Source organism: Acartia tonsa, chromosome 14, assembly GCF_053477335.1.
Source record: "Acartia tonsa isolate MP-2025a chromosome 14, ASM5347733v1, whole genome shotgun sequence".
Classification (NCBI taxonomy): Eukaryota; Metazoa; Arthropoda; class Copepoda; order Calanoida; family Acartiidae; genus Acartia; species Acartia tonsa.
The window spans coordinates 31,567,307-31,682,149 of record NC_137273.1 but is presented as its reverse complement, the minus strand read 5'-3'; the positions used below and the strand labels follow the sequence as shown (position 1 = coordinate 31,682,149).

Sequence of the window (114,843 nt, the reverse complement as noted above, 5' to 3'; positions counted from 1 at the left end):
ACATTAAAAACTAGAACGATAATGTCTAATAGTAGCAGCAAAACTGACGTGGATTCTTTAAAAAATTAGGGTCACTTAGTGAGACAAAATTATTAGTGAAAAATCCTCTAAAATCGCATAAAAAATCTAAAAAATTAAATAAAATCATAAAAGGAATATTAAAATAAGATTTTGTTTAATTTTTGTAGATTTTTACGTGATTTTGGAGTATTTTTTACAAAAACAATTTTGCCTCACTCAGAGACCTTATTTTTTTCTAAAGAATCCACAACTGTTAAAGGATGTCCAAGCTTTTTTAAATGGGATAAAATGAGGGTTATCAAAGGATTGAGGGGGTATTTTGAAAAAAAATAGGGGGGGAGGGGTAATAATGACTTGATATAAGTTTAGACAGTCTGATGAAACTCCATAAGTGTACTTATGTTGACATTTTTTGACAGGAAAAGTCCCCAGTCACAGTGCCTTCGAAGGTGCTTTGACTTTAGTGTCAGAACCTAAATTGGGACATAGTGCATTTCATTACTCTAGGTTAGGTAACTTCATTTCACTTTTCAATAAAATATAAAATGCAGCGGTTTTTGAGAAAATTAGATTTAAAAATTTCAAGTTCAATTTTCACCCACTAGGAGTTACCGCATAATCATGACAAGAAAAGCAAAGATTATTTATTTAAAATTTTGAACAACTTTGCTTTTATAAAGTCAGTCATAAAACCTCTCTCTATATGATAAATTTAAGGCTGAATTTCCGTGACCTTAGCAAAGCAATTGATAAAAATGGCCATTAATTAACTCACTTCAGGAGTGGTTTTATGACTGACATTATAAAAGCAAAGTTGTTCAAAATTTAAAATAAATAATCTTTGCTTTTCTTGACATGATTATGCGGTAACTCCTAGTGGGTGAAAATTGAACTTGAAATTTTCAAATTTAATTTTCTGAAAAACCGCTGCATTTTAGATTTTATTGAAAAGTGAAATGAAGTTACCTAACCTAGGGTAATGAAATGCACTATGTCCCAATTTAGGTTCTGACACAAAAGTCAAAGCACCTTCATTTGCACTGTGCAGTAAAGTCTTTGTGCGATAAGTTGATGAAATGTTGGTCTACATTTCAGATGCTTTCCTTCATATTGCTTTTCCATGATTTTGGAAAATATATAAAATATGGGGGGTACTTACTTGGAACCCTGACTGACGGACATACTGACATAAATGAATTGTGCACTGTAGAGTAGTGTTGCTACAACAAACTTAAAAATGATTAATCTACTTTGCCAAAAATAAAAAGCTTATCAAAATTGTTAATACGCCGTACAAATTATGGAAAAAACCAAATACACGACTTATGATGTAGTTGAAAAGCAGGGCTCGGCATCCGCGCATCAGCCGCCTGTAAGCTTCAGGGAAATCAACCTTTTGCCATTTTGAAAACCAGCTGGAAGTCTAAACCAGACCCAAATGGCTATCCCTATTTTTTAAAAAATTTCTCAGCATCCAAACAAATTTAAATTTAATGCTTATTTGCGGCTGACGCGCGGCTACCGAGTCCTGTTATAAAGATGCTTATTTAGTAGAAAGAGGACAAATTTTTAATCATTGTTATCAATTTGAATCAGAGGCGTGCAGAAGGGGGTGTATTCACCCCCCTGGAAAAATTTAGGAAGTGGTTACTCCCTACACCCTTCTAAACCCCTCTTAACATGGGTCTACACCACTCTATTACAGCTAGGGGGGTAAAAAAGTCAAACCCCTCTTAAATTTTAAGGCGAGAGTTAACAAAAAATTGTGCGCTTCGCGCGTTAATTTACCCAATCAGATACGCTTGTTTGACTTTTGCCCTGACAAAATCCTGTGCATGCCACTGATTTGAATCATATAAATATAATGCGTAGTTCCTCAGTGCTTATTATGCTATCAAATATTTTATAATTAAGTAGGGGTGACAGGCAAAAGGCGCCACTTTTTTTTCTTTTTCTAAAAAAGCTTTGTGAAAAAAGGCATATAGTTTCTACAACTTTCAACAATTCAAAACATTTGTTTTTAATGCTTTCTTGTCATTTTTATGACCCTAGGGACCTCCAAAAGGTTTTTTGTGTGTTTGCCACACTCTTTTTGCATATAGTTTTCTCCACCTGTTCTGTGATAGTGTCTTACATAATTATTACTGTCCTAATCCTTTACAAGGTTGCGTGAGGTTTATTTTAGTATGTATTTCATTTATTTTTACTCTTTAGTATCATGTGTGCGTCCATTTGAATAATAATTTTCATATCTTCACGATTTTTCTTATTTTTTTAGCTTATATGTAGGCTTCAGAAAATCATTTCTAGTCATTCTATGTGTTTTGTATGATTGTTCATCAAAGGGCAGTAAGCCATTTTTTTTATTTAAGAAAAGCCTCAGTTTTTATGAAAACTAATTTTGTTCTGATTATTTTTATGACAAAAAAAGTAACACAAGATATATTTGGCCATAGATATCGTTTTTTGCCTGTCCCCTTTTTATATTGGGCATTTAATAAACATCTAGTATATGTAGAAATAGAATAATGTATTTAAAAACTTTTTATAGAAAATTTCACAAATTAAAATCACATATAACTTGAGCTTAATTTAGGATGAATATTGATAAACATTTTTCCCCTAATTTCCGAAGTTGTACGACAGATAACCCAGCAAAAGCTATTTTCAGCTATTATTTATCTAATTGTAACTCCATTTAATAAAATGTAAAAATAGCCTAATTTGTAAAAACAAAACGATTTATACATTATACATTCAAAATGTTAATTTTTCAAGTTTTTTTTGAGTTTAAAGCTTTTTTAGCTTGTAGTAAATATTGAGATAGGATGAGGGTGAATCGTACAAAATCGGAAACTAAGATTCAGCTGGTCTAAATATTTTATTTGACATTTGGAATGGGAGGGATAGGATCATAGGACAATTGACTGTAAAAAGATTGGGTACTCATCATTATTAGATTACACAAACCTTTAGTGTCTAAGCTTTTCTACCAATAGATTTGTTCTTAATCACTGGGGATATACATCATTTATCATCCATTGTCTTATCCCTTAAGATCCCTGATTAAAACAGTATTATTATGTACAAAAAAATAATTTATATGTGGTTTTTCTTTTCTTTTTGTTATTGTGATGTTATATAAGTAATAAAAATTATAATTTATTTGAGTGTTGGTTAAATGTTTTTGTTCTGTTTCCTAATTTGTTATTATAACGCCGAAAAAGTTATTATTTTACTGGTTTATAAAAAAAAAACCTGGAAGTAACAGGATCTGTTTCTGTCTGTCTGTCTCGCAGGATCTTATGCTTCTTATTTACAGTGTAACCTTTTAAGGGTCATGCCTATTATGGGGGATGGTACCACCACGTTCCTATAAACAAATAAAGCCCCAAAAACATTTGAAAAGAAAAAAATTTAAATAATCGGAGATCGACTAAATAAGTATTAAATAAAGCATGTTGCTTGTTTGTCAGTAAAGATCTCACTAACAGCTATACACTTTGGATGGTTTTTGGCTACATTTTCTTCCCGTTCCATGTCTCCTTAAAGCTAAGAGGCGTAGCAACCATTCTTAAAATGAATTCTTATTTGAATAAAATATCTTGAGGAAGACTACTTTTATTATTTTATCTTTTTTCAGTGAACAATTAATCATGGAAGGAAGGAACATTGGACTATAAATTATGCTGGTAACCAAAGTTATACTTATAAGCACGATTTTTTGTAACCCCCCCCCCCCCAAAAAAAAAAAGTTATAAACCTTCCCGAAACCTATGAGAAGCTACCCTGTTAAAGAGAACCCGATCGGTTCAGCGGTTAGCGAGATCCTTCAGTACAGAAAAACAGACAAACATCCTTTTACTTTATTATAAGGATTAGTGAAGCTACCCTGTAAATGTATGTGTCTAATTTCTAATACTAACTCTTCAATAAAGTTTAAGAACAAATGAAGCAATAATTGTATCCATACTGTGAGTGTGCATTGACTTCATAATGCAGTATCATTGATTTTTCATCTTAGGTTCAAGATAAAGGAAGATGAAAATTATTTGGAGTTCTGATGTTCTTTATAAATAACAAAGAAAAATACTCCCTTTTTGATGAAACTTAAAATGAAAACTTAAAAATTGTTGAATCATTTGAGGTATTTTACAAGAATATTTGTAGTAGGAGGAGAGGGGGTGGGGTAAATATTGTGAATGGGATTTATTGTTATATTAGATACCTGGAAAGACCATTTTATTAGAGTAGACAAAACTCTGGTGCAGTATCCAAGGAATAATTTATTGATTCACTCAGGAAACTGTAATATTATATGAAGAATACAAGAGTGAAACTGCTGAGATTGAAAAAGAAAACAATGGGAAAGATGACAATGAAATACTTTAGATAGAGTCAATAGAAGATGAACCAGAAACTTCAATTCAAACACAAAAGAATTACAGAAGATGTTGTCTGCTGTAAACATAAAAAATTTTTCAAATATAGTGGACGTTTTTGCTTAGAAAAGAAAATTGATTGTTAACCAAATATATGATTTTTGCAAAGTAAATATTATCAAGTAAATCACAAATTATTAAACTTAAAATTGATACTTTTTAAAATTTATTTTTTTAAGTATGTATAAAATAAGTTTTTAAAAAAATTAAATAATAATTTGGGAAAAAAACAATTTAAAGCACATTTTTTACTAAATTTATGTAACTTCTTCACAGTAAATTACTGAAATAAATACATTGAAAATTCAAATGATTTAAAAATAATTATTAATAAAAGCTAAAGAAAGATACCTACATTATTTAAAAGTGAGGAATTTATTTTTTCTTTATCTGTTGTTTGTAATCTTTTATTTCTAAATCTAAAAACATTAATTATTGTAAGACCACAACAAAATCATATAAGAAATTAAATAAAAAATTAATTTTTTATTTAATTTCTTTAATTATTTGAAAACTAGGATGATAAAACTAAAAAGTAGCAAATCACAAAAAAATCATGGAGGGGAATACAGACAAGGATTTTCATGTAATTTTTTTAATATTTGAATCTTAGCTTGATGGGCAGACCGATTGTCAAAGTAAATTACATTCTAAATGCTCCTTTTAGAGAATCTTCACAAAAACATTCAGCCGTCTATCTTAAAAAGCACCTGAGAAAATCACAATTCCCCTATAGTGTTACTGACTGACGACAGACAAAATGAATTATAGAGTAGCTTTGCTACTAAATTTAAGTTTATTACCTTAAAATAGCAAAAATGGATACTGTTAAAAATAAAGAGGCTGTAGCAGCTGTTACTAGAACTAACTCTGAAGGTCCTGCTCTTAAAAAGGGCCAAACACAACCACAGGTTTCTTCATCATCAAAAACATATCCTATAAAAATGATGATAAATTTAGAAACCCATCATCTTACAATTTTAAAGTGGTGTGGTTGTCTTTTTTTCTTGACACCCCCCTTGGCTGATTTAGGGAATGTATAGAAGTTTAGACTTCTGTTAAGGGGATGTAGACATTAGACTTCCATGTGGGGTGTATCCACCCCCCTTCTGCACCCATAAGATTAAATTTGATTGTGAGACAATTTTAAAGTTAGGTTGGATAAGAATAAATCTTTTTTTATCAGACTAGGGAATTAAACTTTTAGATTAGATTAGATATTTATTTTATGACACACATAACAAATAATAATAATAACAGTATTATAATACAGGTATTAAACTGTTTTTAACCTATTTTTGAATGGGGGGTCAAAAATATACTAGGACACCTATAGAATCAGACTGCAGAGCCCAAATTTGAATTAAGTCCCCAGTAAACTTTTTTTGGGGGATTTAAAGATTAATTTTTAGTGTTGCTGTAATCATTTTGACCGAAGCAAAAGCTTTTTTTTTACTTCGGGTAATATTGTGGATTACAGAACATTTTTATATAATTCACTTTATATTGATACAATAAAAAAACATTACTCTGTTCAATGGAAATAATTTTTTTTTCCAAAACAATTAATTTCATTGAAAAATCGGATCATGGAAAGAAAACAAAGTCATTCCTAATTAGGACAGAAGTCACTGGAAATTGATCTAAGGAAGGCTACTTATGTCCTTCATCTAACAAAATCTAACTTAAGGGAAATGACTTATATCCTTTGTCTGACAAATTCTTACATCAGGAAGGCTGCTTATGTCCTTCATCTTGCAAAACATAGCAAATTCTTGCAAAACATAGCAAATTCTTGGAAAACTTAGCTTTTCTGTCCTTCACATAGCTAATTCTTGCAAAACATAGCAAATTCTTACAAAACATAGCAAATTCTTACAAAACATAGCAAATTCTTGCAAAACATAGCAAATTCTTGCAAAACATAGCAAATTCTTGCAAAACATAGCAAATTCTTGCAAAACATAGCAAATTCTTGGAAAACTTAGCTTTTCTGTCCTTCACATAGCTCTTTCTTGCAAAACATAGCAAATTCTTACAAAACATAGCACATTCTTGCAAAACATTGCAAATTCTTACAAAACATAGCAAATTCTTGCAAAACATAGCAAATTCTTACAAAATATAGCAAATTCTTGCAAAACATAGCAAATTCTTGCAAAACATAGCAAATTCTTACAAAACATAGCAAATTCTTGCAAAACATAGCAAATTCTTACAAAACATAGCAAATTCTTGCAAAACATAGCAAATTCTTACAAAACATAGCAAATTCTTGGAAAACTTAGCTTTTCTGTCCTTCACATAGCTAGTTCTTGCAAAACATAGCAAATTCTTGCAAAACATTGCAAATTCTTACATAACATAGCAAATTCTTGCAAAACATAGCAAATTCTTGGAAAACTTAGCTTTTCTGTCCTTCACATAGCTAATTCTTGCAAAACATAGCAAATTCTTACAAAACATAGCAAATTCTTGCAAAACATTGCAAATTCTTACAAAACATAGCAAATTCTTGCAAAACATAGCAAATTCTTGCAAAACATAGCAAATTCTTGGAAAACTTAGCTTTTCTGTCCTTCAAATAGCTAATTCTTGCAAAACATAGCAAATTCTTACAAAACATAGCAAATTCTTACAAAACATAGCAAATTCTTTCAAAACATAGCAAATTCTTTCAAAACATAGCAAATTCTTGCAAAACATAGCAAATTCTTGGAAAACTTAGCTTTTCTGTCCTTCACATAGCAAATTCTTGCAAAACATAGCAAATTCTTGCAAAACATTGCAAATTCTTACAAAACATAGCAAATTCTTGCAAATCATAGCAAATTCTTACAAAACATAGCAAATTCTTGCAAAACATAGCAAATTCTTACAAAACATAGCAAATTCTTGGAAAACTTAGCTTTTCTGTCCTTCACATAGCAAATTCTTACAAAACATAGCAAATTCTTGCAAAACATAGCAAATTCTTGCAAAACATAGCAAATTCTTGCAAAACATAGCAAATTCTTGGAAAACTTAGCTTTTCTGTCCTTCACATAGCTAATTCTAGCAAAACATAGCAAATTCTTACAAAACATAGCAAATTCTTGCAAAACATAGCAAATTCTTGCAAAACATAGCAAATTCTTGCAAAACATAGCAAATTCTTGGAAAACTTAGCTTTTCTGTCCTTCACATAGCTAATTCTTGCAAAACATAGCAAATTCTTACAAAACATAGCAAATTCTTGCAAAACATAGCAAATTCTTGCAAAACATAGCAAATTCTTGCAAAACATAGCAAATTCTTGGAAAACTTAGCTTTTCTGTCCTTCACATAGCTAATTCTTGAAAACATAGCAAATTCTTGCAAAACATAGCAAATTCTTGCAAAACATAGCAAATTCTTGCAAAACATAGCAAATTCTTGCAAAACATAGCAAATTCTTGCAAAACATAGCAAATTCTTGCAAAACATAGCAAATTCTTGGAAAACTTAGCTTTTCTGTCCTTCACATAGCTAATTCTTTCAAAACATAGCAAATTCTTACAAAACATAGCAAATTCTTACAAAACATAGCAAATTCTTGCAAAACATAGCAAATTCTTGCAAAACATAGCAAATTCTTGCAAAACATAGCAAATTCTTGCAAAACATAGCAAATTCTTGGAAAACTTAGCTTTTCTGTCCTTCACATAGCTAATTCTTGCAAAACATAGCAAATTCTTACAAAACATAGCAAATTCTTACAAAACATAGCAAATTCTTGCAAAACATAGCAAATTCTTGCAAAACATAGCAAATTCTTGCAAAACATAGCAAATTCTTGGAAAATTTAGCTTTTCTGTCCTTCACATAGCTAATTCTTGCAAAACATAGCAAATTCTTACAAAACATAGCAAATTCTTGCAAAACATAGCAAATTCTTGGAAAACTTAGCTTTTCTGTCCTTCACATAGCAAATTCTTGCAAAACATAGCAAATTCTTGCAAAACATTGCAAATTCTTACAAAACATAGCAAATTCTTGCAAATCATAGCAAATTCTTACAAAACATAGCAAATTCTTGGAAAACTTAGCTTTTCTGTCCTTCACATAGCAAATTCTTACAAAACATAGCAAATTCTTGCAAAACATTGCAAATTCTTACAAAACATAGCAAATTCTTGCAAAACATAGCAAATTCTTGCAAAACATAGCAAATTCTTGCAAAACATAGCAAATTCTTGGAAAACTTAGCTTTTCTGTCCTTCACATAGCTAATTCTTTCAAAACATAGCAAATTCTTACAAAACATAGCAAATTCTTACAAAACATAGCAAATTCTTGCAAAACATAGCAAATTCTTGGAAAACTTAGCTTTTCTGTCCTTCACATAGCTAATTCTTGCAAAACATAGCAAATTCTTACAAAACATAGCAAATTCTTACAAAACATAGCAAATTCTTGCAAAACATAGCAAATTCTTGCAAAACATAGCAAATTCTTGCAAAACATTGCAAATTCTTACAAAACATAGCAAATTCTTGCAAATCATAGCAAATTCTTACAAAACATAGCAAATTCTTAGAAAACTTAGCTTTTCTGTCCTTCACATAGCAAATTCTTACAAAACATAGCAAATTCTTGCAAAACATTGCAAATTCTTACAAAACATAGCAAATTCTTGCAAAACATAGCAAATTCTTGCAAAACATAGCAAATTCTTGCAAAACATAGCAAATTCTTGGAAAACTTAGCTTTTCTGTCCTTTACATAGCTAATTCAAGCAAAACATAGCAAATTCTTACAAAACATTGCAAATTCTTGCAAAACATAGCAAATTCTTGCAAAACATAGCAAATTCTTGGAAAACTTAGCTTTTCTGTCCTTCACATAGCTAATTCTTGCAAAACATAGCAAATTCTTACAAAACATAGCAAATTCTTGCAAAACATAGCAAATTCTTACAAAACATAGCAAATTCTTAGAAAACTTAGCAAATTCTTGCAAAACATAGCAAATTCTTGGAAAACTTAGCTTTTCTGTCCTTCACATAGCTAATTCTTGCAAAACATAGCAAATTCTTGCAAAACATAGCAAATTCTTGAAAACTTAGCTTTTCTGTCCTTCACATAGCTAATTCTAGCAAAACATAGCAAATTCTTACAAAACATTGCAAATTCTTGCAAAACATAGCAAATTCTTGCAAAACATAGCAAATTCTTGCAAAACATAGCAAATTCTTGGAAAACTTAGCTTTTCTGTCCTTCACATAGCTAATTCTTGAAAACATAGCAAATTCTTGCAAAACATAGCAAATTCTTGCAAAACATAGCAAATTCTTGCAAAACATAGCAAATTCTTGCAAAACATAGCAAATTCTTGCAAAACATAGCAAATTCTTGCAAAACATAGCAAATTCTTGGAAAACTTAGCTTTTCTGTCCTTCACATAGCTAATTCTTTCAAAACATAGCAAATTCTTACAAAACATAGCAAATTCTTACAAAACATAGCAAATTCTTGCAAAACATAGCAAATTCTTGCAAAACATAGCAAATTCTTGCAAAACATAGCAAATTCTTGGAAAACTTAGCTTTTCTGTCCTTCACATAGCTAATTCTTGCAAAACATAGCAAATTCTTACAAAACATAGCAAATTCTTACAAAACATAGCAAATTCTTGCAAAACATAGCAAATTCTTACAAAACATAGCAAATTCTTAGAAAACTTAGCTTTTCTGTCCTTCACATAGCAAATTCTTACAAAACATAGCAAATTCTTGCAAAACATAGCAAATTCTTGCAAAACATAGCAAATTCTTGGAAAACTTAGCTTTTCTGTCCTTCACATAGCTAATTCTTGCAAAACATAGCAAATTCTTACAAAACATAGCAAATTCTTGCAAAACATAGCAAATTCTTGCAAAACATAGCAAATTCTTGCAAAACATAGCAAATTCTTGGAAAACTTAGCTTTTTTGTCCTTCACATAGCAAATTCTTGCAAAACATAGCAAATTCTTGCAAAACATAACAAATTCTTGCAAAACATAGCAAATTCTTGCAAAACATAGCAAATTCTTGCAAAACATTGCAAATTCTTACAAAACATAGCAAATTCTTGCAAAACATAGCAAATTCTTACAAAACATAGCAAATTCTTGCAAAACTTAGCTTTTCTGTCCTTCACATAGCTAATTCTTGCAAAACATAGCAAATTCTTACAAAACATAGCAAATTCTTGCAAAACATAGCAAATTCTTGCAAAACATAGCAAATTCTTGCAAAACATTGCAAATTCTTACAAAACATAGCAAATTCTTGCAAAACATAGCAAATTCTTACAAAACATAGCAAATTCTTGCAAAACATAGCAAATTCTTGCAAAACATAGCAAATTCTTGGAAAACTTAGCTTTTCTGTCCTTCACATAGCTAATTCTTGCAAAACATAGCAAATTCTTGCAAAACATAGCAAATTCTTGAAAACTTAGCTTTTCTGTCCTTCACATAGCTAATTCTAGCAAAACATAGCAAATTCTTACAAAACATTGCAAATTCTTGCAAAACATAGCAAATTCTTGCAAAACATAGCAAATTCTTGCAAAACATAGCAAATTCTTGGAAAACTTAGCTTTTCTGTCCTTCACATAGCTAATTCTTGCAAAACATAGCAAATTCTTGCAAAACATAGCAAATTCTTGCAAAACATAGCAAATTCTTGCAAAACATAGCAAATTCTTGCAAAACATAGCAAATTCTTGCAAAACTTAGCTTTTCTGTCCTTCACATAGCTAATTCTTGCAAAACATAGCAAATTCTTGCAAAACATAGCAAATTCTTGCAAAACATAGCAAATTCTTGCAAAATATAGCAAATTCTTGCAAAACATAGCAAATTCTTGGAAAACTTAGCTTTTCTGTCCTTCACATAGCTAATTCTTGCAAAACATAGCAAATTCTTGCAAAACATAGCAAATTCTTGCAAAACATAGCAAATTCTTGCAAAACTTAGCTTTTTTGTCCTTCACATAGCTAATTCTTACAAAACATAGCAAATTCTTGGAAAACTTAGCTTTTTTGTCCTTCACATAGCAAATTCTTGCAAAACATAGCAAATTCTTGCAAAACATAGCAAATTCTTGCAAAACATTGCAAATTCTTACAAAACATAGCAAATTCTTGCAAAACATAGCAAATTCTTACAAAACATAGCAAATTCTTGCAAAACTTAGCTTTTCTGTCCTTCACATAGCTAATTCTTGCAAAACATAGCAAATTCTTGCAAAACATAGCAAATTCTTGCAAAACTTAGCTTTTCTGTCCTTCACATAGCTCTTTCTTACAAAACATAGCAAATTCTTGGAAAACTTAGCTTTTTTGTCCTTCACATAGCAAATTCTTGCAAAACATAGCAAATTCTTGCAAAACATAGGAAATTCTTGCAAAACATAGCAAATTCTTGCAAAACATTGCAAATTCTTACAAAACATAGCAAATTCTTGCAAAACATAGCAAATTCTTACAAAACATAGCAAATTCTTGCAAAACTTAGCTTTTCTGTCCTTCACATAGCTAATTCTTGCAAAACATAGCAAATTCTTACAAAACATAGCAAATTCTTGCAAAACATAGCAAATTCTTGCAAAACATAGCAAATTCTTGCAAAACATTGCAAATTCTTACAAAACATAGCAAACTCTTGCAAAACATAGCAAATTCTTACAAAACATAGCAAATTCTTGCAAAACATAGCAAATTCTTGCAAAACATAGCAAATTCTTGGAAAACTTAGCTTTTCTGTCCTTCACATAGCTAATTCTTGCAAAACATAGCAAATTCTTGCAAAACATAGCAAATTCTTGCAAAACATAGCAAATTCTTGCAAAACATAGCAAATTCTTGCAAAACATAGCAAATTCTTGCAAAACTTAGCTTTTCTGTCCTTCACATAGCTAATTCTTGCAAAACATAGCAAATTCTTACAAAACATAGCAAATTCTTGCAAAACATAGCAAATTCTTGCAAAACATAGCAAATTCTTGCAAAACATAGCAAATTAATGCAAAACATAGCAAATTCTTGCAAAACTTAGCTTTTCTGTCCTTCACATAGCTAATTCTTACAAAACATAGCAAATTCTTACAAAACATAGCAAATTCTTACAAAACATAGCAAATTCTTGCAAAACATAGCAAATTCTTGCAATAAGGGTCCCAAACTCAAAAACAAATTTTCAGCGCGATCCGACCACCGGTTCTTGGGATACGGTGACCTGGTGTCCTTGGTATCGACTGTAAGATTTGGGAAATGGTTTGAATCCTTAGTAAATTTGGCTAAGTCCAAAAATATTTTGACACTTAGTCAAATTTTTGAAGAAAAAATACCCAGGTGACATTAAGCGTACCTACTGAGAGGACACCAGGTGTCAAAGTGTCAAACATTTTTTGGACTTAGCCAAATTTACTAAGGATTCGAACCATTTCCCAAATCTTACAGTCGGTAACAAGGACACCAGGTCACCATATCTCAAGAACCGGTGGTCGGATCACGCTGAAAATTTGTTTTTGAGTTTAGGACCCTTATTGCAAGAATTTGCTATGTTTTGCAAGAATTTGCTATGTTTTGTAAGAATTTGCTATGTTTTGTAAAGAATTTGCTATGTTTTGCAAGAATTTGCTATGTTTTGCAAGAATTAGCTATGTGAAGGACAGAAAAGCTAAGTTTTCCAAGAATTTGCTATGTTTTGCAAGAATTTGCTATGTTTTGCAAGAATTTGCTATGTTTTGCAAGAATTTGCTATGTTTTGGAAGTATTTGCTATGTTTTGCAAGAATTAGCTATGGGAAGGACAGAAAAGCTAAGTTTTCTAAGAATTTGCTATGTTTTGCAAGAATTTGCTATGTTTTGCAAGAATTTGCTATGTTTTGCAGGAATTTGCTATGTTTTGCAAGAATTTGCTATGTTTTGTAAGAATTTGCTATGTTTTGCAAGAATTAGCTATGTGAAAGACAGAAAAGCTAAGTTTTCCAAGAATTTGCTATGTTTTGCAAGAATTTGCTATGTTTTGCAAGAATTTGCTATGTTTTGCAAGAATTTGCTATGTTTTGTAAGAATTTGCAATGTTTTGCAAGAATTTGCTATGTGAAGGACGAAAAAGCTAAGTTTTCTAAGAATTTGCTATGTTTTGTAAGAATTTGCTATGTTTTGCAAGAATTTGCTATGTTTTGTAAGAATTTGCTATGTTTTGCAAGAATTTGCTATGTTTTGCAAGAATTTGCTATGTTTTGCAAGAATTTGCTATGTTTTGCAAGAATTTGCTATGTTTTGCAAGAATTTGCTATGTTTTGCAAGAATTTGCTTTGTTTTGTAAGAATTTGCTATGTTTTGCAAGAATTAGCTATGTGAAGGACAGAAAAGCTAAGTTTTCCAAGAATTTGCTATGTTTTGCAAGAATTTGCTATGTTTTGCAAGAATTTGCTATGTTTTGTAAGAATTTGCTATGTTTTGCAAGAATTAGCTATGTGAAGGACAGAAAAGCTAAGTTTTCCAAGAATTTGCTATGTTTTGCAAGAATTTGCTATGTTTTGCAAGAATTTGCTATGTTTTGCAAGAATTTGCTATGTTTTGTAAGAATTTGCTATGTTTTGCTAGAATTAGCTGTGTGAAGGACAGAAAAGCTAAGTTTTCCAAGAATTTGCTATGTTTTGCAAGAATTTGCTATGTTTTGCAAGAATTTGCTATGTTTTGCAAGAATTTGCTATGTTTTGTAAGAATTTGCAATGTTTTGCAAGAATTTGCTATGTGAAGGACAGAAAAGCTAAGTTTTCTAAGAATTTGCTATGTTTTGTAAGAATTTGCTATGTTTTGAAAGAATTTGCTATGTTTTGAAAGAATTTGCTATGTTTTGCAAGAATTAGCTATGTGAAGGACAGAAAATCTAAGTTTTCTAAGAATTTGCTATGTTTTGCAAGAATTTGCTATGTTTTGCAAGAATTTGCTATGTTTTGCAAGAATTTGCTATGTTTTGCAAGAATTTGCTATGTTTTGCAAGAATTTGCTATGTTTTGTAAGAATTTGCAATGTTTTGCAAGAATTTGCTATGTGAAGGACATGAAAGCTAAGTTTTGTAAGAATTTGGTATGTTTTGTAAGAATTTGCTATGTTTTGCAAGAATTTGCTATGTTTTGTAAGAATTTGCTATGTTTTGCAAGAATTTGCTATGTTTTGCAAGAATTAGCTATGTGAAGGACAGAAAAGCTAAGTTTTCTAAGAATTTGCTATGTTTTGCAAGAATTTGCTAGGTTTTGCAAGAATTAGCTATGTGAAGGACAGAAAAGCTAAGTTTTGCAAGAATTTGCTATGTTTAGCAAGAATTTGCTATGTTTTGCAAGAATTTGCTATGTTTTGCAAGAATTTGCTATGTTTTGCAAGAATTTGCTATGTTTTGTAAGAATTTGCTATGTTTTGCAAGAATTAGCTATGTGAAGGACAGAAAAGCTAAGTTTTCCAAGAATTTGCTATGTTTTGCAAGAATTTGCTATGTTTTGCAAGAATTTGCTATGTTTTGCAAGAATTTGCTATGTTTTGTAAGAATTTGCAATGTTTTCCAAGAATTTGCTATGTGAAGGACAGAAAAGCTAAGTTTTCTAAGAATTTGCTATGTTTTGTAAGAATTTGCTATGTTTTGTAAGAATTTGCTATGTTTTGCAAGAATTTGCTATGTTTTGTAAGAATTTGCTATGTTTTGCAAGAATTAGCTATGTGAAGGACAGAAAAGCTAAGTTTTCTAAGAATTTGCTATGTTTTGCAATAATTTGCTATGTTTTGCAAGAATTTGCTATGTTTTGCAAGAATTTGCTATGTTTTGCAAGAATTTGCTATGTTTTGCAAGAATTTGCTATGTTCTGCAAGAATTTGCTATGTTTTGTAAGAATTTGCAATGTTTTGCAAGAATTTGCTATGTTTTGCAAGAATTAGCTATGTGAAGGACAGAAAAGCTAAGTTTTGCAAGAATTTGCTATGTTTTGCAAGAATTTGCTATGTTTTGCAAGAATTTGCTATGTTTTGCAAGAATTTGCTATGTTTTGTAAGAATTTGCTATGTTTTGCAAGAATTAGCTATGTGAAGGTCAGAAAAGCTAAGTTTTCCAAGAATTTGCTATGTTTTGCAAGAATTTGCTATATTTTGCAAGAATTTGCTATGTTTTGCAAGAATTTGCTATGTTTTGTAAGAATTTGCAATGTTTTGCAAGAATTTGCTATGTGAAGGACAGAAAAGCTAAGTTTTCTAAGAATTTGCTATGTTTTGTAAGAATTTGTTATGTTTTGCAAGAATTTGCTATGTTTTGTAAGAATTTGCTATGTTTTGCAAGAATTAGCTATGTGAAGGACAGAAAAGCTAAGTTTTCTAAGAATTTGCTATGTTTTGCAAGAATTTGCTATGTTTCGCAAGAATTTGCTATGTTTTGCAAGAATTTGCTATGTTTTGCAAGAATTTGCTATGTTTTGCAAGAATTTGCTATGTTTTGTAAGAATTTGCAATGTTTTGCAAGAATTTGCTATGTGAAGGACATGAAAGCTAAGTTTTGTAAGAATTTGGTATGTTTTGTAAGAATTTGCTATGTTTTGCAAGAATTTGCTATGTTTTGTAAGAATTTGCTATGTTTTGCAAGAATTTGCTATGTTTTGCAAGAATTAGCTATGTGAAGGACAGAAAAGCTAAGTTTTCTAAGAATTTGCTATGTTTTGCAAGAATTTGCTAGGTTTTGCAAGAATTAGCTATGTGAAGGACAGAAAAGCTAAGTTTTCCAAGAATTTGCTATGTTTAGCAAGAATTTGCTATGTTTTGCAAGAATTTGCTATGTTTTGCAAGAATTTGCTATGTTTTGCAAGAATTTGCTATGTTTTGTAAGAATTTGCTATGTTTTGCAAGAATTAGCTATGTGAAGGACAGAAAAGCTAAGTTTTCCAAGAATTTGCTATGTTTTGCAAGAATTTGCTATGTTTTGCAAGAATTTGCTATGTTTTGCAAGAATTTGCTATGTTTTGCAAGAATTTGCTATGTTTTGTAAGAATTTGCAATGTTTTGCAAGAATTTGCTATGTGAAGGACAGAAAAGCTAAGTTTTGCAAGAATTTGCTATGTTTTGCAAGAATTTGCTATGTTTTGCAAGAATTTGTGAAGGACAGAAAAGCTAAGTTTTGCAAGAATTTGCTATGTTTTGTAAGAATTTGCTATGTTTTGTAAGAATTTGCTATGTTTTGCAAGAATTTGCTATGTTTTGTAAGAATTTGCTATGTTTTGCAAGAATTAGCTATGTGAAGGACAGAAAAGCTAAGTTTTCTAAGAATTTGCTATGTTTTGCAATAATTTGCTATGTTTTGCAAGAATTTGCTATGTTTTGCAAGAATTTGCTATGTTTTGTAAGAATTTGCAAGAATTTGCTATGTTTTGCAAGAATTTGCAATGTTTTGCAAGAATTTGCTATGTTTTGTAAGAATTTGCAATGTTTTGCAAGAATTTGCTATGTGAAGGACAGAAAAGCTAAGTTTTGCAAGAATTTGCTATGTTTTGCAAGAATTTGCTATGTTTTGCAAGAATTTGCTATGTTTTGCAAGAATTTGCTATGTTTTGTAAGAATTTGCTATGTTTTGCAAGAATTAGCTATGTGAAGGACAGAAAAGCTAAGTTTTCTAAGAATTTGCTATGTTTTGCAATAATTTGCTATGTTTTGCAAGAATTTGCTATGTTTTGCAAGAATTTGCTATGTTTTGTAAGAATTTGCAATGTTTTGCAAGAATTTGCTATGTTTTGCAAGAATTAGCTATGTGAAGGACAGAAAAGCTAAGTTTTGCAAGAATTTGCTATGTTTTGCAAGAATTTGCTATGTTTTGCAAGAATTTGCAATGTTTTGCAAGAATTTGCTATGTTTTGTAAGAATTTGCAATGTTTTGCAAGAATTTGCTATGTGAAGGACAGAAAAGCTAAGTTTTGCAAGAATTTGCTATGTTTTGCAAGAATTTGCTATGTTTTGCAAGAATTTGCTATGTTTTGCAAGAATTTGCTATGTTTTGTAAGAATTTGCTATGTTTTGCAAGAATTAGCTATGTGAAGGTCAGAAAAGCTAAGTTTTCTAAGAATTTGCTATGTTTTGCAATAATTTGCTATGTTTTGCAAGAATTTGCTATGTTTTGCAAGAATTTGCTATGTTTTGTAAGAATTTGCAATGTTTTGCAAGAATTTGCTATGTTTTGCAAGAATTAGCTATGTTTTGCAAGAATTTGCTATGTTTTGTAAGAATTTGCAATGTTTTGCAAGAATTTGCTATGTTTTGCAAGAATTTGCTATGTTTTGCAAGAATTTGCTATGTTTTGTAAGAATTTGCTATGTTTTGCAAGAATTAGCTATGTGAAGGACAGAAAAGCTAAGTTTTCCAAGAATTTGCTATGTTTTGCAAGAATTTGCTATGTTTTGCAAGAATTTGCTATGTTTTGCAAGAATTTGCTATGTTTTGCAAGAATTTGCTATGTTTTGTAAGAATTTGCAATGTTTTGCAAGAATTTGCTATGTGAAGGACAGAAAAGCTAAGTTTTGCAAGAATTTGCTATGTTTTGCAAGAATTTGCTATGTTTTGCAAGAATTTGTGAAGGACAGAAAAGCTAAGTTTTGCAAGAATTTGCTATGTTTTGTAAGAATTTGCTATGTTTTGTAAGAATTTGCTATGTTTTGCAAGAATTTGCTATGTTTTGTAAGAATTTGCTATGTTTTGCAAGAATTAGCTATGTGAAGGACAGAAAAGCTAAGTTTTCTAAGAATTTGCTATGTTTTGCAATAATTTGCTATGTTTTGCAAGAATTTGCTATGTTTTGCAAGAATTTGCTATGTTTTGTAAGAATTTGCAATGTTTTGCAAGAATTTGCTATGTTTTGCAAGAATTAGCTATGTGAAGGACAGAAAAGCTAAGTTTTGCAAGAATTTGCTATGTTTTGCAAGAATTTGCTATGTTTTGCAAGAATTTGCAATGTTTTGCAAGAATTTGCTATGTTTTGTAAGAATTTGCAATGTTTTGCAAGAATTTGCTATGTGAAGGACAGAAAAGCTAAGTTTTGCAAGAATTTGCTATGTTTTGCAAGAATTTGCTATGTTTTGCAAGAATTTGCTATGTTTTGCAAGAATTTGCTATGTTTTGTAAGAATTTGCTATGTTTTGCAAGAATTAGCTATGTGAAGGTCAGAAAAGCTAAGTTTTCCAAGAATTTGCTATGTTTTGCAAGAATTTGCTATATTTTGCAAGAATTTGCTATGTTTTGCAAGAATTTGCTATGTTTTGTAAGAATTTGCAATGTTTTGCAAGAATTTGCTATGTGAAGGACAGAAAAGCTAAGTTTTCTAAGAATTTGCTATGTTTTGTAAGAATTTGTTATGTTTTGCAAGAATTTGCTATGTTTTGTAAGAATTTGCTATGTTTTGCAAGAATTAGCTATGTGAAGGACAGAAAAGCTAAGTTTTGCAAGAATTTGCTATGTTTTGCAAGAATTTGCTATGTTTTGCAAGAATTTGCTATGTTTTGCAAGAATTTGTTATGTTTTGCAAGAATTTGCTATGTTTTGCAAGAATTTGCTATGTTTTGTAAGAATTTGCAATGTTTTGCAAGAATTTGCTATGTTTTGCAAGAATTTGCTATGTTTTGCAAGAATTAGCTATGTGAAGGACAGAAAAGCTAAGTTTTGCAAGAATTTGCTATGTTTTGCAAGAAATTGCTATTTTTTGCAAGAATTTGCTATGTTTTGCAAGAATTTGCTATGTTTTGTAAGAATTTGCTATGTTTTGCAAGAATTAGCTATGTGAAGGTCAGAAAAGCTAAGTTTTCCAAGAATTTGCTATGTTTTGCAAGAATTTGCTATGTTTTGCAAGAATTTGCTATGTTTTGTAAGAATTTGCAATGTTTTGCAAGAATTTGCTATTTGAAGGACAGAAAAGCCAAGTTTTCTAAGAATTTGCTATGTTTTGTAAGAATTTGCTATGTTTTGCAAGAATTTGCCATGTTTTGTAAGAATTTGCTATGTTTTGCAAGAATTAGCTATGTGAAGGACAGAAAAGCTAAGTTTTCCAAGAATTTGCTATATTTTGCAAGAATTTGCTATGTTTTGTAAGAATTTGCAGTGTTTTGCAAGAATTTGCTATGTTTTGTAAGAATTTGCTATGTTTTGCAAGAATTTGCTATGTTTTGCAAGAATTTGCTATGTTTTGTAAGAATTTGCTATGTTTTGCAAGAATTAGCTATGTGAAGGACAGAAAAGCTAAGTTTTCCAAGAATTTGCTATGTTTTGTAAGAATTTGCTATGTTTTGCAAGACTTTGCTATGTTTTGTAAGAATTTGCTATGTTTTGCAAGAATTTGCTATGTTTTGTAAGAATTTGCAATGTTTTGCAAGAATTTGCTATGTTTTGTAAGAATTTGCTATGTTTTGCAAGAATTAGCTATGTGAAGGACTGAAAAGCTAAGTTTTCCAAGAATTTGCTAGGTTTTGCAATAATTTGCTATGTTTTGCAAGAATTTGCTATGTTTTGCAAGAATTTGCTAGGTTTTGCAAGAATTTGCTATGTTTTGCAAGAATTAGCTATGTGAAGGACAGAAAAGCTAAGTTTTATAAGAATTTGCTATGTTTTGCAAGAATTTGCTATGTTTTGCAAGAATTTGCTATGTTTTGCAAGAATTTGCTATGTTTTGCAAGAATTTGCTATGTGAAGGACAGAAAAGCTAAGTTTTCTAAGAATTTGCTATGTTTTGTAAGAATTTGCTATGTTTTGCAAGAATTTGCTATGTTTTGTAAGAATTCGCTATGTTTTGCAAGAATTAGCTATGTGAAGGACAGAAAAGCTAAGTTTTCCAAGAATTTGCTATGTTTTGCAAGAATTTGCTATGTTTTGCAAGAATTTGCTATGTTTTGTAAGAATTTGCTATGTTTTGCAAGAATTTGCTATGTTTTTGTAAGAATTTGCTATATTTTGCAAGAATTAGCTATGTGAAGGACAGAAAGGCTAAGTTTTCTAATATTTTGCTATGTGTTGGATTAAAAAGCTAGGTTTTGTGAGGTGAAGGGAGGCTACTTATGTCCTCAATCTTGCAAAATCTTTGTTAAGGGAGGCATGTTATGCCCTTCATCTAACAAATTCTCACTTGAGGAAGGCTACTTATGTCCTTCCTAGGAAGGTGACTTCTGTCCTAATTTAGGAATGACTTTGTTTTCTTTCCATGATCCGAAAAATCTAACATTTACAATAAAACAAATTATTCTGAAATCTAACCAATAAGATGTCTTGTTTTATATAATTCTTTTCAATTCAAAAAAAGAGTGTTTTCACAAAGTGACTTATTTCCAATGTAGTTAAATATTTTTGATTTAATTAAAATGAAAAGAATGAAAACCGTACACATAAAAGATACATACTTTTTAAAATTATTTTAAAAGATAAGTTTGAATAATCTTATTTTATAACACATTTGTACAGCATGACCCTCGAAAAAGTATTTTTAAGCATCTGCAGTCTATATTTCTCAATAAAATATTAAAAGATTCATATGTACTTGTTCTCTATAATTTTCTACATCAAAGGATATCAAAATATTTTTTTTACATCAATTAACAGCCGAGATTTTTAAAGCCAAAGTTTGGAAAAAGTGCTTGAGAAACTGGATATTGCTAAATATTTCTTAGTTTTTTATTAGTATATTACTTTTTATCAACCAGTTAAAAAACAAATAAGAAAGAAGAGCAAGTTTACAATTGATACATTTTTTATTGCATAAAAAAAGTTAGTTTTACATATAAAAAACTACTTTTTAAAATTTCATCATATGCATTTTTCTCATAACCATTTACCCTCAAATCTTATAATATCTCCTCTTTATTAATATTACCTTAAATAAACCCCTCCCCAATTAATGCTTACGACCGGAAAGATTAGTGCTTAAATTCCCGCCCACTCATACAAATTACTTAAACACACATAAAAATCATTTAAATTGTTAAATGTTTAATAAAAGTTTGTAGCTGTAACTTTTTTGTTTTCTAACTTATTTTGATAAAATAAAAAGTGTTTGATTTCTGTTTATGTAAACTTTCAATTTGCTACTATTTTTTATAGGATTTCTTTCTGTAAGGGTGTTTTTGCAATTTACACTAATCTAAAAATGCCTTTTAGAGCAAGTGAAAAAAGTGCTTTCAGCATGAAATAAATTTCTTGGAAACATCTTTATATAAGTTTTATAAAAAGTATTGAAATTATGAGGAAAACACGTCATTTCACTTTAAAAAAAATTTTTCTTGAAAAGTTACTTTTTCCTCAGCCACTTTTTCAAAACTTTGGCTCTAAAAATATCAGCTGTTAATTGATGTAAAAAAAATATTTTTATATCTACTTATGTGGAAATCTACAGAGAACAAGGACATATACATTTTTTGATAATTCATTGAGAAATATGGGCTGCAGATGCTTAAAAATACTTTTTCGAGGGTCATGCTGTATATGTGACAAAAATAAATTTGTTGTATTGCATAAACATTTGTTGTCATTTAACCCTTTACAGCCAATTTTTATGTTTTTAAAATAAGTGAGAGAACACAAACATGTTAATGTTAATTCGTTGATATATTATAAAGAATTAACTTTTTAGTGAATTTTTATAGTAAAATCATAAGGCCTAATTTTACTCTATACCAGACTACAATATTTATGAAGCAAAACACTCTAAAAGCTACGAATTTTACCCAAATAAAAAAAGATTTTTTGCTCGGATCAAAATGATCACGGCAACAGTAAAAATTAATATTTAAATCCCCCCAAAAAAGTTTATTGGGGACTTAATTCAAATTTAGGCTCTGCAGTCTCATTCTACTGGTGTCATAGTATATTTTTTATATACGTTTTAAAAATAGGTTAAAAACAGTTTAAATATCCATTTACAAACAATAAAATTGAATATGAATAAAAATTAAGGACAGATCAATCAGATAATAACGATGTACAGTGTCAAAGGATTGAATGATATAAAATCAGGATTCCACCAATGTAAATTATGACAAATGCTTTCTATTGGGCTTTCAAAGCTTTGCTTCCCTTACTCTGTAAATATGTGTTGTGCTCGTCGTTGTGCTTGCCATAGGTTCGAATCTTGGCCTGATAGCATGTCATAAATAAAGGCATTAAAATGTTTTCTACTGCTGCTATGTCAGGTTCACCGAGGAGGGGGAATGTCTTGGCCCATAGACAGCCGCAACTCATTACCATGCATAGTTAGGACTGCTCAGTCAAAGGTCGTGCAATCAAAGGGTTGGTTGTCTGTTGGGATGTTACTTAACCTTATATCCTTGGGTGATTATCGCATCCCATTACAAGCGGAATATCCTCTAGATTCTCTAGATGAGAAAAGTCGAAGCAGAATTCCGCCCTTAAAAGGTAAAAGTATGTGTTGTGATTTTCCTTTCAAGATATGGACTTATTTTGTTTTACCTGTATTACATGTTGTCAGCTGTTTTACCTGTATTACATGTTGTCAGCTGTTTTACCTGTATTACATGTTGTCAGCTGTTTTACCTGTAGTACATGTTGTCAGCTGTTTTTACCTGTATTAAATGTTGTCAGCTGTTTTTACCTGTATTACATGTTGTCAGCTGTTTGTACCTGTATTACATGTTGTCAGCTGTTTGCATCTACAAGAGCAGGTGGAGGGATCCCAAAATTTATCCTGAAATATTTTGTTCTTGTTGCAAAGCCAGTCTGTATGTGATCATATCTGTCTATCTGTTTGTAATGTAAAATATCTCAGTTGATTTTTATTAAATTGCATTACATTCTCAAGCAGAGGCTTGCAGAAGTTTTGTGAATACATCCCCCATACAACTCCTTTACACCCCCTCTCCTTGACAAGTGTCTAAACCCTATCATATACACCACTAATATAGCCAAGGTGTGTCAATGTATTAAATTCCCAACCTCCTCATTTTCGCGCACATCCTCTGCACATTCCCTGGCAAAATCCTCTGCACATTACTATTCTAAAGATACTTTTTTTTATAATAGAATAGATAAAAGTAAAGAAAGGTTTCGTGATTTTTCTTTTTTTTTATCTCCAAACTTAAAATCTTGATTTTCTTAATAATCATAGAATGTAGAAAACGAGGAGAGGGGGGGGGGAGTAAGGATGCCTTCGCTCTAAATAGATGGCTCAAGATGCTCCTATATAAGATAAAACAGCAACAAGGACGTCCAAGCTTTTTTTTTCGATTGATTTAAAATGAGAGGTTTCATAGGTTGGGTAGGAGGCAGGGGATAAAATAATATATTTTCAATATTTTGAGGGGGAAATTGTGAGGGGTAAGCACTACTCTAATACCTCCCTATTAACTATTAGTAGTTATCTACAAAAGGGGTAATTTTATGTATCATCTTTGAGGATGTACACAAAGTTATCGGCTATTGTCTTATCCATTTAGAACCCTCAACTATACCTGTAGACAGATGATTTTATTTCTACAAACACATTGACAAGTTCTTTCTTCATAATATTCTTTTTCGCTGCAATCTGCGGCAGTAACAAGACAACCGCAAGCACATTCTATAACAAATAAAATGTTAAATGTTAAACAACTTGCAGTTGCGCCCTAGCATCTATAGAGACTCTGTCCTGATAGGGGTAAGGGGGCAGACAAATAGACTAAAACCATCCCAAGACTAAAATCTGAAATTAGAATGGCCTAAACCCATAAGAGAAGCTTCTCCTCAAGAATGGAGAACTCAATCGGTTCAGTACTTATCGAAATCATAAGCTACAGTAAATAAACCATGCTATTACTTGGATGTTGCACCAGATTTTCATGTACTTTAATAAAATGATACTATTAAGCATAAAAACGATACCCCCATCCACCATTTTTACCCGATCCCCTACCAACTTACTGGATGAACAAACTGACCAATAATATAAAACAAAGTTCCATATTAGCAACCTAAATTGATAACAAATTCTCCTCTGTCAATAAATCCACTTATTCTATATCCAATCCACTAGTGTTATCCATGTTAAACTCGGTATGATTTTTTCTGTCACATTAATGTACAATGTACATTGTACAATTTAGACAGATTTATGCATATCCGTTTTCGGTCTTGTTTTACCTAAATCTTCCCTGACTTGGAAAATCGCGCATTGAGTGTTCCAAAATCCTTCGCCAAAATTTGTTGACACTACAATTGCCTCAATATCAACCTATAAAAAGAATTTAAGAAACGTTCTATCGACTTCAATCCCTGTACCAGGATTTCTGTAATTGTTAGGTAAATCCAGAAAAAAATAGATTGTGAATTATTATGACACTCTTATGTTCATTAACATCTAGGAACATAAAAAGAAGTCTGTGATTCAATTCAATAACTTTTTTTAATAACAATTTCACATTTTACTAGTGGATTTGCTCCAGGAGTAAGGTATAACCAACAAGCGAAATAAATCTAAGATAATATTTGGTGGGGCAAATGGAGAGGTCGTCAATTTTACGATGTGTTGCCCCCCCAACGACAGCTTAACGACAGTAACTATATTCCCTGAGAAGCATAACCTTGTCAGTTTAGCTATTACCGAGTTCTTAAGCTTCAGACGAACTTAGTAACATCGTTCTTCTTTGTATCATGAAATGTTTGTACTTATTCAATTTTTGAAAGGCGAATCCTGGGATGATTAGAAAATTTTTTAAAAGATTAGTATCTTTATAACTAATTTCATATTAAGTAGTTTAGCTTTAATTTAGTTTAAAAAGAGGATTCAAGTATTTTAATATCTCGACTGCGTAAATACTTTAGTATTTAAACGATATTTTTTACCATTTTAGATGTGGTGGGGTAGCACGAGTGCTGGGGGGAGTAACAAGTACCCCCACATCGCTTCACAACTGTTTCACTGGGAATAACCTAAAAAAAATTTTGGAAAAAAATTTAAAAAAGTTCATCAACATTTCTACCAGTCACAATTTGTGGCTTCTTCAAATGGTGTAAAGGTTTGGGGTTATTACTAACCCAATACCTTTACCCCCTAATAAGGCAAACTCTTTTTTTCCCCACCCACTAAAACTTTTTACTAGTTAATTTAGTTTTTTAGCTAATAAACTTTTCTATGCCCCTTTTTAAAAGTTTTACAGGGAAGGAGGGATTGGGAACATTGGGAACTTTTAAATTTTGATTGGAAATTTGAGTGACTAAACGTTTCATCCGCTAACAGTAAAAGTTATTTTGTATAGTAATGTACATCAACTTATCGCCCATTGTCTTATCCTTTTAGGAGAAACTTAGATAGGTATTTATCGCATCGTATTATAAACAGCTTTCCGCGGATATAAAAAAAAACTTCGGGGCTAACAAAACTGTTCTAACATTATGATTGTACATTTTTATATTAGTGGAAAACTGGATATAATACGATACGATACATGGTTTCTTAGAAGGGCTTAGAACCGGTTCTAATCCAGCGGATGTTAATCTGTTTGGAAGCCATACTGGGCATAATTTTGTAAAGTTGTAACCTGTACTGCAGAGCTGGTGTAGTTCCCCAAATGAAGGTTAACTTTTTCATATCTACAAATCATTATACTAAAGTAACAGGATGTCTATGTGTTTGTGTGTCTGTATAAAGGATCTCGCTAACCGCTGAACCGATCGGGTTCTCCTTAACAGGGTAGCTTCTCATAGGTCCCGGGAAGGTTTATAACTATTTTCTTGGGTGGGTGGGACACCACCAACCCCCCCAAAAAATGAAAATCCCCCCCCCCCGAATTTTTTCTTTTAAATTTTTTTAACTAAAATTAAAAATAAGGGGTGGACACTCCCCCCCCCCAAAAAAAAAAATTCGCGCCCCCCCCCCCAAATTTTTTTTTACTTTTTCTTTTAAATCTAAAATAAGAAATTGGGTTATTAAATTCGACTCTCTCCTCCTCAAGTGCCCCTAGAGGCCTCTAGGGGCGTAGCCGCTAGTACATAATAAGGGAGGGGGGGTTAATGCATCCATCTCGAATCAATGCGCAAGTGGCACTTAGAATCCGAATTTTGTTATGAAACTTGGCATGAATAATCCTTCGTAAGCCTATTTTCCCTAAATCAAAGAAAAAGTCTAAAAAGAAGCAGCGAAATTATCGATAATAATACAAATAAACTTTTTAAAAATTTCTAGCACCAGCTGCTTAACAGCTAGAACCGATTAAAATCGGCTGGCAGAAGCTATAAAATGCCAAGAGAAGCATTTTAATCTATAATACAAAGTAGCTTGATGTCTATCTGTCCGTCCGTCTGTCTGTCCCTTAAGATCTCGGTAACCACTGAACCGATTGGATTATACTTTTTAGGGAATATATCTACTGGTCCTGTGGTGGTTTTAAGCTATTTTCTATTTTAGTATTGCTACATTTTTAACTCAAAATAACTTAAATGACTAAAAAGACTTATGCAGGGAGGAAGGGGACATTGGACTGTTTAATACTCTAGTCCCCAAAAGTCTTATGATAATGATTACTTATTCTCTGGCTTAACAACTTTGGGGACTTTTGTTGAATTTTGATTGGTTGGTTCATTAAGTTACGTGTCCAAACATTTCAAATCACTAATTGTAATCTACAGGAGGGGCAATTTTGTGTATCATCATTGGGTATGTACATTAGGGTGGGTTCATATCGGAATTAGACAAAGCGGGGATATGCAACAGATAAAATTAACCTTAAAAACATTTCTGACCGAAAAAGAATTTTAAAAAATTGAGTTTTAGAACACGACCACTTAAAAATATAATTCATTACTTATTAGTAAAAAATTTTGAATCAGAACTATGGCTTCATGGTGCTCCCTGAATCAGGAACTTTTGTCCGTTTCAAAATATCTCGTTCCTAGCCTTAGAAATCACTAAAAAACTAAAAAAAATTTAAGGTTTATTGAAAATTGTCCAATTTGTAGAGGTTTTTTAGATTTTCTCAGGCTAGGAACGAGATTTTTTTAAACGGACAAAAGTTCCTGACCCAGCTCCTCAAGGCATTTCCAGGGAGCACCATGAAGCCATAGTTCTGATTTAATAAATTTTTGACTCCCATTTACAAATAGCTATACAATTGAATGTCTGGTCGTCAGCGGTTTTAAGACTTAGGATAAATTTTAAATCACCCAGAGGTGTATTATATCTATATAAATTGAGTGCAGATCCCGCTTTGGCTTCAGAAAAAAATGTCCAAAATCGACCCACCCTAATGTACATCAGTTTACTGGCCATTGTCTTATCCCTTTACATCCCTGTTTAATTTATACACTTCAAGCTTTACCTTAATTTACATTCGGATGTCAACAGATTTTCATAGATTTTCATCTGTACTTCATTTGTACACTTGGTCAGCGTGTACTGTGACAGTACATACGTTGGAAGTACACTAAAATTAGATATGGAGTTTTGATGCTTTTTCATAGTGCCTATAAAAAATTACGTCATACTGGCCTACCATTGGTGAATAAAAATGTATTGTATACTGGCCTATCATTGGTAATTTAGTCTGTGTATTGGCCTATCAGTTGTCATTTGTATTGTTTGACGTCATTTTTATAAGCACTGTAAAAAACTTCATCATAGTTTTTAAAAATGGCCACAGTAAAAGTGTCTGACTATGACGTCAGAAAAAATTAACAATTAACCAATGAGAAGCCAGTATTCACAATGGTAAAATATATAGCGGCCTCATATTGGATAGTTGTTAATTTATTCTGACGTCATAGTCAGACACTTTTACTGTTTTCTTAAAAATACGATTTTAATCTTATAATCTCATTTTAATATCCGCAGAAAGCTATCTCTAATACCCTTAGATGACTTCAGTTCAGGTGGTTTGTATTCGCAGGCTGAGTTGAACGACTGGCAACAACTGCTGGCGTTCCCAGCATACAAGAGTGCCATGCTGACCGGCCTATCCTATGGCTCCTGCGTTCAGCAAGGCAGCTGTTCGGCCACAGGAGACCATGGGATAGTGTCCTACAACATTGACCGACTGGCGGAGGAAGGAGAGGCAGCCCTGGATGTCTGGGCAGGATTTAGACAAGCCATCCACGAGTGGGGAGATGGCGCAGCCATACTGTGCTTGCTGTTGTTGATCCTCAAACTGCTGGGGGACCTAACCATCATTTCTCTGGCAGCAGCACAGGGAGGAGTCCGGGCAGCCCTGAATGCGATATCACAAGTGTTCCTGTACCATCCAGCTTTATATAGGAAAGCGCTGGCTAGAGCCAGGCTCAACCATGCCAAGTCCCGGAACTTTTCAGTGGACTGGGATGCCATTCCCATCGGCAGGGAAGCAGCCAAGGAAATGGTGTCTATGAAATCAACTGACAGCGGGCATGACCGCCCAGGTAGGCCAGGACCGCCCTCTGGCAGACCCCGCGGCCCCTCAGGAGGACAGGCCGCTGCTCAGACAATCAACCTGGCAGCCAGTGCCCCAGCCGCTGCCAACAACAACCAGCAGGCCCCACTGCTGACCGTTCCAGCAACAACTGTGCCACCAGCAAACCTGATACCTGCCGGCGCTGACCAACGTATCCAACCCAAGTCAGCCTCTGCCTTCTATCCCACATTGGGAGCCCATCAACCCTAAGAAGATACTCACCACTAGGATTCCATTGAATCATTATCGTTTGTATATATTTTAGCCCTAAGGAGCGGGCCGAAGGCCTCAACCACTGTCGGAAGTCTGGTAGGGAAACCACCTCCCAGCCTTCCGAGGGGAGAGTTGTGGTATTCGGCAACCGTGAGCCATGTCTATGGCACCCCTGATCTGGGGTTCGGTGGAGGGTCAATGGCCCTCCCCCGAGTCCTGGGGAAGGGGTCTAGTGACCCCCTCCCTACGCTTAGAATTAATGATTGAATCTGTCATGTTTATTATGGTTAACTGTATTCTTAATTCTCCCCCACCCTCTCCAGGGATGGGGGAATCATTATTGCCCAAACTGACCATTGTATATGTATTATTTATGCTTTTATGTTATGATTATTTATTCCTATCCATGTAATTATTGTTTGTTGTATATAGCTTCAGTATCTCTTAACCCTTCAATAAAGTGACAACTGAAAATAGATGTTGATCATTATCTAGTGAAAGCTAGAGAAGCGTAGCTTCTCTATAGTAAGGTGTCCACGTCTGTCACACTGCCGTAATCTAATTGAACTCCGGTGTCTGCCATTTATCCTCGGCGGATACCACAATAACTTAAGACTTTAAACATGGTTCCCAGTGCTGCTGTGTCAGGTTCGAAATGTAAGTAGTTAGAGTAGGAGGAATGCCTAGGCTTATAAACTAGCCCAATTCAATACCATGCACAAATTTAGGACTTCCAATACAAAGTTCTACAATCAAAGGGTTAGTTTTCTAACCTAATATCCACCATTATTGGGTGTAAGAGTATTGCATCGCATTACAAGCGGATAAAGCCCTTGGGTTGAGATGGTTACTTTGAATTTTGCTCCAATTAGGTAATAGGTAGATCTTAATCACTGCCTCCAATTCAAAATGTTGTAACTTCTTCAATGCATTAGAGTGTAACACTAGAGGAAGAAAGGGTTAAATAACTATCTCCCCAACGCAACCGCCTTGTGAAACCTTTCTATTAGGTCATTGAAAATCAACCAATGGTGTCGCTTATATTAACACAGCTAAGTAGCAGAAAATAATTTAGAAGCAGACGAAAGAGGGCTTTTGAAAAAGGAAGGGAGGTAGTTGTCTGTATATACATCTATAATATAGATATGTTTTCAATGCTTAAAAAGGATATTGGACATGTAATACTATAATTACTGTATTTAGGTTTACTGTTATATTATCATTGGACATGGAATGCTGTATTTACTGTATTTAGGTTTACTGTTATATTATCATTGGACATGGAATGCTGTATTTTGCTCTTTTCGCTAACTTTTATTTAAAGGTAATTTTTTAAGCAAAGTTTTTCTATAATTATGGTCAGTCCATCAGTAATACCTTTTTGTACATTTAGGAATTTTATGTTTTTTTTAATCGATTTCAAACTAGGAATCCCTTCCAAAATAGATTTATCTTGACCCAAATAATGACCTGATCTGAAAGGATAATGGCATTAAACCATGCCGCGAAGCGCCTAAAATTATTTTTTAAGAGTATTACATCCTCCCTCTAAAATAACTATTGTTTGTGTCTTAAGCAATAAGTAATATATTTTTTAAAGTTTTCGTGGTGTCGAAGGGTTTCTATTTTTGTGGAGAAAGTGTGGAGGGGGGGGGGAGGGGGGCATTAAACAGGCCCTTACCGCCTCCCCTGGACGTAGTAGGTGTTTTTTTTCCATTACAGTTCAGAACTGGTTTGTATTCCGCGGAAATATAACGAACACCTAGCTTGATTAAAATTTTATTTTTTTCAGTAGCTGTGGGAAAGCTATAAGTTTACTGAAATATTGTTAATCAAAATATTTTTCTTATTTCAGGCCTATATTTCCAAACCTAAGAAACTAGACTAACCAAACAAATCAAAGAAATGTTTATAAAAAAGCTGCGATTCAGGATTCAGGCGTGTGGTAGGGGGGTGTCAACTCAACACGCCCATTAAAATTGAAATTGGGAAGGCCTACCTACCCGTTTTTACCCCTGGTAAATTGCTGAGCACGCCACTGAATAATGAACTTTGACATTGGTTAAAGAACCGGTTTTGATCCAGCTGAAATAAGTTGGATTCAAAAAAGGATACAGTATTACTTTTAACACTAATATGCTTTCATTTCAAGTATTAGAGTTTATTATTGTTTTTCTTAGATTTTTATTTTCTCGTTTATTTAAATCTCTTTGTATTAATATTAAAACCAGAACGATAATGTCAAATAGTAGCAGCAAAACTGAGGTGGATTCTTTAAAAAAATAGGGTCACTTAGTGAGACAAAATTATTAGTGAGGCAAAATTATTTTTGTGAAAAATCCTCCAAAATCGCATATAAAATTTAAAAATTAAATAAAATCATAAAAGGAATATTAACATAAGATTTTGTTTAATTTTTTGTAGATTTTTACGTGATTTTGGAGGATTTTTTGCAAAAATGATTTTATGAAATAGGGTGTATCAAAGGATTGAGGGGGTTAATCTAAAGTATTTTAAAATAAAATTGGGAGGGGGGGGGGGGGTAATAAAGACTTAGTTTAGACAGTCTAATGAAACTACATAAGTGTACTTATGTTGAAATTTTTTGACAGGAAAATTCCCCAGTAAAATCTTTGTGCGATAAGTTGATGAAATGTCGGTCTACATTTCAGATGCTTTCCTTCATATTGCTTTCCCATGATTTTGGAAAATATATAAAATATGGGGGGGGGGGGATTATTTTCGATGAGGTACTTTGAGGGAACCCTGACTGGCGGACATACTGACATAACTGACATAAATGAATTGTGAATTGTAGAGTAGTGTTGCTACAACAAACTTAAAAATGATTAATCTACTTTGCCAAAAATAAAAAGCTTATCAAAATGTTAATTCGCCGTACAAATTGTGGAAAAAACCAAATAAAAAAATATACACGACTTATGATGTAGTTGAAAAGCAGGGCTCGGCATCCGCGCATCAGCCGCCTGTAAGCTTCAGGGAAATTAACCTTTTGCCATTTTAAAAATCAACTGGAGGTCTAAACCAGACACACATATAGCAATCCCTATTTTTAAAAAAAATTCGTAGCATCCAAACAAATTTAAATTTGATGCTTATTCGCGGATGACGCGCGTCTACCGAGTCCTGTTATAAAGATGCTTATTTAGTAGAGAGAGGACAAATTTTTAATCATTTTTATCAATTTGAATCAGAGGCGTGCAGAAGGGAGTGTATTAACCCCCCTGAAAAAAAATAGGAAGTGGTTACTCTCTACACCCTTCTAAACCCCTCTTGACATGGGTCTACGCCACTTTATTTCAGGGCTGTGAAGGTAGAAGAGTCAAACCCTACTTTAATTTAAGGCAAGAGTTAACAAAAATTGTGTGCTTCGCGCGTCAATTTTTCAATTCAGGGACACTTGTTTGATAAAACCAATTGCAAGCCACTGATTTGAATCATATAGATATAATGCGTAGTTCCTCAGTGCTTATTATGCTATAAAATATTTTGTATGATTAATTAGGGATGACAGGCAAATTGCGCTATTTATTTTTCTTTTTCTGAAAAAGCTTTGTGAAAAAAAGGCATATATGTACATGTAACTTCTACAACTTTTAACAATTCAAAACATTTGTTTTTAATGCTTTCTTGTCATTTTTATGACCCTAGGGACCTACAAGGGGTTTTCTGTGTGTTTGCCACACTCTTTTTGTATATAGTTTTTTCCACCTAAGGTGGATTCTTAAAAAATTTGCCCCACTGATCGCTTAGTGGGGCAAATTTTTTTAAAGAATCCACTTCTGTTCTGTGAAAGTGTCCTACATAATTATTACTGTCCTAATCATTTACAAGGTTGCGTGAGGTTTATTTCAGTATGTATTTCATTTATTTTTACTCTTTAGTATCATGTGTGCGTCCATTTGAATAATAATTTTCATATCTTCACGATTTTTCATATTTTTTTAGCTTATATGTGTAGGCTTCAGAAAATCATTTCTAGACATTCTATGTGTTTTGTATGATTGTACATCAAAGGGCAGTAAGCCATTTTTTTTATTTAAGAAAAGCCTCAGTTTTTATGAAAATTAATTTTGTTCTGATTATTTTCATGACAAATAAGTAACACAAGATAAATTTGGCCATAGATATAGTTTTTTGCCTGTCCCCTTTTTATATTGGGCATTAATTAAACATCTAGTATATGTAGAAATAGAATAATGTATTTAAAAACTTTTTATATAAATTTCACAAATTAAAATCACATATAACTTGAGCTTTATTTAGGATGAATATTGATAAACATTTTTCCCCTAATTTCCGAAGTTGTACGACAGATAACCCAAATATTGCAAAAGCAATTTTTAGCTATTATTTATCTCCATTGTAACTCCATTTAATAAAATGTAAAAATAGCCTAATTTGTGAAAACAAAACGATTTATACATTATACATTAAAAATTTTTAATTTTTAAGTTTTTGTTTTTTGGAGTTTGAAGCTTTTTTAGCTAGTTGTAAATATTGAGATAGGATGAGGGTGGTACGTACAAAATCGGAAACTAAGATTCAGCTGGTCTAAATATTTTATTTGACATTTGGAATGGGAGGGATAGGACAATAGGCTGTAAATTATGCTGGTCCCCAAAGGTTTATAGGCACGTTTTCTCTATTACGATGGCTTAAAAAGATTGGGTACTGATCTTTATTAGATTATACAATCTTTAGTGTCTAAGTTTTTCGACCAATAGATTTGTTCTTAATCACTGGGGATATACATCATTTATCATCCATTGTCCTATCCCTTAAGATTCCTGAGTAAAACAGTATTATTATGAACAAAAAAAATAGTTAATATGTGATTTTTCTTTTCTTTTTGTGATTGTGATGTTATAGAAGTAATAAAAAATATAATTTATTTTGAATGTTAATTTAATTAATTGTTGTACTGTTCCCATATGTTCTTCATATGCATCAAGCCGAAAGGATCTAAGTAAGTGTGTGTCTGTCTAGCAAGTTCTCACTAATTACTGAACAGATATGCTTCTCCTTTACAGTGTAAACTTTTATAGGTCATAAGTGGGTATATGCCTATTTTGGGGGATGGTACCACCACGTTCCTATGAACAAATAAAGCCTCAAAATCATTTATAAAGAAGAAATTATGAGCGGAGATAGAATAAATAAGTATTAAATAAAGCATGTTACTTGTTTGTCAGTAAAGATCTCACTAACCACTCCATGCACTTTTGGATGATTTTGGGCTACTTTTTCTTACCGTTCCATATCCCCTTAATGATAAGAGGCGCATCAACCATTCTTAAAATGAATTCTTATTTGAATAATATCTTAAGGAAGACTACTTTTATTATTTTATCTTTTTTTCAGCGGAAGAAAGCAACATTGGACTGTAAATTAAGATGGTACCCAAAGTCATAAACACAATATTTTTTTCGCTTTACCTTTAGGGACTTTTATTAAATCTTCATTAGGTTTTACTTTTCCACAAATAATTATACATTATTACTAGCGGCTTAGCCCCTAGCCTCTAGGGGCTTTGCCCCAAGAGGTTTAATCAAACCAATTTTTCAAATTGTAGATTTAAAAGAAAAAATTTAAAAATTTTTAATTTGGGGGGGGGGTTTGGGGTGTCCCATCCCCCAAGAAAATAGTTATAAACCTTCCCGGGACCTATGAAAAGCTACCCTGTAAAGGAGAACCCGATCGGTTCAGCGGTTAGCGAGATCCTTTGCTACAAACAAACAGACACAAGAACAAACAGACAGACATCGTTCTACTTTGTATTATAGATTATATATCATTAATGAAGCTATTTAATTAGTTTGTCTAATTTTTAATGCTATCTCTTCAATAAAGCAATAAATGAAGCAATAATTGTATCCATACTGTGAGTGTGCATTGACTTCATAATGCAGTATCATTTATTTTTCATCTTAGGTTCAAGATTGAGGAAGATGAAAATTATTTGGAGTTGGGATGTTCTTTTCAAATAACAAAGAAAATACTCCCTTTTTGATGAAACTTAAAATGAAAACTTAAAATGTGTTGAATCATTTGAGGTATTTTACAAGAATAATTGTAGTAAAAGGAGAAGGGTTGGGGTAAATATTGTGAATGGGATTTATTGTTATATTAGATAACTGGAAAGACCATTTTATTAGAGTAGACAAAACACTGGTGCAGTATCCAAGTAATAATATATTGATTCAATCAGGAAACTGTAAGATTATATAAAGAATACAAAAAAAGTTGCAGAGATTGAAAAAGTAAAAATTGGGAAAGATGACATTGAAATACATAAATCAAAATTATTTGAAAATGTTCAAGAAAACCCAATTTAATCACAAAAGAATCATAGAAGATGTTGTCTGCTGTAAACATATCAGATTTTTCAAATAAAGTTTAAGCTTTTGCTTAGAAAAGAATATTGATTGTTAGTCAAATATATGATTTTTGCAAAGTAAATCACAAATTATTAAACTTAAAATTGATACTTTTTAAAATTATTTTTTTAAGTATGTATAAAATAAGTTTAAAAAATTTAAATAACAATTTGGGAAAAAACAATTTAAATCACATTTTTTACTAAATTTATGTAACTTCTTCATTCACAGTAAATTACTGAAATAAATACATTGAAATTTAAAATAATTTAATAGTTATTTCTCGCATCGTATTATAAACGGCTTTCCGCGGATATAGAAAGTACAATTATGAGATTAAAACTAGTTTTTTTTAGCCCCGAGGTGCCGAAGGCACCAGCTAAAAAAACTGGTTTTAATCTTATGATTGTACATTTCTATATTCGTAGAAAACTGGATATAATACAATGCTAGACATAGTTTTTTCGTATGGATGAGAACCGGTTCCTTTCCACCGGATTCGAATGAATACGAGAAAAATAATTATTAATAAAAGCTAAAGAAAGATACCTACATTATTTAAAAGTGAGGAATTTATTTTTTCTTTATCTGTTGCTTGTAATCTTTTATTTCTAAATCTAAAAACATTAATTATTGTAAGACCACAAAAAAAATCATATAAAAAAATTAATTTTTTATTTAATTTCTTTAATTATTTGAAAACTAGGATAATAATACTCATAAGTAGCAAATCACAAAAAAAATCATGGATGATTTTCATGTATTTTTTTAATATTTAAATCTTAGCTTGATGGACAGACCGATTGTCAAAGTAAATTAAATTCTGAATGCTCCTTTTAGGGAATCTTCACAAAAACATTCAGCTGTCTATCTTAAAAAGCATCTGAGAAAATCACAATTCCCCTACAGTGTTACTGACTGACGACAGACAAAATGAATTATAGAGTAGCTTTGCTACTAAAATTAAGTATATTACCTTAAAAGAGCAAAAATGGATACTGTTAAAAGTAAAGAGGCTGCAGCAGCTGTTACTAGAACTAACTCTGAAGGTCCTGCTTTTAAAAAGGGCCAAACACAACCACAGGTTTCTTCATCATCAAAAACATATCCTATAAAAAATGATGATAAATTTAGAAACCCATCATCTTACAATTTTTTAATTTTAAAGTGGTGGGGTTGTCTTTTTTTACTTGACACCCCCCTTGGCTGTTTTAGGGAATGTATAGGTTAGACTTCTGTTAAGGGGATGTAGACATAAGGGGGGGGGGGAGACTTCCATGTGGGGTGTATCCAACCCCTTCTGCACGCATAAGATAAATAAAGACATTAAAATGTTTCCTACTGCTGCTATGTCAGGTGCATCGAGGAGGGGGAATGCCTCGGCCCATAGACAGACGCAACTCATTACCATGCATAGTTAGGAATGCTCAGTCAAAGGTCATGCAATCAAAGGGTTGGTTGTCTGTTGGGATGTTACTTAACCTAATATCCTTGGGTGATTATCGCATCCCATTACAAGCGGAATATCCTCTAGATTATCTAGATGAGAAAAGTCGAAGCAGAATTCCGCCCTTAAAAGGTAAAAGTATGTGTTGTGATTTTCCTTTCAAGATATGGACTTATTTTGTTTTACCTGTATTACATGTTGTCATCTGTTTTACCTGTATTACATGATGTCAGCTGTTTTACCTGTATTACATGCTGTCAGCTGTTTTACCTGTATTACATGTTTTCAGCTGTTTTACCTGTATTACATGCTGTCAGCTGTTTTACCTGTATTACATGTTGGTAGCTGTTTTACCTGTATTACATGTTGTCAGCTGTTTGTACCTGTATTGCATGTTGTTAGCTGTTTGCATCTACAAGAGCAGGTGGAGGGATCCCAAAATTTATCCTGAAATATTTTGTTCTTGTTGCAAAGCCAGTCTGTATGTGATCATATCTGTCTATCTGTTTGTAATGTAAAATATCTCAGTTTACTCTTTATTAAATTGCATTACATTCTCAAGCAGAGGCTTGCAGAAGTTTTGTGGATACATCCCCCATACAACCCCTTTACATCACAACTCCTTGACAAGTATCTACACTCTACACCCTATGATATACATCACTAATAAAGCCAAGGTGTGTCAATGTATTAAATTCCCAACCTCCTCATTTTCGCGCACATCCTCTGCACATTCCCTGGCAAAATCCTCTGCACATTACTATTCTCAAGATACTTTTTTTTATAATAGAATAGATGAAAGTAAAGAAAGGTTTCGTGATTTTTCTTAGTTTTTTTCTATCTCCAAACTTATAATCTTGATTTTCTTAATAATCATAGAGTGTAGAATATGAGGGGGGGAAAGAGTATGGATGCCTTCGCTCTAAATAGATGGCACAAGATGCTCCCATATAAGATAAAACAGCAACAAGGACGTCCAAGCTTTTTTTTTCGATTGATTTAAAATGAGAGGTTTCATAGGTTGGGTAGGAGGCAGGGGATAAAATAATATATTTTCAATATTTTGAGGGGGAAATTGTGAGGGGTAAGCACTACTCTAATACCTCCCTATTAACTATTAGTAGTTATCTACAAAAGGGGTAATTTTATGTATCATCTTTGAGGATGTACACAAAGTTATCGGCTATTGTCTTATCCATTTAGAACCCTCAACTATACCTGTAGACAGATGATTTTATTTCTACAAACACATTGACAAGTTCTTTCTTCATAATATTCTTTTTCCCTGCAATCTGCGGCAGTTACGAGACAACCGCAAGCACATGCTATAACAAATAAAATGTTAAATGTTATACAACTTGCAGTTGCGCCCTAGCATCTATAGAGACTCTGTCCTGATTGGGGTAAGGGGGCAGACAAATAGACTAAAACCATCCCAAGACTAAAATCTGAAATTAGAATTAAAACCATATAAGAGAAGCTTCTCAAAAATGGAGAACTCAATCGGTTCAGTACTTATCAATATCGTAAGCTACAGAAAAAAACTTACTTCTTTAGGATAACGGTCGGTCCATGCTTCCGACAGCTCTTAACGTTGATATATAGGTATACCGTATGAATATTGTTATATATAATCGATTATAATTATTTGGATGTTGCACATGATTTTTATACTTGTGTGGTATCCGCCTCGGTTAAATGGCAGATACCCAAGTTCAAATGATTACGGCAGTGCGAACAGACGTGGACACATATATTATAGAGAAGCTGCGCTTCTCTAGCAATCACTAAATAACAAACAGAGTCTATTCAGATGTTACTTTATTCAGGGTCTAAGGTTTACTAAAGTTATATACAACAAATAATAAATACACAGATTGGAATAAATAATCCTAAAGCAAAATCAATATAAATACATATACAATAATCAGATTGGGCAATAATGATTCCCCATCCCTGGAAAGGGTGGGGGAACCAAACAATACAGCTTAACCATAATAAGGCTGTCAAAATCTATCATTAATTTTAAAGCATAGGGAGGGGTCAGGCTGACCCCTTCCCCGGTACTCGGGGGAGGGCCCTCGGCCCTTCTCCGAACCAAGGTCAGGGTTGCCACAGAACATGGCTCAAGGTTGCCGAATACCACAACTCTCCCCTCGGAAGGCTGGGAGGGGGTTTCCCCACCAGACTTCCGACAGTGGTTGAGGCCTTCGGCCCGCTCATTATGGGACTGTTATTTACAATAGTTAACGATTCAATGGAATCCTAGTGGTGATTTTCAGGGTTGATGGGCCCCCAACGTGGGGTAGAAGGTAGAGGCTGGCTTTTGTTGGGCACGTAGCTCGGCGCCAGCGGGTGTCAGGCCGGCATGGGGCGCAGCCGCTGCTGGGCCGGTCAGCAACGGGGCATTCTGGTTGGCGGTGGCAGCGGCTGGAGCACTGGCTACCAGGTTGACTGTCTGGGCGACAGCCTGGCCTCCCAAGGGGCCGCGGGGCTTTCCAGAGTGCGGCCCAGGCTTGCCTAGGCGGTCATTCCCACTATCGGCTGATTCCCTGGACACCATTTCCTCGGCTGCTTCCCGGCCGATAGGAATGGCATCCCAGTCCACTGAAAAGTCCCGGGACTTGGCATGGCTGATCCTGGCCCTGGCCAAGGCCTTCCGATACAAGGTTGGGTGATACTTAAATACTTGTGACATCGCGTTCAGGGCGGCACGTACATCTCCTTGTGCAGCTGCCAGGGAGATGATGGTTAAGTCTCCCAGTAGCTTGAGAATCAACAGCAACAGACACAGTATGGCTGCGCCATCTCCCCACTCGTGAATAGCCTGTCTGAACCCAGCCCAGACATCCAGGGTTTCCTCCCCTTCCTCCGCCAGTCGGTCAATATTATAGGATATGATTCCATGGTCTCCGGTGGCTGAACAGCTGCCTTACTGGTCGCATGAGCCATACGACAGGCCGGGAACGATAGTAGCTGCTGCCAGTCATTCAGCTCGGCCTGGGAATACAATCCTCCCGAGCTAAAGTCATCCAAGGGCTCGGTCAGCAGTTGCTTGGGTGTATCCAGCGGGGGCGGCCTCTTCTTAGGTGCTGGAGTTAGCTCTATCCACCCTTCCTCGGCGTGCACAGTTAGGGGGTAGGTGGAGGAGCAGGGAATCTTGGTGGCGTGACCGCTATACACCTTCGTCACAGTGTCTACAAATCCTGTGGGCTCCACCGGCACCTTGTCCCAACATTCATTGCTCTCCCTTACCACGTATTTATTACGCTGGCAGGTAAGCTGGAGCAATACATCTCCCCTCAAAATAGAGAACGTGCTCCCCTGGACACGCACCGGATGGGCCGGGTCTAGCTGCTGGAGCTTCCAGCAATTGGCCGCTACCTCTTCTGCTGCTGCGCTTCGCATCTGAGTCTCCAGGGTAAATCCGATGTAGCCCGCGTGTATCTGAGCCTGGAGGGGGACATCCACGTCCCTGGCCGATACTCTGGGCAACGCTGCCGCGGCCGGGTCGGCCGCCACGAACAATGCTGGGTGGTTAATGGCATGGGCTTCAAAGTCGCAGTTCACTATCGAGGTAGGGGTAGTCATGTTGATAAAGAATTGTGCCTGATGGTCAACCAGGAACGCATCCATCATCCATTGGGCAATAATGATCCCCCATCCCTGGAAAGGGTGGGGGAACCAAACAATACAGCTTAACCATAATAAGGCTGTCAAAATCTATCATTAATTTTAAAGCATAGGGAGGGGTCAGGCTGACCCCTTCCCCGGTACTCGGGGGAGGGCCCTCGGCCCTTCTCCGAACCAAGGTCAGGGTTGCCACAGAACATGGCTCAAGGTTGCCGAATACCACACTTGCATAAAAAAACGATACCCCCATCCTACTGTATAAACTAACTGACCAATAATATAAAACAAAGTTCCATATTAGCAACCTAAATTGATAACAAATTCTCCTCTGTCAATAAATCCACTTATTCTATATCCAATCCACTAGTGTTATCCATGTTAAACTCGGTATGATTTTTTTCTGTCACATTAATTTACAATTTAGACAGATTTTCGGTCTTGTTTTACCTAAATCTTCCCTGACTTGGAAAATCGCGCATTGAGTGTTCCAAAATCCTTCGCCAAAATTTGTTGACACTACAATTGCCTCAATATCAACCTATAAAAAGAATTAAGGCATGTAAGAATCGTACTATCGATTACAAACTCTGCACCAGGATTCGTAGTTGGACAAAGTGACTCAAAAATCAGCCATGTGACGTCATAAAAATGAGAGAGATGAGAGGAGAAATGGGAAAGAAAACTCCTAAAAAAAGGGAAGGATAATCTCTAATTTTTATGACGTCACATGGCTGATTTTTGGAGACACTTTGTCCAGCTACCAGGATTCCTGTAATAGTTAGGTGTGATCCAGAGAAAAAAGGGTAAATTTGATTGTAAATTATTGTAATGCCCAACGTTTTATAATCCTGCTCTCTCATTCCCTTGCTGAAATCGTTGGGTACTTTTATTAAAGCTTGGTTCAAACTCAATGACCCTTAATGTAAAGTCCGTAAGTCAATTTCAAAAACATTTGATACAATACAATTTTTGTTGTTAAAATATTTGTCTTGAAAGCCGAATCACAGGATGATTAGGAAACTTTTTAAATTTTATATGTATAGTATCTATAATATTGAACTAGATTGAACTTAGCTAAAGTTAACTGTGCAAATGGTCTTTACTGCGTAGATACTGTAGTATTTAGATGATATTGTTTACCATTTTAGATGTTGTGGGGTAGCACGAGTGCTGGGGGGAGTAACAAGTACCCCCACATCGCTTCACAACTGTTTCACTGGGAATAACCTAAAAAAATTTTGGAAAAAAATTGAAAAAAGTTCATCAACATTTCTACCAGTCTAAAGTTATGATGGCTTCTTCAAATGGTGTAAAGGTTTGGGGTTATTACTAACCAAATACCTTTACCCCTAATAAGGCAAACTCTTTTTTTTCCCCACCCACTAAAACTTTTTACTAGTTAATTTAGTTTTTTTAGCTAATAAACTTTTCTATGCCCCTTTTTAAAAGTTTTACAGGGAGGGAGGGAACATTGGGAACTTTTAAATTTTGATTGGAAATTTGAGTGTTTAAACGTTTCATCCGCTAACAGTAAAAGTTATTTTTGTATAGGAATGTACATCAATTTATCGCCCATTGCCTTATCCTTTTAGGAGAAACTTAGATAGGTATTTATCGTATCGTATTATAAACAGCTTTCCGCGGATATAAAAAATAAAAAACCTTCGGGGCTAACAAATTGTTTTAACATTATGATTGTACATTTTTATATTAGTAGAAAACTGGATATAATACGATACGGTACATGATTTTTTAGAACAGGTTCTAATCCAGCGGATATTAATCTGTTTGGAAGCCAACTGGAAATAACTATCTAAAGTTGTAACCTGTACTGCAGAGCTGGTGTAGTTCCCCAAATGAAGGTTAACTTTTTCATATCTACAAATCATTATACTAAAGTAACAGGATGTCTGTGTGTTTGTGTGTCTGTACCGAAGGATCTCGCTAACCGCTGAACCGATCGGGTTCTCCTTAACAGGGTAGCTTCTCATAGGTCCCGGGAAGGTTTATAACTATTTTCTTGGGGGGTGGGACACCACTAACCCCCCCCAAAAAATGAAAAATCCCCCCCGAATTTTTTCTTTTAAATTTTTTTAACTAAAATTAAAAATAAGGGGTGGGCACTCCCCTACCCAAAAAAAATTCCTGTCCCCCCCCAAATTTTTTTTTACTTTTTCTTTTAAAATCTAAAATTGGTTTATTAAATCGACTCTCTCCTCCTCAAGTGCCCCTAGAGGCCTCTAGGGGCGTAGCCGCTAGTACATAATAAGGGGGGGGGGTCAATGCATCCAGAATCAATGCGCAAATGTCACTTCGAATCCGAATTTCGTTATGATACTTGGCATGAGTAATCCTTCGCAGACCTATTTTCCCTAAACCAAAGAAAAAGTTGGAAAAGTAACGGCTAACGGCTGCGGGCTCAGCCATTTAGCCGTTTTTTGGCTTTTGTTAGGGCAAACTTATCGATAATAATACAAATAAACTTTTAAAAATTTCTAGCACCAGCTGCTTAACAGCTAGAACCGACTAAAATCGGCTGGCAGAAGCTATACAATGCCAAGAGTAGCATTTTAATCTATAATACAAAGTAGCTTGATGTCTTTTTGTCCGTCCGTCTGTCTGTCCCTTAAGATCTCGGTAACCACTGAACCGATTGGATTCTACTCTTCAGGGAATATATCTACTGGTCCTGTGGTGGTTTTAAGCTATTTTCTATTTTAGTATTACTACATTTTTAACTCAAAATAACTTAAATGACTAAAAAGACTTATGCAGGGAGGGAGGGGACATTGGACTGTTTATAATACTCTAGTCCCCAAAGTCTTATGATAATGATTTCTTATTCTCTGGCTTAACAACTTTGGGGACTTTTGTTGAATTTTGATTGGTTGGTTCATTAAGTTAAGTGTCCAAATATATTAAATAATTAATTGTAATATGCGGAAGGGGCAATTTTGTGTATCATCATTGGGTATGTACATCAATTTACTGGCCATTGTCTTATCCCTTTAGATCCCTGATTAATTTATACACTTCAAGCTTTACCTTAATTTACATTCGGACGTCAACAGATTTTCATAGATTTTCATCTGTACTTCATTTGTACACTTGGTCAGCGTGTACTGTGACAGTACATACGTTGGAAGTACACTGAAATTAGAAATGTAGTTTTGATGCTTTTTCATAGTGCCTATAAAAAATTACGTCATACTGGCCTAACATTGGTGAATTAAAATGTATTGTAAACTAGCCTGCCATTGGTAATTTAGTCTGACGGAATACTGGCCTACTATTAGTTAATTGAAATGTATTGTAAACTGGCCTATCATTTGTCATTTGTATTGTTTTACGGCATTTTAAAAGCACTGTAAGGAGCTTCATCATAGTTTTAAAAAATACGATTTCTATCTTATAATCCTATTTCAATATCCGCAGAAAGCTATCTCTAATACGATACGAAAAATATCATGTTAGAATAATCATATCGATTTTAAATTTGGCATTGTGATTCCTGTAATAATTAGGTAGATTTAAAAATAATACCTGCTCAAAAGAAGAAACGGCAGAACACTTGTATTCAAAATAACATCCATAAATATAAATATAGGTCGATACAATTGATTGGATAAAATGTTTTTAAAAATATTTATATTATCTGAAATGTTTTAATCAATATATAAAAGTAACAGGATGTCTGTGTGTTTGTGTGTTTGTACCAAAGGATCTGGCTTACCGCTGAACCGATCGGGTTCTCCTTAACAGGGTAGCTTCTCATAAGTCCCGGGAAGGTTTATAACTATTTTAGGGGAGGGTACCACCACCCTATCAGGAGAAATCGCCCCTAGAAAAAAATTACCCCTCTCGAAAAAGAGACTCCAACGAAACATAAACCAATTATTTCTGTAATTAGATATTTTAAATAAAAAAAAACATTCAAAGTGCCACTAGAGGCCTCTAGGGGCGTAGCCGCTAGTCAATATATAAAAGTAACAGGATGTCTTTGAGTTATCCCTGTATTTATGTTTGTACCGATAGATCTCGCTAACCACTGAACCAATATGGTTCTACTTTATATAATGTAGCTTCTTACAGGTCCTAGAAGGTTTATGACTATTTTGTGTACCACAAACCTTCCAAGAAAAATCCCTACTGTAAGTATGTCCTTACAGTATCCTGTATTCAAGCAGTTTTGCAACAAATTTACATAAAATTTTGTTTCAACTTATATATTTATATTCAGCACTGACACTCGTTATTGTTACAGAGAAACAAATTTATTTAAAATATTCACTCTTCGACGTTTAAACTGTGACTAAGTAGATGTAGAGCGATTTTTTTCCAGGATTTTGAGGAACAATGATAACTACCAATTTAAACAATTTCCAAATTAGTTGAATTTGCCCCCCTTTGATAAAAAATGTTGCCAAATATAAAAAAATATTAAATTAAATAACTTTTTTTAATAAGGTCGAATACGTTAATCTGTCACTCTGCCTGATAAGTAAGGAAAATTACTCTGTTAAGCAAAAAAGAAATAACCAATAGAAATACCAGGGAAAAGGGAATGTGATTCTGACAAATAAATTTAAGTGAAAATATCCCTACAACTCCCCTTCCTTCTCCATACCCACTTCCCTTCAGTTACATCAAAAACAAGTTTTACTCCAACAAAATATTTAAAATGTCTACAATTTCAATTGGAATCAATTGGCTGAATAGCAGCCCCTGTAGAAATATAATTTGACATTTCAAACTAACTCTAAAATGCCCACTTGATAATAGAGTTGCTTTGCCCAATAATTGTTAATTCGGTACATACGGACTTTCTTATAATGATTATACAGTTACTCCGCTCCTTAAATTGTACCTAATTGTCACAGGAATCATCCTACAAATATAAGTTTCGCTTTAAAGGAAGGGAGGGGTAAAAATCAGTCATTTTGAATTGAAACATGCGGACAATTTTTATGTATTGGGGAAAATTAGAGTATATTCCTAAAGACGCTTTGCAATTGAAGTATAACACACAGTAGAGGTTTTATCCGGGTTTAAATTCTATTGTTATGATATAGAATTTTATGATTAAAGAAACCATGTGGATTGCGCCATAAGGCAAATCTGCGGGTCAATAAACTTTGAGGACACCTTGAAATTTGAATTTAGAGTTGGCTTCATCTGAAGTTGTATTTTTCATTTTTGGGAAGCCTGATATAGGGACTGGTATGGTTTTAGGCTTTTTTATTTTTAGATTTAAGTTTTAGGATGGTTCTATGCTATTTTATACCCAAATCAGCTGAATTTCGGACATTTATTACTCAAAAAATTATTCCTATCAACTAATTTGGCTAGCCGATTCCTACCCCCCCCCCTCCAATAAAATTTTACTCCAATCCTGGCCTACTTCTGTGAATCTGGCAAAGGGGGGAATGTTTTAGCCCGTAGACAGGAGGCCATCATAACCATTCACAATTACGACTTCCAGTCAAATGTCATGCAATGAAAGGGAGGTGTTGGCACCCCACCCCTGCAAGTTAAAAGGTCTCTGAAAGGGATCTATAAGTTTATTACTGCTACTATATATATGAAAGTAGTTTTGTCAGTGGCCTTAAGGGAAAAGACAATGGACGATGCATTGATGTACAGAATTACCCGTTCTGTAGATTAAAATCAGTGGAGGAAAAGTTTAAATACTGATAGTTTGTATAACCCATTGATAAGTCCCCAAAATTTTCCAAAACTTTGGACACCAGTCCAATCAACCCTTCCGCCCTGAGTTTTATGATATTGGTCACGGCGTTAACATCAGAAAAACAGAATGGTAGATAGATAGATAGATTAATAGATTAGATAGATAGTTTAATAGATAAGAAAGATGGCTAGATTACTAGATAAAAAGATAGATAAGGTAAATATATAAATAGATAGGTAATTGGATATATTAATAGATAAGATAGATAGATAGATAAGATAGTTATATAAACAGATAGATAGATATAAAGTAGATTAATAGATAGATAAATAGAGATAGATGTATAGATAAGATAGATAGATAGACTAACAGATAAGATAGATAGATAGATTTAAACATAGACAGATGGATAAATATGTAGATGGATAGATCGTCGTTAGATTTATAGCTTATAGCTGTTTTTCAAGTAAATTTTTGTTACAGTTTATAGTTTGCATCAAAATTAGGTATAGTTGTAAAACAAGGATGACAACATTCATAAGTAGCCAAGCACAAAAACAATCCTGAATACGATTAAAGATATTTAGAGCATTTGTTAAAATATTAATAGATTTATTGGATAAACAAGGATGACAATACCCATAAAAGCGAAGCTCTACAACGGTAGAACAAAAGGGCATTAACACTTGTATAGTGTCAGAACTGAATAATCAGAATATAAATCTATAAGAATCTAAGCAAAATTGTTAGTAAATTTGTTGAAAAACTGCTTGATGCAGGATAATGTTTATGGACATACTTACATTTTTAGGACTTTATTATAGAGTTGATCGCTTATAACATTATACTTTGTTGTCCCAGGAATCAATATACTAATAATCAGATCAACCGGGTGATTAGATCACATTAAAATTTGTTGTTAAAAAGTAAAAAAAAATCAGCATGTTTAAAATGAACATACGGACATTCTGGTAATGATTATAGAAATGCTACGCTTTCTAAATCGTACCTAACTACTAAAGGAATCACCATGCAAAGTTTGAAACCGATAGGACAATTCTAACATGCCTAAATTAACGAAAAAAGCTATCCGTCACGGACCGACCCTAATTATAGAAAAGCTTCGCTTTTAATGACAGACAAACCGAACGTACAGATAGACCCCAATTATGATGTAACGCCATTACTGAAATTTTGCATAATATGATATTGAATATAAAATATACATAGATATTATGACAGAGGAAAAATAGTCGACAATTTAGCTTGTTAATGGTCAGCTGCTAATCCAGTAGGAGGTAAGGGGGTGGGGTAAAGGGGGTATCGTTATTTTGTCCTTTTCGAGTTTCACTTTATTAGGGAACTTGAAAATCTGATGTAACATCCAAGTAAAAATAAATACATTAATATGATGAGAACTTTTTTCCTCTCTAAATATTTAACAAGATTTTTGAGAAGTTTTTTTTACTGTGGTGAAATAAGGTGCTATTTCGTCATTTTTTAAATTTTCCGTTAGCCAAACGATTTTAAGTGGCAATAACCTAACAAATTTAAAATTGAAGCTTTGTCAAGGACAATTATTAGCAGTTTCCCTAGAAGTGCATAATCGAGCACAAGCCTCCCTCCTCATTCTAAAAAATTGAAATTTTTTTTATGGTTTTACTTAAGGATAGGTTCTAAAATGTAGTTCCGCAGGGTTAAGGCATCTCCCCCGCAAAAGGTCAGGGACTTCCGCAGTGGTTAAGCTTAATAGAAAAGAATTTAACTTTCCTTGCTTCAAAGTTGCTGCTGATTTTGCAATACGCATCTACTCTATAAATAATTTAGTCCGCCATTCTGTCAAAAATAGACTGATAAATTCAGGGATCTCAAGGGATAAGGCGATGGCCGATAAGTTGGTGTACATCCCTAATGATGATACACAAAAATTACCCCTTCGCCTCTGTAGATTACAATTAGTGGTTAAAACGTTTGAATACTCAACTAAATGAACCAACCAATCAAAATTCAATGAAAGTCCTTAAGGTTGTTAAGCCAACGAATAAGAAAACGTTATTGTAGGACACACTTGTTCCGTCAGTATATCCGTAATGCTATAGGCAACAATTCATATAGAGAATATCTGTTTTTCTCTTTTTCTATTGAAGATAGAAACCTGATCTTATTGTTGGAGACTAATGCTGACTAATGTATTTTCTTAGATATTGTCAAAGATAGACAGATTATATTTGTGTTATTGTAGCGGACATACCTACAGAGAGAGCAGCTGCGCTCCCTTGAAATAATCATGTATTGTGAAAATGTGTCTATTTTAATAAATTATTAGTTATTTCTCGCATCGTATTGTAAACGGCTTTCCGCGGATATAGAATGTACAATTATAAGATTAAAACTAGTTTTTTTGCCCTGAGGTGCCGAAGGCACCGGTTAAGAAAACTGGTTTTAATCTTATTATACACAATGGTACATACTCTAGTTCTAGACCAGGGTTTTTAAGGGATAAGACAATGGATACGAATTAATGTACAATGTACATTCAAATGATAATAAACAACATTATCCCTTCTAGTGATCAAAAATATTGGTTGAAAAGTTGAAAAGTTAAGATTTTTAAAAAGTTTTATTGGCCTAAGAATGAGAACTTTGGGTACCAATATGATTTAAAGTGCAATGTCCGCACCCTGGCACTAGATAGACAGGTCTAAGAGTGTGTTTTGGTATGGGCCATCATGTCCGTCTAAATTCACCAACAGAAATAGCGCCAAAATCTGGATAATTTGCGGAGTTTTGATATCCTTTGATTACATAATCCCCCACCCCCTCCCCTCCTTTTTCACAAATTCCTTCTTTTTAAAAGCGAAGCTTTTCTATAATTAGGGTCGGTCCGTCCGTACGTCCGTCCGTCCGTACGTCCGTAACGGATAGCTTTTTCCGTTAATTTAGGCATGTTAGAATTGTCCTATCGATTTCAAATTTTGCATGGTGATTCCTTTAGTAGTTAGGTACGATTTAGAAAGCGTAGCAACTCTATAATCATTACCAAAATGTCCGTACGTCCATTTTAAACATGTTGATTTTTTTTTCTTTTTTAACAACAAATTTTTATGTGATCAAATCATCGGATTGATCTGATTTTTGGTATATTGATTCCTAGGACAACAAAGTATAATGTAATAAGCAAAGCAACTCTATAATCAAGCCCTAAAAATGTAAGTATGTCCATAAAAATTATCCTGTATCAAGCAGTTTTACAATTTACTTACAATTTTGCTTTGACTCTTATAAATTTATATTATGATGATTAAGTTCTAACACTATACAAGTGTTAATGTCCGTTTGTCCTACCGTTTCAGTGCTTCGCTTTTATGGATGTTGTCATCCTTGTTATTAGGGAAGATTGGGTCATTGGACTGTAAACTACACTGGTACCCAAAGTTATATATGACCACGGTATCTTATTCGTTGGCTCAAAACTTTATAGAATTTTGATAGGTTGGTTTCAAATTATTATTTTCCAAACTTTTTGACCAGTAATTTTAATCAACAGAAAGACTAGTTTTGTTTATCATCATTGGGGTAATACACCAAGTTATCGTCCATTGTTTCATCCCTGGTAAAAAATCTTTGCTATAATATTTTTTGTGGAATTGAGGTTACACACGTGCGTTGACCCTCACTACTTAACCAAGTGTGTACACAAAACTGCCAATATCCGAGAAAATTTGGCAAAACTTTTACGCTACAATAGTCGTTGTCGGGAAAATAGGTGATAGATTGCAATCCCGGCTTATTAAAAGACTTCTATAGGGGCGATAGGGGACAATGTCACATTCTAAAAATCAGTTCACCCCTAGTTGACCAGTGACAATTTGAATTTTGCTGAATGACGGAGCCAGGATTTTTGTGCTATATAGTAGGAACACCCAAACAAACTTTTTTTGTAATGAATATGGAACCCGATTAACATGGATAAGACAATAAACAATAAATCTATGTACCTACCCAATAGTATAGACAAAATTTCCTCTTCTGCAGATTAAAATTATTGGTTGAAAAGTTTGGACACTCCTAGTTTGGAAGTATCCAATCAAAAAAGAATTTAAACAAACTTTTTCGGCCAAAGCATTAGATAATGTTGTTTGAAAACTGTGGGTACCAGTATAATTTACAGTCCAATGTCATATCCATATACCTGGTGAAACCTCTGTAGTGACAGTACTGCTTTGAATTTCTGATTTTGCCGCCAAACTGAACGAATCACGTGGCTCCATGGTCTATAAAACTGGTTACTGTGGGGACTCAGAGAGAGGGGACATTGGGCTGTTTATTTCACTAGTCCCTAGATTTATTATAACGTTTTCTTATTCGTTAGCTTAACAATTTTGGGGTATAAATGGATTGAGTGTTTCATTAAATTGGGTGTTCAAACCTTTCAAACACTAATTTTAATCTACAGAAGGGATAATTTTTGTATCATCATTGGGTATGTACATTAATTTATCTGCCATTGTCTTATCCCTTTAAATCTCTGGTGGAGGCTTGTGTACTAAGTGCAGTCAATATCCTCTAAAATCAATAAAACATTTGGAATGATGGTGCAGCAATTACCTTTTATAATACAATTAAGGATTTTAATTGCCATTTATCTGAAAAGTTTATTTCCTTGATAGTAAAAAAAAAATTTGTGTTTAACTCTGCGAACCCTAAATCTTCATGCGGTTTTTAATATCTTTGTTATGATTCAATCTATGCATATAAGGATTGCTTTAATCATTTTCCAGGTCCCATAACTATGCTGCTAGACCTTTTTTTAAATCGGTTCAGAAATAAGGAGTTTAGAAGCTATAATATTAGAATACTAGTTGTTTGATCCTTATCCTCTAGGGGAATCTGATAAAGGTCAGGAACAAAGCCTAAAACCACCCCTAAGACATTTATAAACCTTCCCTAAAAAGTGTAACTTAATTGGAACAGTATTAGCAAGCTGTTTTTGTTATCAGCCGGCCTGATTTCTGCCAGATTGGGCTGATTAAAATAATCGGCCCACATTTTTTTCAAGTTAAGTTTAAAAATATCATATTCGGCTATTCCTTGGTCGATTTAGTTGTCCAAGGTGGCAAAACATATGTCCTGGCCGTAATAAATTCAAATCCGTTGACCAATCTAAAATTGGTCATGTGGTTGTCGCGTAACAATTATTTTAAAGTTGTAGACATTATAAAAAATGCATAAAATAGAAGTAAAGTTTAAAATTACTGTATTCGGCTATTCCTTGGCCGACTTAGTCGTCCAAGGTGGCAAATAGAAGTAAAGTTTAAAAATATCGTATTCGGCTATTCCTTGGCTGATTTAGTTGTCCAAAGTGGCAAAAAATAAGTCCTGGCCGTAATAAATTCAAATCCGTTGACCAATCTAAAATCGGTCCAGTGGTTGTTGCGTAACAATGATTTTAAAGTTGTAATATATGCTGCGTATAATATAAATATCATAATATCGTCTTTGAAACGGAATTCTGCTCTATGTAAAAATTGACAGATTTTATGCGTTTAATATTGATAATTTATAATAAGATATTTTTTTCATAATTGAATTATTATTTAATTACCTACCTTTTTAAAAAGTACTGCATAAACATTCCATGAAAAAAAATTGACTGCACTTATTTTGTACTATACAGTCCACTGTCGCCTCCCTCCCTAGTTTTGCTATAGATATTTTATGAATATAATACCGTGTTCATTCAAATTTTCTCAAGTCTGGCTTCTAAAGCCCCTCCGCTTTTTTTAATGAATTGAAAATAAGTGGAGGGGATAGTTTTTTGTCTGTTTATTACGTTAGGTCAGGTTATTTTGTGTACTTAGCTTAAACAAAATACAACAATGATTTGCAAAAATAAATATGTCTTTCGAGTGCGTGAATCTTGTATGCTTTTTTTTCTTCTCAGTTCAATTTTTGTTTAGTATGGTGAAAAATGTTTTGTACACAGCTTATAGTGACGTTATACAATACAGATAACCAATAATAGGCCAGTATGTATTTATATTTACCAATGGTAAACTGTATCTGAAGCGAAGCTCTGAAATAGTAGGACAAAGGAGCATTAGTGTCAGAACTTAATAAAGATAATATAAATTTTTAAGACCTTGATTTTAGAGAAGCTTCGCTTATAACATTGTAGTATGTTGTCCTTGGAATTAGTATTCCAAAAATCAGATGAATAAGGTAATTATATCACATAATTTTTTTTGTCAACAAGTAAAATAAAAAAAACAGCAGGTTTAAAATGGACGTACAAACTTTCCGATAACGATCATAGAGTTGCTACACTGTCTTAATCGCACCTAACTGTAACAGGAATCATCCTGCAAAGTTTAAAAGCAATAGGACAATTTAACATGTCAAAATTACCGGAAAAGAGCTAACCGTTACGGACGAAGCAAAAAAATAATGAATATGAATACGGACAAGGAGATTTAAAGAGCATGTGTTAAAATCAGTGATCTAATGAAAACAAAATTACGAAACCTTTATTTTTTTTTATAGTTTTTAATATTTTTATTTTGTATGATAACTGATAGACTTGCTGTCAAAGTAAATTACGTACTGAATGCTCAGAACAACGGGAAATTTGATTTTGATACTATTATCCACAAAAATTTTTGTAAATTGGACCAAAAACATCAAAGATACGGGGGAAATGTTAAAAATTTTAAAATAGCCAAAACCCGGCTTAACAGCAGTCCGACCGCTGTGGATGTTTTACTGTTAATTATGCTCCACATTGATGAAAATGTTGAAAAGAAGTTTCAGGCTTCTAACTTTAATAACAACCGAAAAAATCCTCAGTAGCGTTACGGACTGACGGACGGACAGACAAAGTATTTTATAGAGTAGCGTCGGTACTATAAAATATAATTACTTATTATCTAAACATATCTTGAATAAATCTTTAGAAAATGAGGGAGGTGACATTGCACTGTAAATTACACTTGTACCCACCTTGTACAAAAACTTGTCTTATTCGTTGACTCAAAAACTTTGGATAGTTTTTATCAAATTGTGAATGGTTAGTTCTAAACTAGAAGTGTCAACCACTAATTTTGTGATTTTGTTTATCATCACTGGGGATGGAGATTAATTTATCGTCCATTGTCTTAGCCCTTAGGATACCTTGTCAATTAAATGAGCTGATAAATATAGCCTGTCTAATTTAGAAAAAGAAAGTTTCAACTAGTTTTGAATACTAAAATGCACATTAATAGCAGGGACAAGGGACCAAGATTCTGACAAACAATTTTAATTAACATTTACCAACAATCCACTTCCTTCTCCCTCCTCCCCCTTCTTCCCCACTTCCCCTTAGTATACAACAAAAATAAATATCCAATTTTCATTTCAATTTTCATTTCAAATGAATTAATTTGCTGAATCACGGCTCCTGGTTGATACAAATGCATTTAAGACAGTTTTATGGAGCACTGAAACTTCCCCAATGCCCTCATCTACAGAAAGGGTTATTTTGTGCGTCAACATTGGGGATGTACATCAATTTATTGGACATTGTCTTATCCCTTTAGATCCCTGCCCAACACAAGATGACACAATTTTGAGTTTCTAGAAATAATTATTTGTCGCCAAAATAAACCACTCATATGTCTTCTATATAATTTTTTTTTTATTTCTACTAGGAGACTTGGGATAGGTTTATTATTTGGGTTGCAAATCTATGAATTCGTAAATTCAAGTTGTGACATCCCAAAATCTTGAACACTTTATTTGCATTTTTATTTCTGGTTCTTAAATTTATGTACAAGAATGACAACATCCATAAAAGCCAAGCTCTAAAATCAGATGGAAGGAAAAGCGAACATATACTCCTGTAGAGTGTTGGTAACAATTACAGAGTTGCTACGCTTTCTAAATCTGTTATAGGAATCATCCTGCAAAATTTTAAATCGAGGGGACAAAAATAACATGTCTAAATTAACAAAAAGAGCTAACCATTATGGACATACGGATGGACTGACTCTAATTATAGTAAAGCTTCGCTTATAATAAAATGCTACTTATGTTTGAATCTTGTTCTTAGCATGAATTATCTTTTATGAGCTTCGCCATCTGATTGCACGACCTTTACCTAGAGGTCCTAACTGTTCGCCTGTTTTGGGCCAAGGCATTTCCTCCATACTCTATTATCCACGACTTTGTATGGTGATTCCTGTAGTAGTTAGCTAGGATTTAGAAAGCGTAGCACAATGTCCGTTTGTCCATTTTAAATATGTTGATTTTTAAATTGTTTTAACAGTAAATTTTTATAATATACAATTATTTTATTGAATCTGATTAATGATTTATAGGACGACAAAGTACAATGTTAAAATCAAATCCAAAAAATGTTAGTTTGTCTTTAAACACTACCCAGTATTTAAGCAGTTTTTCAACAAATTTACTTACAATTTTATTACGACTTTTATTCATTTATATTCTGATTATACAGTGCTGACACTATATAAGTGTTAATGTTCGTTTGTCCTACCGTTTCAGAGCTTCGCTTTTATGGATGTTGTCATCCTTGTTTTAGTATGAAAATGAAAAATGAGTTGATATTTTTACTGTTGGTGGCTTCAGTTCAATTGTCTGTTCAAGATACAAGAAGTAAGATATACTTACTAAGATATATAAGTTTTCCGGAATTTTAATGTTAGGGGGAGATTTGAAATCTGCATCAAATTTTAAGGATATTTTATAAATCATTTTTTTTGTATAATTCTTTATCTAAAAGCGGAAATACATTTTCAGTTAATTAATTTTGACCAATATGATAGGTGGATTTTAAACTACCTGCGCTCTAATTGGTTAAATGATGTACGCCATCCAATCAGAGAGCAGATTTTTTAAATCCACCAATCACAGATGCCAAAATTAATTAGCTTAAATTGCATTTCCGCTTTTAGATAAAGAATTATAGAAAAAACGAATTTTATAAAAAAAATCCTCAAAATTTGATGCAGATTTCAAATCTCCCCCTAACTTTAAAATTCCGGAAAACTTATATATCTTAATACTTACCATTACCATTACCTCGTAAGGGCGGGATTCTCCTTAAATTTTAAGTGAATTCAGAGCATCATCCACTTGTAATTGGATGCGATACACTAACATTCAAGGATATTAGGTTAAGTAACATCCTTCAGAAAACCAACCCTTTGATTGCACGACCTTTGTCTGAGAAGTCCTAACTGTGCATGGTAGTGAGTTGCGCCTGTTTATGGGCCAAGGCATTTCCCCTACTCTTACTATTTATGTCGCGCACTTGAAATAGCAGCAATAACCTCCCCGGCGACGAGCGGATGCGCTATGTGTTGAGCCGGCCACGATCGTCGGTTTTCAAAGTAAGATTTTAAGTAGTGAACCTACTCTAGATTTATGTATTTCCCAATTTTTTTGGAACAAAAGAATGACGGACCAAGTAAATTATGCTGATTGGTTTAGGGAATGTTTACTAAAATAAACTGGATTTTAAGTGATACATAAATCCTTTTATTGCGCTTTTCGGGTATTGTTGCTTTTGTGGCAACACGTCTCTTAATGAGCGTTTCGTCGTTTTTTTAGGGTAGATTTCCCCTATTTCTAGCCCCTGCGGGTTGGAGGCTCTACCCTGCGGGGCAAACACCTAACCCAACTTAACCAAACCTAACCTAAAAAAAAACTATAAAAACTAATGGGGAAATACGACGAAACGCCCCTTAAGAGACGTTGCCACTAAAGGGACCATGGATTTACATATAATACGTGAATATTATGAAAGGGGAAATTTTGACGTCAATTTAGGGTGCTAATATTTTGTTCATTTATTTGTCAAGAGGGATGGGGACGGGGTTAAAGAGGGGTATTTTTATATTAGTCAGCTGGACAAAGTTGGCGAAAATCTGGTGCAATATCCAAGTAATAATATAGCGAATTTTTGTCACGCTGAATTTTTGTGTAGGGCATAAAACCTGGTCCGATGTGTACAACCTTATTGGGTCCAACCTTCAGTATTACTGGAGAATTCTCTTTCAAACTAAACAGGAACTTCAAGGTACTTTTATATATATATATTGATTGGTTGGTTCAATCCAGGTATGTCTTAAGAGAAGGGACATTGGACTGTTTATTCTACTAGTCCCCAAAGTTTCGTAACAATGTTTTCTTGCTTCATCAAATTTTATTATTGAATTTTGATTGGTTGGTTCATTAGGTTGAGAGTCCAAACGTTTCAACTACTATTGGTAATCAACAGAAGGGGTAGTTTTGTGAATCATCATTGGGGAAAAACCATCATTTAAATTAAAGTTCTAAAATATTTGTGATTTAACTTTTTACAGTATCGCTTCGAAACCAATAAATATCCGGTGGATTATAACTGGTTCTCAGCCATACTGAAAAATCATGCATAGCCTTGTATCCAGTTTTCTATGAATAAATGTACCATCATAAGATTACACCAGTTTTTTTTATCCTGTCTTGGTTTTCAATCTTATAATTGTACATTTTATATCCGCGAAAAGCTGTTTATAATATGCTGGGATAAATAACTATTCCTCTACTTTGCAACCTTGCTCCTGGTGAAAATTGGGACAATTTTTCTTTCCAGGATGGGAGGGTCAATATATTGCAATAATGTTCACCATAGATCTCATATAATTTTTTGGGATCAACTGCAGTTGACGGTAAAATATTCCTGGTAACGAATATTTCCAAAAATCTATGAATTTTCTAGGCTGCTAGCTGCAAAACTGCTGAACGTACATACTACAGATCATGCCCGCGCACCGTCTTAAGCGGCATAAGAAGCCCTACAAATAATCTGAAATAGCCAAGATCCAATGATGCACAGGGAAAACTTCACTGCAGAAAAAAACGCGTAAAATATGTCTTTTTCGCGCATTTATCTGCACTGCAAGTATTGTGCATTATTGATTTATGGGTATTCCAGATTATTTGTAGGGATTCTTATGCCGCTTTAAACGGGTATGATCTGTACGTTCAGTCGTTTGGCAGCTAGCAGCTTTGAAAATTCATAGAGTTTTGGAAATATTCGTTACCAGGAATATTTAACCGTGAACTGCAGTTGATCCATTTATTGATTATTGTTTAGACTACCCAGACTGTGGAATAGCGAATTCTGCTCCAAGTAAGAAGATTTTTATTTTGTTTTAAAGCAAATATGCACTACAAGTGGGTATGTATCTCCTGAACAGTAGTTCATATCCTCGTATGAAAGTAACAGGATATTTCAGTTTTTCTGTGTAGACCAATGCATCTCGCTAACCAGTGAACTGATTTGGTTCATCTCTACAAAGAAGTTTATCGAAGTCCCAGGGAGGTTTTTTTAAACTATAATTTTTATTATAACTGAAAATAGATTGGTGGTAATCTGGCGTTGCTACAAAAGACCAACTCTACAAAAGACCAACGCCTACAAAAGACCAACTCTACAAAATACCAACGCCTTCAAAAGACCAACCCCTACAAAAGACCAACGCCTACAAAAGACCAACAACTATATATATATAAACATAAAATTTAAAGTAATACATAATCAATACATGGCCGCAGCGCTCGGCCCCCTGGCCTGCCTAGCCGCGGGCGCTCGGCCCTCTTGCCTATAACCTAATGTTTCGGTATGTTTTTCTTGTATTCCCTGGCAAGTTCGAACCCATTAATCCCTGTTTCCTTACACCAAATTTCCTAGAGAATGAGTGTGTTACGCGGCATTCCTAACTATCTCCGCGCGGCGCGTGGCTTGTAAACGGACAAAAGAAACGCGCACTTTTCCTTTGATTAGTCCCACGTGAGGAGCTAAGTGAATAAAAATAATGTATTGCTTTAATATACATGTGCTCTGATGTGTGGAATATCTCAAATAAGCCTTCCTGCTTAGTTTGACATCATATGTGGTAAGAATTTATCTTTAATTCTTAATAATAAGTGTAGAATGGTATATAGTTACGAAGAAATTTAAAACATTAATTTTTCAACAAATAGACCATTTAATTGCTAACTTTTGACATACGAATATTTTCCTTAATTTTATTGATCATTTGAATCTAAAATTATTAATTTCTGAAGTGATTTAATATGTTTCGTGCCAATTTAAAGTTTTTTAGAAATTTTATATTTTTAATTAAATTGAAATCACGCAACCTCGATCTTACAAAAATAATAAACCATTAATTTTATGTAATTAATTTTTATATTTTTGTTTTAGACTCACTGTTTTCATGGTAATAAATACACATTTGTAAACTTCACATGTTGGTCATTCGGAGGGCTTGAGATTAAGATTTCGAGAACGGCTAGGATTGCGTTCCGAAACAATGAAAACAAGACAGAAACAGATGTTGCTAAGAAAAATCTGTGGAGTTTTGTGAATGTGTTGGTTGTGATACCTTAACACACATATTATAGTCGTAATCAGTACAGTTAACTTTAGTGACAATTATGGGTCCTAAAAAGAATAAAGGTGAACAATTGAGTAAGCGGCTGCGTCCAGCCGTTGATGCCCTAACCAGTGAGCTAAATAGAGTGATGAAGTTGGTCAGTGATACTTCAGAACTTAATGTTAGACATCTCACTAAGGAATCAATCCTTGTCCATGACAAGTTCGAGACATTTGACAGCATCATGGTCGGTTTTAGCAAGCTTGGTTTGAGAATCCAAGAGCTTGATGAGTTTAGTGACATTTATTCTGATATAGTTACTGTACAAAAAGACTATAGTGCCTTGAAAGATGCTCTTGATGCTATAGAAGAGCTTAGTGACATTCAAAGTGTTGTTGATGTTGTTGGTGATAATTTGCCTAACCATCAGGCTGAACTTTATGATCGATGTTTGAAGATTGTGAAAGTTATTAAAGGGCCATATTTTCCCTTACCTGATGCAATTATAAACACTTTGTCTACTTTGATGAAACGGCTGGCTGAGGTTAAGCTTGAACCTGTGAAGCCACCCACGACGACGGCGGGTGCCTCGACAGCATCGCCATTTGTGTCACCGTTTGGCATATCACAGTTCGCCGCCGGTTCTATGTTCACGCCAGGATATATGAATCGTGTCGACGAACGTCTTCTTCCATCTTTCGACGGCCTGGAAGCTTCCTATGTAAGTTTTAAAGACACTTTTAAAAAGCTTACTGTAGGACAAGACCCGTCGTATTTACAGTTATTGTTGAGCAGTGAAAAGGTCTGTAAAAATAAAGAGCTTAGACTCCAGTTAATTCAGATTCAATCGCATGAATCTCAGTGGGCCTACCTTGACGCACGTTTTAAGTCCAAAACACGTCAGATGCTCTGCCTTTTCAACCAATGGGAGAAGAAATCTAAACCATCGGACTCCAACCAGATCGTGACAGTCTTAGCAGAGTTTGGTGGTGCAGTTAGCCAGCTGGAGCAGCTGACTAAAGATGATGAAGATGATGAGGTCACCACCAGCCAGTGGTTGACCGTGATACTTCTTGAGATGTTATCCAAGAAGTTGCCACGTGATTTTCAAGATAAGCTCAATTTATCATTGGGCTCGATGGATGTCCCAAACGTCCCAAAGCTGTTAAAGATTATTGAAGAACAGCGTGGCGCCATTTTAATGAGGTGTTCGACTGATATGGACACCCCCTCTAAGAAGAAAGGTAACCCTGCGACAGCCGCTACCGCCGTAGGTAAACCTGGTAAATCTAAGATGAAACAGTCATGTTTTGTTAATGGCTGTAATGAGATGCACTTACTTTACAAGTGCCCAAAATTTCATGACCTGTCAGTGCCAGACAGGAAGAGTATTGTGGAGAGTGCTGGATGCTGTTGGATTTGTTTGCAAAAAGGGCATAAATCTGTGGATTGCCCGAAGGCAGATGTAATAGGCGGCTGCAAAGTGGACAATTGTGGTCAGGCCCATAACAACCTTATGCATGAGAGTGTTGATATTGCTGCCGCCGTCTATGAAGTACATACTTCCCCTGGGGCGAATCTAATGTTAATGTTACAACAGTTAGACGTCGTTGATATTAATCGCCAGAAGGTCCCAGTGAATGCCATGTGGGACACTGGTTTAACTACTTCAATGGTAACCCAGTCACTTGTTAATAAACTTCAGTTACCCTTTACTGGACGTTCAGCAAGAATTTCTCTAGCTGACGGTGAAGTTAAATGTCTCCCGACGGTCAAGCTAGGTTTAGTTGATCGACACAAGAATTATCACATGTTAGAACCTGTGGTAGTGCCTCTCATTGGTCCTCAAGAGGCGATCTGCTCCATAAATCCTGTGGAGGCAGCTGTTTTGTTTGATATGAAACCTGAAGATTTTACTTTGGTTAATGGGCAGGTTGATTTGCTCGTAGGGCACCTGCACCCATCGATGTTTCCCTACTCTGAACGTTCAGTAGGAGAAACCATGCTTTACTCCAGCCTGTTTGGATCTGGATATTTTGCTGTTAGTGCTAATGGTTTAGCAAAGAGTAGGTATGTTGTCTGCTCAGATTTCGAGTTGGAAAGTGAAGCTATAGGGTTTTTAAAACCAGAAAGCTCAGATGTTCAGCCGCAGCCGACTGTTGGTGCTGCTTGTGATGCTATTATTGAACCTGTTGGTTCTGCTTGTAACGCTGCTGATGCACCTTTTGGTTCTGCTAGTGCTGCAGCCATTGACAACCTGGCTACGGCGGGTGTTGCCGTGGTTATTACTGATAATGATGTTAGTTGTGCTGCAGTTATTCCTGATGATATTGGTAACGATACTGTAGTCGTTGATAACTTTGTTACGGCGGGTGTTGAGCCGCTGAATGATTCGGTTCCAGCCGGACAAGAGCCGACGGGAGTTTCGGTTCCGGCTGGACAAGAGCCGATCAGAGTTTTGGTTCCAGCTGGACAAGAGCCGACGGGAGTTTCGGTTCCAGCTGGGCAAGAGCCGATAAGAAATTCGGTCTCGGCCGGACAAGAGCCGACGGGAGTTTCGGTTCCGGCCGGACAAAAGCCAGTAGATGATTCTAAGTTTTATGACAGCCACACTTTTATTACGTGCCCTGGTGGTGTTATGAATCAAGAATCGACTTGGTTGCTGCCAAGCTGGCCGCCCAACGCAGGGTAAGAGGCCTGCCAATGGCGGTTGGAAATATGGCGGGTGTTGCCGCCAGAAAGTCATTGAAAATATTCAAACCACACATATCTAATCTACAACATAAACTATTTATGTGAAAATGATCTTTAAAGAAAAAATATTACAAGTTATATATTAGGCTTGTGAAGGGAACCAAAATGGGTTCTGTAAAGAATAAGTATTCATTATTCAACTAATTTTTTGTTCATACCTAAGCACAAATATTCTACAAAACTGTTTAGACTTTTAAAGCAGATTTAAAAAGATTTTGTTTCTTTAAGTATGATTTGAAAAGCAAAAGTTTGTGTGTATTAAATACCAAATGATTTGCAGATTTTAAATTGAGAAAAATAGATTTTTTACAAATTATTTTTCTAGTTTTTTTTTATGGTTCACGTTTACTTAAAAAATGTTATTTCTCAGATTCTCATATGAAATAATGCATTAAAGTAAAGAAAACAACATGTAATATTATTATGATAATGTTTAAAATATTCCTCATTATTATTTTAAAAGATTATCGCAAAAAATCAAGATATTTGTTTAAATTTGTAAGCAAATCAAAGATTTTCTTTCATTCCGGAGGCAGAGATTCTTAACAATTCATGTACAAAAGTTTTTTTTGGTCACTCCGGGAGCTGGGATTCCTATTAATCCACGCGTAAAGATTTTTTTTATTCCGAGAGCAGAGATTCGTAGTAATATACGTACCTAGCGATTTCGGACAATTTTAAACCTTGAGAAAATACTTTTAGCAATTACTTTCCTAGGTATATGTATTTTCGTTCATGTTTAAGCATTTATAATAATGAACACGATGTATAATATTATTAAAATATTGATTAATATTTTATTTGAATATCACAGAATTAATTTAAGATAAACTATGCATATTTTAAATTAACTCTACCTTCATTTTTATCGCATATATTAAAATTGAAGCAGTATTTTTAAAAAAGAAATGGGTAACATTTCTTAAGATTTACAAGTAACGCAAATTTGGATACAATTTCGTTTAAACTTTCAAATCGATGCAAGATTTTTTTCATTTGAAATGCAAACTTAAGTTTTTTATACGTTTACGCAAGTTCTTTCAATGATTTAAGTCTTTCCGGGACCAGGGATTTTTTTCGCGGAAATTTTCCTAGGTACCTACGCAAATACAAACATTTTTATCCTTGTTTGATTGAAATTCGATATGATAAAAAATTAACACAATGAGATTTTTTACATCATATAAATATTTCTTTAAGATTTATTATAATCACATAAATAATTTAATATTGCATTCATATTAAAATTATTACTATTTACCTTTAAACTGATGTATCTAAAGAAAAAATGTAGATTTTTTTCGCCGATGAACTAAGTAGATTCTTTGATATTGATATTCGTAGAATTAAGCTTAATAAGACCGCTCTACGGTGTATCTTAGCTCTGTTTCCTCGGCCAGGCATACCGCAGAACGGCAAAACTAAAGCATAAGATAATTTGATTTAATTTCGCTTGCTTTGATTGATAACTTTGAAAAGTTTTTTGAATTATTCATGATTCTTTATATTTTGATTTGATTTAAACATCACTAATTATGTTTATTTTCAGTTGATGTAGCCCTGCGCCAGAAATCCTGTTGGAAATTATGCAGTATCAAAAGTTGTGATGGAAAGACATAACGTCCGACAGGATAGCTGGAACATGGCATTATTAATATTGAAAGATTTGTTAGTTTGTATCTTGAGGGGTTCATTCTAACTGAGGCCCCTAATTGCCTTAATTATGACTGTTTGAATATGTATAAGTTGCTTTCTTCTTAAAACAGAGAGAAATTGCAAATTCAGCATTTAGAGAAGTTCTTTTCTTATATTGAGCTTTTGTTTTATTTGGTAATTTTAATTTGCATATTAATTGCATTTTTAATTTTACGCAAATTTGATTCACGAAGATTTAAAATTATGAAATTTTAATTTTCCGAAGTTTGATGATTTTTACAGTCATATTTTATTTAGATTTAAGTATCTATTTTATAAAACATGTTTAGATTTAAGGATCTTACCTATCTTATCTGAGAAATGTTTAGATGTAAGCACGAGTATTTTTCCGCCGGAGAAAAATACTAAATATTGAGAAGTTTTTTATGAAATTTTACTTTTCTTTTCTAGCAAGAAGATTTAGTAGAAAAAATGTCATTATTTAATCTTTCTTTCTTTTGATGAAAAAAGTTTGAGTTGATTATTTAATTATTGATGCGATTTTTAATATAAAAATCATTTGCCTATTATTATGTAGATACCTAATCAAAGTTTAGGTACTATTGATTATTAATTCATGTATTCGCAATTACATGGTCTGTAATTCTAATTTTAATTGAGATTATGAGGCCATGATATAATGAGATGTGTGAGTGGTAAATGTGCAATTCATGAATGTTGAATGCTTTTCCCATTCCTTATTCCTATCCTTATGTGGTAGTGGACTCGGTTTGAGTTATTGTGGTATTCGCGAGTTACCATAATTAATTTTAGGCCTTATGGCCATAACATTTTAAACTCTTGTGGTTTATGTGTTGTGAGATTGTGATTTCGTGGACACTGTCTGCACGCATATTGCAAAGATGAGGTATTGTGTTCGATTCCCAGTGAATAGACGGGTGTGTTTCGGTATGTTTTTCTTGTATTCCCTGGCAAGTTCGAACCCATTAATCCCTGTTTCCTTACACCAAATTTCCTAGAGAATGAGTGTGTTACGCGGCATTCCTAACTATCTCCGCGCGGCGCGTGGCTTGTAAACGGACAAAAGAAACGCGCACTTTTCCTTTGATTAGTCCCACGTGAGGAGCTAAGTGAATAAAAATAATGTATTGCTTTAATATACATGTGCTCTGATGTGTGGAATATCTCAAATAAGCCTTCCTGCTTAGTTTGACATCATATGTGGTAAGAATTTATCTTTAATTCTTAATAATAAGCGTAGAATGGTATATATTTACGAAGAAATTTAAAACATTAATTTTTCAACAAATAGACCATTTAATTGCTAACTTTTGACATACGAATATTTTCCTTAATTTTATTGATCATTTGAATCTAAAATTATTAATTTCTGAAGTGATTTAATATGTTTCGTGCCAATTTAAAGTTTTTTAGAAATTTTATATTTTTAATTAAATTGAAATCACGCAACCTCGATCTTACAAAAATAATAAACCATTAATTTTATGTAATTAATTTTTATATTTTTGTTTTAGACTCACTGTTTTCATGGTAATAAATACACATTTGTAAACTTCACATGTTGGTCATTCGGAGGGCTTGAGATTAAGATTTCGAGAACGGCTAGGATTGCATTCCGAAACACCTAACCTAACCTTACCTAAATATTATAAAAAAAATATTGAAAATTTGAAAAAAATTCTACCAACCACTTTTTGTAAAATCAACGAAATTCTAAACTATAAATAAGTTAATGTACATTAAAAATGCATACATAAGTTAGGTTAGGTTAGGTTATAGGCAAGGGGGCCGAGCGCCTGATGCTAGGCAGGCCAGGGGGCCGGGCTCTGCGGCCATGACCTTCTAGCATTACAATTTTTTAAATGTTGGTCTTTTGTAGGCGTTGGTCTTTTGTAGAGTTGGTCTTTTGTAGGCGTTGGTCTTTTGTAGAACCGACTAGTTGGTCTTTTGTAGAGTTGGCCTTTTGTAGCAACGCCGGTAATCTCCCCCTCCCCCTATCTCAAAGTGAAGAAAAGTAATCTCATAAGTGTCGTTTTATGATTTTATTTTTATACTGCTTAACTCTTAGCCATAATCAATAATTGTAAATATCCTGGATATTGTTTACAAGAGAGGTTTTGTTGATTTTTTATAGAATTGTTTGCAAGAATCATGGTCCCTTGTCCATTGCTAGGTCAATATTTCTGCTTATTTGTGGGTCTTTATTAAGGATGACCCATTTATTTGCCCATAACCCCCCCCCCCCCCCCCACCCCACCCTCATGTAAATTTTATTACCCGGGAGGGAGACTTGCATAGAAATTTTATTATGTTGGTCTTATATTTATGCAGCATTAAATGCTCAATGTATAGTAAAATATAAACTGTAATCTCCCCCCCCCCCCCCCAACAAAATAATTGGGAGTGTATTCTTTTCAACTCTGCAGACTGATTCTACAGGTATCAGAGAATATTTTCATACCCCTTTGAACATAGGTTGAAAACAGTTTAAACCCAGGGAGGAAGGGATAGACATTTGTATATAAAATTTGTTATCAAAATTTACGGTGTACATTTATTTATTGTCTATTGACCCCCCTCTATTATATTCAGTTATTCCTGACTGTTGGGAAAGTTGTAAATTTGTGGATTTTCAACCATCATATTTCTATGTTTCGTAAGTATTCATGCAACAAGGCCGGATGACAACATATATAAAAAAGTGAACCTCTGAAGCAGTGGGAAAACGAATATTAACTAATGTCAGATATAAATGAACAGAATATAATGTGTTTTTAGCAAAATTGTTCATAACTTTGTTGCAAAGCTGTTAAATACAGGATGATGTTAAAAGAACCTACTTACATTTTTACCCAACAGGTCTATTTTACGACAAATTTTCGGTTTTTAATTATGTTTATTGTTCTGCACTTGCTACGTTTTCGTCTAATAGCAAATTTTTCGTCATAGAATGGACAAGCTGGATAGGACTTGATTACAGATATGCTTTGCTTAAAATACTGTAAATATAGGTTATGTATTGTTTGTAGATTTTAGCCCTATAATTGATTTTAAGAAAAAATCTATCGCTATCTCGTCAAATGCATTTTTATTTTCATTCTTTCTTCCCCAATTAATATAGCCTTACACCAGATATAACAGTTAGGGAGTTGAATCCATTTTTATAGAAGCAGAAATATAATCTATGATTATGGTTTGGACTCTCTAAAACTGTAATCTACCTTTCCACTTTCCCCTCTCTTGGTGTTTGTTTACAAACATTGAAATAAAATATTAAAATCACCAGGAATAAACATATGAAGAAAGAAAGTATAAAAATTTATTTATGTACAATTACAATAATTTGGGAAAGCTTATTCATACTGCAAAATCATTGAAGAAAAATAATTCAAGATAAGCCTTACTCTTTATTCCTGGTTTAATAAAACACAATCAAATTATTTTTTGCAATATTAATTTTTTTATTAGTATGCTTTTTAGAAAGTTGAATATGAGAATAAGTATACTACATATTTTTTTACCTTTATTTAATTTCTTATTTAAGTAAATTGTCTCTTTTTTTATCGACAATGTCTGTTGAGCCATGAAATTTATTAAAAACACCTTTTCCTATTTTATGTCTTTAAAATGTATTTTTTTTAGAGTTTTTCGTCATTTCTCTTCTCATAAAGGGCGAATATAGGTTCGATATGATATGAGCTTATATCAAAGGTGCCATTACATACTTTTAGAATATCTATGCCAAATTTAAAAATTCAAAAAAATCCTTAAGTAGATTTTGCAATTTTCTGATTCAATTGAACATATAATAAATGAGATTGCCGACAAAATCGTTTATTTTAGCCCTTTACAAGACTTTTTTTTGACTATTTTGCTTAAGTTTGATTGACTATTACATTGGCACGCATCTTAAAAGATAATTTAAATGTTTATTATTTTAGATTAAATACTATTTTATTTAATTTTTAAAAAGCATAAAAATAATTTGCGTAGAAGGGCGTCAGGACTATTGACTAGGGTAAATAATACGGCTTAAAGTTTATTTTCTGTACAGAGATCTTTGATTAATTCATGATGATATAAACAACCCGGCGGTTCTGCCTACTTTTTATAATTGCTTCATATTTGAACTCTTGTTACATTATTTTAGGTTGGCAGTTCTTTAATTATTTCTTGTTAAAATCATGAAAATATAAGATAAAAAGCTTAAGATTGAAATTTCAAGGTCAATTTTCATTGTAGAGAGGTCTAGTTTTCACTAAAAGGTCTACATTTGAGCCGGTAACAACTTCAAGGTATGCGCAAATTGATATGGTAAAGATTTAAAAATTCATGTTTTTTTGGGCCAGTCTAATGTCCTTATTCTCTGTAAAAAAGTACATCAATTTTATAACAGGTGTTTTTCATTATCTCTAAAATACGGCCTCTATGATAGGTACATAGTTTCCAAAAATGCTTTATGTGAAAAATGTTGTGCAAGAAAAATTAAAATAACTCTTCTATTATGTATAAAAAATCGTAGAATTTCAATATTAATTTAGGAAAAGGTATAAGAAAAGTACCTTAATGAGTTTTAAAGGTGAAATGCTTTTTAGCTCCTCACAAAAGCATTTGTCATTTTATCACATTTCTTGATTGTGATGCATTTGCAGTAAAAGAATCTTCTTTAATAACGCAGGTTATAGTAAAAAGAAAAAAAAACTCCTTTTTATTTGACAAAAAAATCTCTAAAGACAAAAAAGTTATTGAAGTTTAAATTTTTTTTATTAAAGCATTTAATTACAAATTATGGATAAATTATGAGTTTATATCTTAACCTGTCAATCAAATTAAAGGATTATAGGAATTTTGAAAACCAACCTGAAGGCACAAAATTCTACCAGAAAAAAGCATCATACGCATTTTTGAAATATTTATGCTTTAAAATGCGCCGTTATTTTCAGAGATATTAAAAACACCTATAACAATTTCGATGCATATTTTTATAGAGAATATTGACATATAATTATTTTTTTTGTACTCCTAATGGTTGTTTCCCAAATTTGGAAAACGCAGTTTTTTTTTAAACGCCCTGTATTTGTTGCCTGTATTACTTGAATAAACATGCTAAGATTGAAATTCCTTTTTAAGTTTGATAGATTTCGGGGTCAGATGGACCATCTATACAGTAAGACCCACGAAAAAGTATCTTTTAAGGTTTACAGCCCTTATTTCTTAATGTTTCATAAAAAAATAGCATATATCCTTGTTCTCTGTACATTTCCACACAAGCATCTACAAAAATTATCACCAGAGATTTTTAGAGTTTTAAAAAAGTGACTGAGCAAAAAGTAACTTTTTACATGAAACGACTTTTTAAGCAAAATTAAGGTAGAAATCCTTTTATTTTTGTTACTAGCAGAAACTTTATACAAAAATAAAATAAAAATTTTAGTTAAAAGCATGGATCTACTGCAGTTCATGGTAAAGTATTGTTGGTAACAAATGCTTCCTGTTTCCTGGCAATATTAGAAGATTCCTGGATCTAGCATAACAAGAAATATTTCTGGAGCCACCAATGTTTAACTTTCCTGGTTGCTGGCAATTTATGCATATTCCTGGCCACTGCCATGTTCGAAATATTCCTATCAAAAAGCAATATTTCCCTTTTTAATTCCCATTACCATTTTATTACACTTACCTCACAATTAGAGGTAAGATTCATGCTACTGGAAGTTTTTTTGCACATATTTTTGAGTCTTTTTAGTGTAATGCTATTTTGAAAACTTACTTATTGGGCAAAATTGTTTTAAATTAAAAAACCAAATAAATCTTTATTAATATAGCAGGAAAATTGTTTTTGTTTCATAATCCTAACTTTAATAACAAAACAGTTATAAAGAAAATAAATTACAACATAATGATTTTTTAGTCTGAAAAGACTTAATTAACCCCCTATTAAATGATTGAGATGTCAGAAAAGGAGGCGGAGCAACTGTCATAATTAATCCTTTTCATAAGTAAGGGTAAATAAATAACCTCAAATTTGCAAATAATCAATTCATTCAGTAGTATTTTTTGCCATTAAAAATTCATATTTTTGGTGGAATAAAAAAGAAATAATTAGTTAACTTGTTTTTCTTTGTATATTATTATTCAGTTACCAGAAAAACATAATATAAACATCCAAAAATTATGAGAAACCAAAAAAAATTTTTTTCTCAGTCACTTTTTCAAAACTTTAGCTCTCAAAATTTCCGGCATTAATGGAGGTAAAATTAGAATTTTTATATATGCTTGTGTGGAAATGTACAGAGAACACGGATATATGCTACTTTTAATGATACATTAAGAAATAAGGGCTGTAAACCCTAAAAGATACTTTTTCGTGGGTCTTACTGTATATATTATGGCTATTACACTGAGCTTTGCTTCATTGATGTTAACATCCTTTTCAGTGCAACAAGCGTAGGTACAGATGGAGTTACAAGTGTTTACTGGTTCTGGACAGTTAATCAAAGGAAAGGATTCTTTAATGTCCAATACTAATGTATTTTTGTGATTTATGCTTGCAATCATTTTTTCTGAAATCTTCATATATACAAATTTTATATTTTTCGGAGAATCTCGGATACTGGTTGATAAAAGTTAATTTTCCTTTCAAATAAATATCTTTATTGCTAACCCATAATTCTAATCCTAATTAATCATATTCTGCATAAAATATTTTCCAAGATGGTTTCTAACCTGATTAATATCTGCTAGATTAAAACTGGACTTAAGCCATACTGAAAAATCATTTATTGTATCATATTATATCCAGTTTTAAAATGTACAATCATAATATTCAAACCAGTTTTAATCTTATTATTGTACATTTTTATATTTGTATAAAGCTGGATATAATACGATGCTAGACATAGTTTTTTTCGTATGGATGAGAACTGGTTCCTATCCACCGGATTTTTTATAACCTATTTATCCTTTTTACGCCTGTTGGCCCAGCAGAAATAAGTCAGATTCTAAGCCATGCTAGAGACAATTATGCTAAGAAGTAAGAATCCAGGATTCTAGGATTCCTGCCTCGTGGGATTGTTTCTTTGATAACTGCTATACAACTCTGCAGACAGAACTTACACAGTAAGTCCTATAACAAGTTTATGATAACTTGGATAACCTCTAGTTAGAGAATGTGATGCCATTGGTTGAAACATTTTCAAACAAGATTGGAACATTGTACAGATTTTAGTAATTAGGGCATAAATTTTCCATTTTATTTGCATTATGAGTCACCTATAGATTGTCAAATATCTTAGGATGAATCTTTTCTTCAAGAGTAAATCATTTCTTGTGAAAATTTCTTCCCTCACAAAATATAAAGCCTTTGACAAAACATTTGATTACTAAGTTATTGTTGAATTTTTATGATAACGTAAGCTTTTCAAAAATCATTTCTTGAAAACATTGTGTCATACATAACAAAAATAAACAAAGGTTTTTGTCTGCAGAAAATCCCTATTTAAGTTTAACGAAAAATGGTGTAAAATAGATTATATAATGTCTATTAATAATTCAGAGACTGGACTCAATGTTCTGGAAACAAGACAAGAGGCTCATCAGAAACATTTTTCACCTACCTCTTAAAATTATCCAAATGCTATGCACATTATAATCCAGGAACAAAATTAAGCATAATAAAAACCCTCAGAACCGTAGAATTAACCGAAAAATTATTTGTTAAGATTTTGTAATAAGGTAATAAGTTCAAATCTCAGCCAGACACCACCCCGTCTTAACTAAAGATTTTAGAAATGGTTCCTACTGCTGCTATGTCAGGTCAGCAACATAAATAGTTAAAGTATGGGGATTGCATTTGCACGTAAAAAGGCACAACTCATTACCATGCATAGTTAGGACTTCTCAGTTGAAGGTCGTGCAATCAAAATGTTGGTTTTTCTTTTGACGTTACTTAACCTAATATCCAAGAGTGTTAGAGTGTGGTATCCGCCGAGGATAAATGGCAGACACCGGAGTTCAATTAGATTACGGCAGTGTGACAGACGTGGACACCTTACTATAGAGAAGCTACGCTTCTCTAGCATTCACTAGATAATAATCAACATCTATTTCAGTTGTCACTTTATTGAAGGTTTAAAGGATACTAAAGCTATATACAACAAACAATAACTACATGGATAGGAATAAATAATCATAACATAAAAGCATTATAATACATATACAATAGTCAGTTTGGGCAATAATGATCCCCCATCCCTGGAAAGGGTGGGGGGAATTAAGAATACAGTTAACCATAATAAAACATGACAGATTCAATCATTAATTTTAGGCATAGGGAGGGGGTCGTCAGACCCCTTCCCCAGGACTCGGGGGAGGGCCATTGACCCTCCACCGAACCCCGGTCAGGGGTGCCATAGGCATGGCTCACGGTTACCGAATACCACAACTCTCCCCTCGGAAGGCTGGGAGAGGGTTTCCCTACCAGACTTCCGACAGTGGTTGAGGCCTTCGGTCCGCTCCTTAGGGCTAAGATATATACAAACGATAATGATTCAATGGAATCCTAATGGTGAGTGTTTCTCAGGGTTGGTGGGCTCCCAACGTGGGATAGAAGGCAGAGGCTGGCTTTGGTTGGACACGTTGTTCAGCGCCGGCAGGGGTCAGGTTGGCAGGTGGCACAGTTGTTGCTGGGACAGTCAGCAGTGGGGCATGCTGGTTGTTGTTGGCAGCGGCTGGGGCACTGGCTGCCAAGTTGACCGTCTGGGCAGCGGCCTGCCCTCCCGAGGGGCCGCGGGGTCTGCCAGAGGGCGGTCCTGGCCTACCTGGGCGGTCATGCCCGCTATCGGCTGATTGCATGGACACCATTTCCTCGGCTGCTTCCCGGCCGATGGGGATGGCATCCCAGTCTACTGAAAAGTCCCAGGACTTGGCATGGGTGAGCCTGGCTCTAGCCAGGGCCTTCCTATACAAAGTTGGATGGTACAGGAACACTTGTGACATCGCATTCATGGCTGCTCGGACACCTCCTTGTGCTGCTGCCAGGGAAATGATGGTTAGGTCCCCCAGCAGTTTGAGGATCAACAACAGCAAGCACAGTATGGCTGCGCCATCTCCCCACTCGTGAATAGCTTGTCTGAATCCAGCCCAGACATCCAGGGCGGCCTCTCCTTCCTCCGCCAGTCGGTCGATGTTGTAGGACACTATCCCATGGTCTCCTGTGGCCGAACAGCTGCCTTGCTGAACGCAGGAGCCATAGGACAGGCCGGTCAGCATGGCGCTCTTATATGCTGGGAACGCCAGCAGTTGCTGCCAGTCGTTCAACTCAGCCTGCGAATACAAGCCCCCTGAACTGAAGTCATCCAAGGGCTCTGTCAGCAACTGCTTAGGCGTATCCAGCGGGGGTGGCCTCTTCTTAGGAGCGGGGGTTAACTCTATCCAGCCTTCCTCCGCGTGCACAGTCAGGGGGTATGTGGAGGAGCAGGGAATCTTGGTGGCGTGGCCGCTATACACTCGTGTCACGGCGTCTACAAATCCTGTGGGCTCTACTGGCACTTTGTCCCAACACTCCTTGTGTTCGCGGACAACATATTTGTTGCGTTGGCAGGTCAGCTTCCAGCAGTTGGCCGCTACTTCTTCTGCTGCTGTGCTCTTCATGCGTGTCTCCAGGGTAAACCCAATATAACCTGCATGTATCTGGGCCTGTAGGGGGACGTCAACATCCCTGGCCGACACTCTGGGTAGCGCAGCCGCGGCTGGGTCAGCTGCCACGAACAATGCTGGATGGTTGGTGGCATGGGCCTCGAAGTCGCAGTTCACTATCGAGGTGGGGTTGGTCATGTTGATGAAAAACTGGGCTTGATGGTCAACCAGGTATGCATCCATCACTAGACTAGGCTGGAGGCTGCGGATCAGCCTCAAGGGGCAATCTCTCCCCAGGTGGTCCCACACGTAGGTTGCTTCCCCAGTGATGCAAGACAGCTCAGAATGGGGACACTCCAGGGTCAGGTGGTCAGATTGGGACTCCACCCGTCCATCCTCTACTACGTAGGTCTCTTCCTTGACCAGCAGCCGTCGCTCCTGGAGCACTAATTCATTGCGGTACAGCTGGCCCTCGAAGTGGACGTCCTCCCCTTCACAACCCACCCCCTCGGGGCTGTTGACGAGGGCGCCCACCATATCGAGGGTGAAGAACAGGGGATGGTTCAGCTGGAACGTCAGTGGCTGGGTCTTGCCTGGCAGCGTGTAGACTCGGTTCCTGGCCAGGTCTCGGCACGTTTCTGGATCTATCTTGGTTGGCCTCATGAGGGTGGGGACCAAGGTCACTTTGAGGTGACCCCATACCCCACACCTGAATGTCCACTGGGACACGGTGAGCTGACAACTGTATCCGGTTGTTTCCCTCACCTTGACTTGCTGCAGGACGTGTACTTCATGGCTCAGGGGCACCTCCTGGTGTAGGGGCTCCGTGTTGCACATCTTTTCTTTATTGTAGGCTGTGACGTGGGTGGGGTTGGCACAGTCCCATCCCACCAGGACGTAGCTGGTTGTAGGCCACACGGCTGCTAGCAGGAGGCCCCACAGGACCATCCACCAGTGGGAGAAGCTTCCAGGCAGCCATCTACCTCGTACACGCGGTTGGGGATCTTCAGCTCGGGTCACGGCTGCTTCTTGTGGCTGGACACGGCTGGGCTGCTCCTGGCTAGATACAAGTTTCCATTGAGCGTTATCTTTGTGTGGCCGGGGCACCCCGATACCCTCCCCAATGACAGACTGGCAAGCGACTGGCACTTGCCTGGGTGTCGGCTCCCCTAGCCCCAAGTGGTCCCTTCCCTTGTCCAAGGCATGCCCAGTGGCATGGGGCTGAAGTGCATGTGGCACAGGCTCGCCCTTACTCACGTCCCTCCCCTGCCTTAGGAACTCAGGTGCATGTGGCACAGGCAAGTCCTTATTTTCCCAAATTTCAATCTCCCCAGCCTCTGGTGCAGGGGGCACAGGCAAGGCTGGGGTTTTACAATGGCTTGGATACAACACATTTATCAAATTTAACTTATCCTGGTGCTGGGCAGCTGGGTTCCTTCGGCTGGCAGGGGGCTCTGGATGGCATGTAGCTGGGCTCTCCCTGCAGGCTGGTGGCGCTGGCTGGCTGGGGGTGACGGGTGTCACCCCTTCCTCTGGGACTGCTGGCTTGTTCCAGGACCCAGGTCTCTCGGTGGCGGCGACGGTTGTCGCCCCAGGCACCAGGTTGGAGGCTGGCTCGTTCCAGGATCCAGGTATCTCGGTGGCGGCGACGGTTGTCGCCCCAGGCACCAGGTGGGAGGCGCTGGATAGCACCCCCCCATCATCACAGGTGGCGGCGCCGGGTGGCGCCCCATACATCGATGCTGATGCGCTGGCTAGCGCCTCCTGCCTCTCTCGTTCAGCGGCCGCCAGGGCCTCCCCGTACACCGTCTCAGTGACGCTGGGTAGCGCCCCTCCACTCTTGCTGGGTAGGCTCAGTCGGGCAGGTTCCATCATGTTGAGGCTAAAAGGCTGGGGCCTCAGAACTTCTGGCTCGGCGATGTTGTTGGGTTGCACCAGCTCCGGCCCCAGGTGGTTGAGGCTGAAGCCCAGGCCAACCCGGTTGGGTTCAGCCGCGCCGCCCAGTACGTTGATCCTAGCTGGGACGGTCCCAAACTGCGGCATCCCATCGGCTCGGTCCGCAGCTTTGGGGGCGGCTGCTTGCTGCCGTGGTGCTGGGGGCGCGCTCCCTTCCATGTGGGCCACTCTGCTGGGCTTCCCTGGAGGGGCACCCTTATCGGCGGTGCGCCTGCGGCTGGCTACCTGGGCCCAGTCAGCTCTGCAATCGGCCGCCGTGTGACCGTCATAGTGGCAACGCTCGCACTTGGCAGAACGGTCACGGCGGGGCTGGGCGCGTCTCTCCTCTAGGCTAACTTCCACAGGCGTCGGGCAGTCTCGAGCTCGGTGGCCTCTCCCCTGGCAGCGGAAGCAGCGACCTGGAACCTTGTCATCTGGAGCGACCTTCCCCATCTGGTGGAGACCCGGAGCCAAGGCGCCAATCTCCATTGGCTCCGACTGGGGCAACTGGATGCTGGCAGATCCAGTCAGCCCGTCGGTAGAGTCCACTAGGCACACACCTTCCTTCAGCTGCTTGGTAATCATGGTGACGGTAAACATGGCCTTACGAGTGTACTCAGGTACACTCGTAATCTCATGTCCCATCATGACGCGTTTCACATTAGCGTTACGAATGCCACGATTTAATTCGTCCACCAACAACTCGAGATCCTCATGGCTGTAGGCGTCCCTATACAAGGCACACTTAGTTGATATGTATGCTTGTATAGGTTCTGTCGAGTGTTGCTTGTAATCCCTAAACGCTTGTTTAAGCGTTTGGGATTCAAAAGCAGGACGAAATAGCATTTCACACTCAGCCTTGACCTGTTCGTAGGTCAAGGCTTGGCCTGCCTCGCTAAACAGATAGGACGCCATTTCCGCCGCTTGCCCTACCAGTGACAGTAAAAGGGCGTTGCGGCGGTTGAGGGAGTCATGGGGTGGCACGCGGTAAGCCGCCCATGACATCTCGAGTCTGCGGATATGTGAACTCCAGGATTGCTTGGGCGGTCCTCTATACTCCGGCAGGTTACTCAGCATCAGCTTGCGGTACTCGGCTGGAGCCGGCTGAGGGTCATCCTGGAGCCATCCTGGGGCTTGGTCGCCTCCTGGTGCTTGCGGCTGTTCCATCGGGTCAACGGTTCAACGGCGGGACACAAAGTTATACAGTAATAAAATGAATGGTTTGTCACTTGAGGCTTTCTAGCCTAACAGCCAACACTGTTTTTATCACTAGGTTGGTAGTTTAGTTACAAAGATATAACTTAGCTGTACTTATCACTAGTTGGATTCTGAGGTTGTAGAGTAGGCTGGTAGGGGTAGATAGATGTTGAGGGTCTGAACTGCTGTCAGGGACTGATTTGGTTTTCCTTTATCACACTATAGATAGGAGGAGGGAGCTTGTAATTCCTTATTTTCTAAAAATACCCCTGTTAGATGCTATGGAGTAGCTCCGCTCCGGTGTGTGTGTGTGGGCGTGAAATCTCCTGTCCTTGCAACGCGCTTACGCACCGTCAAATCCGCGCACACAGGTAAAACGCGCACTTATCCCTCAACTCGCTCTCTCATTGGTCCGCTTTGTCCGTTGAATTTTATGATATTTCCGCACTCCGTTGCACTACCCGTGAATGGCGCTCTGTGTTCCCGGTCACTAGCTCCACACCGTGGACAGACTTAGTCTAGTGTGGGTAGGAGGGGGGAAGCGCGTGAGGGGACGGGGGTAAATCCGTCCGTTCCCCCTGTGAGGAAGGGGGGGAGTGCTGTGGGTTTGAGGTAACTGTGTGATGAGGTAATGGTGCCTTTTCTCCTTAATCCTAGGCTTATCTATTATATCACCTTGATTGTATTTCCTTCAGTGGAGAGTGGGCTCCTCCCTTTCCTCTGGAATAAGGGGTGTATTGTTGTTGTGCTGTAGGCTTGAGGTGATTAGATTGTGTATCAGGGTCTTTGTTATGTTACATCTAGCTTCTATTTTTGTCCTTATCACAATTACATAACAGATTTGTTTACCAACCCTGTTCTATTTTTAGTTGTTATCACAATACACAATAAATCCAAGCCTGTTCTATTTTTAGTTTTATCACAACACAACAATTTGTTTGCCAATCTTTGCTCATAAATCTATTGTTTAGCCATCACACCAGGGTGGTAATCCCTGCAATGTGATATAATATCTGTTTTTTCTAGATGGGTGGCTGCGTTGTAGCCTCTCAGGATACTTAGAGTTGACGTAGTTTGCTCTGTTTTGGTGCACTACACTCGTATGTTGGCTCGCAGCTCGCAGCTATGTGGCGTGTTTCAGCCTATCGGCGGCAGGGAATGTCCCGTCCTGCTAGCGCCGCTGATCCAAATCCGGCTGATGGCGGCAGGGAATGTCCCGTCCTGCTAGCGCCACTGGTTCGGATCCTGCTATCTCTTGCAGTAAAGTTGGCCTATTTTCAGCCGTTTACACTTATTTGGCTTGTTTCAGCCGGTCCGCAGCCCTTTGAGCGCTCAATTCTCCGTTAGATGTCGGCGCTTCTCGCGGTTCTTCGTCAAGTTTCGCTGTCTCGCTTCCACAACTGCCGGATGCAGAGTTAGACTTTGCTGTCCAGGGTGGGTAATTCAGGTTGCTTGTGTCAGTTTTGCCAGTTTCACTGCTGGGAGTACCTTAGCCTCAGATGCGCGTCTGCTCTACACTTGTGGTTCGCCGTAATCTCACACAGCTGTCACCAAAAGTTGTGGTATCCGCCGAGGATAAATGGCAGACACCGGAGTTCAATTAGATTACAGCAGTGTGACAGACGTGGACACCTTACTATAGAGAAGCTACGCTTCTCTAGCATTCACTAGATAATAATCAACATCTATTTCAGTTGTCACTTTATTGAAGGTTTAAAGGATACTAAAGCTATATACAACAAACAATAACTACATGGATAGGAATAAATAATCATAACATAAAAGCATTATAATACATATACAATAGTCAGTTTGGGCAATAATGATCCCCCATCCCTGGAAAGGGTGGGGGGAATTAAGAATACAGTTAACCATAATAAAACATGACAGATTCAATCATTAATTTTAGGCATAGGGAGGGGGTCGTCAGACCCCTTCCCCAGGACTCGGGGGAGGGCCATTGACCCTCCACCGAACCCCGGTCAGGGGTGCCATAGGCATGGCTCACGGTTGCCGAATACCACAAGAGTATCGCATCTCATTACAAGCAGATGATGCTCTGGATTCTCTAGATGATCACTTAAATATAAAGAGAATCCTGCCCTTATGAGTTAGGGTAATGTAGTTATGTTTAACTTAAATTTTAGTTTTTTACACATATATTTCTTCTACAACTCAGGTTAGTGCTAATGGCTATTATTTATTCGTTGATTCAAATTAGCAGAGTCTAAACTATTCAACAAATAATGTAATAAGCAGACAGGTAATTTTGCTTATCATAATTAGAAATGATAATTGCAACACATCTAAGGGGGAGGGGTGTTTATTATCTTCAAACTTTAAAACACCTAAACTCCCTGGATTTTTTAAAAATACATATTATTACCTCCTCAAATATTTAAAGTCCCACAACATAAAACAAGCTTGTACGCCCTTGCTTAACCACTTTAACATATTAGGTTAAAAATTTAAATTTAAATAACATATAGTTTGGTTAGAGATGTTAGATATCATAGGATTGACTATTGACTCTAGGGGCGTGGTGAAGCTTTGGGTACAAGTCCTCTCCATGTCACCTTTGAACATACCCTGCATTTAAAATTGCAATGTAACATGCTCAACCACCTAGGGCATCAACACCCATCAGACAACCAACCCTTTGATTGCACGACCTTTGTCTAAGAAGTCCCAACTGTGCATGGTATTGAGTTTCGCCTGTTTTGGGCTCAGGCATTTTCCCACCTCTAACTATTCATGTCACGCATGTGACATAGCAGCAGTAGGAACCAATTTTAACGTCTTTAGTTATGATGCAGTGTTGTACTGAAATTTTACCTTCCCGATGATGAGCACATGCCATAACGGGTAATATCATAGGATAAATGTTTATGTTAGTCCTTTATCCTAGTGGTATGATCATGTTCCTACAAATGCGACAAGATTGCTCGTTTCCTATGCCATCGAATACCTGATTTTGAACCAACGAGGCGAGGCATCGTACTCAGGCAAGTTTTTTAGCACAGCCAGGCATTGTTCTTTGGCAAGTTATTAAGCACATTCAAGCATTGTACTAATGGAAGCTATTAATCACATTCAAGCATTGTACTAATGGAAGCTATTAATCACATTCAAGCATTGTACTAATGGAAGCTATTAATCAATTTCAAGTATTGTACTATTGCAAGCTATTAATCACAGTTAAGCATCGTGCTCAGGCAAGTTATTAAGCACAGCCAGGTATCCTACTCAGGCAAGTTACTAATTACAGTAAGTTGTTGGGCTTATTCAAGCATCATACTCAGGCAAGCATGGTACTCATATGAGTTATTAAGCACAGTCAAACATTGTACTAAGGCAAATTAATAAAGGGCGAATATAGGTTGAATATGATATGGGCTCAAAATTTAGGTGCAATTTTATACTTTTAGAATTTCTATGCCAAATTTAAAAATTAAAAAAAAATCCTTGAGCAGATATTACAATTTTAGTGTTTATCTCAACATGTAATGGGTGAGACAGCAACAAAATTTTCTTTTTTATCCTATTTAGGACTTTTTTGACCTGTTTTCTTATCTTCAATTGATTATCATATTGGCATGCATCTTTTAAGCACATTTAAATGATTATTTTTTTTAATTATCAACTATTTAATCAATTTTAAAATAGCGTAAATAATTAAGATGTCATAGTTTGCCTCTCATATTTCCAGGGATAAATATAAGGTTCTAATTTTATTTTCTCTACAAATATCTTTGATTTAGAAGTTATTTTTCTCTTGGTATATCTACCCTAATGTAGTAGGTTTATAAGTATTCATGATGCAACTTTGAGTAAAAAAATTAATATTTTAATTTTAAAATATTTTTTTTTTAATTAGTGGTTCAGTCCTCACTTATTCAATGTACTTTTTCAAAATTATGTTATGAAAAATTTATTTAATCAAAAGTAAAAGTTGCAGCAATCCATGCTGATATGATATAAAATTTCTCCTGTAAAGGTTTTTTTATATAAAAATCATAAACTTTTTCTATTGCTGTACCAGGGAATATTGTTAAGTAAGAAAATGTACAAATGTCAAATCCTTTCCTCTTCTTTATGACTATGATTGAACAAAAGCTTTATAATTCAACCACACTGGTTACGCAAAATGATGTCATTATATTGACTAATTAAATCAGTTTTTGGCTATAAACAGACTTATACAGTTAAATATGTCAATGTCTTTTAATTATTATAATCTATATAATGGCACGCTTGAAATAAGCTCATATCATATCAAACCTATATTTGCCCTTCAAGCACTTAGCACAATCAAGCATTGTACTTAGGTAAGTTGTTGGGCACATTAAGCATCATACTCAGGCAAGCATTGTACTCATATGAGTTATTTAGCACAGTCAAACATTGTACTCAGGTAAGATATTAAGCACAGTCAAACATTGTACTCAGGTAAGATATTAAGCACAGTCAAACATTGTACTCAGGTAAGATATTAAGCACAGTCAAACATTGTACTCAGGTAAGATATTAAGCACAGTCAAATATTGAGACATGATGGCTCTGTCTAGTTGGCGATGTTTGACAGGTATTTCTTTCTGATTACAAATTGCTAGGATTCGATTGTGTTAGAAACGTAGTACAGGTGTCTATAGAAAGGTATTGACATGCCAAATCAAAAACTTTCAGCATTATGTACTTTTTAGTACTAGAAATGAGTATTACAAAAATAACATGAATAGGGTAATTATATCACATGAAAAATTGTTGTCAAAAAAGTTAAAAATCAATATGCATTAAATGAACATACAGACATTCTAGTAATGATTATGGAGTCGTTACACTTAATATATAAGACCTAACTATTACAGGAATCACTAGCCTAGTTTAAAATCAATCAGAAAATTATAACATATCTAAATTAATAATAAGAGCTATCCGTTATGGACAGACAACCAACACTAATTATAGATAAGCTTTGCTTCACCAAAAAAATCATACTGTAAATGATACATTATTGTTAAAAATATGTAAAACTTTATTATGATTAGGAACTTATTTAAATTCTGACACTGGAAAGAGAAGAAAGCGCCAAACAAATGAAGATCTTAATAACAGGTGAGGCTGCTATCCATCACACTAATGTCAAGTCCAACAACCCAGGATAACCCAGGGGGGCTAAATCTCTACTTTTCTGTCCAAACAACTGGATATTAGGTTAAGTAACACCAATCAGCTCTTTGATTGCAAAACCTTTGTCTGAAAGGCCTAGCTGTGCATAGTAATGTATTGCGCCTGTATTGGGCCAAGGCATTCTCCATACTGTGACATTTAATTTAACGCACCTGACATAGCAACAGTATTAAATATTTTTAAGATCTTTAGTTATGTCGCAGTTTTAAGCAAAGACTTTTATATCTTTAATGAGTGGCAGCAGTACGTGTTGAGCCATGGTTGTGGGTAAAATAACTTACTTTCATATCTGGCGATTATATATTACCACCCACACAGACAAAGTATGCCAGCAAACCTGGAAGGGTCATGCAGGTACAAAGCAGAAGAGCTGATGTGACTTTTGATCTAATCTTTACAATTTATATAAAATTGCATCTAGGCCACAAACAATTGAAAAAAACGTATTTTTTACCACTTTTTGGTAAGTATCACATAGGCCCTAAAGGGATAGAACTTAAAGGGGGGGGGTGCAGATTGTTTATTGGCCAAGAAATGGGTTTGGTTTAAAGGACCAAATTTAACTAAAATATTTTTTTTTTTGTTTAGAGAAAAGCTTTTTGTTTCAAACAGTAGAGAGATAGATCAATCTGTAGTTGCAAGGTAATTTTTAATTTGTTTTGGCTGAAAGTTTAATTGGCAGTTTAACTTAAAGTGCCTAGTTGAGCTTAGAAACAATCCTATACCCTTATTTTGAAATAAAATGAAAATAAAAGATTCAGTGATCTTAGGACATCCAAGCTTTTTATTTGGGGGGAGTATAAAATTTAAAAGGGGGGGAGGGTGATAAAATAACGCTTGAAGTAGAGTTGAATTTAAATGGGGGGGGGGAAGTGTCTGCCACGCTAGGGAAAATACCATTTAAAGGAAGCCTGCATGAAATACAAAGCCACAAGTAGACCTAATACCCCAAATTCACATTGAAGACTTCAGCTTCAATAACAAAAAAGTTCTTGGCATTTCGAAATGACATTTTATGTTCAATAATTTTGAAAGATTTCCATTGCTTATAATATAAATTACAATATGAAATTACCTCGCCCAGACACAAAATTATAACCTTATCTTCATCAGGAACTTAATTTGCTGGTAACTAATTATGTTTTTACAATAAAAACACCACATATAAAGTCAAAATCTCTGAAAACATTTTGGTTTAATTTGCGTTTGTAAGCGTAAAATCATAACACAAATAAATAAAACTAATGCAAGCTCAGCTTTGATTGGTTGTTTTGCCAATTCAGACTTCTGATTGGCTAGAAATACTACAGTACAATCAGTTAAACTTAATATTTTTTAATGATTTTGACTCTAAAAATGAGTATTGTTATTGTAATATATAATTAGTTACTGGCAGCCTATATTTATGACAAAAATAAGCTTATAATTTTCTATCTAGGCTAGATAGTTTAATTTTTAAAAAATTTACATGAGCAATGAAAATCTTTCAAAATTTTCATAGTACATAAAATGTCATTTTTAAATCCCTACAACTTTTCTGTTATTAAAACTGAAGGCTTCAAATTTGGGGTATTGGGTCTACTTGTGGCAGTCTTTCAGCAGTTAGATCGATGTATTTCTTGCAGGCTTCCTTTAATTGTTAGCTATTGCTATATTGGGTAAATCATATTTCTTTGAAGCATAAATGGAAGGGTAACTTTTCAGTATTTGCCAAATATGAATAAAAGAAATCGAGAATAACAAAAGCTGTAAATTGCACCTATTATTGCAGCTTTCTGCTGATAGTAATATGAAAAACTATGTATATGATTAATTTTAGTTGTATTATGATTTTTATGTTATTATTTGTTATATTTATCATAAAATTTTTGAGTGCCAGTTAGAATATAATTAATAATTTGGCAATTCTTATTGAACTTTTTATCATTTTCATTAATGATATGTAAAACCTTAAAATTTTAAATTTCCAGCATTCCAGAAAATATTGCAACAAGATTCCAAGGTGGTAGTCCACAAATTCCGAATAAAGGCAAGTTTTGAGTAGCAAAACTACTCTATGATTCACTGTGTCAGTCTGTCTATCCATAAGTCTATTTGTCTGATAATTATTGAAAAAAGATTTATGAAATTATATATTTGTGAGCTTTACTATAAATGGAATTTAACATTCTTGTGTGTATAGTTCGAAGTTCTGGCATAAAATATCCTTGGTCATGTTCACTAAGAAGCTCTGGTTATAGGTGATTTTTCTATTATACAATTGACTTTGTCTTTCTGTCTACAAATCCAGACATAACTATATTTTACTTTATAAACTTATACTTCTTTTATAAAAATAAAATGTTGATATTTGTTTTATCAACTATATAATTCTTTATTTATCTGTCCTTTGCCTGTCAGTCCATCAATCCATTATTCAGTCTATTTGTCCTTCAGTCTGTCCATCATCAGTACACCAATACTTTGTGGAAGAAAATGTTACTTACTCTGGTCCCATTTAAGATTTCTAAACTTATTTTTTCTATTTAAAGTTTTTGTGATTATTTTCTATACTAGAAGCTTCCATAAATGTGGAGTAACTATGCTATCAGGACCCCCTGGCCCAACTATTTTAGTTTCTGCTGCCCACTGCAACTATATTTGTAAGGTAAAATCTAATTTTGGTGCATCCTTTCAGAGCGCTTATTGGGCACTGAAACCCACATTTCCTATTTTTAGAAAAAATTATGCATAGGGACCTAATCCCATTAGAGCCTATCTAACCCTGCTGGACTACTCATTGCTAAAATGACCCGAGGTAATACAGAAAAAATTTAACTCCCACCCCTTATTTTTAATTTTTTCAAAAAAAAATTGGGTGGATGGGTTACCAGTGATCAACTAACACTTTGTGTGAAATCACCAGTTAATGTCTAATGTTTATGAAAGCCTTCAAGAAATACAAAGCTTTAACTGCATAAAGACTGCCACAAGTAGACCCAATACCCTAAATTCCAAGTTCATCTTCAGCTTCAATAACAAGAAAGTTATAGGCATTCTAATATGACATTATAGGTAGATGAAAAATTTGAAATTGAGCTATATTCTTATTTTGGGCATAAAGGTAGGATGCCAGTAAAATTCAGTAAAATTCAGTGAACACTGAACAATGAAAGTACTTTAGTGTGAGAATTCCACCTTTTAGTATTTCCAGCCAATAAGAAGGCTGGATCAGCTGAACAACCAATTACAGCAAACATCTATAAGTAAATACATGTATTAGTTTCCTTTTTTCCACCAGGATTGTATGTTTACACACATAAGTTTTCTTAGAGATTTCTACTATGAAGATGTCATTTTAATATGTCTTCAAATTTGGGATATTGGATCTACTTGTGGCAGTCTTCCAACCATTAGAGTAAAGTGTTTCTTGCAAGATTTCTTAAAGGACGCCTGCAAGAAATAATACGCTTTAACTGCTGAAAGACTGCCACAAGAAGACCCAATACCCAAAATTTAAAGCCTTCAGCTTCAATAACAAAAAAGTTCTAGGCATTTCAAAATAGCATTTTATGTACAATAGAATTTTTGAAAGATTTTCAATGCTCATTAAAGAAAAAACAATATTAAATTACGTCGCGTAGACACAAAATTATAACCTTATCTTTGTCAGAAACTTAGATTGCCTGTAACTGATTACATTTTTACAATAAAAACACCACATTTCATAGTCAAAATCTATGAAAAAAATTCGATTTAAATTGCATTTTTAAACGAAAATCATAGCGGAAACAAAGGGGTAAACTAATACAAGCTTAGCTGTGATTGGTTGTTAAGCTGATTCAGCCTTCTGATTGGCTACAGTACATTCGGTACAACGCAAGTAAAACTTAATTTTTTTTAATGATTTTGACTATAAAAATGGGTATTTTTATTGTAAAAATATAATTAGTTACTGGAAACCTAAATTTATGACAAAAATAAGCTTATAATTTTGTTTCTAGGCCACGTAGTTTAATTTTAAAGTTTTCAACATGAGCATTGCAATTCTTTCAAAATTTTCATTGTACATAAAATGTCATTTTAAAATGCCTAGAACTTTTTTGTTATAGAAGCTAAAGGCTTCAAATTTGGGGTATTTGGTCTACTTGTGGCAGTCTTTCAGCAGTTAAAGCGTAGTATTTCTTGCAGGCTTCCTTTAAGTACCCCTACTTGTTTAATGGCCTTCATGAAACTATCCCTTTTATAGGATGCAGATGATAATTTGAATGAAAGCTGTTGTTGTAATCAAATTGGAGATCCAGGTTATGAAATAAATTGCAGGTATTTATTAAAGATTATTAAAAACAAGTTATGATAATAAAACTTTAGCCAATGGTCTTCAAACGGTTTAAGGCTATTTTTATTCCCTTTGATACTGCTTTGTATGAAAAGGTTGCAACTACTAGCACAATTAATTTACATCAAAATAACCCTATATGCATTATGAATCTATTTAGAAAAAGTGTCCACTGTGGCCCTGATCCTAAAACAGTGAAAGCAGAGCCAAGAGACTTAAACATTGTATGTGGAGAAATCAGTGTGGAAATTGAAAATCAATACTTTTCTACTGAAAAAGAGGTAATAGTTGAAATATAGCTTTTCATGATTTTTCTGTATGGCTCAGAATTAGTTCTAATTTAGTGGAAATTAATTATTCATTGAGTCATACTGAAAAACATAATTTACTATGGCTTCTAAACCTATTAACCTATTGGATTAAAAACAGTTATGATTCATACTGAAAAATCAATTATATTATTATAAATAGAATTTTTTACAAATGTTGAAATAAAAATAATAAAATTAATATAAAATTAACAAAATTGAAATTAATCTAATGATTATCCATGGAACACTGTCAAAAGTAAGATGCAATGAATATTTGCTAATATATGTATCTTTCACAATTTAGGTTGTTCTTAAAGTGAAAGAGTTCCATAATTATCCCTTATATAATCCTGAGGATATCCTGAAGGGATATGACATTGCAGTCTACATAGTTGATGATGAAAAATTAAAGGTAGATATCAGAATCAACAAGGATGACAATATTCATAAGTAACAAAGCACAAAAATTATGTTCAAACACATAGACAAAGTGGGTTAAAAAAGAGAGAGAAAAAATAAAACTAGGATAAAATTGCAAATATTCTATTAATGTCTTTTAAAGCTAATACAATTAGAATCACCTATAAACATTAGAGTCTAAGTGATGGATCAATAGACAAAGTGAAGCACAAAGTAGCTTTACTACAAAAAATATCAAGATTAAATCTCTGATTTTGATATTTCTTTTTAGGATAGTTCCTACTTTAATAAAGGAAATATTTGGCCAACATGCCTTCCCAAAGGAGATGACCAATATGAAACTGGGTAAGATTTAACATTTGGTATTATACAATGACAATATCCAGGTTAAACTTTTTATGCTACAAAAATTTATTTTATATACATTACGTACAATTGAAAATGCACAAATGAATAAAATAAGGTACTGTTTTTTAAATCATATTGTGAGCATATGAAATGGATTTTACAAGTTAGGTCTAGGAACCTGAGAAATAACTTGGCCTAGGTTAGGTTGTATAACCAATAGTCCTCAACATATGGAGCAAGCAATGAATTTTACTTCATACATTAAAGGGCGAATATAGGTTCAATATGATATGGGCTTAAAATTTAGGTGCAATTCTATACTTTTAGAATATCTATGCCAAATTTTAAAAATCAAAAAAAAACCTTAAGTAGATATTGCAATTTTCGTGTTCACTTCAACATATAAAACATCAGATGACCAACAAAATCGGCTTTTTTTATCCTTTATAAGACTTTTTTTGACTATTTTGCTTAAGTTTGATTGACTATTACATTGGCAAGCATCTTAAATGATAATTTAAATGTTTATTTTTTTAGATTATATACTATTTTATTCAATTTTTAAAAGCATAAAAATGATTTGCGTATTTGTGCGTCAGGAGTATTGACTAGAGTAAATAATACATTTCAAAGTTTATTTTCTGTACAGAGATCATTGATTAATTCTGGATGATATAAATACCCTAAAGTACGCATTTTTCAACTTACACACACACAAATTGGTAGCAAAATTTTCTCCAGAAAAAAATATAAGAAAAAAGAAACAATGTTCACCTATTATTTTTGTCCCCTTTAAATTAATTATAACAATTACAATATAATTTTCATACTGACATGAAATAAAATTTTTCATGTAGGTTTTAAAAAAAAAAATCATATACTTTATACTTTGGTGGGGAATATTGTTAAAGAAGTAGAAATCCAAATTACAAAAAAAATACATTGATAACTGGTTTCCACATTTTATTTAACGAAAGCTTTTTAATTCAACCTTCCTAAGAATCCTTGTGTGATGCTAGGGTGTTTGGATTTCTTAGTAAACCACACTAATTACATAAAATTATCTTCAGATGTCCAGGTTTTAAGCTATAACAGACTTATACAATTGAATATGTAAATATCTTTAAGTTATTTATAATCTATAGAATGGCACGGTTTTTTTGAGCCCATATCATATTCATTATTATTGTTATTTGATTCTTTATTTGTCTTTATCATTTACATACAAAAATTATATTTAAAGTTTATCAATATTATTTTAAAAGTCATTCACAATATTAAAAAAAAATGGATAAAAATTATTTATGTACACATATATTAAAGAATATCATATCAAAATTACATTGGTTATAAGAAAAGATTTTTACATACTGTGACATTCCCTTTTGTTCGGTCATAATTTACGTCTTCATAAAATAATAATGGATCACATTTAAGATGTGATTAGCAGACTGAATAAGTAAGGGAGGGGCATGGACAGTTTTATTAACACTGTTAGGTACAAGGGTCGCCAGAGATCGGTTTTTAATAAATGCCGCGTTTTTTCGACAATTTTTTAGACCTTGATTGATTGAACGAAGACGATGGGAGAGTATACAACTTAAGAATTCAAAATTTTAAAATTATTATTTTAGCCATTTGTATAATGTCTAATACAACTTAAATCCATTTTCGCTGCAAATTTATTGATGCATCTTTTTAGATCTGTATTAGACATTATACAAATGGCCAAAATAATAATTTTAGAATTTTGAATCCTTAAGTTGTATACTCTGTTTTAAACCTTATTTCATCTTGAAGATCAATGCCCCGTACGATTTTAACAGAGTATACAAATTAAAAAATCAAAATTTTAAAGTTATCATTTTAGCCGTTTGTATATAATATCTAATACAGCTCTAAAAAGATGCATTAATAAATATGCAGCGAAAATGGATTTAAGTTGTATTAAACATTATACAAATGGCTAAAATAATAATTTTTAAATTTTGAATTCTTAAGTTGCATACTCTCCCATCGTCTTCGTTCAATCAATCAAGGTCTAAAAAATTGTCGAAAAAACGCGGCATTTATTAAAAACCGATCTCAGAGGATGACTGGTCCCTTACCTTGGTATTGCCCCTTTAATTTAAGTCAGACATCCTGTGGTATTCCCTGAGCCCAGTCATCAATAAAGCCTCAAAGAAATAGTGTATCACATATAAGATGTGTTTGGCAGACTGAATTAAGATGAGTGGGGCAAGGACAGGTATTCTGATAATAGACAGCTCTGACAGTTAGATTGAAGAGTTGCCAGAGGATTAATGAAGGATCATTATCGACTGGTCCCTTACCTAGGTATTTACCCTAGAGCTGAATAACAGACAGAGTAGGAATAAAATTTATCCAGGGTCAAATTGAATTGTTGTTAATTTTTCATATCCTAGTTTATAATTTTTGTTTTTAAGCAAAAATTTCCTTTGAAAGGAAATAAATTCAAGTAGATTTGAATTTAATGGAAGCTTTTTTTTCAGTCTTGACTGAAAGATGAAATATAACACAAGTATAATTTCAATATTTAAAACAGTTATCATGTTACTTGTGAGTGTTTTTGGAACTCCTACTAACAGCCAGCTTGCGTCAAAATTGAGTTGAATATTTTGTAGAAGGTCTGTGAAGTAGTTAGTAGTAATATCAGTTGTGACAGGACAGTCCAGATAAAAGTGCTGGGCAGTTTCTTTGGGTGCGGGTAGATTCCGGTCTAGAATACAAAGTGTACAATCTGGAGACTCTGGCCTAAAATTAGCGATATTAGCATTAAAATAGTTATAATTGTTTATAGATTTAAACAAGAATTCTCGTATATTTATTGGAATAAAGGACAAAGTCCATACTTTTTGCCATTTGCGCTCTCTCTCTATGTCAAATTCTCTGATTTTCGCCCAGTTATACCTATTTAAATAAGACTTACACTTTTCTATCCTCTGATCATCATTTGATAAGAAGTAACGAAAATGTTTTGACTTTACTTTTGGCTTTAAAAGTAGGGAAATAATTTTAGTTTGAGGTTTAGAAAGTTTACACTAAGCAAATATTGTGCTGAACAAATCCCCGAAGTCTCAAATATTCCATGTAATTGAAATTGACCTTTGATTTGATGTTAAAGTTTCTATAATCTAGACATAAATTATCAGTATTTAGCAGGTCTCCAAAACAAATTAACTTTATATCATTTTCGTAGCATAACCATGTTGTTCTGTAAAAATAGCCCTACTTACAATTTGTTTTTCATTATTGCAAAAAAAGTTGTTTTTAAAAATTCTCATGTCTTTTATGTTGTCATGGTTTAGCCAAAATGAATTTGAAAATATTGTACATGATTCAATAATTCTAGATAAAATGGGATTAATATCCTTATCTAATTTTTCATTAAAACAAAATGGATCATTTGCTTGGCATCTTGTATTTTTTAATTCTGAAGACCAAGTATCAACAATGGATAAAGATTTCTTATACATTAAAATATCATATTCAACCTATATTCGCCCTTTAATCAATTTTGATTTGCTTTAGGGGAAGCAATCTGAAGGCAAGAGTTTCTGGCTGGGATGTTCCAGATTTTCTTTCCAGAAGTATTGGAGCATTGAATTTCAAGAATTTTCTGGAAGTGGAGCAAGGATCCTATTTTAGTAAGGCATGTGTTATCAAATATTATTAGGTGATTATAGGAGTGTCAGGTTTGAGTCTGGACCCCATTACCTCATACTTAAAGTAAGCCTGCAAGAAATACCACGCTTTAACTGCTGAAAGACTGCCACAAGTAGACCAAATACCCCAAATTTGAAGCCTTCAGATTCTATAACAAAAAAGTTCTAGGCATTTTAAAATGATATTTTATGTACAATGAAAATTTTGAAAGAATTGCAATGCTCATGTTGAAAACTTTGAAATTAAACTACCTAGCCTAGAAACAAAATTATAAGCTTATTTTGTAATAAATTTAGGTTTCCAGTAACTAATCATAGGTTCACAATAAAAGTACCCATTTTTATAGTCAAACTCATTAAAAAAAAAAATTAAGTTTAGAAGGCTGAATCAGCTTAACAACCAATCACAGCTGAGATTGAATTAGTTTCCCCCTTTGTTTCTGCTATGATTTTCGTTTAAAAATGCAATTTAAAACAAATTTTTTTCATAGATTTTGACTATGAAATGTGGTGTTTTTATTGTAAAAATGTAATCAGTTACCGGCAATCTAAGTTTCTGACAAAGATAAAGTTATAATTTTGTGTCTAGGCGACGTAATTTAATATTGTTTTTTTCTTTTATGAGCATTGGAAATCTTTCAAAAATTTTATTGTACATAAAATGCTATTTTGAAATGCCTAGAACTTTTTTGTTATTGAAGCTGAAGGCTTTAAATTTGGGGTATTGTGTCTACTTGTGGCAGTCTTTCAGCAGTTAAAGCGTGGTAATTCTTGCAGGCGTCCTTTAAGATGTTGAAAATAGTATAGTCAGACACAACTCATGACTAATGCCCAAAAATGAGTTTCAGACATAGTCCATGCTATTTAAGGGTTGGTTGTCTGTTTGATGTTTAATATTTTATAAAAGATTGCAATTGATTGATTGTTTCAAATCTAGTAGATTTTCCACCATTAATTCTATTCAACAGATGGGGTAATTTTTTAGCATAAATTAGGTTATATATCAAATCATCATTTAAGATCCCTGTTAAATTATGATTAGACTTTTTATATTATTAATATTTTGAATCAATTAGGAAGTATTGATGGAGAAAATTGACTGCAAAGATCACCCCAAAATGGGGACAGATACTTACTATCCAAGCACCGGTTCATGCTTCAGGTATAAAATAAATTTTTTTTTATCTATTTGATCAAAATATAGACATGTTTCTTTTCTAATCTTCATAAAACTATTGGCTGATTTGTCCCTGTCATGTATGTGAGAGAAAGAGAGAGATTGTATGGTTGATAAATAGACAAACGTTCAAAGTCATTTCTAAATCTTAATTGAAAAATTCCTTGCTATTTTATGTAATACAAGAAAAAGGAGCCAATAGCATCCTGGGACTCTATTCAAAGGAGAAGAGAACCTTTCCAAGTATTATATCTAAAAATTACATGGGAAAAAAGAAAGGGAAGTCAATATTTGAAATTTTACATTGATAGAGGATAAAGAAATGGCATATTTATGTAGGGATCCAACACTGACGAGCTGTCCAAATTTTGGTGTATCAGGATCTGGACTTGTCAGGCCATTCAAGGTAAAATAAGTGTTTGGACACATCTTTTGAGGAGGATTTTTAGGCCTTTTATCCCTAGTCAATCCCAGGGTACCCCCTTACCAGCTCCCATTATTGTTTTGAATTTGAAAATGAGAGGGGGGTATAACTTTGTTTACTATTAAGTCAGGTTAAGTAAGGTAATATTGAGTACTGAGCAACCTTACAAGATTAGAGATCGGCAGATATAGGCCCTGAAGGGCTTTTGCCTAATAGCACACTATATAGGGTTAGGCATGAAAAAAATACCCCATTATTACTTTTTTAGAAAAGGAAGGGGGAGGGTTTAAGTGCACTTTGAGGGAAAGTACTGCTGTAAATATGAGGGAGAGGCCTTATGACAATTAAACTTAAACAGTGGACAAAATGGTCTAAATATTGAGTTAGAGTCTTGAAACTTGGTACATAAGCCAAGTCCTATAGGTTTTACAACTAAAGGAAATAAAAATTCAATTTTTTTTTTAGGTTATGTAAGAAACCCCTGCAGATACAGGATTTTTTGGCCATTTTTTTGGTCAATTATGTTCTCTTTTCATGTAGAAACTTCTTTTTATTGTTTTTTCCTAATTTTTTTCATTGAATACACTATGTTTATTCATAATGTCATTATTTAATATAGGGATTTTTGCAAGTTGGGGACCGAAATTAAAAAACCTATAATTTGATATATGGCAACACAAAATAAAAAAGATGCACTTAACCCCTGCAAGCCACCCACCTAGCCTGCTGGGAATGGTCCCTGACTTGCTGAATCATCTTAAATAATGTCCTTGTGAATAGACACAGTGTATCCATTAAGTAAAAACAATTAAAGGTAAGTTTCTACATCAAAATAGACCAAAAAAGGCCTAAAAACCTAAAGGACTATTTTTATGTACCAAATTTAAAGAATCTAGCTCAATATTTAGACCTTTTTGCTCACTGTTTAAGTTTAGATGTCATTACGCCCCCCCCCCCCTTATTTTTAATTTTTTTTTATTTAGGACTCAGGATATTCAAAGTTCAGCTATTTTGGTCCACTCAGCTTTCACAGGAAATAAAGAAATTTAATAACTAAGGGTTCTAGGCTTGTGTAGCATCAATAGTCGTAAGAACATCAAGCCTTAAATCACCACTCATAAGGTTCCAGTGTAAAATACCCACAAGTCCTAATTAAGTGTCCAGGGATTAGATGGGAAGGATTCACGCATGAATCAGGGTTACACCTAAGATTCAAAACTGGGTACCTCCCTGCTTGTATGGCACAAAAAGTGTTTGAAGGGGTAATGCCTTGGCCCAAAGAATCAGAAGCAACATATTACAATGCAATTTAGGACCTCCTGACAAACATTGTGCAATCAAAGGGTTTTTGTCTGCTATGTACTGTAACACAGCTAGGCATGAGGTGAAGGACCCAGAATCTTGCATATGAGTTGAAAAGTTGACTGTTCAGTCCAGTTTTAAACTTGTCTTAAAGTCCTAATTGTGCTTGGTTATGGTTTACTGCATAGGTATTCCCCCTACTCTAAGTTTTAATGTTCTGTACCTGAAATAGCAGCATTAGAAACCCCCTATAATGTTGTTAGGACAGGCTTTTAAGCCAAGATTCAAACCCACTCTCACATAAATAAGTGAATTTGCTTTGTTTATGCCACAGTTGCAGATTCTTCTAATTCTATAATAGCTCTGAATCAAATTTAGATTTGCTGGATTAAAATTCTTAAAACACTAACAAAACAAAAAAAGGGGATTAATTGAACATGAATATATTAAACTTTATATAAAACTTAAAACAAAAACTATAAGATAAGGGATTTGAGGGATAATACAGTTAGTGATACATTTATTTACATATCCTATGATATTTAACAAGATAACCCTTTCTGTGAATTAAAATTATTGGTTGAAACATTTGATTTAACTAGTTTTGAACTAACGAATCCTAATTCAGTAAAAGTACCCAAAAGTTTAAATTAACAAATAAAATTGTTTTCCTATGAATTAATTAGATTGATTCTTTAATATTGAAGAGGTTGTCAGTATTTTCTAGTAGATAGTTTTGGTGGAGTGTCTGGAGTGGATGCTTCTGATATTACTGCAACAGCAAGTTCAAGAACAAAACAACAAACCTTTATTAGACAGTCTATAAATCCAACTTTGTTTACAGGTATCCTTGTACTAAAGTAACAGGATGTCTATCTGTTTGTCTGTGTGTTTGTGTGTCTATATCAAAGGATCTTGCTAACCGCTGAACCGATAGGGTTCTCCTTAACAGTGTAGCTTCTCATAGGTCCCGGGAAGGTTTATAACTATTTTGGGGTAGGGTACCACCACCCTCCCAAGAGAAATCACAATAAATCGAAATTTGTATTTTAAGTAAAGAGACTCTTACACAACATTGTAGGGTATCGTAGTGACTTGAAAAGAGACTTGAAAGCAACATAGCTAGGTATGGTAGAGATTTGAACAAAAAAAAACATTTGAAGTGCCATTAGAGGCCTCTAGGGGCGTAGCTGATAGTTGACTATTATTTGACCAAGCATATGTATGTAGTAACTGGCTGCCTAATTGTATTTCTGGCTACATCATGTTCTGTATGATCTTGTAATTGACGATTAAAGAGGTACAACTCATTTCCATGCACAGTTAGGACTTTCAGCCATAGGTCATTTAGTCAAAGGTTTGGTTGTCGGTGTGATGTCACTTAACTAAATACCTTATAGTGCATGTTAGAGTATTGCATCTGCTCTGGGTTCTCTAGATGATTACTATCAATTTAATTAAGGTTACTCAAAGTCTTATAAATTAGCCAAAATGAGAAAAAGTTGCATAGTTCCACTACCCAAAGTCTAAGACTACCAAAAGAATGAGATTTAGTTCCATTTTCTATCCTGCATCAGATTGATATTTTTTTAATTGCTTTAAGATGCTAGATGCTTTATGCCCTGGATAGCAGCAAATTATGGTATGAAGATGCCTGATAACTATGTTATGCCACCTTCTTGTTGGATTGACCATGGCACAGGCAACAAGGATGACAAGTAAGTATCTTAAAGTAGCTCTCTCTCAAATATGACAACATTCATAAGCAGCACAGATCAAAAAAATTCATGCATGTATATGGACAATTAAACAAGAAAAATGAATTATAGAGAAGATGTTCTGTTGATAAAAAATTGAAAAATATTAAATATGTGATTAAAATCACAATTTTTGCATAACTGACTGACTGCAGGAACAAATAAATTATATGCTCTATGCTCAGTGTTTCAGGGAATTTTCATTAAAATTGATGTTATCTTTTTTGAATATCATTTGAGAAAATCGTTTTTCTCCTATAGTGTTATAAACAATTGGTGTTAAAGGAACAGAAAATAAACAAAGTGAAATGTAGAAAAGCTGTGATACTAAAATAATTGATATAAGATATTTAAAGGTATTTATGAAAAAATTATAATTATACTTTTGTTAGAGACAATGAAAACTGTGAAGCTCTAGTTCTTAATTATGCTGAACGTCAGAAATGTAATTTAACAAGATCAGAGGTATGAGTTACTGTTTCAAAATTTGCTTCTGATATTATTGTTACTTGACCTCTCTCCAAGCACCTTGAAAAATACTCCGCTTATGATCCATTCATCCATCAGACAACCAACTCACTGAGATGCACAACCTTTGTCTGAGAAGTACCAACTGTGCATGGTAACAAGTTGCGCCTGTTTTGGGCCAAGGCATTCCCCCAACTCTAACTATTTACATCACACATCTGACATAGCAGCATTGGGAACCATTTTTAACGTCTTTTGTTATGACGCGGTGTCAGACCGAGATTCGAACCTATCTCCTTTCCGACAAGGAGCAGATGCGCTATGTGTTGAGCCACGGTCGCGGGTTTTAATGTGTTACTAAACTTCTGGTGCGTTTAAATCCAGGCCCTAACGGTTTCATAAGGCATGCAAAGTTTAACCTACTGCTGCTATGTCAGACACATTCATCGATTGCAATGATAACAGATGGTTTGATAAGACTTCTAACCTGGATCTTTAAATCATTTTAGTGTTGAGCCAGATCGGGGTGCGCCGAATTTCCGACAATCACAGCGCAGCATTTTCATAAAATGCTGTGCTTTAATTGGTGGAAAGTTGGCTCACCCCGATCTGGCTCACCACTAAAATGATTTAAAGATCTAGCTCTAGACAATGGTTTTGTTTTGCTACTGTTGGGATTTTATTTAAACTCTTTGAGGAGTGATGTACACTAAATAAAATTGATTATAGCCAAGCTGTCTTCTATGCAATGAATATCTATTATGGACTTTTATAATTAAGGAACTGTATGGTATAAGAGAATGTTGGGCTTTCAGTACAGAAGGATACACAGATCATTCCTACAATTGCTATACAGGTTTTCTTCTACTCAAATATACTGTGGGGCAAATAACTATAATTGAGCATCTAATTATTTAACAGTTTTGTCAAGAATTTTTTTAAAAAAATTTTACCATGATATTTGAAGTGCCTCCAAAAATTACTTGAAAAAAAAGATATTTTGGTGCATTTAGCCATTTTATGGAAATAAAAACAAAAATTTAACTTTTTACAATACTTTATCAAATTTTTCACAAAACTATTAATGGTTATTTCTTTCATCGTATTATAAACCACTTTCCGCGGATATAGAATGTACAATTATTAGATTAAAAAATGGTTTTAATCTTATGATTGTAATGTACATTTTTATATTCGTAGAAAGCGGTTTATAATACGATGCTAGACATAGTTTTTTCGTATTGATGAGAACGGGTTCCTGTCCACCGGATTCGAATGAATACGAGAAATATTTTGTATTTCAGAGACAGGGGCATGGGGAACCTGTGTGAACAACTGTCCTGGAGTCAGAGGCAATGCTGTGGTAGTTGGAGGTGGAGCTGTTCTTTTAGCTAGTACTTTAGGAGGTCGGTACTTCACATTGTCTGTTTGTCATTTATTCCAACCTTCCATCTGTAATGATGTAGGGAGGGAAAGGGATTTTCTCTGCTTTTATTTTGTTTGCTGTGTTTTTTTAAAGATTTCACATACTAATAAATATAAAACTATTGTTCTGGAAGCCAATGGATTATAACAAGAGAAATGTAATTTACTCAATTCTTATCAGTGATAGGCATTTACATTAATTCAATTGATTAGTTATCTGAATATGAAATAGATCCTAAATTGACAAGTAATGGGTTTTATGTCAACTAGGATACCACAAATCTCTGACAAATAGGTCCATAATTTTTAGAAAATTTAGTATTGTCTATTTTGGCATTTGGTGGGGTGTTGTTTAACTCCTAAGAGATATGACCCCCAAAAAATTTTCAAACAAAATATAAGAAAGTGGAAGTGGGTGGGAGTTACCTACATTCCAGCCCCTCTTGGATTAAAGCCTTCTGCAAATAAAAACAGAAAAATCAACAATCTAAGATTATTCCAATTAATTTTCAGGTAGTTCTCTTACAGCACCTTTTACAGTTGCAGCAGCAGCTCTCTTGGGAACTATGGCCATGTCAAACACCAGGTTCATTAATTTGAATTCACTTTGTCGGTCTGTCTGTCCATCCCTAAGTCTGTCATTCTGTCCGTCAGTCTCTCTTTTGGGCCATAACGTTATGTGGAAAATGTTAGCTGGATCTTTAAATCATCTTAGTGGTGAGCCAGATCGGGGTGAGCCAACTTTCCACCAATGAGAGCACAGCATTTTCTGAAATGCCGCGCTGTCATTGGCTGAAATTCGGCTCACCCCGATCTGGCTCACCACTAAAATGATTTAAAATCCAGCTGTTATTTTCTAGGCTTCTATTCAAGATATACAACTGAATTTTTATGTGAAGATTTTCTGTACTAACCCAGTGTCTCAGTCAAGCTGAAAATTTTAAATTTTAAAACATATAAAACACATGCTGAAGTATTCATGACCACTTAACATCTACTCTAGGAACCACTTCATCTGTATTTAATCCATGATTTTTAAAAGCGAAGCTTTTCTATAATTAGGGTCGGTCCGTACGTCCGTCCGTCCGTCCGTCCGAGATAGATAGCTTTTATTCGTTAATTTAGAATTCTCCTATCGATTTCAAACTTTGCATGATGATTCCTGTAGTAGTTAAGTACGATTTAGAAAGCGTAGCAACTCTATAATCATTACCAGAATTTCCGTACGTCCATTTTAAACATGTTGATTTTTCTACTTTTTTAACAACAAATTGTTATGTGATCTAATTATCCGTTTGATCTGATTTTTTGTATATTGATTCCTAGGACAACAAAGAACAATATTATAAGCGAAGCAACTCTATAATCAAGTCTTAAAAATGTAAGTATGTCAATAAACATTATCGTATATCAAGCACTTTTTTAACAAATTTACTTACAGTTTTGAGTCGATTCTTATACTTTTATATTCTGATTATTCAGTTCTGACACTATACAAGTGTTAATGTCCGTTTGTCCTACCGTTTCAGTGCTTCGCTTTTATGGATGTTGTCATCCTTGTTGTGATGTTTATATTCGTGGTTGTGTCAGAGAGAGAGAGATATACAATGGGCTATTTATTACACTTGTCCCCAAAGTTTCTTGATAACATTGGCTTCACAACTTTGGGGGACTAATTGAATTTTGATTGGTTAGTTCATTAAGTTGAGAGTTCTTACGTTTCAACCACTAATTGTAAGGGGTAATTTTGAGAATTATTATTGTGGATATACATCAATTTATCGGCAGTTGTCTTATCCCTTTAGGTCCCTGTGACTGTTGTCATCTTGATTTTTTTCTTTCAGAAATTCACGCTGTCCTGACGTCTGTCAGCTGGCGGCTGGGGGATGTATCCGCGGCAGGAGGTGTGCCATCCTGCTCAGAACTGCCAACAAATAAGAAGCTAATACAGATCTTGTAGCATCTATGTAGAAGCTTTAGCTTAACTCAATAATCAAATTCATATTTTTAGCACCCATATTTTTTGGGAATACAAGAACCAGCTGTTGCCCGATCTTTTTATGGTAAATTGAAATATTTTTTCTTATAATATTGTAATACTATTATTTGTCAATATAATAAAATCAAATAAAAGTGTTTAATGCTATTTCCAGTATGGCTTCAAAACCAATGAATATCCGCTGGATTAGAACCAGTTCACAGTCATACTGAAAAATCAACCATATATCTGTAGAAAGTAAATGCTAAATCAAAAACCTATGTATAAATAATTTGCCATAAATAACCAATGTTAATATAGATCTGTAATTTTACCAATAAACTGATAAGTATAGATAAATAATCCAAATAACTACCATATCTGGTGCCCAACTCTATAACAATTATAGATAGAAAAAGTGTTTTTTCTTAGATAGATTTATTTTCACTAAGTAAAATTAAAAATTAATTGTCCAAATCGAATTATAACAAAAATAAGTAAAAACAAAAAGAAATAAATTAATTTTTTTGTAAATATATAACAGAATATTGTAAAATGTCATTCAGTTTTGACTATATTATGGCAAGCGGAAGACTTTAAGGCAAAATAATTTTTCATTATCATTAATACGATTTTTCTTGCTTGATCAGTTTCTTAATTTCTTTGACCAGAACTCCATGTAGACTGTTCTCAGGTTCATACTCCATTATTCTAGATAGATAGATAGATAGATAGATAGATAGATAGACAGATAGATAGACAGACAGACAGACAGACAGACAGATTGAAGGATAGATTGATGGATAGATTGATGGATAGATTGATGGATTGATTGATGGATAGATCGATAGATAGATAGATGGATAGATTGGTGGATAGATGGATAGATAGATAGTTAGATATAAAATAAGTAGCTGTGAAAAGTTTTACCTTAAAGATCTCTCCAGAATATCCACATTCTTCTTTATATTCCTGAAATTATATAAACCTTTGAAAAATTTCTATATATATCATAAAAAGTAGTGAGATTCTTTTGCCTGTAACGTGAGATATCGATTAAAACTAAACCGATTTTCTTCTCCAGTTTAGTAGCCTAGAAAATCACATTTCCCCCATAGACTTAAAGAGTTACTGGCTGACAGATGAACTAGCAGTCAAAGTGAATCATAGAGTAGCTTGGATACTGATAAATAATAGTTATTTATCACATCGTATTTTGTTAGCCCCGGGATGCCAAAGGCACGGGCTAACAAAACTGGTTCTAGTATTATGATTGAAAATTTTTATATTCGTAGAAAACTGGATATAATACAAGACATGATTTTTAGTGTGGCTGATAACCGGTTTTTATCCGCCGGATTTTAATCGGTTTCGAAGGCATACTGCAAAATATGAACTTTACCTGGAATATTCCTCTGAGGATAATAACTTTTTAGAAAAGTTTCTTTTGTTTATTTCGCTTCTAGCCTTCCACAACTCAAATAATGATAATCCTAAATTATAAGAAACAAAGATGAAAACCGTCAGAAAAATACTTCTTTACCTTTTTATGCAAGGTTTGTTTGATGTTTGATAAAATTTTAGTATTTATATGACGACAGATTTTGTCTGCTAGAATCATAACAAATTCAGCGGCAAATGCGCGCTAGTACTCAAAGTCCCCAAAATCTTGCTAAATCCTTCACACTTTGGGCTGGTACCCCAGGTTTGAGACCCCTAATAATTGAATATTCGATCCATTGTCCCCTCCTTATTCCCTGCTTTGGAACACTACACAAAACACAATTTAATCATCTTCATTAACCTATTCCTTCATCTCATTACCTTTTTGAGTAGAAAGGCCTGGTTCTAAGAAATTACAAATTGATATAATTTCTTCACAGTACTTTTCCTTCAACTCCAATCTAAGGAGAAAACAAAAGTTTTGTAGTTTTATTCAGAGAGAGTGGGGACAACAGGCTGTTTATTACACTAGTCCACAAAGTTTTATAATAATGTTTTCTCATTGGTTGGCTCAACAACTTTGGAGACTTTAGTGAATTTTGATTGGTTGGTTTACAAGTTAAGTGTTAAAACGTTTCAACCATAAATTTTGCGCTACAAACGGTAAATTTTGTGTATCATTATTGGGGACGTACATCTATTTATTGGCCATTGTATATTCCCTTTAGATCATAGATAGTCAATATTTAAAAGAATTTAAATTTTCTACCAGGAGTTTTTAAAATATCAAGACTTAAATATCATATTTTTTGGATATATGCAACTTATATGGCCCCTCCCCCGAACTAAAAAAGCTTGGACGTCTCTGGATGGTATTTTTGTAACTTAAGCTTGTAAACAAACTTTTTAAATGCACTTCATGCAACTATCCCTTTAAAACAAACTTTTAGATATTGAATAACTAGCCTACAGCTCACGTTGTTCACTGGTCTGTAATGTTCTTGAGAATATTAAATATCTGTACTGGAAAGGTAGAAGGCTGATGCAAATATTAAGGTATTTAAAGTATTAAGAATTCAGGGTTAAGACAGAAGGCTTATTTTATGTTTGCTGACCAATGCATGTATACTCTAAGAATAATATTGTCTGGCGGTCTATCGGTAATGCTCTTAAATAATTTTCCCAGCTTTTATCGAAGATATTTTTTGTGTATAGATTCAAATACCACTAAGTATCATTACTCAGTATGTCTATCTTTTGTGCACCCTTTTTGCTTTCATTTGCTTTGCCTTTTATTTTTTTAATTCAAGAGCTTCTATAGTTATGGAGTTTGTCATCCTTTCTGTTAAATGTTAGTAGCGAAGTCAATAAATTAAAATTTAAAAAGTTTTCTTTCTGTCTTAAGTGCTCTGAAATAAATAAAATTACTGTAGGAGAAATGTTTATTTTCCCTTCTGCTATTTAATATAGAAGGTTTAATTTTTTGGAAAGCAATGCACTTCTGTACGCCTATAGCTAAAATATTTGTTTTGGATTACATTTTTTATCAAGATTATAATGGAACATTTGCAAAATTCATTTTCCGCTGTTATTTAGTAGCGAATCTCATTTATAATTCAAAATGTCTGTCCGTTCGTCTGCTGTTGGCTAGGATTAGGGGAAAATGTGATTTTCTCATTTACTAATCAATGGCTGAAAAATTGTGTAAATATTCCCAACATAGCTTGCCAGTATGGACCTCATTTATTGGCCAGTTTGAAAAGGGATTGTATAATATTAGTGATCTATTTCTTGTTAAAAGCAAAACTTTTCTACAGTGGGGGTTGGTCTGTCCATCCGAATATCCCTAACAGATAGTTCTGATTGTTAATTTAGGCATATTAGAATTGTCCTATTGAATTCAAACTCGACAATAAAATTTTTGAAACTGTTATGTCCTCTCCCCTAATTCTCTCTCGTTCTCTCTCTTTCTTTCTCTCTCTCTCTATCCCCTAATTCTCTCTCGTTCTCTCTCTTTCTTTCTCTCTCTCTCTCTCTCTCTCTCTCTCTCTCTCTCTCTCTCTCTCTCTCTCTCTCTCTCTCTCTCTCTCTCTCTCTCTCTCTTCCTCTATCCCCCTGTTCTCTCTATATATATATCCCCACCACGTTCTCTCTCTCTCTCTTTTCTCTATCCCCTCGTTCTCTCTCTCTCTACCTCTCTCTCTATCCACCCGTTCTCTCTCTTTCTTTTAAAAATATTAAGTTGCACATAAAGATTACGACTTTAACGTCTTATTTTATAATATCTGTTTAACTGATTTATTTAGTAATTTTTTGTTTTATCTATATTTAATGTAACAATACACGATATAACGTTTTGCCTAAATAATCAGGATAATATTCAATTGTGTGTTTTAATTTTCCCCTTTTAAGAATATGTTTTAGTGAAGGGTAAGTGAGGGCAAGACAAAAAATAAAAAGGTTCAGAGGAGAGAAAGGGAAGGGGAAGTTATGAAAGGTAGGAGTAAAGGAAAGGGATTTACATGCACCTCTTAAAAGATCCAGCAACCATAGACGTCCAAGGGTGGGGGTAAAGGGGTGTTTACTGTTTACCCCCCTCAAACTTTAAACTACGTTTATTTCAACCCCATCAAAATTATATAACTACATCAGATTACCCTCCTAAAACCTTTGAAACCACTTTGAAAATAAAACTGAAACTGCCTTACATTACTGAAAGACAGACAGACGGACAGACAAACACATCTAGAGTAGCTCTGCTATTCAGAATACCTGTCATCAGTTATAGTTTGAATATTATAACCCGGATAACCACCATAGGCCACACTCAATTCTTTTTTTATCTAGGATAAAGTTTCAATAATTCAATACGGTCAGGTGTAGATTTTGTGAAATGTGGATTTTGCAAATAGATGAATTCAAGATCAATTCATAACAGTCCTAATAATATGCTACGCACATTGATCAAATTAATTTCAATATGTGCCTATTATCCTAGTAATAGGGTGTCTTTCTATCTTTTGGGAAGTATCTTGCTTAATGCTGAATCTATTTGGAATTTCTTTAAAGTAAAGATTTATTGCTATTTTGGGGAAGTTTACCTCCACCCCCTCACCCCCTTCCAAAGAGAACTTACATTTAGGAATTAATACTAACCCTGGCCAAATAATTTTGCTTTAAATCCAAAATTGAAATTGTATAATACCAAATCCCCTCCCCCTCCCCTCTTGTGTCTCAAGTGGAAAAGCCGCTAGTTTGATAATAGTTAGTTCTCGCATTGCATTATAAAAAGTTTTCAGTGGATATCAAATGTACAATTATAAGATTAAAACCAGTTTTCTTAGCTCCGAAATGCTGAAGGCAATGGCTTAAAAACTGGTTTTAATCTTATGATTGTACATTTTTATATTTATAGAAAACTGGTTACAATATGATACATGATTTTTCATTATAGCTGAGAACCAGTTTAAATCCACCAGATATCAATTGGTTTCAAAGTGATACTGGAAAGAAAAAAAACATTACCTTGAGCAAAAAAGCATGACTTTCATGGAGGATTTTATTATTTTTGATTAAAAATTGTTCATGTGCTTTTACATCAAGCCTGTCTATGTTCTCTAGCTCCATCAATAGTTCTCTTTCTTTTGCAGCCAACTTAAAATATACATTCAAAAAAATCTATCCAATAAATTTCACAGGGAAAAAATCAGAAGGAGAGGAGACATTAGTATGTTTATTACACTAGTCCAAAAAGTTTTATAATAACAATATCTTTTTCTTTTGCTTAACAACTTTGGGGATTTTAATTGAATTTTGATTGGTTGTTTTATTCCAAACATTTCAACCACTAGTTGTAATCTACAAAGGCCCAGGTTCTACAATGAAAAATTAGTTAACAAACAAAATAATTGTATAATTACAATATAATTTGGAAGTACGGGCACTCTGGTAACAAATATGTAGTTGCTATGCTTTTTAAATCGTACCTAACTATGTATTATAGGAATCATCATCCAAAGCTTGAAATCGATAGGACAGTTCTAACATGATGGACGGACGTATGGATGGACCGACCCTAATTATATAAAAGCATCGCTTTAAAAAAAAAAACTACTTGTAGAGAAGGTGTTGATTTCTTACACTTATTGCATGTAGAAACAGCTGTGGGTGTCAAATCTAATGGGTCTTTTGGTATGATCTAAATAAAATAGATTGGAATGAATCAATAAATTGTAAGATAAATAATAGTTATTTCTCGCATCGTATTATAAACAGCTTTCCTCGGATATAAAATGTACAATTATAAGATTAAAACCAGTAACAACACTATCCAACTATCTATAGAAGGGGTAATTTTGTGAATAGTTATTTGGTATGTACATCAATTTATCAGCAATTGTCTTATTTCTTTAAATCCCTGAATGCATAGGTAAGTAGTTTTAATGTAATCAACATGTTGCACATCCAAAACATGTTTATTGATTATATGTAGACAGTAGATTAGACTGGCCCAAAAAAACATGAATTTTTAAATCTTTACCATATCAATTTGCGGTTACCTTGAAGTTGTTACCGGCTCAAATGTAGACCTTTTAGTGAAAACTAGACCTCTCTACAATGAAAATTGATCTCGAAATTTCAATTTTAAGCTTTTTATCAAAAACTTCATATTTTCATGATTTTAACAAGAAATAATTTAAGGACTGCCAACCTAAATTAATGTAACAAGAGTTCAAATATGAAGCAATTATAAAAAGTAGGCAGAACCGCCATTCCTGCCAAATAATTTCGAAAAAACGTCTAAAAACATTGTTTTATTTAAATTGATAATTTGTGTAAGCAATTGAACTAAAACAGTAGCTATTAGTCTTATGAGAAGAGAAATTATGAAAAACTCTAAAAAATATACATTTTAAAGACATAAAATAGGAAAAAGGGTTTTTAATAAATTCCATGGCTCAACAGACATTGTCGCCAATAAAGAGACAATTTACTAAAATAAAAAATTAAATGAAGGTAAAAAAATATGCAATATACTTATTCTCATATTCAACTTTAAAAAAAAGCATACTAATAAAAAAATTAATGTTGCAAAAAATAATTTGATTGTTTTTTATTAAACCAGGAATAAAGAGTAAGGCTTATCTTTAATTATTTTTCTTCAATGATTTTGCAGTATTAGCTTTCCCAAATTATTGTAATTGTACAAAAATAAATTTTTATACTTTCTTTCTTCATATGTTTATTCCTGGTGATTTTAATATTTTATTTCAATGTTTGTAAATAAACAGACAGAAAATTTGATGTTCTCCTTATATCTGGTGTAAGGCATTCTTAATTTGGGGAAGTAAAGGTGAAAATAAATATGCATTGGACGAGATAGCGATAGATATTTTCTTAAAATCAATAATAGGGCTAAAATCTACAAACAATACATAACCTATTTTTACATTCCGCACATTGAAAAGCGATTTAGACCTTCATTTGGGCCACACTACTGTAGATTCACTAAACCTCAGATACAAGATGTAGAATAATAGAAAGATAGATACAATGTATACAAACACCTACAATAACAGTTTTAGAATGTAAAACATGTTTTGCTATTCAAAAACATGTTATTTTCTATAGAATATATGTTATGTAGAATCACCAAACCTTGGATACAAGATGGTATATAGATACAATGTAGATAAATATACCTATTGGGAGCAGTTTTAATAAGTAAAATATGTTGTGTCTAGCATATTGGAGTCTGCATATATTATATAAAATCACCAAACCTTGAAGACAAGATGTTAGATAGAAAGATATTATTACTAGAAAGATAGACACAACCACTGTAAACAAATACATTTATTCAGTAAAACATGTTGTGCTATTCAAAACCTTTTTTTTATATGTATTATTTTAAATCACCCAACCTCAAAACTTAGATACATATTAGTAGTAATCGTTTTATGTCTTTAGCATTGAATCTTGCTAACCGCTTAACTGATATGGTTATTCTTATCAGTGAAGTTTCTTATAGATCCAGCAAATGTTGTTTAAACTGTTTGGGAGGAGGGTATTTACACCCTCCCACGAGATACTGCCCCGAGAAAAAAGGCCAAATCCAAAAAGAAATCTTTTTTAAACTAAAATTTAAGTTGAGGGTTGACTTCCCCCACCTCAATTACCTAATGTGTCCCTACAGGCCTCTGGGGGCACATCCGCTAGTATAGTTAGAATGTAGAAAACTATTTTACAATGTAGATAATTACCTGTCCAGAGCAAGGACACAAGAAGACAGACATAAATGTGTTCAACTCAGTTGGGTCTTTACACCTAAAAAAATCAACAAATATTCACTAAAAAATGTAACTAACATATTGACTCACAGACCAGAATATAAGTCTTGAATTCTGCACAGAAAAACAAATTTTCATGAGGGTGCCTACTTTATAAGTTACTTATGTCTGAATTTTGTATTCCTGTGTTCACATTTTCTTAGAATTTTTTTTCTAAAACGGTTTACCTGACACATTCACAGCTAAAATGTTTACCACTGAAAAGTCCAATTCTCCTGAAATTAGACAGAATCATTTTTTGCTTCCTAAAGATTTTTTCTTTAAATGTTACAAATGTACCAAATAGTTTGGTTTTGAATTTTATCCAAAGCCACTTTTCCTCACCCCTTTTTGTGAATGGAAAATTATTTCATTAATTTTTTTATTATCATGCATTTTTTCTACTTCACCTGATATTTGTTGGATTAAAAGTTCTGGCATAATTGTGATATATATTGTCTCCCTTCTTTATCTAAACAGTAAACAATTAGTGTCAATTTAAAAAAAAAATTAATTCTGATTTTTTTCTTTTGTTTTAATAAATATTTCATGCATGCAAGCAGCCATTCTTAAACATAACCAAAAAGTAAAATGAGTTTAAACCAACCATCCAAGATATATATCCAAGTTCCCAAACAAATTTATGGGTACCATTATGATTTACAATCCAATGTTCCCTCCTTCCCTGTTTAAAACAATTATAGTGATAAATAATAAAACAACAATCTATAATACAAAGTAGAACGATGTCTGTCTGTTTGTTTGTCTGTGTGTCTGTTTGTTTGTAGCGAAGGATCTCGCTAACCGCTGAACCGATCGGGTTCTCCTTTACAGGGTAGGTCCCGGGAAGGTTTATAAATATTTTCTTGGGGGGAGGGACACCCCCAACCCCCCAAAAATTTAAAATACCCCCCCACAAAAAAAATTTTCTTTATAAAATTAAAATTTTTGGTCGACTACCCCCCCCCCCATAAAAAAAATCTCCCCCCTTCCGAAGAAAAAAATTTTTCTTAGATTTTTTTAAAATCTAAATTACGAAAAATTGGTTTGATCAAACCTCTTTGGGCAAAGTCCCTAGAGGCTAGGGGCGAAACCGCTAGTAGCATACAAAGGAAGCCTGCAAGAAATACACTGCTTTAACCTTAGAGAAGTGTATTTCTTGCATTCTTCCTCTAATAACATATTACAGAGCACTACTTATATGACACAGTAATGTGACAAGGAACCTGAAGGTATTACTTTTGATCTTGCTATTAGAGTCATCATGTGGTCATCACTGAACATGACTCTGGTGTTCTTGTAGCAGGAATGCATCATCATGGCTGCATTCGGGAAAACTCCTAGAAGTACAGGAGTTCATAAAAGTAAGAAAAGAAACCATTTTAAATACATTGAATTTTATCTCATAGTTTTGACTTTTATTGAATTTAGTTTTATTGCAATATTTAAAGCAAGGGTAGTTTCAAGAGGATTACGTAAGGGTAAAATTGGTTATTTGCTCACAAGATATTTAAATATAAATTAGAGGAAATGGGATATGATTCAATAACCATAAATAACCTTGAAGTATCTTTTACTTTATTGTGATAATTTTTGTTGTAATAATACAACAAAATAATAAACCAATACGGTCCTACAAATTATTTGGAATTTATACATAGAGATTTGATAGTTCTAAAATGGAAAATATAGATATATTGGAGAAAAACATTGTTAAATGCCCAGATAAAATTAAAATTAGCCCAAAGGAGTGCAAGCCTTTTTTTGGGGGGGAGGGGGTATATAAATGAGAGGTTTTAAAGGTTTTGGGAAAAGGCTAATCTAATGATCTAATCTACTTATAAATTTCACCCCCCCCCCCCCTTGGAAGTCCCTGACCTGATATAGTGTCTCCAGCTCCTGTTGGGAATAGTTCAAAACAATTAGTATCAAAGATTCCACACAGATTATGAATTTTCTCTTCATCTGCATTCTTAAGTAAATTTAATATTAAAAAACTCTTAACAATAATAATACTGTAACTCTATTCATTAACAAAAAATCAAAATTTAATTCTCAACCTCTGAATTGAAATCAAAATAACGCATGATTTGCACCTGTTCTAAAACATAATTTGCTATAACATTATCTTACATATGAGCATTAAGCATAATTTTACAAGTATGCTTGTGGTGTAAGATTCTTCCAGATATAAGTTGTAACAGTTTTTCTATTGATCTGTTTTTACTCAAAAATTCGTTTACTGACCTTTATTCTAAACTGGTTGATAATTGGAATTATTGAATCATCAACAATCTAAATAATGAGTAATTAATCTTGTTATTTTTATCATACTATTTATTTTCTTTTAAAAAAAAATAGGGATAAGACTAAGAAAGTAAAGAGTACAAAAAACTTCTGCTTTGACAAACTTTAGTAATTTATCTTATCTTAATTTACCTTTGTCTTGCCCATTTGTTGGCGTTCTTCAAGGTGAGATTGTAGGCTCATAATACTTTCTAATTGTTTATCTTCCAACAGGAGTCCCCTCAATACAAGGATAACCTAAACAATGAGTCCCTCAAGGTCGATTGTAGGCTCCTAATACTATTTTATCTTATATTTGCCCCTCAATACGAAAATAACCTAAACAATTAAGTGGAGTCCCTCAATGAATCTTATATTTACCCCTCAGAACAAGGACAACCTAAACAATAAAAATGGAGTCCCTAAAGGACAATTGTGGGTTCATAGTTATTTCTAGTTAATAATCATGTAATGGGATCATCATTATTGACCTGGTAATTAACATTTATTGGAATCTTTTTCCTCTTTGCAACTGATCTTTTGCTGTAGCTTGAAAATATTGCCTCTTTGTTTTGTGATAATATCCTAAAAGTAGTAAAAACGAATTAGAACAATTTGTGAAAATATGAACTTTGTTATCTTGCTTGAATGAAAGTTGGTTATGCTTATTTCATGTATCATTAAAAGTCAATCTGACTGGTAAGTTATAGAAATGCTAAACAAAAATTAGAGTTTTAAGCAGGGTTGGCATAAATCTCGATTTTTCTAGAAAAGTCCTCGAACAATTGAACAATTTTAACCAGTTAAATTGTGGGAAAAAAACAGAATTTTTCAAAATAAAGTTCATTGAAAGAAGAAAAATAAGAAGAATGCTATGGATTTTTGTTGGTGGTTAAAACTGGAAAAAAACATGTGGTTTTAACTGCCCTGGACTTTTCTTGCCATCCCTGGTTTTAAGTTCCTTTGAATGTAGATATTAACAAACTTGAAATTGATACAAAATAATAAAAATAGTGTGTTATTAAAGAGCAATTTATTTGGGAACCATTTGATTTCCAAGAATTTCTAAGCAGATATAAAAACTCAAGCAGCTTAATTGCTTAGCAAAGCTGCCCTGCAATGATCAAATATAAGAACTTACCTACACTCAGCTGCATGAAGGGGGTTGCCTTGACATTTCTGACTACACAAGGGCAGTGAACATTTGGAGCAAAGTACAAAAGTTTTGCTTGTAGACTTAAAACAGCTGACACACAGAGGTTTACTTGAACTGATAATCAAATATTTGGTGATGTTTTAGTTGTAAATTAATAAAAATCATGTAGACTATTTTCATTTAAAATCCATAATAGTACTTAAAATTAAATTGAAAGAAATTTCTTGCTGTATTAAAGTCTCCTTTTCTTTTCTACCTTAAATATTGTATGTATACTTGATTTTGCAGTAATACATAAGACAAAATTTTTCTAGCAAGGTGATTAATCAAGAAAATCTTAAATGAAATTGTTCTACTAAATTAAAAGCCAAATATGCCTGTCAATATTAGGTCCCACTAGAACAGCTCTTTCTTTTAGAATAATTTCTCCTTCGTTTAAATCTCTAAAAAAATTATGATATCAAATTTTATAGGAAATAGTAAAGATTTATCAAGTAGGTGATTTATTGAGGATACCAGTCAAGATATCAATTATGTCCACCCTAATGATGAATTACTTGTGTGCTACCATGACCCTGCCAGCTACAGGATCATCCATGACAGTGAGGTCGTTGATACAGCTTACCTGTGTGCTAGGATGACCCTGCCAGCTACAGGATCATCCCTGACAATGTAGGCCTTGATACAGCTTACCTGTGTGCTACTATGACCCTGCCAGCTACAGGATCATCTCTGACAGTGTAGGCCATGGTACAGCTTACCTGTGTGCAACCATGACCCTGCCAGCTACAGGACCATCCCTGACAGTAAAGGCCTTGATACAGCTCACCTGTGTGCTACCATGACCCTGCCAGCACAGGACCATCCCTGACAGTGAAGTCCTTGATACAGCTCCCCTGTGTGCTACCATGACCCTGTCAGCTACAGGATCATCCCTGACAGTGTAGGCCTTGATACAGCTTACCTGTGTGCTACCATGACCCTGCTAGCTACAGGATCATCCCTGACAATGTAGTCCTTGATTCAGCTCACCTTTGTGCTACCATGACCCTGCTAGCTACAGGATCATCCCTAACAGTATAGGCCTTGACAATGCTTACCTGTGTGCTACCATGACCCTGCCAGCCACAGGACCATCCCTGAGAGTGAAGGCCTTGATACAGCTCACCTATTGCTACCATGACCCTGCCAGCTACAGGACCATCCCTGACAGTGTAGGCCTTGATACAGCTTACTTGTGTGCTACTATGACCCTGCCAGCTACAGGATCATTTCTGACAGTGTAGGCCATGATACAGCTTACCTGTGTGCAACCATGACCCTGCCAGCCACAGGACCATCCCTGACAGTGAAGGCCTTGATACAGCTCACCTATTGCTACCATGACCCTGCCAGCTACAGGACCATCCCTGACAGTGAAGTCTTTGATACAGCTCCCCTGTGTGCTACCATGACCCTGCCAGCTACAGGATCATCCCTGACATTATAGGCCTTGATACAGCTCACCTGTGTGCTACCATGACCCTGTCAGCTATAGGATCATCCCTGACAGTGTAGGCCTTGATACAGCTTACCTGTGTGCTACTATGACCCTGCCAGCTACAGGATCATCCCTAACAGTGTAGGCCTTGATACAGCTTACCTGTGTGCTACCATGACCCTGCTAGCTACAGGATCATCCCTGACAGTATAGGCCTTGATACAGCTTACCTGAGTGCTACCATGACCCTGCCAAGATATCAATTATGTCCACTCTAATGATGAATTACTTGTGTGCTACCATGACCCTGCTAGCTAGAGGATCATCCCTGACAATGTAGGCCTTGATTAGGCTTACCTGTGTGCTACCATGACCCTGCTAGCTACAGGATCATCCCTAACAGTATAGGCCTTGACACTGCTTACCTGTGTGCTACCACGACCCTGCCAGCTACAGGATCATCCCTAACAGTATAGGCCTTGAAACAGCTTACCTGTGTGCTACCATGACCCTGCCATCTACAGGATCATCCCTGACAGTATAGGCCTTGATACAGCTTACCTGAGTGCTACCATGACCCTGCCAGCTACAGAATCATCCCTGACAGTATATGCCTTGATACAGCTTACCTGTGTGCTACCATGATAATGCCAGATACAGGATCATCCCTGACAGTATAGGCCTTGTTACAGCTTACCTGTGTGCTACCATGACCCTGCCAGATACAGGATCATCCCTGACAGTGTAGGCCTTGTTACAGCTTACCTGTGTGCTACCATGACCCTGCCAGCTACAGGATCATCCCTGACAGTATAGGCCTTGTTACAGCTTACCTGTGTGCTACCATGACCCTGCCAGCTACAGGATCATCCATGACAGTGAGGTCGTTGATACAGCTTACCTGTGTGCTAGGATGACCCTGCCAGCTACAGGATCATCCCTGACAATGTAGGCCTTGTTACAGCTTACCTGTGTGCTACCATGACCCTGCCAGCTACAGGATCATCCCTGACAGTATAGGCCTTGATACAGCCCTTCTTGTGAAGCTTCCAGTCTTCCTTTTGATGATCTTTCCCTGAAATCAATAACATGGATAATAGTGTCCAGAAGATGTGAGCTTGCAGCATTAGCGTAAATGATAGCGTGCATGCTTGCTGTCGGAGAGGTGTCGGGTTCGAATTTGGACCACACTGCGACATACTAGAGACGTTAAAATGATATCTTCTTCTGCTATATCTAGCAAGTGACACTAAAATTGATTGTAAAAATGCACAGTTAGGACTTTCAACCAATAGTAGTGCAATCAAAAAGTTGGTTGTCTGTTGGATGTTACTTAATCTAATATAATATTGTGGAATATTGCATTCCATTATAAGCAAAGGATGCTCTGGTTTCTTTACAAGATCACTTGAAATCGAAGGACAATTTCGCCCAATTGGGTTAGTGTTAATATGGAGCGCAACATTTGAGGCAGACGTAGAGAATGGAGGTGACAACATCCATAAGTAGCTAAGCACAAAAAACAGTGGATGGTAATACATACAAGAATATTTAAAAATCGGGAAAAATATTACGGACAGGCGGACATTTTGAATTATAGAGTAGTTTCGCTACTAAAAATAGAGAATTAGTAGGTATTACCACAATAAGCGACAGCAAAGCATCCTGTACAATAAGAATTGGCTTCTTTATCACAAATTCTACATTTTTGTAACATTTTTATAAGATCCCTGAAACTTCTAGAGCCATTCATCTTTACTTTCAGATTATGATATATTCATTAAATGTAATGTTCAAACCCTTGACAGTTTGTCCTTTAACAGCGGGATTCGAGAAGCTTTTCTACAATAGCCAAGTTCACAAAAGACATAGGTTGACCTCTGGAAATTTTAGGTCGACCTGTAGAAGCTTTAGGTTGACCGATTTTATAAAGGTATTTGTGGGTTGTACTTGTTTAGGTTGACCTACAGAAAAAAAATCGGTCGACTTTTAAAAGTTATTTGTGAACTGGGTAATAGACTTTTTCTTATTTCAAAATAAAACGGCGCTGACGGTGCTAATGTTCGTTTGTTTGATTTGAAGCTTCGCGTTTATGGATGTTGTCATCATTTCAACAAGTATCCTATTAAAACTGTAGACGTTTTATCTCAATGATTTATCTATAATACAATGAAGAATTATGTCTGTCCGTCCGTCTGTCTGTCCCTTAAGATTTCGGTAACCACTGAACCGATTGGATTCTACTCCTCAGAGATTATACCTACTGGTCCTCAGGTGGTTTCAGGCTATTTTCTTGGGTGTTAAAATTCAGTTCGAAATAAGTGATTGCAGCTCCAATTTTCATTTTATTTTTAATTTAAAATTTTTCAATTGTTTTTCCTTTTTTTAAAATTACCTCTTGGGGCAAAGCCCCTAGCCTCTAGGGGCGAAGCCGCTAGTATCACATAAGACACAAATAAAAAGTGAACGTGGCTAACATAATATCGACATGCCTTTTTAAGATCAAACAATTTAATAATATTTATTACGACAGAAACCTAGTAAAAGTGTCTGATTTTGACGTTAAAAAATTTGCCAATGAGAGACCACTATAAACTTTATCATTGGTCAATTACAGTGTATACTGGCCTCTCAAGGCCTAATTTCTTTAACGTCATAATCAGAGTCTGACACTTTTAATAGGTTCTTACGACAGTATAGCTGAAATAAAGAGCACCCATTGCTTACATTTAATCGACATAATGATATTCTAATGACACTACGACTATATATTAATACTAGTGGCTGCGCCCCTAGAGGCCAATAGGGGGGGGGACGAACCTCTCACATTTTTTCAAGGGGCCTCATTTTTTTGTAGGATGGTGGAATCTACCTCAAAAAATAATTATAAACATTCCTGGGTCCTTTGAGAAGCTAAACTTTAAAGGAGAATCATATCAGTTCAGCAGCGGTTAGCGAGATCCTTCGGTACACACAAACAGACAGACAGACATACAGAGAGACATCCTGTTACTTTTATATAGGATTGGCTATGTATTTTAACTAATTTGTTTACAAATAAACTAAAATCACTTTTATATAACTTTCCTCTAAAACTAAGTCTAATAATATGTATAGTTGTGTAAAAATAACGCAAAATTTAAAGAGATAATAGACGCATAATGTTAGATTGGTAGAAAATATATTTTCACAAAAAAAATTTAATTTTTGCATACTTAAAGATTTTATTAAGTATTATTATCTTTTTTAGTAGAGAAGCTACTCTATAGTTCACTTTGTATGTCCGTCCGTTTGTAATACAGAACATAGTTGTAGAGTAGCTTTGCTAATAGTTATAAATTATAGTTTGGGAGTTGTAACTATTTATTCTAAGATTAAAAAAATTAAATATGGACTAATAGTAATAGACCCTTTTTTCGCTAGAGTTGACCTATCCAGGGATCTGAAGGGAT

General features: G+C 34.4%; 5 protein-coding genes and 1 long non-coding RNA gene across 7 annotated transcripts; 3 read left to right on the top strand and 3 right to left on the bottom strand.

The window, feature by feature from the left end:
- Positions 1–4,616: 4,616 nt before the first annotated feature.
- LOC145305414 (uncharacterized) lies at positions 4,617–27,922 on the bottom strand. Its single transcript, XM_080147032.1, has 9 exons — positions 27,783–27,922; positions 26,007–26,058; positions 25,312–25,398; positions 24,610–24,700; positions 23,943–24,049; positions 23,116–23,179; positions 5,267–5,399; positions 4,819–4,882; positions 4,617–4,746 (listed from the first exon to the last, which is right to left on the bottom strand). The coding sequence occupies exons 1-9, from the start codon at positions 27,920–27,922 to the stop codon at positions 4,744–4,746; spliced, it is 741 nt and encodes a 246-aa protein (XP_080003158.1). The 3' UTR covers positions 4,617–4,743.
- A 2,421-nt stretch (positions 27,923–30,343) lies between these two features.
- LOC145306569 (uncharacterized) lies at positions 30,344–33,155 on the top strand. Its single transcript, XR_013875065.1, has 2 exons — positions 30,344–30,423; positions 30,955–33,155. It is a non-coding gene; the product is annotated as an uncharacterized LOC145306569 (long non-coding RNA).
- A 2,622-nt stretch (positions 33,156–35,777) lies between these two features.
- Positions 35,778–44,231, bottom strand: LOC145306050 (uncharacterized). The gene is made up of 9 exons (XM_080147980.1): positions 44,124–44,231; positions 43,626–43,730; positions 42,407–42,458; positions 41,721–41,807; positions 41,028–41,118; positions 38,166–38,272; positions 37,331–37,394; positions 36,477–36,609; positions 35,778–36,117 (listed from the first exon to the last, which is right to left on the bottom strand). Exons 1-9 carry the CDS (start codon positions 44,171–44,173, stop codon positions 36,036–36,038), a joined length of 771 nt encoding a protein of 256 aa, XP_080004106.1. The 5' UTR covers positions 44,174–44,231; the 3' UTR covers positions 35,778–36,035.
- Positions 44,232–54,817: 10,586 nt separating this feature from the next.
- Positions 54,818–83,156, top strand: LOC145305413 (uncharacterized). Its single transcript, XM_080147031.1, has 12 exons — positions 54,818–54,924; positions 56,258–56,350; positions 57,410–57,445; positions 65,718–65,781; positions 69,563–69,627; positions 70,181–70,244; positions 70,681–70,793; positions 78,041–78,072; positions 78,802–78,898; positions 80,942–81,008; positions 81,672–81,725; positions 83,054–83,156. The coding sequence occupies exons 1-12, from the start codon at positions 54,852–54,854 to the stop codon at positions 83,121–83,123; spliced, it is 828 nt and encodes a 275-aa protein (XP_080003157.1). The 5' UTR covers positions 54,818–54,851; the 3' UTR covers positions 83,124–83,156.
- A 110-nt stretch (positions 83,157–83,266) lies between these two features.
- On the top strand, positions 83,267–98,931 carry LOC145305873 (uncharacterized). Its single transcript, XM_080147711.1, has 17 exons — positions 83,267–83,323; positions 83,640–83,730; positions 85,312–85,385; positions 85,562–85,682; positions 86,017–86,124; positions 86,404–86,477; positions 90,033–90,153; positions 91,243–91,328; positions 91,683–91,749; positions 92,751–92,800; positions 93,777–93,913; positions 94,673–94,787; positions 95,219–95,291; positions 96,075–96,150; positions 96,599–96,700; positions 97,233–97,305; positions 98,564–98,931. The coding sequence occupies exons 2-17, from the start codon at positions 83,665–83,667 to the stop codon at positions 98,655–98,657; spliced, it is 1,437 nt and encodes a 478-aa protein (XP_080003837.1). The 5' UTR covers positions 83,267–83,323; positions 83,640–83,664; the 3' UTR covers positions 98,658–98,931.
- Positions 98,932–99,118: 187 nt separating this feature from the next.
- On the bottom strand, positions 99,119–113,128 carry LOC145305958 (SET domain-containing protein SmydA-8-like). Of its 2 annotated transcripts, XM_080147865.1 has the most exons (19): positions 113,033–113,128; positions 112,361–112,466; positions 110,289–110,354; positions 109,897–110,025; positions 109,247–109,340; positions 108,909–109,013; positions 108,717–108,764; positions 108,348–108,441; positions 107,709–107,809; positions 106,880–106,941; positions 106,658–106,705; positions 106,404–106,467; positions 104,255–104,338; positions 103,666–103,794; positions 102,913–102,983; positions 100,522–100,601; positions 100,100–100,190; positions 99,628–99,669; positions 99,119–99,408 (listed from the first exon to the last, which is right to left on the bottom strand). In XM_080147865.1, exons 1-19 carry the CDS (start codon positions 113,106–113,108, stop codon positions 99,321–99,323), a joined length of 1,578 nt encoding a protein of 525 aa, XP_080003991.1. In that variant the 5' UTR covers positions 113,109–113,128; the 3' UTR covers positions 99,119–99,320. The 2 variants fall into 2 exon arrangements, with proteins under 2 accessions (XP_080003991.1, XP_080003992.1); XM_080147866.1 differs by lacking the exons at positions 112,361–112,466; positions 113,033–113,128 and adding an exon at positions 110,605–110,663.
- Positions 113,129–114,843: the final 1,715 nt, after the last annotated feature.

Coding starts and splice junctions, on each gene's coding strand:
- LOC145305414 (XM_080147032.1), bottom strand. CDS start 27,922: ATGAAAAAGCATCAAAACTCCATATCTAATTTTAGTGTACTTCCAACG. Junction 26,059..27,782: donor ACATCCGAATGTAAATTAAG/GTAAAGCTTGAA, acceptor AATGATTTGTAG/ATATGAAAAAGTTAACCTTC. Junction 4,883..5,266: donor TCCATTTTTGCTATTTTAAG/GTAATAAACTTA, acceptor TAATGTTTTTAG/ATTTAGAAATAAAAGATTAC.
- LOC145306050 (XM_080147980.1), bottom strand. CDS start 44,173: ATGGATGTTATTTTGAATACAAGTGTTCTGCCGTTTCTTCTTTTGAGC. Junction 41,119..41,720: donor ACCCCACAACATCTAAAATG/GTAAACAATATC, acceptor TTCTTTTTATAG/GTTGATATTGAGGCAATTGT. Junction 36,610..37,330: donor GCTAACAACATGCAATACAG/GTACAAACAGCT, acceptor CATTTTTTATAG/GATATGTTTTTGATGATGAA.
- LOC145305413 (XM_080147031.1), top strand. CDS start 54,852: ATGAAAATGAAAAATGAGTTGATATTTTTACTGTTGGTGGCTTCAGTT. Junction 56,351..57,409: donor AACTAAACAGGAACTTCAAG/GTACTTTTATAT, acceptor ATTATTGTTTAG/ACTACCCAGACTGTGGAATA. Junction 70,794..78,040: donor TAATCCAGGAACAAAATTAA/GCATAATAAAAA, acceptor CTTAAATTTTAG/TTTTTTACACATATATTTCT.
- LOC145305873 (XM_080147711.1), top strand. CDS start 83,665: ATGCTATCAGGACCCCCTGGCCCAACTATTTTAGTTTCTGCTGCCCAC. Junction 86,125..86,403: donor TTGATGATGAAAAATTAAAG/GTAGATATCAGA, acceptor ATTTCTTTTTAG/GATAGTTCCTACTTTAATAA. Junction 96,701..97,232: donor TTTAGCTAGTACTTTAGGAG/GTCGGTACTTCA, acceptor ATTAATTTTCAG/GTAGTTCTCTTACAGCACCT.
- LOC145305958 (XM_080147865.1), bottom strand. CDS start 113,108: ATGTTACAAAAATGTAGAATTTGTGATAAAGAAGCCAATTCTTATTGT. Junction 106,942..107,708: donor CTCTAATAGCAAGATCAAAA/GTAATACCTTCA, acceptor TTTACTGTTTAG/ATAAAGAAGGGAGACAATAT. Junction 102,984..103,665: donor GTCATGCTTTTTTGCTCAAG/GTAATGTTTTTT, acceptor ACTTTATCCTAG/ATAAAAAAAGAATTGAGTGT.